The 144,179-nt window shown below is 40.8% G+C and overlaps 1 protein-coding gene across 1 annotated transcript; it reads left to right on the forward strand.

The window, feature by feature from the left end:
- Positions 1 to 38,261: 38,261 nt before the first annotated feature.
- LOC136875859 (arylalkylamine N-acetyltransferase-like 2) lies at positions 38,262 to 105,255 on the forward strand. The gene is made up of 4 exons (XM_067149479.2): positions 38,262 to 38,450; positions 43,759 to 43,971; positions 55,844 to 55,985; positions 104,843 to 105,255. The coding sequence occupies exons 1-4, from the start codon at positions 38,262 to 38,264 to the stop codon at positions 105,244 to 105,246; spliced, it is 948 nt and encodes a 315-aa protein (XP_067005580.2). The 3' UTR covers positions 105,247 to 105,255.
- Positions 105,256 to 144,179: the final 38,924 nt, after the last annotated feature.

The following is a 144,179-nucleotide window of genomic DNA, read 5'->3' on the forward strand; positions in this document are numbered from 1 at the left end:
GCCACATCGTTCTCCGCTCACCAATTTTATTGAGTATCTCTTCGTTCGTAATTCGATCCACCCACCTAACTTTCAGCATTATTCTGTAACACGACATTTCAAAACCTTCTATTCTATTTTATTCTGAGCTAGTTATCGTCCGTATTTCACTTCCATACAATGCCACGCTCCAGACGAAAGTCTTCAAACACGTCTTTCTAATTCTCATAACAATGTTCGAAGTGAGCAAATTTCTTGTCTTAAGAAAGACCTCCCTTGTCTGTACTAGTCTACATTGTATGTCCTCCTTACTTCTGCCTTAGTTATTCTGCTGCCCAAGTTTTTTTTCTTTTTTATTGCTATTGGCTTTACGTCGCACCGACAGAGATAGGTCTTATGGCGACGATGACCTTCCAAAGTATATCCACCTATTTTCTTTAAGAACTAGTTTCCTAATGTAATATTTCCTACATCACCTGACTTCGTTCGATTGCACTCCTTTGCTTTTGTTTTGGACTTATTTATTTCCATCTTGTATTCCTTCTCCAAGACTCTGGCCATACTTCCTAATCAATTTCTCATCATAGACATCATCCATTCACATATTAGATGCAGTGGCCTCGTATCAAGAATGATCTCGCCAACGTTTCCTTGGGCGACTTATAGACTTTGTTCCTTGATCATTTCTTCGGGAAAATTTCCTGTAACAATTCTTCGAAGGCGATTTTCCCACCTTTCTTGATACCCGTGTATATACTGTACTACTGATTCAATTTTGAATTTCAATGCCGGTTCTTTTCTTTTATGATTCTATATACTGTATGAGCAATAATTTGAGTACTTTTATCTGTTGCTTTAATGAGATGTAAGGAGGTGGAGTTATGATTCTAAATTGAAATTAACAATCAGATGGATATTCTTTCTCTCTCTGATTTTATTGAAAACAGAACATCCAATACATATTTTATGTCAGTGAGTGCAAGTAGTGTCTAACGGTTACTTGCCAGATGCGATCGTGCCGGATGCGACTAGGCCATTATCGTGCCAATAGCGATCGAGTGGTTAAGCATCGTGCCGCATGCGACCCATCAATCACGTATAATGATCTGCATTAAGGGCTGTCACCAAGTGGCAGATTGCTTATAAGTGGCTAAGTTGGTCTTTTCTAAAATAAAGGTCTGATACCGTGGTTAGCAGGTTCGAGTGCCGTTGGTCGAAAGAAAAATATAATAATGTTGCTGCCCTTACGTCCCAGTAACTACTTTTATGGTTTAAGGAGATGCCGAGCTGCCGGAATTTAGTCCAGCAGGACTTATTTTACGTGCCAGTAAATCCACCGACACAAAGCTGACGTATTTGAGCACGTTCAAATACCACCGGACTGAGCCATAATCGAACCTGCCAAGTTGGAGTCGGGAGACCAGCATCTCAACTGTCTGAGCCACTTAGCCTGGATGAAAAAAAAAATCACCATAATGTTGGCCAGCAGGATAGGAAAGTTGGTGGTAGACAGTTTCTAATCACCAGATTGCATGCCAAAAGCATGGATTCAAATCCAAACCTTTTCGCAGTGTTCAAATGGAGTGAGGGGATATGATGCTGTTGATGGTGATTCGGCCGTCGGATGGCGACGTAAAGCATTGAGCAGACCCCTTGGTATTATTCGAGAGGAGTAGGCTACGTGCCGAAACCGGGTTTCATCTCTCCCTACTTCATTATCAAAATCCCCACACCCAGACGCGCAGGCCGCCCACGGGAGTCAGGTAGAAAGACCTGCACCAGGCAAGCCGAACACATCCTCGCACACTCCTGGTATTAATAGGACACGATAAGTAAGTAGGCCTAAGTCTTAAATAATTTCAGAGAATTAGGATTTTTTTTTCTAGTGGCATTACGTCGCACCGACAAAGACAGGTCTTAAGGCGACGATAGGATAGGAAAGGACTAGGAATGGGAAGAAAGCAGCCCTGGTCTTAATTAAAGTACAGTCCCAGCATTTGCCTGGTGTGAAAATGGGAAACTACGGAAAACCATCGTCAGGGCTGCCGACAGTGGGATTCGAACACACTATCTCCCGGATGCAAGCTCAGGGCCGCTCGCCTCTAACCGCATGGCCAACTCGCCCGGTGGGAAAAGACGTAAACGCATCACCATGTTTCGTGTTGTAAAACGAGTTTGCCCCAGAAGTGTTATGTAAAGTAGGGGCAGTAGCTGCTTATAGGACTTATTGAAATGGCATTGCACTTCGTTTAGCTTACCTTACCTTGGGTGAAGACACAACTTATCAAATGACAATTTGCTGTCATCGCCGGTCGCATCCGGCACGGTTACAGATTATGCGGTCGCTAGTGGCACGGATCGCATGCGGCATGGTCGCATCTGGCACGCCACCGTGTCTAAAAATCTCTAGCGAGTTTTTCAACACAGGGTCCGCTAATCTGGATGATGGTGCCCGGGATTCTTTATTATTATTATTCTAAGAAAGTCCAGCGTCTCCTTAGGAATTGTTCCTCTAACGCCAATCATAAGCACAATGACTTTCCACTTTTTTGATGCCATAGGCCCTATTTCTTCCCGAGATCGTCAGAGTATGGCTGGCTCATGTAGAGCTTTCTTCTCCTCGCACACTAATCGAGGCTGCATTTTTTCCTCTCTCGAATATTATAACGGGATTATTTTTCTTTGATGAGCTTGCATCCAAGAGATGGTGGGTTCGAACTTCACTGTCGGCAGCCCTGAAGATGGTTTTCTGTGGTTTTCAATTTTTTACACCATGCAAATGCTGGGGCTGTACCTTAATTAAGGCCACGCCCGCTTCCTTACCACTCCTAGCCCTTTCCTATCCCATCGTCGCCATAAGACCTATCTGTGTCGGTGCTACGTAAAGCCAATTGTCAATAATAATAATAATAATAATAATAATAATAATAATAATAATAATAATAATAATAATAATAATAATAATAATAATAATAATAATAATCCCGTGTGGGGATTTACCGGTTACCTCCATCGGGCGCGTCCCATTGGAATTCGGGAAGCTCGCTGGCTCTGCTGCCAGCAGAGTCAGAGGGTAGTAGGGAAATAAAATACCACCGTGAAAAAGAAACTGGTCCCTTGCCAGGGTTACGGCGAAGACTGGTAAATGACCAGAAGCCAGAAAACACCTTGAGGCAACCTCTAGGGCTAACAACCCTAGTTGTAAAAGGATGGGTACCCGTCCAAAGCAAAGTCAAGTCAAAAAGCATGATGGCACAACATTTTAAGAAACATACCCCAGGGGGTAAATCTTCGGATAAATCCCTCGTCGTGAACGCCACGGCGCACGAGTCTCGTTCGGATTCTGGGGGAGACTCGACATCATGCAAGAGACGAGTCGGAGCGTCTCGGTGTACCCCGAAGAGTCAAAAACTCAGGCCAAAATCTAAAACCTTTCTAGCAACTTTCAACATAAACTCACTTACACAAACTTGCAAGCTGAAAACCCTCACCAAAGCTCTTCACGAAAATCAGATATCCATAATGGCCCTACAGGAAACAAGGTACCCAGACGAAGAGATTTTTGAATCCGAAGGCTACCGATTTTTCAAGAGCAAAGCGCAAAGAGGAATCCTCAATGGAGCTGTGATGCTTGGAACCGCGTTTGCTGTTAGAACCAAGATCCTTAAATCGGTTGCAAATTTCGAACCTGTGAATGACAGATTGTCTATACTCACAATTAAATGCGCGAACAAAACCTATGCTCTAGTTAACGCACATGCTCCTACAAACGATAAGAACAAGTCTGATCCAGAAAAAGTTGATAATTTCTGGGAGCTACTGGATGAAAAATTAAACAAAATCCCCAAACACCATGTCAAGCTTCTTTTGGGCGACTTCAATGCCCAACTAGATCGTGAACAGAAGTACAAGAAAGTTATAGGAAATTACCCTGCTCACAAAAGAACCAATCCCAACGGCAAAAGACTGGTGTCCATTTGCGAAAATCACAACCTGCAGGTCATGTCGACCCACTTTCGCCATCTACGCAGAAAGCAAATGACTTGGCGTTCTCCCGTCCAAGCTCTCGGAGAGTTCCAAATTGATCATGTTGCAATCTCCAGGAGAAACAGCCCTGAGATTATGAATGTCAAGGTAAAGAAAGGCATCAATGTGGCCTCAGATCATTATATGTCTCTTATCAAATTCAAACCAGTTCCCGCAAACACAAGGAAGACAACCAAACAGATCACACGCTTCGACAATGATAAACTTCGGCAAAGGGTCGAGGAGTTCCAGGAGAAGGCCAGACCAAATGACTGTGACTTTAACAACGCCAAAAGTCTCCTTGTTGAGGCCGCCAAAGACGTTGCAGAAATCAAGAGAAGCAAAAAGCATGCCTGGTGGAATGGTACCTGCGAATCAGTCCTCCAAGAAAGACTCAATGCGTGGAAACAGTACAACTCTACGAAATCAGAAAATGATCGGGAAACCTACAAAACCCAACGTGCCCAAGCAGCTAGGGTGTTCAGAACTGAGAAACGTAAATACGAAAAATCTCTCATTGAAAAGATAGAACAAAACTTTAGGAAGAATGAAAGCAGAGAGTACTACAGAGCCTTCAAACGCAAACTCGCTGGCTATAAACCACCATCTCTATGCTTTGAGCGAAAGGATGGCACACTGGCGACGTCAAATGAAGAAAATTGCAGCATTCTGGCAGATTACTTCAAGAATTTACTTAATTGCTCTAAACCGCAAAGCGCCATTTAGACCAAGGAACCCTTACTCAGGTACCCAGATTCCAGACCACCCGACAGAGATGAAATCAAGCGCCACATTGCCCGTCTCAAAAATAACAAAGCGCCAGGGGAAGACTCAGTAGTAGCAGAACTATGGAAATATGCCCCAGAGGAATCACTTGATATCTTGCAAAAGCAAATAGAAGAAATTTGGAACAAGGAGACCCTACCCGAAGATTGGAAAATAGCTCTGATCCATCCATTACACAAAAAAAGGCAGCATGAAGAACATCAACAACTACAGAGGAATATCTTTGCTACCCGTGACTTACAAAATTCTATCACTTGCCATCCTGGAGCGTTTGGAAGCACAAGTCGAACATCAAATAGGTGAATACCAAGGAGGGTTCAGAAAAGGTCGCTCAACAGCTGAACAGATCCAAAATCTCAAAACGATCATCAGATATTGTGCACTAAGGTCCAAGCAGTATGTGTCTGTCTTTGTGGACTTTAAGAAAGCGTACGACTCCATTGACCGGGAAGTCCTGCTAAACATCTTAAATGAATTTGGAGTTGATTTGAAACTGCTGGCATTAATTAGAGCCATCCTGACCGATACAAAATCCAAGGTGAAGTTCCACGGATGTCTCTCGCATTCCTTTGACATCAAAACAGGAGTCCGACAAGGTGATGGGCTATCCCCGATACTCTTCAACTGTGTTCTTGAAAAGATCATCAGAACCTGGCGGGTGAGATTACAGGAAACCAACTACAGTCCATTGAGAATAGGAACGAAATCCAAGGGGATCGCAACAGACTGCTTAGCATTTGCCGATGATATTGCTGTTCTCTCAAACGACATAGAAACCGCTAGAGCTCAAGTTGAAATGTTAAAGGAAATTGCCGAACAAACTGGTTTGCAGATATCGTTTGAGAAAACAGAAGTAATGACTAACATCAAAGAGGCTCCACTAAAACTCCATACAAAATACGGGGACATCACCCGAGTAGACAAATTCAAATACCTGGGTGAGATCATCATGAAAAATGGACTGGACAAAGAAGCACTTCAGGAGCGAGTACGCAAACTGGAAATAGCCTACCAAACATCCCGCACAATCTACAACAAAAAATGCCTTTCCCAAAACGCCAAGATACGTCACTATGAAACAGTTCTGAAGCCAGTAGTTCTATATGCAGCCGAAACCCTGTCTCTAAATGCCAACAAAGGACTCCTTGAAGAACTGGAGAAAAGAGAACGCAAAATTGTGAGAGGAATCTTGGGATCAAAGTACAGAAATGGAATCCATCAAAAGAGATCCAACAAGGAAGTCTACAGCAAAATAGAGAAAATTACCGACACAATCAGGAAAAGATGGGCACAATTTTACGGTCATCTGAAAAGAATGGATGAAAGAAAGTTAACTAAAGAAATATTTCACTTTTTTGATTCAAACCCCAAAACGACAATTCCCTGGTTTAGAAATACCAAAGAAGACCTGCAAATGCTACATATCTCAGCTGAGGACGCCCTTAACAGAGATCTCTTCCGCAAGAAAATATTGACGAACGTGCTAAACTGAGACGAGCAACCGAAGAGAAGACACAGAGGACAGAGGAGCGTAAGCAGGCCCACTCACAAAGAATGAGGGAAATTTGGGCTCTAAAGAAGGCCAAGTTCAGTGTCAAATGCAACAAGACTTAACGTGGTCCTTGATGGCCCCAGCGAATAAAATAATAATAATAATAATAATAATAATAATAATAATAATAATAATAATAATAATAATAATATAATATAATATAATATAATATAATATAATATAATATAATATAATATAATATAATATAATATAATATAATATAATATAATATAATATAATTATTAATCCCCCTATGTTTTTAGTTGATTATTGATGGGTGGTTCAGTCTTTGATATATTTTATAACTTTATTTTTTATGGGTTGCATCTTATCAGGCGATTTTGGTAATTTAAGCTATTGTTTTGGAGGAGATATTTTATCTTTATAATAATAATATTATTATATTATATTATATTATATTATATTATATTATATTATATTATATTATATTATATTATATTATATTATATTATTATTATTATTATTATTATTATTATTATTATTATTATTATTATTATTATTATTATTATTATTGCTGCGATGGAATAGGAGAGGGGTAGGAGTGAGAAGGAAGGGAACCCCAGAATTTGCCTGGTGTGAAAGTGATAAAATGGGAAAAGTTACGTACATCTCAAACTCAGGAGCTATTCAATCGTCTGCTTATATTATGGATAGAAATGACCTCACTGAAAATGTGATTAGTGTGTTCGCTAGTACAAACGCGAGAAAATAAATGCCTAGTAAATTCTTTGTTGTTGCAGTGATAAATTGGACTTAGAAGCTTGGCACCATTATTGCAGCCTACCGTATTTTCTTTTTCTTATTTAGTAGTTTTAATAGTTTCTACCTTTATTTTGTTTCTCAAGAACTTTTTAATGTCTTCTGTCTATCAACGTATTTATATTGTTCTTACTGAATACATATCTGAAGGCACGTACAAACAATTGGGGGCGTAACATATTCCCGGGTTCAGAGTACAAATATCTAAATACAGCCCAGATAATAATAATAATAATAATAATAATAATAATAATAATAATAATAATAATAATAATAATAATAATAATAATAATAATAATGGCGTGTAGCCTCCGAAAAGGCCTGGTGTAGGATTTTCGAGGTGACGCCGTATAGGCGACCTGCGTGTCGGCACGGATATACAAAATATTATCCGCGTCTGCTCCGCATCCGCGTTTACTGTAAATGCGGTCGGTAGACGCAGAGTGGATCTCGGCCCATAAGTGACTACGACTGGCCAACCGAGCAGAGGAGGGGTGGTCACGCCTCTACCGTGGCTCTACGCCTCTGCATTCGGGGGCCAGGGCTGGACCTCACGGCTGGCCCCAACCGTTGGCTGTCCTGAGAATGTTTTTCCGTGGTTTTCCATTCTCCTGCACTAAGGCGAATGCCGGGAGAGCTCCCAGTACAGGCCACGGCCGCCAACCCCATCACCTTCTCCGAACATCTCTTTCACCATAACAAATCTCCCGGCTTGAGAGACGGCGTTACCGTCTAAGAGGCCCTCCTCTCCCTTCAGGGGAGGAATGAAACATTTTAGTAGCAGTAGCTGTAAATGTTGAACTATATTACACCGAATATATTGAAACGGATAGATCTGTTAACATAACACAATGGGCCTGATACCAGGCATCAGCCGCCTACAGTCACAAATTTATTACGAATTTCCTCTCGCGACTACCGAAATATTGAGCAGTTCTCTTTCAGAACCTCGGTTCCTTCCACCAATTGCGGGCAGGAGCCAGTTAGGCTAAGATCAGATTTACGGCTTTATGGTCTCAAGGCTTCTTATGTATCACCATTCTCCCATATCACTCTCAAACACGCAGTTACCTACACAAGGCAGATGCCGCCCATCCTCATCGGAGGGTCTGTCTTACAAGGGCTGCACTCGGCTAGAAGTAGCCACACGAAATAATAATAATAATAATAATAATAATAATAATAATAATAATAATAATAATAATAATAATAATAATAATGTTACGGAGTTATCCGTGAAAGGCAGAGGTGAAAGAAGGTGCGGGCTGGAATGGGTCTAACTACAAGTCCGAAAGATGAATTAAAATTTCAATGAAGGTTATATTTTCGAAACAAAACAATGGTGACATAGAATTTTGAGCATACAGCAAATAACAACAAGTTAAATCAGGTACACAATCAAGAAGCCCAAGATTAGATAAAAAAAATTTAACCAGTTTCCACTAGGGGAAATAACAAAATCAGGTACCAGAGTAGTTTTTCAAGGAAAGCCCGAGTTTCGGGTTCTTACAAGTCCTGGGCTTCGAGCTCCAATACGACAATCCCTGAGCTCTCAGCTCACAACCACAAAATACAAAGGGGCAGAAAACCCTTAATTACATGGAGCTCTAGCTCCCACTTATGTCAAGCCTCCTAGAGGCACCTTCCAACATACCAGAAAGAGCTGACCTGCTCTCAATTTTACAAGCCTATCAAAGACCACAACAAACTTTACTTCTAACTGCCCCCAAGGCACACTTACAAAGAAACAGGGGTATTGTTACCCAACCTACAGGGCCTTCGAATGAAGAAAAAACAAACAAACAAAACATCAGGTTAAGTTACTGGCCCAAAGTACACAAAGGACTGGAGGCGTGAACTTGCACTCCTAAATACACTTTGTAAAACCTAAGTGGCGCTAGGCCGATACACAGGGGCTAATCCCAAGCTAGGGAGGTGACTCGTATGAGAAACTTTAATACATTAAGGAGGAGAAGAAACGTTCACGAAAACGTAGTCACCTCAATTTCAAATGAAGGGGAGCTCGAGAGGGTAAAAACACTCTCTATCCCCGAATTAAAGTTCAAGAAAACTGAAGTTTACCAGGAAAAGAGTTTACATGTTTAATAGTTTACATATTAAAGGTTTCGAACCTTCCCCGAGAGTTAAACTGCTGAGTTAGCAAGAAATAAAGATGTTAAAAGGCCATTACCTTGTTGAAGAGCTGCTGCCTGAAGAAAGAGGCGCTTTCCGCCCCCTGCTACGTATTCACACACTGAATTAGATGTTATACGAGTGGCGCGGAGACAGGAAAATCAGCAGTTTTTATACCCTCGTGGAAAATTCGAGACCTTTCAGGAATGAGTAGACACACCCACTCAATTTTTATTGGATAACAGCAAAAACTTATACACAAGGCGATGAAGAAACACCTTATTGGTGGAAAATTAATTACAGAAATTCCTGATTGGCTACATTCAAACCAGGCGGAAAGAAAGGATTAATATTGCCAATGACAGAACAAAATTTAGTAAGGACAAAACTTATGAATACAACATTTCTCCAAGAAGGTTCATTCCTTTACACCAGAGTGCGTTATCATAGTTTTTGGTAGAGACATCTGTTAGAGAATGTCCACACTTCTTGATCAATGAAAAACAAAAGCAAATCAATAACACACAGTGACATCTTCTGATAACCAGTAGAGTTGATTCCTTTTTTAAAGTTCAGAGCGTCTCCCGTAGAGGAGTTTCAATTGGCGCAAGATTTGAACTTGCGTCGTAGAGGTGTGCCGCCCGGTACAATAATAATTGTACCGGGCGGTACACCTCTACACCGTTTATTTAAAAGTTGAGCCAGTTGAAACTCCTCTTCTGGAGGAAGGTTGAACTTTATCTATTCTATTAATTCTCTACTTTCTCAGAAGATGTCACCACGTGGAAAATTTTGAGTTTTTGAACTGTGTCACTTTTGATGTGTTTTTGTTTCGCTTGAAGTAAGAAGTATGAACTTTCTCTTCTAGAGGACACTACTGAAGATCAACAATAGCGCACCCTAGTGCGGAGTCAAAGAACTATTTTGTTGGAGAAATTTTTATTTCAAAAGTTTGTTTCTTGTTAAATTTCTTTCTGTTATTGTTTAAGTTGGCTGTATACCCCTCTTTTTCCCCTTGTTTTAGATTTATCCAATCCCGAATTTCTTTTAGTAATTTCTGACCAATCTGGTGTATCTTCCCCCAACTTGTATCTGTTGCGGGGTCCTATCCAATAAAAACATTGTGGGCGGGTGTTTTCATTCCCCTAACGCCTAGAAACTTCCGCGAGAGTATATAAACTGCTGATTTTAGGGTCTCCGGGCCACTTCTGTTCCATCTTTCAGTGTATTAAGTACATAGCAGGAGGCGGGAAGCGCCTCTTTCCTCGGCGGCGGTCAACAATAAGGTAATGGCCGATTAATAAATTCTTTCTTTTCTTGCTCAGCAGTTTAACTTTCGGGGCGGGTTCTAAGCGTTCAACCATGTAACCTTTTCCTAAAATGTAAAAACTACTGGTATCCATTCTATTTTAAAACGACATATCGGGATAGAGAGTGCTTAACCCTCTCGAGCTCCCACTCACATCGTCTTGAGGTGAACTTATTCTCTCAACCAATTCTTCCGTAATGTAATGTAAATTGCTATTAAGTCACCTCTGTAGTATGGGATTAGCCCTTGTAATAACGGCCTAGTGCCAAAGTAGGTTTTAAAATCAAAGTGTATTAGGAGTGCAAGTTCGCCTCCTCTCAAATTGTTTTAGAGGTCATTCAATTAACCTGCTTTTCATTTAATAGACCTCAGTAGATTGGGTATTTTACCCCTGTGTTTATTGTCCGTTGAGGACAACTTGAAGGTGGAGTTTGGTGTGGCCTAGGAGAGGCTTAAATTAAAGAGCGTGTGGCTCTTTTGGAAACGGAGTGTTGTATGCCTCGAGGAGGCTTTACTGTGTAATTTGGAGCAAGGGCTCCAGGGTTTGATTGGGGTCTTCTGCCCCTTTGTTAAAATTTGTATATCGGAAAGTTGGGCTAGTTGCTCAAAAATTGTGAACTCAGGGCTCGAAGCCCAAACTCTGTAATCCCTGTAATTGTACATTTCAAATTGTGTTTCGGCTACTAAGTACCTGTTCTTTGTTATTACTTAATATTGAAAAGGAAATATAACCTTGTTAACTTTTACATTAACTTTGATTCCGTAGTTTGAGACCCATTCACGCCCGCACCTTCTTACACCTCTACCTACCACCAAAACTCGGTAACAAGTGGTAGCAGAGCGTGGTTGAATGGGTCTCAATTTAGCCCCTTTTGACGGCGAGACATTGTTTTGATCCGAACTCTAACCATTTTCTCAGTTGCTGGCATTTTTGAGTTTTCCAAAATTGTTCCGTCATCATGCCCGGCCCTCGCGATGTTCTCCTCCTTAACTATTTGCGCAAAGAGGAGTTGATATATGAGTTAACTATCAGAAACGTTCAATCTGGAGGCACGGTTGCAATAGACACTAACAAGCTTAGAGAGTCCCTTGATTTGCCCATTTCCATCCCCAATTTGGGAGAGAAAGAAATTGACGACTCTCTTTCCACGATCATGGAGAATATTACTGGGCTAGCTTCCGTAGTTAGTTTTTTTGATGAAAATGATCCGTCTCCTAATCAAATTAAGCGTGTGCAAGGCAGGCTATATCATTTTTCGAATAGGGTTAACGATCTGTTGTCTCTAAAACTGAATGATGTTCAGAGGAAGGAAGCTAGTACGCTCCTGGAAAATATTTCCGAATTATCTAATAAGGTCACTCAATTGTTAACTGGGGAAGTTCCTCCCAAATCTGATCAACCCACCATAGTGAATCCAGGTAGTGAGGAAGTGCCTCCCAAGGGAGAAGTTAATAGGATAACCGTTGCTGCTCAAACTATCCCTGCCCCATTGGACAACGAATCTGAACGTCGTGCATCATTGAGTAACATCCGTTCTGAATTGACTTCCTTGCCATTGAAACCTTTACCTACTATGTCACCCGGGTTTAGCAGCTTGCCTCATCCATTGGCAATGTTGCTAAGAGGTATCTCTAAGTTTTCGGTCAACACCACCAGTGAAGTTATTTCTTTCTTAAGGTTTTTAGTTGAATTTCAGGATCATGCCCTCGTATTTTCGCTTTCCCCTTGTCAAATTTTACAAATAATCTATCCTTATGCTATTGGTGTTCTCTCAGATAAAATAGTAAGAGCCATAGCTGAACAGTCATCTATCGAAGATTTCCATGCACATCTGCTTGCAAATTTTATTCCTGCCCGCGCGAGGTCATCTCTTATTCAGAAATACTATTATCGGGTACAGCGCTTGGATGAAAACCTGGCAGACTTCATCCAAGATATTAAGTTTTATACTAGGGTGTTTGCTCTTCAATTCCCTGAGGATCAAATTGTACAAGCTATTGTGGAAGGCATTTCACCATCTTATAGGTCATACTTGTGTTTTGCGGCGTGCCCGCAAACTTTCTCTGAACTTGAAGCGTTGGCCGTCTCAGCGGAAGGAGTTAGATACGCTGATTCTTTGCGTGTAGCAAAAGAACCCCCGCCTTCTTTTAGTAATACTCGGCCTCCACCTCGCCGATCAGTTACCCCTCGTAAATGTTATGCTTGCGGGTCGCCTGACCATCTGCGCAATAAGTGTCCTCTGATCAAGTCTAGTAGGGCAAATAATGGAGCTGGTTCATCACAAGGCTGTTTTAAGTGTGGGGCCTTCTCACATATCGCCAAAAATTGCCCAAACTCAAATAGCACCCCCTCCTGCTCAACTTCTGGTGCAAATTCCACCTATGCCAATAATAAAAAGTGACTAGTGGCTTCGGCTGAGTCGACTAATCCATCTTCCCGAGACTCAGCCCCTAGTAAACAGATTGTAAATGCAGAGAACGATCAGCCTTCAAGTTCATCTTTTGAATGCCCTAAAGAATGTCTTAGGATTGCGGCGGATACCCCCGCACCTGTTCCTTTTCTTAAGATTGAGGTAAATAACGAGCCTATAACAGCTCTCTTAGATTCAGGTAGTGTTTGTTCGATTATTGCGGCTGAATGGTATTCTAAATTGAAAACGGTTTGTAAACTTCCTGACTATGTCTCTTCTCCTGTTCAATACGTTTCGGCTAATTCATCTCCATTAGAAATTCTAGGTTCCTTACTGGTCAAAATTCGTGTTTTTAAGTTTACATGGAAAGTTAAATTGTTTGTGGCCAAGCAATTGTCTTGCCCCATTATATTGGGAGCTGACTTTATTTCTCACACTGGTCTTGTGCTCGATCTGCAGTCTAGGTCGTGCACATTCAAATTTGCTTCTAGTTGTAAAATTCCACTATTAAAGTGTAATTCTGTGTCATGTTCTTCTATGTCGCCTATCCAGGATGAGATGTTGTTAGACCTTAGACATCTACCTGAGAAGCAGGCTGATAGTATTCGCAAACTGTGTCAGTCGTTTCCCGAGGTGTTCTCTGATACTCTTGGTGTTACTGACCTTATTGAATACAAAATTGAGGTTACGGATTCGATTCCTGTCCGTTTTCCACCGTATAGGCTATCTCCACCTAAAATGAAGGCTCTGAAGGAAATCATCGATCAGATGTTGAAGGACGGTATTATTAGGCCCTCTAAGTCAGCGTATTCTTCGCCTATTTTTCTAGTACCGAAACCCCAAGGAGGTTTCAGGCCTGTCATTGATTACAGGGCTCTCAATCGGAAGGTGGTGTTACAATCTGTGCCCCTTCCCGACCTTCATTCTTGTTTTTCATGGTTTCGTAAGGCCAAGTTCTTCACCATCTTGGACTTAAATCAGGCCTATAATCAAATTCCCCTTGCCGAAGAGTCTAAACACCTTACAGCGTTTGCCACGGACTGGAATTTATACGAATACAACCGCGTGCCTTTCGGGCTCCCCACGGGGGCAGCTGTGCTCACTAGGCTACTAGATAGGGTCTTCTCCGACATCAAATTCGAGTACTTATATCACTACTTAGATGATGTCGTAGTATTTTCAGAGACTTTTGAAGAACACCTAGATCATCTGCGAGAAGTTCTCGATCGCCTTCGTAAGGCTGGGTTAACTGTTAAGTTGTCCAAGGTTGCCTTCGCTAAGCCCTCTATGTCTTTCCTAGGGCATATTGTGTCACCCGATGGTGTAGCAGTTGATCATTCTAGAACACAGGCCATCCGTGATTTTAAACCTCCCAAGGACATTAAAGGTATCGCCAGGTTCATTGGTATGGTGAATTTCTTCAGAAAGTTCATTCCTAACTTTGCTAATAGAGCGGCGCCCTTAAACCTTCTTCGTAGGAAAGGCATCAAATTCGAGTGGGGACCTTCTCAACAAGCCGCTTTTGAAGACCTTAAATTAGCTCTTTGTAATGCCCCTGTACTTGCTATGCCTGATTTCTCGAAGAAATTCATCGTCCAAACCGACGCGTCGTCGTCAGCAGTAGCTGCAGTCCTTCTTCAAGAGACTGAACTAGGGAGGCGACCCATCGCCTATGCGTCTAGGACATTGTCGGCTCAAGAAGCCAAGTATTCCATCTATGAGCTCGAAGGTTTGGCAGTCTTATTTGCCTTAGAAAAGTTCCGTCTCTATCTGGAACACGTTAAATTCGACCTGGAGACAGATAATCAAGCCTTAAGCTGGGTCTTAGGTAGGCCGCGTCGTACTGGTCGTATAGCCCGCTGGGCTATTCGTATTTCCGCCTTCCAGTTTGATGTTAGACATATCAGAGGTACCGAAAATGTTGTTGCTGATGGACTCAGCCGTATGTTTCATAACGACGTAGAGACCCACGAACCGGTCGACAGTTCATCACCTTCCGAGTCCATACTATCTGGTGTTAATGCCATCTTAACAGATGCTCCCATGCTTTTTAGGGATATTGAGAAATACCAACGTGAAGATCCGACGCTGGCTCCGATAATGGAAACCCTTTCTTCTGGGGAACATGCTGTCCCTTATGTTCTGAGGAATGGTGTTCTATGTTGCCCTTCGAGGCATGATAAGTTGATGAAAGTTGTTGTTCCAGCGGTTCTTGTACCTATGATCTTCAAATACTATCATGAGACCCCATTGGGGGGGCATCTTGGAATCTTTAAAACTCGTGAAAAGATTCGTGAAATGTTCATATGGAAAGGTATGGACGGTGAAATTCGGGAACTTGTAAAAGCTTGTAAATCTTGTTTGATCAGTAAACCCACCATGTCCACTAAAGTAGGCCTTTTGTCTTCTCATCAAGCGTCGCGCCCCATGGAACGCCTGTATATTGATTATGTGGGACCCTTCCCCCAGTCAAAGGGTAATGCCAACAAGTTCATCTTTGTGTGTGTAGATGGTTTTACAAGATTTTCCTGGTTATTTCCGACTAAGCTGGCTACCGCTCAGTCAACTATTACTTGCCTAAATTCTATTTTTGCTTCTTTTGGTCCGTGCCAATACATTGTATCTGATAATGCTAAGGCTTTTACATCTAATTTATTTCGTAAATTCTGTTTTGACTTGTCCATCTCTCATGTAACTACTTCAGCTTATTACCCTCAACCATCTCTGGCTGAACGGGTTAACCGTAATCTCAGGTCCGCACTTATTGCCTATCATCATGAAGATCATTCTAGGTGGGACACGTCCCTGCATTGGTTAGCTTTTGCTTTGAATTCGGCGGTTCATGAATCACACAAATTTACTCCAGCTTCTTTGATGTTTAAGTTCGTTCCCAACACGCCGCTCTCTAACCTCTGGTCTCTGAATGACATTCTGCCCGAGACAATAGATCCGGACAACATTAAAGATCTTTGGAAGAAGGCTAAAGCTAATCTTAAAGTATCTCATGAAAAGGTTAGGGAAAGGTATGATCGTGGACGGAGACCCACCACTTTGAAGGTAGGTGACCAGGTTATGGTCAAAAATTTTGTTCCCGCGGGCAAGCTTGCCCCCAGATTTCATGGGCCTTGTATCATTCTCGATTTTCTTACGCCGGTTACCTTATTGCTAAGTAATCCAGCCACCGAGAGGATATTTAGAGTTCACCTGTCCCAGGTGAAACCGGTGTAATTTCTGTGTTAACTTGCTTCATATTATTTTGAAAGGATATGAAGGTTATATTTTTTTTGAGTTTCACTTTTAAGGCATTCTGCCCCTTCTATAATATTTTGGTTTTAGATGTAAGCCTTTTGTAAAACCCACCCCGATCCGTTAAACTGCCATCCTGTTCTTGCCACGGCCATTACCACGCTCCCGTCTCCTGCTCCACCTTACACTGTGGCTTCATAATAGTAAATGCCATGGATATCTACACGCCGCTGGCCCCTCAACCTCTCCACAAGCCTGTACCCTCAAAGAAGATGATAGTCCAACACAATTCTGCCGCCTAGCTTTAATGTTTCAGCGCCCCCGCAGCCGCGCAGCGCCGTGCAGCGACTGGGGAGGGGGATGGGCCCCCTCCTCTCCAGCGAGGACGACATGTGCACGGCGAGCCGGAGCTCTCCTCCCGGCCAAGGCTGACGTGCGGCGCACGACCTGCTACTTGCCCGCAGCCTGTACATGTTCACCGCGGGCGCGGCGTGCTTCAACACCTCTGCTCCCCTCATAGTGCGGGCGAGCGGTATCTCAGGGTACTTGAGGGGTCCGAGCGGCCTCCTTTTGGACGCAAGCTGCAACGGCCGGTCCGGCCATCCAACTTCATCAACATCAACTACATGGACAGTTACTATAAGAGATAACTACATTTGGGAATTCAACAGCAATATTTGGTGGACCGTGCAAAAAAAAATTTTCTTCACTTCTAAGTATTAAAAGTTTATCTTCAGAAATTCAAATTCTACAAACTTAAAGACTTTCATTCACCTGCAACAACAACATTTTGAAACTGAATTAAGAAATCTTGTAAATGCTTCTGCTATCTATCTTCGTATCAACATCATTACTTGGACTTTGTTTCAAACTGATTTCATGTGTCACCCCTGGAGGAACTTTTGGGGGGGGGGAGGTCTGTACCGGGCGGTACACCTCTACACCGTTTATTTAAAAGTTGAGCCAGTTGAAACTCCTCTTCTGGAGGAAGGTTGAACTTTATCTATTCTATTAATTCTCTACTTTCTCAGAAGATGTCACCACGTGGAAAATTTTGAGTTTTTGAACTGTGTCACTTTTGATGTGTTTTTGTTTCGCTTGAAGTAAGAAGTATGAACTTTCTCTTCTAGAGGACACTACTGAAGATCAACAATAGCGCACCCTAGTGCGGAGTCAAAGAACTATTTTGTTGGAGAAATTTTTATTTCAAAAGTTTGTTTCTTGTTAAATTTCTTTCTGTTATTGTTTAAGTTGGCTGTATACCCCTCTTTTTCCCCTTGTTTTAGATTTATCCAATCCCGAATTTCTTTTAGTAATTTCTGACCAATCTGGTGTATCTTCCCCCAACTTGTATCTGTTGCGGGGTCCTATCCAATAAAAACATTGTGGGCGGGTGTTTTCATTCCCCTAACGCCTAGAAACTTCCGCGAGAGTATATAAACTGCTGATTTTAGGGTCTCCGGGCCACTTCTGTTCCATCTTTCAGTGTATTAAGTACATAGCAGGAGGCGGGAAGCGCCTCTTTCCTCGGCGGCGGTCAACAATAAGGTAATGGCCGATTAATAAATTCTTTCTTTTCTTGCTCAGCAGTTTAACTTTCGGGGCGGGTTCTAAGCGTTCAACCATGTAACCTTTTCCTAAAATGTAAAAACTACTGGTATCCATTCTATTTTAAAACGACATATCGGGATAGAGAGTGCTTAACCCTCTCGAGCTCCCACTCACATCGTCTTGAGGTGAACTTATTCTCTCAACCAATTCTTCCGTAATGTAATGTAAATTGCTATTAAGTCACCTCTGTAGTATGGGATTAGCCCTTGTAATAACGGCCTAGTGCCAAAGTAGGTTTTAAAATCAAAGTGTATTAGGAGTGCAAGTTCGCCTCCTCTCAAATTGTTTTAGAGGTCATTCAATTAACCTGCTTTTCATTTAATAGACCTCAGTAGATTGGGTATTTTACCCCTGTGTTTATTGTCCGTTGAGGACAACTTGAAGGTGGAGTTTGGTGTGGCCTAGGAGAGGCTTAAATTAAAGAGCGTGTGGCTCTTTTGGAAACGGAGTGTTGTATGCCTCGAGGAGGCTTTACTGTGTAATTTGGAGCAAGGGCTCCAGGGTTTGATTGGGGTCTTCTGCCCCTTTGTTAAAATTTGTATATCGGAAAGTTGGGCTAGTTGCTCAAAAATTGTGAACTCAGGGCTCGAAGCCCAAACTCTGTAATCCCTGTAATTGTACATTTCAAATTGTGTTTCGGCTACTAAGTACCTGTTCTTTGTTATTACTTAATATTGAAAAGGAAATATAACCTTGTTAACTTTTACATTAACTTTGATTCCGTAGTTTGAGACCCATTCACGCCCGCACCTTCTTACACCTCTACCTACCACCAAAACTCGGTAACAATAATAATAATAATAATAATAATAATAATAATAATAATAATAATAATAATAATAATAATAATAATAATTGTACCGGGAGGCACACCTCAACGCCGCGCATTCAAAATAAGCGCCTTTATAAACTCCCCTATCGATCAAAAGTGGAAAATGGTACAACATGAACTTAGAACTTTAATCAGAAGATGTCACCACTGAAAAATTAAGGAATAGTGTTATCAATCAATCATATCAATCAATATCAATCAATACTGATCTGCATTTAGGGCAGTCGCACAGGTGGCAGATTCCCTATCTGTTGCTTTCCTAGCCTTTTCCGAAATGATTTCAAAGAAATTGGAAATGTATTGAACATCTCCCTTGGTAAGTTATTCCAATCCCTAACTCCCCTTCCTATAAATGAATATTTGCCCCAGTTTGTCCTCTTGAATTCCAACTTTATCTTCATATTGTGATCTTTCCTACTTTTATAAACGCCATTCAAACTTATTCGTCTACCAATGTCATTCCACGCCATCTCTCCGCTGACAGCTCGGAACATACCACGTAGTCGAGCAGCTCTTCTTCTTTCTCTCAATTCTTCCCAACCCAAACATTGCAACATTTTTGTAACGCTACTCTTTTGTCGGAAATCACTCAGAACAAATCGAGCTGCTTTTCTTTGGATTTTTTCCAGTTCTGGAATCAGGTAATCCTGGTGAGGGTCCCATACACTGGAACCATACTCTAGTTGGGGTCTTACCAGAGACTTATATGCACTCTCCTTTACATCCTTACTACAACCCCTAAACACCCTCATAACCATGTGCAGAGATCGGTACCCTTTATTTACAATCCCATTTATGTGATTACCCCAATGAAGATCTTTCCTTATATTAACACCTAGATACTTACAATGATCCCCAAAAGGAACTTTCAACCCATCAACGCGGTAATTCAAACTGAGAGGACTTTTCCTATTTGTGAAACTCACAACCTGACTTTTAACCCCGTTTATCAACATACCACTCACTGCCTGCTGTCCATCTCACAACATTTTCGAGGTCACGTTGCAGTTGCTCACAATCTTGTAACTTATTTATCACTCTATAGAGAATAACATCATCCGCAAAAAGCCTTACTTCCGATTCCACTCCTTTACTCATATCATTTATATATATATAAGAAAACATAAAGGTCCGATAACACTGCCCTGAGGAACTCCCCTCTCAACTATTACAGGGTCAGACAAAGCTTCACCTACTCTAACTCTCTGAGATCTATTTTCTAGAAATATAGCAACCCATTCAGTCACTCTTTTATCTAGTCCAATTGCACTCATTTTTGCCAGTAGTCTCCTATGATCCACCCTATCAAATGCTTTAGACAGGTCAATCGCGATACAGTCCATTTGACCTCCAGAATCCAAGATATCTGCTATATCTTGCTGGAATCCTACAAGTTGAGCTTCAGTGGAATAACCTTTCCTAAAACCGAATTGCCTTCTATCGAACCAGTTATTAATTTCACAAACATGTCTAATATAATCAGAAAGAATGCCTTCCCAAAGCTTACATACAATGCATTTCAAACTTACTGGCCTGTAATTTTCAGCTTTATGTTTATCACCCATTCCTTTATACACAGGGGCTACTATAGCAACTCTCCATTCATCTGGTATAGCTCCTCCGACCAAACAATAATCAAATAAGTACTTCAGATATGGTACTATATCCCAACCCATTGTCTTTAGTATATCCCCAGAAATCTGATCAATTCCAGCCACTTTTCTAGTTTTCAACTTTTGTATCTTATTGTAATTGTTATCATATGTAAATTTTATTACTTCTTTGGCCTTAGTCTCCTCCTCTATCTCGACATTATCCTTGTAACCAACAATCTTTACATACTGCTGACTGAATACTTCTGCCTTTTGAAGATCCTCACATACACACTCCCCTTGTTCATTAATTATTCCTGGAATGTCCTTCTTGGAACCTGTTTCTGCCTTAAAATACCTATACATACCCTTCCATTTTTCACTAAAATTTGTACGACTACCAATTATGCTTGCCATCATGTTATCCTTAGCTGCCTTCTTTGCTAGATTCAATTTTCTAGTAAGTTCCTTCAATTTCTCCTTACTTCCACAGCCATTTCTAACTCTATTTCTCTCCAGTCTGCACCTCCTTCTTAGTCTCTTTATTTCTCTATTATAATAAGGTGGGTCTTTACCATTCCTTACCACCCTTAAAGGTACAAACCTGTTTTCGCATTCCTCAACAGTTTCTTTAAACCCATCCAAGTGTCTGTTTACATTTTTATTTACCGTTTTCCACCGATCATAGTTACTTTTTAGAAACTGCCTCATGCCTGCTTTATCAGCCATATGGTACTGCCTAACAGTCCTATTTTTAAGACCTTCCTTTCTATCACATTTATTTTTAACTACCACAAAAACAGCTTCATGATCACTAATACCATCTACTACTTCAGTTTCCCTATAGAGCTCATCTGGTTTTATCAGCACCATATCCAGGATATTTTTCCCTCTGGTTGGTTCCATCACTTTCTGAATCAGCTGTCCTTCCCATATTAACTTATTTGCCATTTGTTGGTCATGCTTCCTGTCGTTCGCATTTCCTTCCCAATTGACATCTGGCAAATTCAGATCTCCCGCTACAATCACATTTCTTTCCATGTCGTTTCCCACATAGTTGACTATCCTATCAAATAAATCTGAATCCGCGTCAGTGCTACCCTTTCCCGATCTGTACACTCCAAATATATCAAGTTGCCTATTATCTTTAGAAATGAGCCTTACACCTAGAATTTCATGTGTCTCATCTTTAACTTTTACGTAGCTTACAAATTCTTCTTTCACCAGAATGAACACTCCCCCTCCCACCATTCCTATCCTATCTCTATTGTGAAGTTTCCTAAACTGATTGAATTTCTCCTTGTTTTGTTTGCCATTCATCAAGAAGTTTGGACATTCTTCCACAGATGTCACTACCAAAAAACTGATAATGCACTCTGGTGCAAGTTGAAAGAACTTATAACTTAAAGAAGTTTCATATTCCTAGGGAGGCCTAAGATTCAGCGCCATCACTGCCTTCGTAATATACAAGCCGTACTGTAGAAAGCGCGCCAAGCCCATCAGCTGATCAATTGAGGCGAGCTAAACGAACGTTACAAATTGTACTTGTGAATGTAATTCATAAGGACTGGGGACATTCTTTGGATAATTGTGACTGTTAAGAGACAGAAATTTATATTTAATTGTATCGCATGTTTTTTCTTTAAATTTATCGCATCCGGGTTTACGTAAACAGCTGTTATTAAGATAATGCGATCTCATAGTTTAGGTTAGGTATGGTATCTTCACGTGGTGAGTAATGTAAATTCAATGGACGTAATACTTCTCGTGAAATTTATTCATTTAATTGTTATCGTATAACACGTTTTTGTGAAAATATAATGTGCTGCAAATTTAAATACAGTGTGTGAAAGTTCGCAGTTGCCACAGTGCTAAGAACTTCTGCGTACCACGGCGAAAATACACTGACTTAGCAAATGTCATGGGATAGTCACCTAATAGCGTGTGGGGCCTCCTCTGGCCCTACGAACTGCAGTGAGACGCCGTGGAAGTGAGTCGACAAGTCCCTGGTACTCCTCTGGACTCAGCTGACACCAAATCGTTTGCAGAGCGGCCGCCAATGCTGGTCTGTTCGTGGGTGCAGGATCCATAGCACGGAGCCTGCGTTCCAGGACATCCCAGATATGCTCGATAGGGTTCATATCGGGGCTGCTGGGTGGCCATGGCAGTCGTTGGACCTCCGTTGCATGTTCCTGGAACCATTCCCGGGTGACGTGCGAGCGATGTAGCGGCAGGTTATCATCTTGAAACACACCAGAACCGTCTGGGCGCTGGAAGGCCAAAAATGGGTGGAGATGGTCTCCGAGCAGCTCAACATACTGTGTACCATTCAGAGTCTCTTCCAGAACAACTAGGGAGCCCATTCCATACCAGAAAAATGCACCCCAGACCATAACAGACACACCAGCGCCCTGGACCACACCTTCGAGGCAAGCGGGATCCATCGTTTCATGTAGTCTGCGCCATACACGGTGCCTCCCATCGGCATGGTGCAGTTGAAATCGTGATTCGTCCGACCTTATCACGTTACGCCATTGTTCCAGTGTCCATCCCTGGTGACTCGCGACAAATGCGCGTCGTCGTGCCCGATGACGTTAGGTTAACAGTGACACCCGTGTGCGGCGCCGGCTCCCATACCCCCATAGAACCCATGTTCCTACGGATTGTTCACTGGGAGACGTGTCTAGCACGGCCTGTGTTGAAATGGGCTGTGATTTGTTGCACTGTTGCCCATCTGTCACTATTGACAATCCGTCTCAGATGTCGCCGGTCACGGTCATCGAGGGTGGCTGGACGGCCGGTCGTTCGTCTGTTGTGGACGGTGACACCCGCATTCAACCATTCACGATACACCCTGGACATGGTTGATCGCGTGAAGCCGAATTCCCGCACCACTTCTGAAATCGCACTTCCCATCCGTCGGGCACCCGTTCGAACAGTGTCAGCTCACGACGACGTTCCATGTTACACCTGTCACATGCACAGCCACTGCTCACAAGGTCTCCTATACAACAACTGCCGCTGGCACAGGGGGCGTGTGGTGCGCAGACAGCACACCTGCGCATCAGTGCTCCGCTATCCCATGAAATTTGCTCAGTCAGTGTACAACTATACAAGTAAACATATATCAATATTTTCATTTTCTTCGTATGGGGGCAGGTTACCTTTATTAGATACGAAAATCCCAACCGAAAAAAAATACCTTTCACGAAGAATAAAGGAGTATGTTTCACTCATTTTCCAAAGCTGATGATGAGTTCAGCTTTTGACTTTCTTGTTACACAGTTTTATAGCAGGGAGTTTTATTGTTGATACAAAACAAGTATAAAAGTGGACAGTAACCAAATGAACCTACATATGGTTATTTCTTGGGTTAGAAATGTTGAGTACGCGCTGCCTTTCCTCCCCAGAATTAATGCGAGCATAAACAATTCCTCGGCAATTTCCGTGAATGTGGTAAGTAACTAATATATCTTGCTGGTCATTGCATTAATATTTGGGAAAACATGGACTATCCCTAAACAAAAAATGATACAAATGTTTGTATGGAAGAAAGGGTCTCAAGAAAGTCTTCGAAGGATAGTGCCAGAATTGTCAAGAAAAAGAACCCAAGAAAGATACTGTATTTATGGCCATCTAGAGGTATGGAAGTAAAGATTATTATTACTATTGTTATGACTGTACGTTTGCTGTCTCCATATTTGTATTAATGCACAGTCATTATTTGTTGGGTACAATGACGAGTAAAACACTCAAGCTTCGACCGCGTAGATCGCACTTCAAACCTACTTCTCCTAAAATTACAAAGACCTGATTTACGAGTTACGATGCGATTAGAGGTGTTAATGATCTCACCTGTAATATTAATACAACATTTGTGAATATTTCATAATTACAAGGTACAGACCTATTGTGTCCTTGCATTGCACGGGTCGGATGGAGGAAACAGTTCGTCTCTTTGTGTGACGTCATCGGAGCTACAGTATGGTCTGTACATCACGAAGGCAGTGCCGCCATCTAGCACCACGCGTGACGTCACGCAAAGCCGAACATAGCCGACTCCGCTCCGAGCCGGAACAGTCTCTTACTGGAGCACCCGACAGGGGCCAGCGGCTTCACGCCACTGGGACTCGCTTTAATGTCATAATTACAGAAAATACAGAAATATACACTTGCGCTGTAGTACGCATTTTATAAATGATGACATGAGATCATCCCCAGTAGTCATTATTAAAAGTAACTTGAAATATAATTTAAAATTCGAAGTTCTTTTCCTTTTCAGAAATATAAATACAAAGTACACAATAAATTAGATATTAAATATCACTTTGTCAGAAACATAATGCTGAACTTCAGCGGGATAGGAATATACCATAAAATAATTTTATTCATGACTGTACTTTTAGTTTTGTGCCTTTAATCAGAATCCTTGGAAAATTCTTTCTAAATAAAGAATATTCACTGTTACAAAAATAATATTTTCATGACAGCAAACGATATGTTTAAAATTCAATGCAACTTTATTATTGAAGTAAAACGGAGATTCGTTTAGATACCACTTCTCAATAAATAATACAACTGTCCAAAGTTAATATACACAATTTTATTCATGAATAGCTAGGTATCTCCCTAAAAATTATGTCTTTAGTTAATCTCCGTTTCAACCCAAACCTCGTTATTACCTCTATTTCTGTTTATATCTCCATGACAGTGAGAAGGTGGTGGTGATTATTGCTTTAAGAGAAAATACAACTGGGCAACCATCAACGCTTAAGAAACTGATCACAGGAAGAGGTCCGACACTTCGACAAATGAAGGTATCAGCCAAAGAAAGGGTCACACAGGGCGTGAAAATGAAAGACTCCGTAGCATTCGCAGATCTAATACCGCCAGGGTCGGAAATGAACAAGAGTTGACCAAGAGAGGTTGGACAGGACTGATGAAAGTGTGGAGCCTGGCACTACTAAGTGGAAGCGATGCCAGGACTCAGCTAAGGACCAACCCACGCTCCCAAATTCAAATCCCCAGGGGCCCCTTTTAGCCGTCTCTTACGACAAGCAGGGGATACCGTGGATATATTCTACAGACCCCGCAACCTCAGAGGGTACCGGGCGAGTTGGCCGTGCGATTAGGGGCGCGCAGCTGTGAGCTTGCATCCGGGATATAGTGGGTTCGAACCCGACTGTCGGCAGCCCTGAGGATGGTTTTCCGTGGTTTCCCATTTTCACACCAGCCAAATGCTGGGGATATACCTTAATTAAGTCCACGGCCGCTTCCTTCCCATCGTCACCATAAGACCTGTCTATGTCGGTGTGACGTAAAGAAAGTTGTAAGAAACCTCAGAGGGCTCCATGAAAGCCGTCATGTATTACCAACAATAAGCCTACACATTACTTCAGTGTACTTTAATATTAATGATTTCTAGATTGGATACTAATTCTGAATTTTTAAAAATAATGTGCATAGCTATAACATATACAAATGTTTATTTAACACATATTATTCTACGCTGTTATTAGCTCCGTAGCTTATGGCCAGCGTCAAGACCTCCATTTCAGAGGTCATAGGTTCGATTCCCGACCGGGTCGCTTTTTAACTGCGTCTAGTTAATTTAACTCGGGGACTGGGTTTTTCTTTTTGCTAATGGTTTAACGTCGCATTCACGCATTTTCAGGGATGCCGACGGTGGGATTCAAACCCACCATCTGCCGCATGCAGGCTAACAGCTGCGCGACCCTAACCGCATGGCCATCTAACTCGGTACTCGTAATATTGAATATATTCCTCCATATATATTTGGCGTTAGGAAGGGCATCCGGTCGTAAAGCAGGCTCTAGTCCACATGTGCTGCACAGCTGGCACCCGACTTCACAAGGATGTGGGAAAAACGGAAGATGAATAGGATATTTCCATGGCACTATTGCTTTCCTATTGCATCTGTTATAGCTACGCAAATTATTTTTAAAAATTTATAATTGTTTGTTTGATTGTTTGTTTGTTGTTTAAAGGGGCCTAACAGCTAGGTCATCGGCCAAATTCAGAATTAGTAACCAATTTAGAAATCTTAATATTAAAGTTTCACTGAAGTACTGCATAGGCTTATTGTTGGTAATTATTTATTTTCGTGTGGCTATTTCTAGCCGAGTGCAGCCCTTGTAAGGCAGACCCCCCGATGAGGGTGGGCGGCATCTGCCATGTGTAGGTAGCTGCGTGTTATTGTGGTAGAGGAGAGTGTTATGTGTGGTGTGTGAGTTGCAGGGATGTTGGGGACAGCACAAACACCCAGTCCCGTGGCCAATGAAATTAACCAATGAAGGTTAAAATCTCCGTCCCCGCCGGGAATCGAACTCGGGACCCTCTGAACCGAAGGCCAGTACGCTGACCATTCAGCCAACGAGTCGGACATTGTTGGTAATAAATAACGGCTTTCATGGAGCCCTCTGAGGTTGTGGAGTCTGTAGAATACAACATTCACGGTATCCCCTGCTTGCCGTAAGAGGCGGCTAAAAGGGATCCCAGGGGCTTTCAGCTTGGGAGCGTGGGTCGACGACCACGAGGCCCTTAGCTGAGTCCTGCATTGCTTCCACTTAGTAGTGCCAGGCTCCACATTTTCATCAGTCCTGTCCAACCTCTCTTGATCAACTGTTGTTCATTTCCGACCCCGGCGATATTAGAACTGCGAATGCTACGGAGTCTTTCATTTTCACGCCCTGGTGTGACCCTTGTCTTTCTTTGGCCGGTACCTTCATTTGTCGAAGTGTCGAACCTCTTCCTGTGATCAGTTCGTTAAGCGGTGATGGTTTGCCCAGTTACATTTTCTCTTAAAGCAATAATCACCACCACCTTCTCACTGTCATGGAGATATAAACGGAAATAGAGATAATTACGAGGTTTGGGTTGAAACGGAGATTAACTAAAGACACAATTTCTTGGGAGATAACTAGCTATTCACGAATACAATCTGTGTATATTTTCTTTGTACAATTTTATTATTTATTGAGAACTGGTAACTAACCGAATCCTCGTTTAACTTTAATAATAAAGTTACACTGAGTTTTAAACATATCGTTTGCTGCCATGAAAATATTCTTTTTGTAACAGTGAATAAATATTCTTTATTTACAGGGAGTTTTCCAAGGATTGTCTGAAGAGAGAAATCTAACAGAACAGTTCTGAATAAAATTATTTTATGGTATATTCCTATCCCGTTGAAGTTCATCTTTATGTTTCTGACAAAGTGATATTTAATATAAAATTTCTTGTGTAGGCGTACTTTGCATTTATATTTCTGAAAAAACTTCGAATGTTAAAATATACTTTCAGTTGTTTTCAACAATTTTCAATAATTATTACTACTGGGGATGATCTCATGTCATCATTTATAAAATGCGTACTACAGTGAAAGTGTATGCTTCAGTATTTTCTTAAATTAATGACATTAATGCGAGTCCCATAGCGCGCGCAACCGCTGGCCTCTATCGGGTGCTGGAGGGACACTATTTGGGGTCGGAGTGGAGTCGGCTATGTTCGGCTTTGCGTGACGTCACGCGTGGTGCCAGATGGCGGTGAATCTTAGGCCTCCCCATATTCCTAGGTTTTCCATAACTGAATATATGTTCATTTATTTAAGGTTGGCAACACTTCCTTTTCCTTCCGCCAGTTTTAAATCTAGCCAATCAAACATTTCTGCTATTAATTTTCAACCTATCACAGGCTTCTTGTTCGATTTTGAGTGTAACTTTTGAATTTAACCAATAAAATTGGGAGGGTGTGTACTGATTAGCCCAGAATCCCCTCGAACCTCCCTGAGGCTATATAAATTGCGGCTTTTCGGGTTTCCTTGCCAATTGATCATCGTCTTTCTGTGTGTGTGTTAAGGCAGGAGGCGGGGCCGCCTTTTTCTTCGGCCAGCAGAACATCTATAAGGTAATGGCCACATAAAATTATATCTTTCTTGCTGTCTCCGCTACTTTATCTGAGGGGAAGGTCCGAATCTTTAATTATGTAACCTACTTTTCCTAAAATGTAACTTTTCTTTCGGCTAATGTAAAACCATACAATCTTTAATTGTAAATCGCGGATGGAGAGTGAGTTACCCTCTCGAGCTCCCCTTCATCTTGGTTTGAGGTGGCTACGTTTTCGCAACCTTTTGTTTATGTAATGTATTAAAGTAATTTCCATGCGAGCCACCTCAGTAGTGTGGGAATATCCCCAGTTTCATCGGCCAAGAGCCCTGTAGGTTTTTCATTTTTCATTATCTGGGACGTAGTGTTCGCCTCCAATCAGTTTGTATTCGGGTCGTTTAGTTAACCTGTTCTTTTCCGCAAAGGCCCTGTAGGTTGGATACTAGATACCCTTGTGTAAAAATTTGTTCTATTTGTAAATTGTGGCTTGAGAGGCCAGAGATTGTAAATGTTGATGTAATGTTACCTTGAGTGGGCCGAAAGAAACTGAGAGCCTGTTAGCTCTTTTTCAAAGTTTTGTAAAGGTAACTAGTGCCTGTGGAAGGCTAGATATCGTATTTTGGGAGCGAGTGCTCTTGATTTAGGGGAATTCTGCCCTTGACTTAATGATTCCTTATTTTTAATTGAAGTTTTGTAAACTGGATCCGGTATCTCTGGTATTGTAAAACTATGGGTTTGAACCCGGAATCTGTAAAGTTCACTGATCTCGGATTTTCCTAGTTTTATTTCAAGATTGCTTTGTACCTGATGTGTTGTTATGTTCACTAAGTGAAGAATTGTTAAGTTTGAAGTTCTAAAAGAAATATCACCTTCAGTTCAAGTTTTAAATTAATTTTGATATTCTAGATAGACCCATTCACCCCGGCACCTTCTTTAACCTCTTTCTGCTCCACGGGTATCCCCGTAACAATAATAATAATAATAATAATAATAATAATAATAATAATAATAATAATAATAATAATAATAATAATAATAATAATAATAATAATAATAATAATAATAATGCCGGGCTGAGTGGCTCAGACGGTTAAGGCGCTGGCCTTCTAACCCCACCTTGGCAGGCTCGATCCTGGCTCAGTCCGGTGGTATTTGAAGGTGCTCAAATACGACAGCCCCGTGTCGGTAGATTTACTGGCACGTAAAAGAACTCCTGCGGGACTAAATTCCGGCACCTCGGCGTCTCCGAAGACCTTAAAAAAGTAGTTAGTGGGACGTAAAACAAATAACATTTGCTATTGGTTTTTACTTCCCTCTAACTACTTTTGAGGGTTTCAGAGATGCTGAGCTGCCAGAATTTAGTCCCCCAGAGGTTATTTTACGTGCCTGTAAATCTACCGACGCAAGTTAACGACTAAAGCCAACTCGAGACACCACGGCTCACTGCTGTATCACCTTGTCAAAACAGTAATTAAAACTGAGAGGACTTCTCGTCTTGGCAAAACATAGAACCTGACTTTTCATCCCATTTACCATTGTATCATTGTCTGCTGTATGTCTCACAACATTGTTGAGGTCTTTTTATAGTCACTTACAACCCTGTAACTTATTTATTATGTTATACAGTATAATGTCATCTGAAAATAACCTTCCTTATATGTGATTCCAGTTCCCTACTCATATCATTTAAGTTAGATATATAAGAAAATATGAAAGTTCCAATAATACTGACTTGGGGGACCCCCCCCCCCCCCCTTAATCATTACAGGATCAGATAATGGTTTACCTACTCTAATTCTCTGAGTTCTACTTTCTAGAAATTTAGCCAACCAATCAACGTCTCTCTTGTCTGGCTCAATAGCCCTCATTTTTATAAATAATCACCCACCATCTACCCTATCAAAAGCCTTGAATATATCAATAGCGTGCAGTCGATTTGACCTCCTGAATCTGAAATATCTGGTATACCTTGCTGGAATCTTACAAGTTGAACCTCACTGGAATAACATTTTCTAAACCCAAACTGCCTTCTATCAAACCAGTCAGTAATTTTGCACACTTGTCTGATATAATGAGAAAGAATGCTTTCGCAGAGCTTACAAACAACACATGACAAGCTGACTGGCCTGCAATTATCTGATTTATGTTTGTCACCCTTTCCCTCATCCTGTGAGGTTACTATTGCAACTCTCCATTCATTTGATATAGGCTAGCTCCTTCATGGAAACAGTAATCATATAATTATTTCAGATATGGCACTATATCCCAACCCATAACCTTTAATATATCCCTAGAAATCTATCAATCCCAGGTGCTTTTATAGCTTTCACCTTTTGTGTTCTTTTATAAATGTCTTTATTATCATAGGTAAATTTCAGTCGTCGTCGTCATCATCATCATCATCATCATCATCATCATCATCATTTCTTCGCTCCAGCAAACCGGGTGTGGTTGTGTACGAGCCTCCTCCAGTTTGTTCTATCCATCCATAGATGCTGCTCATATATGTGACACCAGTTCACATCTATAATTTGAAGGTCCTTCATTATCTGTTTTTCCCAAACAGCACGAGGTCTGCCTCTTGGTCTCTTCCCTGGAACATTGTGTTCAAAGTATGTTCAAGGAGTCCTGTGAGGGTTCATTCTTTTCATGTGACCATACCATTGCAATCTCTTCACTTCTAGAGTCTCCAGCAAGCTTCTTTCCAATCCAAGCTGTTGTCGTATATCCACATTCCTTATTTTATCCATTTTTGTTTTTTGTAGACAAGAACGGAGGAACTTCATTCTGTTGCCTGAAGATGACTCTTTGTTGGTCCAGTAAGTGTTGCTGCTTCCAGGCCATATGTCAATATAGGTACTAGATATATTTTGTACAAGCTGATCTTGGAAGCTAACGGAAATGTTTCATCCCAAAGTATTTGACGTACAACATGACAGAATTTGGAAGCTTTCTGTATTCTGTTACTAATCTCTTGATGTATGGTATTGTCTGATGACAGAACACTACCTAAATACTGGAAGTTGTCTACAATATCCATCTCCTCATCTCCAATTTTTAGATGAACAGTTGGAGAGTTTCTACTCATCACCAAGCCAACTGTCTTCGTTTTGCTGATTTTGAAACCTAAGGTTGTAAAAGCTTCATGTCACAGATCTAGTCTAGTTTGTACTTCAGCTTCTGTCTCACCCCATACCATTACATTATCAGCAAAAACCAGGGCATTAGTTGTTGGATCCTTTCTCTTAACCGCTTTTAAAACTTCATCCATTATGATTATGAAGAGAAGTGGCAAAAGACAACTTCCCATGCTGGACTCCACTCTTCATTTTAAACCATCCTGATCCTACATCCTGGACCTGGACACAACACTTGGTTTCATCATATAATCGTTGTACTCGCGCTATGATGTCATCGGGCACTTTCTTATGTCTCATACATTCCCATATATGCCTGCGTGGAACATAGTCATATGCTTTCTCGATGTCCAGAAAAACAGTTATAAGTGTTTTACCTTTCTCCCAATACTTCTCATAGAGCATTCTGGTGGAAAAAATAAGGTCTATAGTTGATCTATGAGGTCTAAATCCATGTTGTTCCTCCTCAAGTGTAGGTTCAATATATTTTCTAATCCTACTCTCAAGGATGGATTCGTAGATTTTGAGGCCATGTGACAGCAGAGTTATACCTCTGTAGTAGGTACATTTCTTTCTATCACCTTTTTTCAACAGTGGGATGATGACTCCTTGCTTTCAGTCACTGGGTATTACATTCTCTTTCCAGATTCTATTTAGTACCCTGTACATCCACTGTTGTCCTACCCCTCCTAGTGCTTTCATCTTCTAAACACTTAATTCATCTGATCCAGTTGATGTGTTGTTTTTCAGCTTAGATATTGCTGTCTCTACTTCCAACTATGTCAGACTAGTGGTATTTGTGCTGCCAAAATCATAAGGTTTGTCGTCTAATGGAGTGACATTTTCATAACAGTTCAGCAAAGTTTCAAAGTGCCTTTGGAACTCCTGTAATATTTTGATCTTATCCCTAGTCACCTTACCATTACGAAGTTCTACAGATTGGATAGATTCATTTTGAGTTCTTCTATTCTTAACAATACTGTATAACAGTTTATTTCCATCCTGCATTATTTTGGTAGCCAGATCTTCCTTGCATTTCTGCTTTTCAGCTACAACCAACTGTTTGACCTGTAATTTTTTCTTTCTGTAAAGTGACACCTTCTCCTCTATTTCATGTTGATCTCCCCGCATTCTTGCCTGATATAAGGATCTTCTTGAATGGTTTCTGTCATTGATAGCCTTTTTAATATCATCATTCCACCAGGCAGTTTCTTTAGGTTTTCTTATTTGACTCTGCCGTTCACATACTTTTTCTGCTGTACCAACCATAACCTTCCTTTGGAGTATCCCATTCTTCATCTACCAATTTCAGTCTTCTCTCAGCAGCAACCTGCGGACACCTTCCCTGAATTCTTCCTTAACACTTGGCTCAGTTAGTCACCAAGTTTTTATTTTTGGGACTCTTTTGTTACATACTTGGGGAGGTCTTTCCTCTGCAATAACTGCAACCAACAGTCTATGGTCTCCACCAAGCTCTTCACTTGAAATGACCTTAACATCATTGAATTTTTCCACACATTTTGATCTATCAGAATATAATCTATTACTGTACCTATTTTATCATCCCAGCTATATCTTGTGATTTTATGGAAGTCCCTTTTCTTAAACCAGTAATACATCAATATTATCTATCAGTCCCAGGTGCTTTTACAACTTTCAAATTTTGTGTCTTTTTAAAAATGTCTTTGTTATCATGGATAAATTTCAGTAATACATCAATATTAGTCGCCTCCTCTATTTGGATATTATCCTTATATACTTTACATATTGCTGACCGAATCAGGGATATAACATTAGGGCCTGCAGGCCTGGACCTTTAAGGGGACCCACAGATTCCTCAAAAAAAATATAAAAAATTTGTCTAGCCTAATGTCACCCTGCAGAGACATGATCAGGGCAGTTTTGTAGAATCAGTCTATATTTTTATTTTTACAATTTGTACGTTGAGGAATTGCCACTTGGTTGCACCTGGCAGCAGTTTATTGTGTGAGTGTAACACAGCACAGCTGTAAACAATGTTTGCCCTTGCCATCTCTTGCAACACTCCAATACGCTCCCTACAAAAGACCTGTACCAAATTATCAAATTTTTTTCTTCTATTTGCTTTACATTGCACCGACACAGGTAGGTCTTATGGTGACCATGGGATAGGGAAGGCCTAGGAGTGGGAAGGAAGCTGCCATGGCCTTATTTAAAGTACAGCCCCAGCATTTTCCTGGTGTGAAAATGGGAAAAGGTGGAGAACCATCTTCAGGGCTGCCAACAGTGGGATTTGAACCCACTATCTCCCAGATGCAAGCTTACAGCTGTGCAACCTTAACCGCATGGCCAACTCACCTGGTTTGAAAAATAGTTACAGCAATGGAAAATTATACCAAAATATAATATTTTAGTTAGACACTGATACTTTGTTGATGTGTAATGCACCTGAGATCTTATAATAACACAGAATTTGTAGGACATTTAACTTTTGTCACACATTTATTGGACAACAATGTATGATATCAATAAGAAGTTGGTATATTAGTAATCAGTCAACTCATTTTCGAACAAGCTCTCTTTGCACAAAGTTAATAATAAATTAGGCTTATCAGTTTTGAAGTTTGATATTTTTCAAATTTTTTTTGAACAGATCTTGTATTTAATTCTTGTTCTTCTTTGATTTTTTTGTAACTGAATATTTGACTATGAAGGCCATCCAGAAAGTGGTACCCGTTTGTGCAATAAAGACACAGGAGTAAATATTAACAAATATACACAATTTTATTGGAAAGAGCATACTTTACACTACTTATCCTCATAATCTCCAAGCAAATTTAGGCATTTGTCATAATGTGGGACGAGTTTTTGTATTCCAGCGTCATAGTCCTCCGCCGCCAGCATATTGAGATACGTAGTCATGGCTCATTTAAGTTCTTCATTGCTGCCAAATCTTTTTCCTGCCAGAAAGTCTTTAAGCTTCGTAAAGAGACGAAAATACGAAGGGGCCAAGTCTGGGCTATACGGGGGATGGTCGAAGGTTTCCCACTTGAATTGCTGCAAAAGTTGGTGTGTTATCACAGCTGCATGAGGCCTGGCATTGTCATGAAGGAGAATGATGCCTACAGACAATAGACCTCGCATGATTTTGTATTGCCCGCCGTAATTTCTTTAATGTTTCACAATACGCATTGGCATTAATTGTGTCTCCACAGGCCATAAAACCAATGAGCAGTACACCTCGGCGATCCCAGAAAACGGTTGCCATGAGTTTCCTGGTGGACAGAACTGTCTTGAATTTTTTTGGTTTGGTTGGTGAATGAGCATGATACCACTCCACTGACTGTCGTTTACTCTCATAACAAACCCATGTTTCGTCCCCAGTAATGATGTGTGTCAGGAAAGAGTCTCCTTCATTGGAATAACGTCCCAGAAATGTCAGTGCTGCAGCCATACGCTTGGTTTTGTACTCCTCTGTAAGCATGCGAGGGACTCACCTTGCACATATTTTTGAATAATGTAGATGGTCTTTGACAATATTTTGAACAATTGTTTCAAGACACATTAGGAAAATGTTCACAGAGTTCATCAATTGTGACGCGTCGATCGTTCCTCACGCATTCGTCTACTGTGCTCAGCAGTTGGGCTGTAATGACAGATGGTCTCCCTGAACGCTCCTCGTCGTGAGTATTCCCCCTCCCCAGGTTGAAGTTGCGACACCAGCGCCGAACAGACGACTCGTCCATCACCTCCGTTAATTGGCGATGAATATCACTAGGTCAAACGTTTTGTGCATTAAGAAATTTAATCACGGCCCTCACTTCACAACTGGCGGGGTTCTCAATTTGTTTAAACATTTTAAATGATCACAGACACAACACAGGCAATGCTAGCGTCACGCAACCTCGCACAGAGCAGGCAGACAAGCCACTGACGCGGTCTGACCTTGCCCAGCAGCTACCCGAGTCGTCAGCACTTCATGTGGCGCGAACGGGTACTACTTTCCGGATGGCCCTCGTATAACTGAGACTTCCGTAAAGTTCTATACATACTGAAAAATTAAACCAATTAAAGTTAAGCTCGAACATCTAGTGGTGCATGGATGTCAGTTCAGCAGTTTAGCTATTAAACCATGGAGCCATTCAAATAAAACCTATTAAACATTTTTAAATAATCTTAAGATAATACCAATATAAAAGGTCCATTATTGGACATTATAAATTTTCCAGCTAACTCATTCCTGGTTGCCAGTGTTTTGCCCCAGTGTGCTAAGTTGGGCTCTTAAGATAACAAATAATCTCTTTGTTTATATAACTTGACAATATATCGCATTATTTCTACCTTCTGGAATTAAATTGATATTACTTATTCATAGGTTTTTACATCTTAATTGAGGTGGGCCCAATTTTTAATTTGGGCAGGCTGGCCCATGTCTCATTCGTTACACCCCTGGACTGAATAGTTCTGCCTTCTTATAATTCCTCATGTATACACTCCCCTTGTTCATTTACCATATGATCCCTGGAATATCCTTCCTGGGACCTGTTTCTGCCTTAAAGTATCTGTACATTCAATCAATCACTACTGATCTGCATTTAGGGCAGTCACCCAGGTGGCAGATTCCCTATCTGTTGTTTCCCTAGCCTTTTCTTAAGTGATTGCAAAGAAATTGGAAATTTTTTGAACATCTCCCTTGGTAAGTTATTCCAATCCCTAACTCCCCTTCCTATAAACGAATATTTGCCCCAATTTGTTTTCTTGAATTCCAACTTTATCTTCATATTGTGATCTTTCCTACTTTTAAAGATACCACTCAAACTTATTTGTCTACTGACGTCATTCCATGCCTTCTCTCCACTGACAGCTCGGAACATACCACTTATTACAAGTAATGAAAATCATAAACAAAAAAATATTTATAACTTGGTTGGTAATCTTGAATAGACTACATCAAGTATTATGTGCCAAGGTCAAACATTATGGAAATTGGCACAGTATTGGAATGCTTTCCATCATTTCGTACATAAATATTTGTATTTTTTCTATACTCATTTTCCACCATTTAATAATAATATTTTAAACTTTCATTAATATTTAGCATCGACCATGGCTTCAGGCCAACAATATTTTTATTTCTACTTATATGACGGCCTTTCTAAGTGAAGTTTGTTCAATGTAATCATTAGTGTAGTAGATTTTTAATCAATTTGATACATAGTTAACGATATGATTTGTCAGTTTCTTAATGTATTCAATTTCACAGCAGATTTTAGAAAAATTTTCAACCAGGTGCCTGATAGGATTTGAGGTTTTGATACGACTGATGATTCCGCATAGGAAAGGGCAAAACCTGTCTCAACTCTAATTTTGGTAATGTTTTAACTTAAACGTCAACATTTTGAATTGTATTGAATAGATGGAAGTGAAATAAATTTCTTACATTTATTATAACATACCACTTAGTTGAGCAACTCGTCTCCTTTCTCCCAAGTCTTCCCAGCCCAAACTTTGCAACCTTTTTGTAACGCTACTCTTTTGTCGGAAGTCACCCAGGACAAATCGAGCTGCTTTTCTTTGGATTTTTTCAAGTTCTTGAATCAAGTAATCCTGGTGAGGGTCCCATACACTGGAACCATACTCCAGTTGGGGTCTTACCAGAGACTTATATGCCCTCACCTTTACATCCTTACTGCAACCCCTAAATACCCTCATAACCATGTGCAGAGATCTGTATCCTTTATTTACAATCATATTTATGTGATTACCTCAATGAAGATCTTTCCTTATATTAAGACCTAGGTACTTACAATGATCCCTAAAGGGAACTTTAACCCATCAACGCAGTAATTAAAACTGAGAGGACTTTTCCTATTTGTGAAACTCATAACCTGACTTTTAACCCCGTTTATCAACATACCATTGCCTGCTGACCATCTCACAACATTATCGAGGTCATTTTGCAGTTGCTCACAGTCTTGTAACTTATTTATTACTCTGTACAGAATAACATCATCTGCAAAAAGCCTTATCTCTGATTCCACTTCTTACAGATATAATTGATATATATATATATACATATATATACATAGAGGTCCAAAAGTCCAGTGTTATCCTTAGCTGACTTTTTCACTAAATTCAGTTTCCTAGTAAGCTTCTTAAATCTGTCTTACTGCTGCAACCATTCCTAACTCTATTTCTTTCTAAATTGCATTCTTCTTAATCTCTTTGTTTTCCTGTTATAATATAATGGCTCCTTACCATTCCTTACCACTTTTTAAGGGCTCATACTGTACCTGTTTCCACACTCCTCAACAATTGCTTTACACCCATCCCATAGGCTGTTTACATTTTTAAAGCAATTTCTATTGTTCCCTATTTGTGTTTATCCTATTATGAGTTCCTTTGCATGCTCCCATCTCTATATCGGCGTTTGACTTGACTTAATCTCTCATTTAAACAGATGAAGACTCTATTGCTTTAAAAACTCATCATACTGGAGTGTATTAATTTATTTTCTAAATATTTAGTAGCCATTATAATATTAGAATGTACTGCACCACAGTGAGCTTTAGCTCAAGTGCCTTGCTAAAAAAACCAGTTTCATTTAGCTGTCTGAAATGTTTAAAAATAGTAAAATAGTTAAGCTTAAAATACAGTTTTAAATACCTTCCATCAACTAAGACACACAATACTACAGAAGATACATTCCTACACTGAATAGAGGCTGATATCAGTAATTGATTGTCTTTTGTCTTTAAAAAAAAGGGGAAAAATGTTATGTTGCAGTGCTAGTAGCATTTGTTTTCTTATTCATGTTTACTGCAGTTCCTCATTAAAATGTTAATCCCTGTATTAAATGTTGATGTGATGTTATGATTAATAACAGTGAGGCTCCCTGTTACTTCTGTAACAGCATGAATGTAGAAATACTTGAAGCTGCAGAAATGTCTTGACATCACAACACTTATACAAGAGCTGTTCAACATGTCTACTGAGCGAATTGTTAACTTAGATAGGAAGTCCTTCACTGTGAGTGTCTCTGAGGAAGAATTAAAAGATGTACCTATTATCAGGCGGTCTGAGTTACCCTTGGTATGGGCAAGACTCTCGTGTTTAGTGAGAATAATGGATCTTAAAGAACAAGATTATGCTGAAGCACTTGCAATATTTAAGGTAAGCCAGTGTAGAAATATTTCTTCACATTAGTTTCTGTTATTTAATACAGTGTATTCATTTAAATATAATATTTTAGAAATTGCAATTGCTCTATTCTACTGCTTGGTGTCTTGGGTTCAATTCCCCGCCTTGTCAGGGAACCTTCATTGGTTAACTCCGATGGCTTGAGGGCAGGGTATATGTGCTGTCTTCATCATTAGACTTCATTATAGGTAGAGCCCCATTCTCATAGCCCCAGGGACTCCATGGTTTGGCGACCACAAAGCCCTTAGCTGAGTCCTGATATTGCTTACACTTACTTGTGCCAGGCTCCTCACTTTCATCTCTCCTATCCGACCTCCCTTGGTCAACTCTGGTTCTTTTCCGAACCCGACGGTATTACAGCACTCGAGGCCTAGGGAGTCTTTCATTTTCATGCCGTTCGTGGCCCTTGTCTTCCTTTGGCAGATATCGTCATGTTTCAAAGTATAGGATCCCTTCCATTTTTCTCTCTGATTAGTGTTAAAACAATAGTCACCACCACCACCACCCCATTCTCACAGACACACAGACTGCTGATAAGACCTGCAACAGGCCTCCTCAGAGGCCACATGCCATTAAATTAATTTAGTGGTGTAATCATAAAATTTTAGCGTGCTGGCCCTTGGTCACAGGATTCCTGGCAGGGTGAGGAATTTTAACCAACATTGGTTAATTTCAATGACACGGGGGCTGAGTGTATGTGTCATCTTCATCATAATTTCATCCTCATCATGACGCACAGGTCACGTACGGGCGTCAAATCAAAAGTCCTGCACCTGGCATACCGAACATGTCCTCGGACACTCCCAGCACTAAAAGCAAGGCAAAGAAATATGAGTAAAAACTGAACCTTTGAAAATTATTGCAAGGGCTGAAGAAAGTCTAAGTACATCACAAGAACGTTGCAACTCCTACTTGGAAACAAACATCACGGGCTACACATAGTGAGGGCAGAATGATAAATAGCACAAGTAGCAGAATGCTGTGATTAAGAAAAAGAAAATAAGCAGTTGTTCATTCACCTCAGTAAGTCAATTGAACAAGCTGTTGCATACACAGGAAAGTCTGTTTCCACGATTAAAAGGATTAAAGCATTTTCTGCTCACTTTGGTGAATCTCCAGGCAGTCCTGGCAAAAAGAGGTAGGGCAGTCTAACTATTTTATCATCATCTAGGTATTCTGCCTTATGGCAGGTCTTGTCATGGGATGACTGATATTATTTTGCACAATAAGGAAAAAATCATGAGACATGACAAACAAACCCCATGGTGCAACAGCCCCAAAGGGCCATGGCCCACCAAGCGACCACTGCCCAGCCCGAAGGCCTACAGATTATAAGGTGTCCTTTGGTCAGCACGACATATCCTTTCAGCCATTATTCATGGCTTTCTAGACCGGGGCTGCTATCTCATCGTCAGATAGCTCCTCAGTTGTAATCATGTAGGCTGAGTGGACCTCAGATGCAGGTAAAAATCCCTGACCTGGCCAGGAATCGAACCTGGGGCCTCTGGGTCAGAGGCAGGCACGCTACCCCTACAGCGTGGGGCTGGCATATATAAGAGAGGTTTGGAAAATTCATATTGATCATACCATCAATTCAGTTCAGATTTCAGTTCCATTCAGTTGGCAGTTTATTGGAACTGTTGAAGCTCCCTCCCTGCCCCTCACTCCTGTAAAATGAAGTGTCAATAAAAGTTTTGTGGACTTTACTTATTCTGTGAATCTCTGTGTTGTTGTTGATGTGGTGACCAAGGGGGTCAACTGAGTTTGGCATTGTTTCACTTGTTCTAGACTCCTGATATCATAGTTTAGTTGAGTTATGTACTCACAAATTGCACATTTCTTGGGCAGTTGGTAGTGTGGTGCACTGTGTATGTATGAAGAGGAGTGTGTTCAAGCAAATGTGAACACCCAGTCCTGAAGTCAAAGAAATTAACCAAAAGCAGCTAAAATCCCTGACCTGGATGGGAATTGAACACAGGACCTTATAAACTCATGGCCTCAACACTGACTATTTAACTAAGGAGCCAGACTGTGATGTAGGTACTATGTATCATCTTCTTCCTTGCATGTCCAGTCCATCTTTCCCACAATAGTCACTCAGTCAGTCAGTGATACCAGAATTCTTCATATCATTGTCCACCTGAAAACAGAACAAGATGGAGAAATACAGACAGTCATGTTTGCTGATGATGTAGACATCTGGGGAGAAACAGAGGTAGAGGTACAAACTAGTCTGGATGAATGGGAGCCAAGTTCAAACAGTATCAGATGAAAGTTAGCACAACAAAAATTGTTCCTCTGAAAATGAATAGGAAAGATATTGGCTGCCACTTAAAGCTTGAATGTGTAAACTTTCAATGTGTACTGGTATTCAGATACCTAGGCAGCATGATTTCCAGCAGGGGTACTACAGATAAAGAAATTAGTAAACAGAGTGGCTCTACAAACTTGTTAAACATCTACTTTGGGATAACAAAGTTCCCATGAAAACCAAGATGACTCTGTACAAGTTATACATTGTGTCCATTCTCACATACAGTCTAGAAACATGTACACTGAAAGAGAGAGTTAACCCTCTACTGTGCAGTGTTGCCACCAGGCAACATATCATTTTTCACCTATGTAAATGGATACAGACAGAGGCAGTTTTATGGCACACCTTCAACTGTATAGTCAATCAAACGCATATACCAGTGATGCCCTTGTTGTTTTTTAAATAACAGATGACAAAACAGCCCTACAACCAAAGGTACTCCTTCCACCCCTCAAAGATATTACCAACCAACGGTCATGCAAGTATACTTGTGCCTTGCAATATGTACCCATGGCCAGAGGCAGTAATGTTCCATTATGTCAAACCACATCACATAATTTGTTAAGGTATTAACCCCAATTAAGAACTGTTGGTATATCTAAAACACTGAACGTAAGTTCAATTTTAAAGCTTGAACAGAGTCAAGTTAGTAAACTGTAGGTGTGTGAAATGAAGCTTCTACAAACTACCTACCAAAAAACGTGCAAGGACCATGGAAGGAACAATGAAATCAGAATGGAACTGGAAGTGGACTCTATAGGCGAGAAGCTAAGGACTTCAACACTAACAAGGAATGGACATGGAAAGCAAATGCTAGGCACAAGAACATGGATAGGAAGAAAGGTTGAAGGAAGGTGAGTGGGAAGACCTAGGAAGAGATGGCTACACTAGCTGAGAGAAGATGTGGAGAGAAGAGGCATTCTGGATAGATAATGATGGTGAAGACTTGTTCAATACCACCCTACCCAGCATGCTGGAGGGGTTTGATGATGATGATGATGATGATGATTGTTCACTCTATCCTTCCATCTCATTTTTGGTCGACCCCTAAGTCGGTGCCCTGACACTATTGTGTACGGATATCGTGCCACCATTCGGGGATCTCGCCTTTTTACGTGATCAAACCCTCTGAGGCAGGATTCTCTGAGATTTTTGTAGATATTGGTACCATGCTAAGGGTGCCCTGCATGTTCTCATTCCTGATCCTGTCATGTTTCATCAGAACAATCGACTAAAGGAACGTCCGTCTATTTGTTCTTACTTGGATTGAGATTTTTTCATTTAAGTTATGTGAAATGAAATGATGGACGGATTTGCCAAAGCTGCTTTTAGTAAACTCTTTTAATATATAGATACTCGTAAAAGAAACAACTTAACTAAAATAGAATGACATGTTTTATTCTTATCAGATTCTATGAAATCATACTCAAATATTCAGAGAAGTATAAATATTTATGTTTATTTCAATGAAGTTGTTTTCTATCTTCTTCTTCTTCTTCTTCTTCTTCTTCTTCTTCTTCTTCTTCTTCTTCTTCTTCTTCTTCTTCTTCTTCTTCTTCTTCTTCTTCTTCTCCTTCTTTTATGACCACATAGGATCACTTTAGTCAGTCCGTCGTTCAGGTCTCTTTGAAGGGATTGTTCGGGCTTTGCGGTCCTCCCAGTACTTCTTCAGACGCTCTGATCTTCGTGCCCCTTCCTCAGTTGAAAATGTGCGTGTTGTTGGTTTGTTTTGTGTAAGGGTAAAGCGAAGGTTTGTATTCTTGAGTTTTGTATTCAATTTTATCTTATTTGTGGTGTCTTCTGTTGTAAGGCCTATTTCCTTTAGATCCTCTCTTACTTCTCTGATCCATTTACATCCTGTTGTGGTGTATTTTTTGAGACGAGATTGTGTTGTATTAGTTGTTTCAGAAGTCTCGAGTCTTGCATCCTCATGTTATGTCCAAAGAATCCCAGTCTCCTCTTACGCATAGTATCTGCAATGAGTTCTAGCTCTTTGTACACGACTTTGTTAGGTATTAACCGCCACTGTCCATCTTTCTGGTATTTTTTGTTGATGCAGGTTCTTCTAATCCTCCTTTCAATTTTCTGAAGTCTGTCAGTCTTTGATTGTTTATTCAGGTAAAAGAGTGTTTCTGCTGCATATGTAGCTTCTGGTTTTATAACTGTGTTGTAGTGTTTTATTTTTGTATTTATTGATAGACATTTCTTTTTGTAGATATCCCATGTTAATTTTTGTGCTTTAGCTAATCTATTTGTTCTTACTTGGATTGAGATTTTTTCATTTAAGTTATGTGTTATTACTTCTCCAAGATATTTAAACTGAGTTACTATTTTGATTTTATTACCATTTATGGTGACTTCTTTTAGCTGTGTTGGTTTTTGGGGCATAATTTCTGTTTTTTCAAATGATATTTTGAGGCCAATTTTATTTGCAATGTTTCGAAGTTCTGATATCTGGGTTTTTGCTTCGTTTATGTCCACTGCCAGTAATGCTAGTAATACTAATAAACTATATGTTTTCTTTTTCAGGTAGTTAATAAATTTATTACTCAAAATTAGTTTTGGCAAACTGAAGAACCTAACAGTTATAAATTAGAATAAATTGTTATGAAATTATAAATTTCTTCCTGAAAATAGATAATATGAACAATATGTTGTTATCTGAAACATGTAAATCAATTTTCTGTCCACACAAGCTTTCATCCAATCAAGGATGATACGTGAAAGGATCTTCCAATACTCAGCACTGAAACCTGTGTAATGCCATACCAGTGGTCACAGAGAGATTGGTCTCCTCTCTTTGGAAGCTTAACCCTCTGTGGATCAGACAAAAGGAAAATACTAACAACATAGCTAGAAATAAGAATAAAAAATTAATAATCCTTGCTTGCCCACTTTTTTTGCTTTGTCATTGATGTAATCTCTCAGTGTGTAATTTCATTACAGAACATCTATTGATTATTACAGAGCTATTTCATTCGTGAAGAGGTCTTATGCAAGGCTTCTAATCTATCAGATGATGAAGAATCAGTGCAAAATTACTTGGACACAATAAAATACTGGATGAAAGACTCAACATCTCTAATTGCTGTTCTTGAAGGAACAAGAGAAATAGTTGGTGTCCTCATTGGCAGAGTGGTGAACAAACTGGATCATTCACGGACGTTCAGTAGAATGAGGGTAAGGTATCACTGTTCATATTGTTGTATACAAGAACAGGTATACAGGAACACCACTATATTTTATTGCTTCAGATAGTCTTAACAACATATATACATACATTCAAATAAAACTTTCCTCGAAGCAGTATGAAAATTATAAACAGTTAACGTTGCTTGAAGACTGAAGTTCCAAAAAATGTACACTTTATATACATATATACATGAATCTATCTTGATGCGAAAGTTCATTGAAAAGCTAGAGTTCTTGATAGTTGAAAACTATCTGCTCTATACCATCACAAGTGTAATCAGTAGCGAAAGCTTGCACTAATAGAATATTAGTTGTTTCTGTAACTTGTCAGGAACTGACATTGAAATGCATAATTAGTAGAATACTAATTGATGTGTTTGAGCCTAGGTGGAACTGAGGGAATACTCTCATCGGGCTCGACGTGGCTGCAGGAAACGGGAGCGTAGGCAGTAACCCGAGGTGAACCCTCAAACACTCAGAATCAGTCCACCTATTCGAGACACCTTTTTAAGAGGGATAGCCTCCGTGTTCGACATTCGGCGTAATCTGGTGCTGGGCACTGGCAAGTCCTCGCCTGTGGCTGGAAAGCAGCGCCTTTATATAGCTGGCTGATGTAACAGGCAAGCGCAGTGCAGACGTCTCGTAGAGTCGAGAACAATCCAGGCTGTTGTGTGCGCGGAGCAGGCGGCGCAGAGCGAGGAGCGCGAAGACACACGACACATATGTTGTCATTAGTGCTGTACTTGAAGCACTGTCCACGGAGATGGATCCAGGAGTCCCTAAAGGGAGGGGCTAACTTTAAAAAAAACATATCACAAAGCAAAAACAAGTAATTGGGACATTATACTTCTGTAATGATGAAATTTCTCAAGTTTACTTTAAGGAAATTGTTATGGTAAAGTATACATCAGGGCCAAGAAACTTCTCTCTGTTGAGGCTCTCATGACTGTCAGGGTGGCAAATATTTTGTAGTAATAGTCTATTATTGGGAAAGAAGTCTTCGTTACAAAGAGCTAATAATGCACATTTTGGCCTTCTTTCTGGATGAGACGTTGTCCAATTATCTCTCCATAGTGATATTTCTGCTCTTAATTCAGTACTTGCTGTTGTGCAATCTGCTTCAAACATCTTTTCTGCTTTAATAATTTTGTCTACTGAAAACTTAGAAAAATTACTGGGAATAACCCTGTCTAATGAGGTCACTTAGTTAACATTATCATAAAGTCTTATTAAGGGGTCAACAAAAGGCAAGAATAGCCTACTACCTTCCTGAAGTTTCCTCAACATCCTTAGCTGACACATTCGTTCTTTGACTTTGCCTGCCACAAATATGTGGGAGATGGATTTCTTCACCCATTGAAGCAGCCATGTCACTTGCTGAAATAAAAATGCCATTACACTTTTCATCGGTATTTATGTCATTATATGCAACCTTCCTATTATGGTCCCAATGTAAGACAATGCAGATGATAAATATTGTTTAGGATCTTACAAGAACTTGCTTAGTTCCACAATGTGGGCCAAAGAATGAACAACTGTCTCCAAATTAATGATAAATTCACTTCTTCTCAAAGCTACTCCCAAGTCAACAACTTTATTTAACATCTCACTATCTGGAGCTTCTTCTATTTGTTCAAGAAGCCTTACAACATTTAATAGTAGTTCCTGAAATAAAATGAAGCTAGCATGTCTTTCTACCCAATGAGTGGGACAAAATGCTTTTCATTTTTTTTTTTTTTTTTTTTTTTACTCACTGATGATATCAGGTTCACTAATAACACTATTTGAGGAGCAGACATCCTTTTTGCGGAAGCAGAGACAAACAGTGTTTCTGATGAGATAAGCCCTAACGTATTCATAATTTGCCTAATATCACAGCTTTTTGTAATGCACAAGCTCAGTTGTTGACAGAAGCAGTGTGTGTAAAATGCCAGAGGTTGTTCATTTACATTCAGTGCTTCGGTTCCAATTAATTTACCTGACATAATTGATCTGACATCAAACCATTGAGCCAAAAAGTCTTCAAAGTTTCATCAAACTTTTAAATGTAGAAGAGGAGGGGGGGACCCTAAAGCCCCCCTTAGCCCCTCCCTGGATCTGCCTCTAATTGTCCACACAAAAGCAGTGGGACATGCATTAGAATAGAATAGAATAGAATAGAATAGAATAGAATAGAATAGAATAGAATAGAATAGAATAGAATAATATTGACAAAGTTGGTCACACAGAAAAATGATTGAATCTTATTTTGAATTACAAGTACAACCATGGCCATTTAAAACATTACCGTTTTTTTAGCCTTGTCTACAAGTATTTGCTATTTTCTCCTGTCCCAAACTTGTTCTTCTTCTGTGCTGGCATCCTGAAGATTCTGTATGACTTGATCACTCCAGTGGTCTCTGTCTGCCCAAACGCATCTTCCCACCTGATTGGCCAATGAAGTCTTACTGAGTTCGATAGCTGCAGTCACTTAAGTGCAGCTAGTATCCAGTATTCGGGAGACAGTGGGTTTGAACGCCACTGTCAACAGCCCTGAAGATGGTTTTCTGTGGTTTCCCCATTTTCACACCAGGCAAAAGCTGGGCTGTACCTTAATTAAGGCCATGGCTGCTTCCTTCCCTGTCCTAGCCCTTTCCTGTCCCATCATCGCCATAAGACCTATCTGTGTCGGTGCAACGTAAAGCAAAATTGTAAAAAATAAATAAATTTGAAGGCTTGATGTAGTAGGCCATCATGTTGTAGAATATATGGGCAAAAATGTGATACTTATTTGTTGGTTACACTCAATAGAAGGAAAACTATTACAACATAAAGTTGCCCAATACATACTCCAATATGAGGCAGATTTTTTTTTCAACCTCTGATGGGCTATTAAAGAAAGGACACATTGACATAACAATAATGATTTTATAACTAAATGTTAGTAGTTTCATACTTATTTTTCCACATAATCGCCAAAATGATTTAGGCATTTGCTGTATCATGATACCAACTTTTCGTTGTCCTCTGCAAAGAGTCTGCCACCAGTAAGGTAATGTGCATTTGGACAGCCTCCTTCTCCATAAAGTCCACCAACAAGTCACCTTCTTCTTTACAACAAACCGACACAGATAGGTCTTACGGTGATGATGGGATAGGAAAGAGCTAGGAGTGGGAAAGATGCAAATGTGGCCTTAATTAAGGTACAGCCCCGGCATTTGCCTGGTGTGAAAATTTATTTATTTATATCATGTCAGAAGCAGTTACATAAAGACTAGCAAGATACCCATACTTTGCTACAGCTTTAAAATGAAAGTTATTATTGAAAGTTTTACATTTTGGGGAGTCCACTGTCAGCTGAGCCTGTAAAATACATCCTCAATTCATATGTCAAATGGTTCTGGGGGAATTATTATTTATTTTATAATCTACCACTCACTTGAACCTCATATGGAAGAATTTGAATGTTTTAAGCCATATCTGATTTAACATCTAGGATGTAAAAGTGACCAAACTGTGAAATTTTGATTTTGTACATCGAACAGTAATGGAGGAATTAATACTTGTTTAAGGGGTGAATGTTTTGAAATATTTATTAACATCTAGAATATAGAAGACCACCCTTCATTAAAAAAAGAGATATGTTCATGCCTGAAATGGTTTCGGAAGAATGGTATTGTGTTTTTGAGAGTCAACTACCAACTAAACCTCTTAGGGGAGAAATGTTTTGGAATTATATGGTATTTTACATCTAGGACATAAAAGAAGACCCTTCTCGTAAAATTACAGCTTTATACGCCAAATGATTTTGGAGGGATGAATAATTTAGTTTATGGAGCTAACCTCATTTGACACTTTAACGGTGGAATGTTTAAAAATATTTCCTATTTCACATCTAAGATTTAAAATATATACCGTTATTTGGAATTTTGTCTTTGTACATAAACCGTTTTGGAGGAAGGAATGAATATATTTGTTTTCAGATCTTAACCCCCATTTAACTCTCTGAAGGGTTAAATTTGTTTCAAACCTTCTGTTATTTAACACATAGGATATCATTTGACAGTTTAACTTCATAATTCAAACGGTCTCATATAAACGTATATTTCTATCATCATTCCTCATCCACCAGTCAAGGCCCTTTAGTGGTGTATTGTTTTAAGTCCACTTCTTATTTGTATCCTCATAAAAATAATTAAACTCCTTTTACACCCCCTAAAGTTGATTCCCCCCCTCCCCTTCCCCAATATTAAAACACATTACAATATTATGGCAATGCAAGACGTTGTCGTCGTCTTCTTCATCATCTTCTTCCTCTTGCTTCTTGTTTTTCTTCTTCCTCTCCTTCTCTTTCTCATCGATATACTTCAATGATGACATCCTGGTTGTGGAGCTACTGTTGTAGATCCTCCAGAGCTAGCAGAACGTAGCTGCACTTCGTTGCTGGCAGCTGCTTGTGTTTCAACATCATTGGAGCTGTAAAACTGTTGTTGTTGTCTTATCTGTTGAGCCCAGCCGTTCTTAGGCCTTTCTCTTCTTCATCCCTTAAATAGCGGGAAGTCAAGGGCTTGTTTGGCTACATAGCTTCCGGTCTTGTTCATTCACTTTCTCTAAATAGCCTATGTCACCCGCTCAGGCTGACGACTGTTTCCTTCACATGTAACTTCCCTGCGATGCACTAATTTTAGAAGTGTTCTTTCTTTGAAACTCCTGTGGCAATTCAAGTAACTAAAAGGTATCTGAAGAGATCTCATGACTATTATTATATCAATGTTTTAAAGGAGCATAACAAAACATAATATTGTTCTTCGTACAAAGGAGTAAATATATAATGTTGATATATCATGAACAAACAATAATAGGTGTACATTGGAGAAGTAATTACAATGCTACTCCTTTTAGTAAATAAATAAATGAAATATATATAAAAACTAAATTTATGACCTTAAACAACAAAATATATAATGCCAGTTTTTAAGTTATTTACATGTTTACATGGATAACAACAAGGCCATTCACCTCTCTGGATTTAGGTTACACCATTTATCTCGTGCTAAGAGCGCTGAACAGCTGAAAACTCTCTCACTTGGGGCACTTATAGCTCTTTTGTTAAAACAAAAAAGATAATAAAACCCCATGGTGCAACAGCCCCAAAGGGCCACAGTCTACCAAGTGACCACTGCTCAGCCTGAAGGCCAGCCCGCCTGGTGGCCATGATCGTTAAAACATCAAGTCTATATGGTCTGACACCATGGTTAGTCGGTTCGAGTTCTGTTGGTTGAAAAATGTTCACCATCAGAATGTTGGCTGATAGGGTAGGAGAGGTGGTGGTATACAATTTCTAATCACTAGATTGTGTGCCAAAAGCCTGGATTCAATTTCAAACCTCTCCTCAGTGTTCATATAGAGTGAGGGCATATGACGCTGCAGATGGTGATTCGTCCATTGGATAGGGATGTTAAGCTTTATCATCATCATCCCACATCCAGCTGCGCAGGTCTCCCATGGGCATCAAAGAGAAAGGCTGCACCAGGCGAGTCAAATATGTCCTCGGAAACTGCCGGCATGAAGAGCCGTATGATAAGTGAGTAGCCTGAAGGACTGCTGCTTACGAAGTGTCATGTGGTTGGTACAAGGGATCTTCTCGGCTGTTATTCTTGGTTTTCTAGCCTGTGGCCACCATCTCACCATCAGATGGCTCCTCAAATGTGACCACATAGGCTGAATGGACCTCAGGTAAAAATCCCTGATCTGGCTAGGAATCGAACCTGGATCTTCTGGGTAAGAGGCAGGCATGCTACCCCTATACCGAGGGGCCATCATAGCACTTTTGCTATGATTGCCAAATGTGGAAAATGACTCTGCTGTTTCTCCACCACTAAAGTAAATTATCATCATCAACCTGCAGATCTACATTTACACATACAGTATTATGTTCTCCAAGATCTGGTAGATCCCTTGTCCAGTCCTTAAATCGCCTTTTTTTTCCTCCTTGGCACTGTAGTTGCTTCCTACAATGCAGTTACTGACACTGAAAATAATTATTAATATGCAACATAAGAGATCATAGAAAATGAAGTGGAATTAAATGTTTGTAAAGAGAACATTAATCTTCTCAGAGACAGACTGAATGAAACATTAGGCCTACCTTTTGCGCATGTTTCAAGTACAGTTGTATGGAGCTGTTGCCATTTGTCTTCAGGCAACTTCTTCAAGCAACAATAACTGGGCATTAAAAATGTGGCAACCTTATGCAGAATATGAACTTAAACTTCTGATTCAGAAACATGTTATTTTATTTTTCAGAAGCTCCATTATATGTACAAGAATTATTGTATATTTTTTTATTTATGTATGTATTTGTAATATTGTTTATATTTTATTTATATTCTACAAAGTAAATGCAACAGCATATTAATTATCCAAACATATTAATAGTGAATGTAAATTTAATTTTACCGGGTGAGTTGGCTGTGTGTTTAGGGTCGCGCAGCTGTGAGCTTGCATCCGGGGGATAGTGGGTTCGAACCCGTTGTTGGTAGCCCTGATGATGATTTTCCATAGTTTACCATTTTCACACCAGGCAAATGCTGGGGCTGTACCTTAATTAAAGACACGGCTGCTTCCTTTCCATTCCTGGGCTTTTCCTATCCCATCGTTGCCATAAGACCTATCTGTGTCGGTGCGACGTAAAGCAAATAGGAAAAAAAAAAAAAAACCAAACTTTGTCATGTCCATCTTCAATAGTACAATACGATAGCAATGTATGAAACCATAGCAGCACCAGCTGTACAGTTTGTTCCTTGTCCCCTTCTAAATCCTTTGTAGTATCCCTGGAAAGCTGTAGGATAGCAATAAGCTAAGCAGCTATGTTTTGGTCATAGCCATAGACATTTTCTGCATCTAGAATTGTTGTTAATCTTCTATTTGGGAATGAAAAGACTGCAGTATGGTCACATAACTATCCCAGTTAGTACAACAGTATTGTTTTAATGAAGACTGAAGTCAAATACACAGACTTCTTCTTTTAAAGTTTTGGTGGCCTGTAACACATAATTTCCAACATAAATTTTGATGATGATGATACTTGTTGTTTAAAGGGGCCTAACATCCAGGTCATCAGCCCCTAATGGTACGAAATGAGACCAAATGTAATGACAAATTAAAAGTCCAAAATCCTCCACTGACCAGAATTCAAAATGTGAGGATGAAGAATGAATTGATGGCTATGAATTTAAAACAATCAGTGGATCCAACCCGCAGTGCCTCACATTCACAGAAACTTATGTAAAACAGTTGTATTACTGACCAAGGGACTGCTTCTAAAGCACAATACTGAATCGATGGTGCTTGCAGTCTAAAGGGATCCAAAATCCAAGTCATCGGCCCCTCATAATGGTACTTATCACTAGGAAAGTAGAACCATGGTATTTGTCATGGTGTGGTACTAATCAAAATAGCATAGACTCGTGGTATTCCACACATTATGATACTACTCACAGGTATGAAATTTGCACATTTAATACAGATCTATGGTTTTTCTCACATTGCGGCGCCATTTACAGGCAAAGCAAACCTATGGTGTTCATCACGTAAGTGTACTAACCACAGGGACTCGTACTAACCCATGGTGTTACTCATACAGTGATACTAATCACAGGTACTGCAAAATCCAACAGTGCACTCTAAGTGGGGGTCTGACCGCACGGTGCTCCTGCGTGCTACTAATCACAAATCTATTTTGTACCTAACGTAGTTGTATTACGCGCAAGTAAAACCAACCCATTGTGTTTCTCGCGTGGTGGTACTAATCACAAGTAGTTTCATGGTTCTAATACAATCATCCTTGGTCGCCCCTTTTACTCACCTCGTATGACAGGCAGGGGATACCGTGGATGTATTCTTTGTCTGCGTCCCCCACCCACAAGGAGTAAGAAATTTTATCCTTCAGATAATGCTCATCCAGTACATGCCTTAATACTGTATTCAGCACGTCCACAGCACAGGGGAGATGTTTGTAATGTTCTAGGGCCTTCATAATATTTCTACACCGATTCCTACAGCGAGGGAGTGTGGTGCTAATATCTCAAAAACATGGCTTCTGGTGTCCTATAAGAACTCATCTGAGTTTTGTTTGTCAAGTCATGAGGCTTAAAATGAGCTTTATCTTATCATTGAATAGCAAACTATATTTTTCGCCTGTATTAGCCTATGCTAATATGCCAAAAGGCCAAAATCACAGTTTTCATGGGAACCCTTTGAAATTCTAGGATTTATTATCATTTATGTAGCGTATGGCATAAAATGTATGGATGGATCAAATATAAATGGGAATTATGTTTTAAAATTTATTGCATCAACCAAAATAAATACACATATAGAGATGACTTTTCTACATACACATTTTCTCCATCAGATTGGTAAGTTTTTGATGCCGTCCTGATAGAAAGAAGAGGGGCACGTGTGGAGCCAGTTGCGCACAAAGTCTTCTACACTTGCATCATCATCGAACCGCTGTCCTCCCAGGACTTGTTTAAGTGATCCAAACAAATGGTAGTCACAGGGCGATAAATCTCGACTGTACGGAGGATGTTCCAAAGGTGTCCAGTGAATTTCCTCCAGTTTTTCCCATGTTAAAGCGGCAGTACGTGGCCTTGCATTGTCATGGAGAAGAATGATGTTTCGGTCGGTTGCTGGTGTCCCTTGTGACAGTAATAGGCTGCATTAATTTTTTCTTTGTCTGTAAAGAAACTCCAACAGCAAAACGCCCGCGGAGTCAGAGAAAATGGTTGCTGGGCATGGTTTGGCTTGACCGGTCCTGCTTCGTCTCTTCTCTGCCACTCCATGCTTGCTTGCTTTGACTCTGAGGTGTAATGATGCACCGAAGTTTCATCACAAGTCACAGTACGATGCAAGAAATCCTCTCCTTTCTCCTCGTACCAACGCAGAAGTCTCTGCAAACTTCCTGGTGTAAAGATTTCTGTTCCTGGTTGAAAAGAGAAGGGGCCCACCTGGCAGACAATTTTCTGAAATGGAGTTTACCTCGGATGATGGTTTGAACCTTTCCGTAACTTATTCCTACGGCTAAAACAATTTGTGAAATTTTTATTCGCTGATCTTTACCAATAATGTCACAAATGGCAACAACGTTGTCTGCAGTGATGCTTGTCTGTGGTCTCCTTTCATGATGTTAATTTTCCACAGCATCTCTTCCTGCCACAAATTTTTTAGCCCACTCATACACTTGAGTCTGTGAAAGTGTTTCTTCCCCAAACGGTGTGCGGAACCATCTCAAAATTTCAGGAGGTTTGGTGCTCTCTTTTGTGAGAAATTTCATAATGATGCATTGCGTAGCAGACGTGTGCACCTCTTGCTCACTCATGGTGTACTGAAGCAGCCCAGCTTTCCACCATCATTAGCATGAGCAAACCCCTTCTCCAGACACCCCCACCAACATCCTGGCAAAGCCCTGCCTCAGAATTATTACTAACAGCAGCAGTATATTCAAATTCCCATTTATACAATTTGATCTGCCTTGAAAATATTTCAATAACATGAAAACCTAATTTCAAATAAGAATGTCCAGTCCTTCCATCCACTCCGATACTGCCTCTGATGGAATCAAGAAATCAGCCCTGCTACCCAAGTAGGTACATAGTTTGCAGCTGCCGACGATGTGAGGGATGGTTTGCCATGGGGTACGACAGTTTCATTCTGGTGATGTTAAGCAGTTCCACTTGTAGAGTGGGTCCCTGCATCTTTCATGGCCCATCCGTACTCTGTTAAGATTAAGTGACTGCTTGTGTGGTAGATGAAATCCACCAGCAATTTTCACACCAGAAAACATGTTGAGCAGGGATAATCTGTTGAAGAGCCATGTCAGCAGCATCACACAAAGGTGGACGGCGTGGCTTCAACCTTTGAAGATTAAGTGCAGGGATTGTCTTTTTCCATGATGATACATAGTCTATGTTACCCAGAATTATGATATCTTTCAAATTTTGAAATTTCTGAGATTACAAATTACATAGCCACAAACTCACAGTCTCTCTTTATATATTAGTATAGATTATTATTTTATGAACAATACTTGGTGAGATATATGTTTTAAAACCCAATGTATCATTTGCAATAATTCTGTATGTACACTGAAGAAAATGGAAATTGCAACACCCAGAAGGAGTGGTGCTACATTGCTGCAATTGAACATGCAGGACGAGTGTTTGGTTGTGATTCGATGATTACACTTTCAGGTCCTTCTACATGCAAGTTTGAATAAATGTGCCCAACACGAGCTGCAATTCATTGATGAATTTGTCGAGGCATGGAATCAATAAGGCCCTGGATCGCTTCCTGAGGAATTGTGGCCCATGCTTGCTGCACTGCATGGGTCAGTTGTTTCAGAGTTGTGGGTGGCTGAGGACGGTTGGCCAGTTGTCGACCCATCATGTCCTACACATGTTCAATAGGACTGAGGTCCGGTGATCTGGTGGGCCATTCTAAGGTTGTGATGTTGTGGAGAGCTTCTCTGGAGATGCGTGCAGTGTAAACCCAGGTATTGTCCTGCTGAAACATCCCATTAGCAATGTTCTCCATCATAGGGACAACCACTGGATTGAGTACCCTATCAACGTACTGTTGAGCAGTCATAGTGCCCTCAACAAGCACTAATTGTGATTTCACATTAAAGCCAATAGCTCCCCAGACCATAATGCTTGGTGTTGGCCCTATCTGCCTCTCGACAATAAGATCTGGGTGGCCCCTCTCCCCGGTACGTCGGCGCACATGATTCCGGCGATCACTGCGGGCAAGACAGAAGCGCGATTCGTCACTAAAGACGACTCTATACCATTCATTGACCCACGTCGATCTTTCTTAACACCAGGCCAGCCTTACACGTCGCTGTTGTGGGGTCAATGGAACACCTTCTGCAGGGACACGGGCTGGTAAGCCAGCTGCATGCAGGCGATTACCAAATGTTTGTTGTGTAACGTGGGGTGCCACAGCTGCTCGGATTTGTGCTGCTGTTGCATGGGGTTCCATCTGGGCCATCCGAATGATGCGGCGATCCTCTCTCACAGTTGTCTGTCGCGCTGGGCCTGTGCCAGATCTACAAGTGTGGGTACCTTCATTTGACCACTGCTGCCATATATGTTGTACCGTAGATGTCTGTCGGCCAACACGTGCAGTGAGAGTCAAAATCAAAAAATCAAAATCTCTTTATTTGCAAATGAGGTGTCTACCTCGGTGGCAAATGGTACACTTAGTCCTAATCCAGCCTCACACAGCCCAATTATCCGAGCCCTCTCAAACAGTGACACTTGTTGATAGCGTGCTCTTCTCTGTCATCGAGGCATGTTTGACGGGGAACTCTTCACTGCACAGACTGCAAGTCAACTACGCTATACCAGAGTCCGTATACTGGAGTTGATTCCTCTGCGACCAATCATGTTGGGAGACCTGTAGCAACAATCCAATGGGTCTGAAACTTTGATTGTTTACATACCTACATGGCATTGTTCCATATCTTGAAAATCAACACAAACGACCAATGACTTTATGGTGTTGCAATTTCCATTTTCTTAAATGTATAATGTTTTTTCCTGACATGGTGCAATCTTATTAAATGAGGACTATTTCTAAAGGAGATAATTATCAAAAATCTAGTTTTCAGATGTTGCTTAAAATTATTACTTATTTTATTTCATAGGAGCTTCTTTCCGAAGAGATTGAATAACTGTCTGATTCACTAGAAGAATCAATTACATACTGAAATGAGTAATTGACCCTTTAGAAAGATTTCTTCATTTATTGTATGTTCAGATTATGTTGCATGTTAATGATAGCCAGTAATGTGTAGCCTGTTCAATGCGGCTGCCAGTTGACGGAAGGCGAAGCTCTTGACAAAATACTCCATCTTCGTTCTCATATGAACAAGACTTTTGATGTGTTCGAACATTATGGTATAAATGAATTCTTCAGGATCTATGCTGTCACTGTGAAGCCTCAACACAGAGGCCAAGGTAAATAAACCATTTTCTACTTTATAGTTATGTATCATAGTACACTCATCTTCATGAAAGCAGAACACCTTGAAAGACTAGAGATAGGAAGTTCATATTCACAGAATATGTTCATTAGTATGTTCTGCAGAAATTATTAGCATTTCAGTCACCTAGGTTCAGCATGTGTCCTGTTGCCTAGCAGACACTGGGTCCTCTATAGGCACTGATAACTTGTTCCATGCACCATGGCATCGACGCGTATAATGCGTGAATGGCGTCCTGGGATATAGCCCTCCATGCTGCATTCACCTGGTTCCACAGTTTATCTTTGGTGGTTAGCATTGTGTCACAGCACCACACCCGTCATTTTACCATATCCTACACATTTTCGATTGGCGATAAGTCTGGTGATCGGGTGGGTCAGGGCAACAGTCTGACATTCATTGACAACAAGAAGGCATGTGTTCATGCAGCAAAATGTGGTCGCGCATTGTTCTGCTGAAATATGGTGACTGGGGTGTCATGCAGAAAGGGTATGGCTACAGGTCACAGGATGTCATTCACGTAGGTGAATCTGGTCACAGTGCCCTGGATACTCACCAACTGTGATTTGTGGTTGTACCCAATAGTACCCCACACCATAAGACCTTGAGTTGGTGCTGTATGTCTTATGCAAATGCAGTCAATGAGATGCCTCTCCCAGTGTCTGCGGCGAACAAAAATGTGGCCATCATTTTCAAACAAACAGAACCTGGATTCATCTAAAAACATAATCTGCTGCCATCACTGTCCCCAGTGACATCGTTCCATACACCATTGCAGTCTAGCATGTTTATGCACATTAGTCAAAGGAAGGTGGAGAAGTGGACCATGCACCGGTAACCCGGACCGTAATAAACGGCGATGGATTGTCACTCCTGTTAGTGTACGATATGTTACACTGTTCCACTGGTGCGCCAGAGCCGAGGAGAATGCAGATCTGTCCTACAATGCCATTCGGATGAGGTGTTGATCTTCTTGGGGGGGGGCGTCTGGGTGGTGCGACTAGACCTATCTTGTCATGTTCTACGGCTTCTGTGAACTATTCTGAACACACCCGTTGCACTGCTGATACACTTTGTCCCACATGAGCAGCAATTTCCTGGATAAATGCATCACGTTCTCTCATGCCAATAATGTGCCCTCTTTTAAACTTACTCATTTGACGGTACGGTTCTTGCATATATCTGCGAGGCATCCTGAAAGTCTGCTCAAGTTACACTGATCCATTACCTTCGGTTTATAGTGACAACAAGAGCCGCAGGCACATTTTACCAGCCGATGGTGGTGTGCCGAGATATAGATGTGGACGTTGAACCTGAGGGCCATCATGGTTCAAATGCTAATTATTTCTTCAGAACATACTAATGCACATGTCCTGTGAATATGAACTTCTATCTCAAGTCTTTCAAGGTGTTCTGCTTTCTGTGAACATGAGTGTAGTACATATTCCTTGGCTTTTATACGAAAATCAAGAACTTTACATCTGTATACTTTCCCTTTCTTGCACATGGACACTTTTCTAGTAGAGTGTGTGTTAGTGATTGTAAACACTTCTGGAAACTATTCTTTGTTATTCTTAAAACTCAAAAAAGGAAAAGGAAAAATCATGTACCAAGTACAATAAAATAAGTATAATATTCCCCTAATTAAAGCGTTAAGTTATTGTGTTTATATCTAAGAAAATCTGTTAGAAATACACTGACTGACAGAGCAAATGCAACACCAAGAAGGAGTGGTTCGAAAGGGATGAAAGTTGGGGAAAAAACAGAGACGGCATGGACGAATAATTGATGTTTATTTCAAACCGATATGCAGGTTACACAATGCGCACGGCATCGACTCAGTAGGATGTAGGACCACCGCGAGCGGCGATGCACGCAGAAACACGTCGAGGTACAGAGTCAATAAGAGTGCGGATGGTGTCCTGAGGGATGGTTCTCCATTCTCTGTCAACCATTTGCCACAGTTGGTCGTCCGTACGAGGCTGGGGCAGAGTTTGCAAACGGCGTCCAATGAGATCCCACACGTGTTCGATTGGTGAGAGATCCGGAGAGTACGCTGGCCACGGAAGCATCTGTACACCTCGTAGAGCCTGTTGGGAGATGCGAGCAGTGTGTGGGCGGGCATTATCCTGCTGAAACAGAGCATTGGGCAGCCCCTGAAGGTACGGGAGTGCCACCGGCCGCAGCACATGCTGCACGTAGCGGTGGGCATTTAACGTGCCTTGAATACGCACTAGAGGTGACGTGGAATCATACGCAATAGCGCCCCAAACCATGATGCCGCGTTGTCTAGCGGTAGGGCGCTCCACAATTACTGCCGGATTTGACCTTTCTCCACGCCGACGCCACACTCGTCTGCGGTGACTATCACTGACAGAACAGAAGCGTGACTCATCGGAGAACACGACGTTCCGCCATTCCCTCATCCAAGTTGCTCTAGCCTGGCACCATGCCAGGCGTGCACGTCTATGCTGTGGAGTCAATGGTAGTCTTCTGAGCGGACGCCGGGAGTGCAGGCCTCCTTCAACCAATCGACGGGAAATTGTTCTGGTCGATATTGGAACAGCCAACAACAGGGTGTCTTGCACATGCTGAAGAATGGCGGTTGACGTGGCGTGCGGGGCTGCCACCGCTTGGCGGCGGATGCGCCGATCCTCGCATGCTGACGTCACTCGGGCTGCGCCTGGACCGCTCGCACGTGCCACATGTCCCTGCGCCAACCATCTTCGCCACAGGCGCTGCACCGTGGACACATCCCTATGGGTATCGGCTGCGATTTGACGAAGCAACCAACCTGCCCTTCTCAGCCCGATCACCATACCCCTCGTAAAGTCGTCTGTCTGCTGGAAATGCCTCCGTTGACGGCGGCCTGGCATTCTTAGCTATACACGTGTCCTGTGGCACACGACAACACATTCTACAATGACTGTCGGTTGAGAAATCACGGTACGAAGTGGGCCATTCGCCAACGCCGTGTCCCATTTATCGTTCGCTACGTGCGCAGCACAGCGGCGCATTTCACATCATGAGCATACCTCAGTGACGTCAGTCTACCCTGCAATTGGCATAAAGTTCTGACCACTCCTTCTTGGTGTTGCATTTGCTCTGTCAGTCAGTGTATAATGGCTTGGTAGAGTTCTAGAAAAACTTAGTGCCTATTGAAGCTGATGTGTCCAAAGTACAGGACCTCTCAGGGTGCATGCACCGGTGCATTGCACGGTGCAAGGTGCATAAGATGACTTCTTAGGTTGACCAGAGTGCAAATCCCCCACTGCTGGATTTGAAGCAATAGCACTGTCTCTCTCTTTCCCTATGTCTGTCTCACTCGCTCCATCTGTCTCCCCCTTCCCCACTTGCTTTGCAGCGCTCCACCGGCCGAGCAGAGTTGAGCCGAGCTTAACCGAGTCACCCCGAGATAAAATGCTGGTCCGAACACAGCCGAGTCGGGCCAATGTACGGTGCACAGAACCTATGTGCTTCGGTTTGCATGCACGAGATTTTGGGCGTTTGAAAGGCCCTGTCATAGTATGTTGTAATGAAGTCCCTTGTTGCTGAATAGGAAATAACTCACTTTCTTACTTAAAAACTATTGTGGGAACCTTTTGAAATATGCTTAACGGAATAAGTATATTTACGTATAAGCCTCAGCACATCCATCCTTTAATTAGGGGAATATTATACGAGTATTTAATGGACAATATATCATAAGAAACGTTATATGACACACAGTGTTAAACATTTTATTTTCAAACATTCAGTGTTTATATGACAAAACAAAAGAATTTTACTGAAGTGTTAAATTTTTAAGAATTTAGTTATTACGTTTTTGTTGTACGTGTGCTATTTTAAGATTTTAAGTATGTATAGGTCAGCTGAAGTTTGCCCTAACTAGGGACTGAAACTAGTACTGTAACCATAAAACAGGCTATTTAAGACAAATTGTTATAGTTCTTATTTGATATTAGGGAATCATCAACACGGAACAGGAAGATCATTAATTACCACCAATGGAGTTGTCATTTTCCTTCAAAACTCGGCATGGAGTTTCACCTGGAGCAAATAGCCACATGATTAGCATAGTGTCGTGTGATTAGTTGAATGGTCTTGCCACCAGATACCATGAATGTGTTACCCCTTCCCCGTGTGGCTATGTGATGTGCCTATATGATGCAATCAAGTTACATAAGTCCAATCCACTTATTCAATACAATTCATGCATAGATCATGAAGTTTATCACATGCAATATTATAGGAATATGCCCGTATCAATGAACTGCCCATTACCTAGGCCATTCTAACCAGACTGTTAGGGTGTGTTGGGACCAGTCGATTTGTGAGAGCATTCTCACATGACAACTGAACTGCCCATTACCTAGGCCATTCTAATCAGACTGAGAGTATTCTCACATGGCAACTGGATTCAGGGCATCCTCGACTGACTACCAGTAGAGAGCATCATGTAATCCTGTGACATGCACAAGCAGTTCCAAGTGTTACAATGTCCGTCATCCAGGCATATGTGACATCGTTACAGTTGGACATCGGATTTGTATGCAAATGCATATTTTGTATGCCGATGTGTAGACCTCCAAAACTGACAAGGACGTGCGTTTGAAGGTGTAATTGGATGAATTATTACTGTAAGTTTAATAGTGCATATACAGGGTGATTCAGCTAAGTTGTCCACCTCAAATATCTTCTGATTCATTTAAGATAAAGACATTCACTTTTCAAATTCTTAAATTTTATTAAGGGGCTCATAGAATACTGTCCTATTCCTTTCGATCACATACATAATTATGAAGAAACCAGTATCAACTTTGTTTTCTTACCAATTTCACCAAATAGAACAATTAAGAATCAAGTAACAAATTCAGTGATGACTAAGGTTAAGTTATAAGGAGATTCCCACCTTCCAATACTTGTCAATTTCTTATAGCTAGTTTATTGTTTACATGACATAATCCAGCTTAATCTCTAGGTGTATACTAAACAGAACATGTTTCGTTCCGATTATGGAACATCTTCAGCTAAAAGATTTGACAAAAAATGGCAGGACAATTAAAACACGTGTAATGATTATGGTGATGAAATAAAATGTTCATTCATGTTGGGTTAAAATTTCCAACAAGTCAATGTCCAAGTAACGAATAAAATTTTAACCCAACATGAATGAACATTTTATTTCATCACCATAATCATTACATGTGTTTTAATTGTCCTGACATTTTTTGTTAAATCGTTTAGCTGAAGATGTTCCATAATTGGAACGAAACATGTTCTGTTTAGTATACACCTAGAGATTAAGCTGGATTATGTCATGTAAACAATAAACTAGCTATAGAAAAGAGACAAGTATTGGAGGGTGGGAATCTCCTTCTAACTTAACCTTAATTGTTTTGAGCCAGTACGGGACAAAATATGAGATTTATAAGCTGAAATTCAGTGATGGGATTATTTTGCAAATCCAATAAATACTTTCTCGTGCTTAACTCACGCCTTGTTGATTAACACACAAATCTCACCATTATCTCGAGGTGGGGGGTGGGAGGGGGAGAAAAAACAGTATGATGTTGGTCTACAGCATTTCGGAGCTTTTGTTTCATTGCCGTTGAATCAGAAAAAGAACACATAACACAGTGAAATTGTAATAATTTAAGTGCTTTATTGTTCTTTCCATGAGTACATAGTACATGAGATGAAATCAACAACTTTAAAATCCAATGAATGACATGGTCATTGGGAAGAATGGATGAAAACTTAATAGATGACATTATTGGTGGGCTCTTTGGTCCTCCTTAAAGCCAACATGTAAGATTGATGTAGACCTATGTTAGCAACAGGCAGTGGTTGAGTTGAAATAAGAAGTGCTGTGCTCTTTCAGTACTGGCGAACCTGAGAAAACTGAATTCATTTACACATTAAAATTTAAAATGAAACAAAACTCTACCATTTAGTTTCTTGCGAACGTCTCTCTAATTTTATTCTTATGAGTGTGCCTGACCACCAAACATTTTGACTGCACAATACCATCACAGTATGTTTGGTGTATGTGTTTATCAACAAAGCGTGAGTCATGCAGGAGGACAATACACTGGACATCACAGTAAGTGGCGCATCGCTTTCTAATAAACACACATTTGAAACCCTTCAATATCTGCAAAAGTACTCATCTGATTTACAAAGTAAGCACATCACTGAATTCTCTCTATTCTTAATTGTTCTACTGGGTGAAATCGATATAGATCCATTTTAAAAAACAAAGTTCTACCCGTTTCTTGGTAATTACGTATGTGATAGGGAGGAATTGGACAGTACTTTATGAGCCTCTTAATACAATTTAAGAATTTGAAAACAGGATGTCTATATATTTAACAGACCAGAAGATATTTGAGGTGGACAACTTAGCTGAAATACCCTGTATATACATTTTTGCATATATATTTGTGATTAGTGCATACATTTCTCATTTTTGGTTTATTGTACATGTTTTTGACTTTTATTATGCATGTTTTAACATGTTTTACAAGCAGTCTTCAAACTAAATGATAAGTAATTAATGCCGTGAACTCTTTCAGCAACAAAACATTTTTAAGGAAACTGGCACGTACAGTATAAAGACACACTTCCAAATCATGCCAGAATCAGTCAAGAAGCTATAAACACGTGGACTGCTTCTTGGTGACTCACTGGACATTATGGAGAATGTGAAGCATGAATTGGAGGGTATGCCAGGAAACCTCGGACTCCATCTGCAAACAAAATATAATGCTGTCCTTAAACGAAATATGGGCTATGACATCGTGATAGCTATAAACACATATTTGGTTTGTACTGATAATGTGGATCTACCAGATTGTTTAACACCTACACTTGCTCCTGAATTCAAGTACTGTCACGTCACATCTGCAGATGTAGAGAGGTTAGGGATGGGCATGAGCGCAGCTCGAGCGGCTCGAGCTGATGACGTCACTGCTCGATCTAGGTCGAGCAGTACTCGTGCAGGAGTATGGCCTGCCATCTATGAGTGATTACCTTGTACTAAATCAGATGAGTGGCAATCTTCTTTGCTCTTTTAATACTAATGAAATGAAACCAGTGTGTGTACAGGAACACAACTGAACAAACTATATCCTCACCCGGCAATTTCAGAAATAGCTTGTTACATTTCGTACCATGAAAATAATATTTATAATGATAACGCCTTAACATTATTAACGGAATACATTGAATCCCTTACACAACATAGGAGTATATGGATTATATGGTTGTTATCCTAGAGTAATATTATCGCCTGAGAAATGATACGGCGTAATATGTAAGTAAGTCCGCCTCTGTGGAGTAGTGGTTAGCGTGATTAGCCGCCACCCCCGGAGGTCCGCGTTCGATTCCCGGCTCTGCCACGCAATTTGAAAAGTGGTACGAGGGCTGGAACGGGGTCTACTCAGCCTCTGGAGGTCAACTGAGTAGAGGTGGGTTCGATTCCCACCTCAGCCATCCTCGAAGTGGTTTTCCGTGGTTTCCCATTTTCACACCAGGCAAATGCTGGGGCTGTAGCTTAATTAAGGCTATGGCCGCTTCCTTCCCACTCCTAACACCTTTCCTATCCCATCGTCGCCATAACACCTATCTGTGTCGGTGTGACGTAAAACCAATAGCAAAAAACCCAGTTATATTATATCGGACTCAGGACTTCAGGTCTGTTCACATTTTTTTTATTATGTAGGAGAAATAGTAAATATAGCATTATAATAAAACTGAACAGAATATATTATTAAAATGATACAATGTTCAGAAGAACCAAAAATGGAAGTAGCGACCAAGTAACGAAAGGAAAACCACACAAATACTATCACTATGCAGAGCTCATCGTCATGTCGAGCAGTCACTTCCATTTGATTAAAAAAAGTAATTCTGGGCATATATGGATTTAATAAACCAATGCGTCCACTATGACTTACGGTACGTATGTATTTCTGTAGAATGGACGCTATCGCTAATGACTCTACTTCTACTCTACGCGTAGTGCCGGAAGGTGAATATCAACGTGAATGAGTGCAGACGGGCTACTTAGCGCACATGCAAGCCTACGTCACGAGGGAATTCCGTGTTGCTCGATCTGGCTCGACCACGCTTGACACACCAGTTCGTGATGTCAGCACTCGAGCCTGCTCGAGCAGGCGATCGAGTGGCCCATCCCTAAGAGAGATCATTCTCTGCATTTAAGGTAATTTTAACAGACAAATGCCATAGATTTAAACCAGAAAACATGGATAAGACTATTATAGTGTACTGCAGAACAAATTACGAACAGTGTAAAATGAATGAGGAATGTGTGTTTAAGTGTGCTCCTTCACAGTTGTGGTTTTTTACATGGTTTTCTTAAAAATCTTACCAATTGATTTATCATGTGTATTTTTTAACACACTGTGTCTTATCTAGGAGACGTGTGCATGGTTTTTTTTTTTTTTTTTTTTTTTGCTAGTTGTTTTTTCGTCGCACCAACACAGATAGGTCTTAAGGCGACGATGGGACAAGAAAGGGCTAGGAGTGGGAAGGAAGTGGCCGTGGGCTTAATTAAGGTACAGCCCCAGCATTTGCCTGGTGTGAAAATGGGAAACAACGGAAAACCATTTTCAGGGCTGCCGACAGTGGGGTTCGAACCTACTATCTCCCGAATACTGGATACTGGCCGCACTTAAGCAACTGCAGCTATCGAGCTCGGTCATGTTGTTTTAACAGTGAACACCGATAGATTGATGCATCTCACAATATATGCACGCATTGTTTGTACTAGTGGAAGATCCCAGCTGTAAGTAGTATGATTTCGTTTTTTCATTCAGATGTTTATTCATGATCGTGATTTTATACATTGGTATGGGTGAATCGCATGTAAAGGAATGTTACGTTGGCATTTCATACAAGTGCGTAATAGCATGAAAATAAGTGCATACTTAAATGCATATTCCACTACATTTTGCAGCATAGTTGCATGCTTACATTGGTGATTTATACACCACATAAATCTGATGTCTAGTTACAGATCCCTGGTCTGACCAAACTATTTTCAAGTGCTTGGCTGAAGGAAATTTAGTCCCACAACACCCATTACATGTCTTGACATTGGCACCCACCCACCATTATGTCCATTTAGAGTGATATCATGAACAACAAACCTGGTCTGCTGCGTACTGGAACTGGGTTGTCTTTATTGACGAACCCAGGTTATCTTTGTGCATTGATGATGACCATGTTTGTGTCTGGACCCCTTGCAGTGAGTACCCCAATCCTGCCTTAGCTATGCCATGCACACTGCCCCTGCTGGTGTTCTGCTGGTCTGGGGTCACTTGCGTATAACAGTCAATCACCCCTAATATTGATACGAGGGACATTGACAGTACAGCGATACATGCAGGGCATTCTGTGGCCGTATGTGTTGCCCTTCACGGCACGACTTCAAAGAGAGATTTTAGTGACTTTGGGACCAAGACTGGGAAGGTAGCAGTCATGTCCTTAATTAAGTAATTAATTAATTTTCTTGGTGTGAAAATGGGATTCACATAAATCATCTTGTAAACGAGGGATGGCAAACATGACTTCTGTGGCACATCAATTGACATACTAACATACGGTATTTTAATATTTTTAACATGTGATAAATAGGCAGAAAATATAGTAACATAGCATAATTCAACATTACGCTTTAATAAAGAAGTATGTCTCAATTAATTCTATGGTCATATCTTTTACAAATTTTATTCATTTTTTTTTTTTTTTGTACCTGTTGGGTTTTTAGGTTACCATATGTTTTCTTTTTCAGGTAGTTTATAATTTTATCACTCAACATTAGTTTTGGCAGACTGAAGAACATAACAGTTATAAATTAGTTGAGGTGAAACTGAAAAGATATTACAAAAAACAAAAATGATTAGGTTAAAGCAAAATTATACCTTATTCATAAAATTTAACTGGTTTTAAAAAGAGATTTGCAATGATGTTTGCAAAATAAAAACATGAAACATTAGTCAAATGGATTTATATGTAATGCAATCTAATACCTAAATGAAGTCAAATGAGGGGGTTTCACAATGATTTTAAAGGAAAATAACTGATGGCACACTAGACAGTAAAAAGTAATAAACAAGACCATAAATGGCATGCCAGTCAGTAGAGGTTTGCCATCCCTGTTCTAGACCAACTCACTAGATAAATGTTAGAGAGTGCTGGACAATGAAAGAATATCAGAAAGATGTATGCACATGCTGTCATGACAAGAGACTAGATTTTAGGCACTAAAAATTGTAAAATAAGGAGGCAAGTAGACACTAAATATATTTTAAATGGGCATTAAATATAAATACTATGCATACATGTAAACTGTAATTTTGATTTTTCAAAATTAGTGGATTATTACTTGGTTATATGTCTTTGGTTTTTGGTGTTAACATAAACATAACTTGTTAAAACACTTCTCATGTATAGAGAGACGGGAACACATAATAGGACAAACATGATGGCAGGTCAGTGAGGAAAGGGGGAACTAGTTCTCTCCTGAGTTTGGTTGTGAATCAAGGACGTACATCACTGCCTATCCCTCCACCACTGTTTTCCTGCTTCTAATGCTGTTTTGTTTCTATCTTCCTTCCTCTCTTCTCTACACAGTACTGCCATAAGTACATTACATACATACATTATCATTATAGACTGTTATGCCTTTCAGCGTTCAGTCTGCAAGCCTCTGAGAATTTACTAAACGTCGCCACAATTCTCGATTTGCAACTAGTGTTGTGGCCTCATTTAGTTCTATACCTCTTATCTTTAAAACAATACAAACCCAGTCTGACCATCGTCATCTTGGTCTACCTCTATTTCTCTTACCCTCCATAGCAGAGTCCATTATTCTCCTAGGTAACCTATCCTCCTCCATTCGCCTCACATGACCCCACCACCGAAGCCGGTTTATGCGTACAGCTTCATCCATCGAGTTCATTCCTAAATTAGCCTTTACCTCCTCATTCCGAGCACCCTCCTGCCATTGTTCTCACCTGTTTTTACCAGCAATCATTCTTGCTACTTTCACGTCTGTTACTTCTAACTTATGAATAAGATATCCTGAGTCCACCCAGCTTTCGCTCCTGTAAAACAAAGTTGGTCTGAAAACAGACCGATGTAAAGATAGTTTCGTCTGGGAGCTGACTTCCTTCTTACAGAATACTGTTGATCGCAACTGCGAGCTCACTGCATTATCTTTACTACACCTTGATTCAATCTCACTTACTATATTACCATCCTGGGAGAACACACAACCTAAATACTTGAAATTATCGACCTGTTCTAGCTTTGTATCACCAATCTCACATTCAATTCTGTTGAATTTCTTACCTACTGACATCAATTTAGTCTTCGAGAGGCTAATTTTCATACCATACTCATTGCACTTATTTTCAAATTCCAAGATATTAGACTGCAGGCTTTCGGCACAATCTGCCATTAAGACCAAGTCGTCAGCATAGGCCAAACTGCTTACCACATTTCCACCTAACTGAATCCCTCCGTGCCATTTTATGCCTTTCAGCAGATGATCCATGTAAACTACGAACAGGAGAGGTGAAAGATTACAGCCTTGTCTAACCCCTGTAAGTACCCTGAACCAAGAACTCATTCTACCATTAATTTTCACTGAAGTCCAATTGCCAACATAAATGCCTTTGATTGATTTTAATAATCTACCTTTAATTCCATAGTCCCCCAGTATAGTGAACATCTTTTCCCTCGGTACCCTGTCATATGCTTTCTCTAGATCTAAGAAACATAAACACAACTGCCTATTCCTCTCGTAGCATTTTTCAATTACCTGGCGCATACTGAAAATCTGATCCTAACAGCCTCTCTGTGGTCTGAATCCACACTGGTTTTCATCCAACTTCCTCTCAACCACTGATCGCACCCTCCGTTCCAAGATGCCAGTGAATACTTTGCCCAGTATACTAATCAATGAGATACCTCGATAGTTGTTGCAATCCTTCCTGTTACCTTGCTTATAGATAGGTGCAATTACTGCTTTTGTCCAATCTGAAGGTACCTTACCCACACTCCACGCTAATTTTACTACTCTATGAAGCCATTTCATCCCTGCCTTCCCACTATACTTCACCGTTTCAGGTCTAATTTCACCGAGCTCGATAGCTGCAGTTGCTTAAGTGCGGCCAGTATCCAGTATTCGGGAGATAGTAGGTTCGAACCCCACTGTCGGCAGCCCTGAGAATGGTTTTCTGTGGTTTCCCATTTTCACACCAGGCAAATGCTGTACCTTAATTAAGGCTACGGCCGCTTCCCTCCCACTCCTAGTCCTTCCCTGTCCCATCGTCGCCGTAAGACCTATCTGTGTCGGTGCGATGTAAAGCAACTAGCAAAAAGGTCTAATTTCATCTATTCCAGCTGCCTTATGACAATGGAGTTTATTTACCATCCTTTCCACTTCCTCAAGCATAATTTCACCAACATCATTTTCCTCCTCCTCATGAGCTTGGCTGTTTGCAACACCACCAGGATGATTTCCTTTTACATTGAGAAGATGTTCAAAATATTCCCTCCACCTCTCCAGTGATTCCCTGGGATCTATTATGAGTTCACCTGAATTACTCAAAACACTGTTCATTTCCTTTTTCCCTCCCTTGCTAAGATTCTTTATTAATTATTACTGTCCAGACAGGTTTCCCTGCTGCTTGACCTAGCCTTCCCAGATTATTACCAAAATCTTCCCATGACTTCTTTTTGGATTCAACAACTATTTGTTTCGCTCTGTTTCTTTCATCTACGTACAAATCCCTCTCTGCCTCGGCCCTTGTTTAGAGCCATTTCTGATAAGCCTTCTTTTTACGTTTACAGGCTGCTCTCACTTCATCATTCCACCAAGATGTTCGTCTTTTCCCATCTTTACACACAGTTGTTCCTAGGCATTCCCCTGCTGTTTCTACTACAGCATCCCTGTATGCCACCCATTCACTTTCTATATCCTGAATCTGCTTACTGTCTACTGTTCGAAACTTCTCACTAATCATATCCATGTACTTCTGTCTAATTTCCTCATCCTTGAGATTTTCTACCCTTATTGGTTTGCAGACAGATTTCACTTTCTCTCCCCTAGGCCTAGAGATACTTAATTCACTACAGATCAGATATTGGTCTGTATCATCGAAAAATCCGCAAAAAACTCGTACATTCCTAACAGATTTCCTGAATTTAAAGTCTGTTATGATATAGTCTATTATGGATCTGGTACCCCTACCTTCCCATGTGTAGCGGTGAATAGCCTTATGATTGAAGAATGTATTCGTAACAGCTAAACGCATACTAGCACAGAAGTCCAGCAAACACTTCCCATTCCCATTAGCTTCCATATCTTCCCCACATTTACCTATCACCTTTTCGTATCCTTCAGTTCTATTCCCAACTCTCGCATTGAAATCGCCCATTAGCACTATTCTATCCTTGCTGTTGACCCTGACCACGAGGTCACTCAATGCTTCATAAAACTTGTCAACTTCATCCTCATCTGCACCCTCACATGGTGAATACACGGACACAATTCTAGTCCTAATTCCTCCAACTGACAAATCTACCCATATCATTTGCTCATTTACGTGCCTAACAGAAACTATGTTGCGTGCAATGGTATTCCTGATAAAGAGCCCTATCCCAGACTCTGCCCTTCCCTTTCTAACACCCATCAAGTACACTTTACAATCTCCTATCTCTTCCTTGTTATCTCCCCTTACCCGAATATCACTTACTCCTAGCATATCCAGATGCATCCTCTTTGCTGTCTCAGCCAGTTCTACCTTCTTTCTTCCATATATCCCATTAATATTGATAGCTCCTCATCGAATTCCATTTCATTTGCCAAGTTGTTTCCAAGGAGTCCCTCGCCTGTCAAATGGGAGTGGGACTCCATTACTCCCATATAAAATCTAAATGCCCTGTAATATGGTAACTGTGAATGAAGAAGTGTGGCAATGCTGTGTGTCATCATCCACAAGGTCAGTTTCACGACTCCGCTAATAACTGGCTTGCAGTGTGCCAACAGCAGGCAGCAGTGAAAGATGGAGTGGTGAGAGTATGAGAAGCATATTGCTGTACTGGTGTTATTTTGTTGCGGAACGCGAGCTAGGGAAACATTTTCTACACTGAAATCTCTCAGTTTCAATGAACGATTTATGTTTCAGACAATAGTGCGGTTTAAAAGAAAGGGTGCAACTCTTGATCTTGTTGGATTGGGCCATCCTAGGTGTGAATGCTGTTCGTGCAAGGATTCGACGCAATCCTTTGCATAAACAATCAGTTTTGTTTCGCGAAATGAATGTATCTCCGGGAGAGCGTCAGACTGATGATCTGAATGTAACTCCATGAACAATGTCATGTGATGGTGCATACACAAGATACACACGATTTACTAAATGAGAAATTAAAGAAATTAAAGGTGATATGCCGGGTTCGATCCCAGTCTTTGTTATCGATGTATCGGGAAAGGCAGTATCGTGACATCCTATTCACAGATGAAAAAATATTCACTGTGGTAAAGCCATTCAACTAGCAACAAGATCATGTGTACGCATGGTCCTCCAAGGAAGCAAGAGAGAAAGTTCCACGTGTGCAGCATGGACATCACCCTGTCTCTGTCATGGTATGGTGGGCTGTTTCCTGGCGGAGAGCATCAAAGGTGTATTTTTGCGAAGGTGGAGTAAAGACTTCTGCAGCTGTGTACCGGACGATGTTGGAAAAATTGATATCATGTATGAATTTGAAGCTGTTTGAAGGGTAATTTTGGATTTTTCAGTAAGATAGTGCTGCTGACTGGCCTAGTGGAAGTCCAGACCATAACCCATTAAAAAAATTAATTATTTCAGCTGTTGAAAAAATTCCACTGGACACGATTCGTACAGCTACTGATGAGTCTTTCCGCACATAGTGATCATTTTGAATAAGAATATGTTCATTCTGTAGCACTTTTTGGGTTTTTTCAGAATATATGTACAGTATATTAATGGGTTTGCATAGTTTTTAGTAGTTATATGCACTGAAGGTACTGAAAGAACTTATGGCATTACCATGTATACTGTCCTCCACTGTACCCATCCACCTCTTTTGAGGCCTTCCTTGTGGTCTCTTTATAAATATTGTCTTTGGAACTTGGTCTTCTCCCATTTACATCACGTATTCATACCATTTCAGCTTGCATATTTTGGAACTCCAATCCTATACACTCTTCATTTCTGATTCTATTTTTTTTCTCTGTTGGCCCTATGAAAACTCTATTTATTTCAGCCACTCGAACTCTACTCTCATCTCATTTATTTGACATCCATGCATCTGCTGCATGTGTTAATATCGGTACACTAGCAAGATACCCGTGCTTCGCTACGGTATTATACTGAAATTTATAATTGAATGCTTATTGTTTTAGATATATAATCCGCCGAAATTCGCGGTCTGGCTCGTTTTCTGCGAGAACCCACCAAACTTCCCGATCTGACTCGTTTTCTATTAGATTACGGCATGTTTCCTCCCATTTTTCAATCTTCTTTTCCAGCAATCGATTTCGTTCTTCCCGGGCTAGGCTCAGGTATTCCTCCCGGTCAGTTGGGTCCGTAAATCTTAGCCATCTTTTCCTATAATCATTTTTAATATGGATAAAATCCTTCAGGAGATCCGGCGTGGTGTCATATTGGGTGCCTAGAAGGCACTGAACCCGCGGCCGGACTGCATTCTTAGTCATTACCCGTCCAGGAGCCGTTTCCAGCGCGGTCCGCACATTTGACGACGGTCCGGAACATCATTATTATTATTATTATTATTATTATTATTATTATTATTATTATTATTATTATTATTATTATTATTATTATTATTATTATTATTATTATTATTATTATTATTATTATTATGTGTTGCTGGAATGGATGATGACAGGAAAACCGGAGTATCCGGAGAAAAACCTGTCCCGCCTCCGTTTTGTCCAGCACGAATGTCACATGGAGTGAACGGGATTTGAACCACGGAACCCAGCTGTGAGAGGCCGGCGCACTGCCGAGGATCCTTATAAGTACATTAAGAACAGTAAAATCAATTGGTCTCACCTCCTTCTACACCCCACCGCCGTTAAGTTTATTTACCGGCACACCCCCCCCCCCCAAAAAAAAAATTAAAAGAAGGCTTGTTTCTTATGTTTAAAGAAGATTTCAAACACCAATGTTCACGTCTATTACCTTCAGTCTTGAGATATAAGTATCCCCATAAAAATAATTTACTTTTTTCACTTCATTTCACATTACTCCCCTCCCCCCTAAGTGAATTTTCCCGCAAAAAATACTTGTTTCTTTAATAGTAAAGGATCTTCTAAATACCAATTATCACGACTCTAACTTCTTCAGTTTTTGATTTATGTGTCCTCATGAAAGGAATTCAACTCCTTTACACTCCCGCCCTCCAAGATGGTTTCCCACCAAAACGCGTTTTTCTTTGTTTTTAAAGGAGATCCAAATACGAATTTTCACGTCTGTAACAACTTTAGTTTTTATTAGATGTATGTATTCTCATTCAATTAATTTAATTAATTTTTCAATTCTTTCACCCCCCCCCCCTCATTGGATTTTTCGAGAATACGTGTTTTTTAATTTTTAAAGCAGATTGCAAACATCAAATTTCACGTCTGTAACATCTTCATTTTTGAGATATAGTAGCCTAATTAAAAGAATTCAACACCATTTTCAGTCACTTTTACCCCCCCCCCTCCACCCAAGTGGTATTTCCGAAAGCTAAAAATACACGTTTCTTTATGTTTAATAGAGATAAAAAATACCATTTTTCACTTCTGTAACATGTTAAGTTTTTGAGATAAACTGTAAAAATTCTCATTTTAAAATTTCACCCCTTTTGAGTTCCCCTTAAGTGGAGTTTCCAAACACAAATCACCTATGTTTCTTTAGATTTACAGGAGATACAAACACCCACTTTTTACGTCTGTAACATTTTACGTTTCCAAGATATTCTGTAGATACAGTCTTTCAAAAATTCACCCAATTTGTCACTCCTGTTTAACCGCCATTAATTGGATTTTCCAAAACTAAAAAATACGTGTTTCTTTATTTTTAAAGGAGATCCCATATACAAATTTTCAGTTCTGTAATATCTTTCGTTTCTGAGATATATGTATCCTCATTCAAGGCATTGAACCCATTTTTCACCCTTTTACACCCCTCCTATTGGGATTTACAGGAAACAAAAAATACGTTTTCCTTTATTTTTAGAGGAGATTCTAACTACCAATTTTTACATCTGTAAATTTTAAAGTTTTAAGATGTATACACACTCATTTTAAAAAATTTACCCTCCCCCCTTTTTACCCCCCAATATTTGGATTTTCCAAAAACGAAAAAATACGTGTGTTTATTTATTTTTAAAGGAGATTCTATATACCGATTTTCACATATATAACCTTTAAAAATTTTGAGATAGATACACTCATTTTAAAATATTACTCCCTTTTCACACCCCCCCTAAATTGGATTTTCCAGAAACAAAAAAATACGTGTTTCTTTATTTTTAACGGAGATCCCAAACCCCAATTTTCAGGTCTGTAATATCTTCAGTTTCTGATATATAAGTAGCCTCATTAAAGGCATTCAACCACTTTTTAGCCAATTTTCACTCCTCCTATTGCGATTTTCCGAAAACAAAAAAATACGTGTTCCTTTATTTTTAATAAAGGTTCTAAATACCAATTTTTACATCTGCAAACTTTAAAAGTTTGGAGATATAGATTCCTTCATTTTAAAAATTCACCCCCTTTTCACCCTCCCATTAATTGGATTTTCCAAAAACAAAAAATTACGTGTTTCTTTATTTTTAAAAGAGATCAAAAGTACCAATTTTCAGGTCTGTAATATCTTCAGTTTCTGAGATATAGGTACCGGTATCCTGATTAAAGGCATTCAACCCATTTTTCCCCATTTTCACCCTTTTTCACCCCTCCTATTGGGATTTTCTGAAAACAAAAAAATACGTGTTTCCTTATTTTTAAAGAAGATTCTAAATACCAATTTTTACATCTGTAAACTTTTAAAGTTTTGAGATATAGAGCAACTCATTTTAAAATTTCACCCCCGTTTTCACCCTGTTAGCGAAGGAATATCCAAAAATCCTCTCTTAGCGAGCACCTACGTCTTAATATGAATATATCCCCAAAATTTCATCTCTTTATGTCCAGTAGTTTTGGCTCGGCGATGATGAATCAGTCAGTCAGTCAGGACAAGTTATTTTATATATATAGATAATAGGTGTGTATTTCCTTGGAATTTCTTGATTCCACAGCATATCCCTCACACTCTCGTAAAAGCCATGTGCTTTTTTATACTTTCTTTCCAATCTCCTCAGTTAATTTCCCATCTTGTGTGATTACACTTCCCAAATATTTGAAACTTTTGACAACTACTGTCGGTTTTCTATTTACGTCTATCTTGTCTGTTCCTTTCTTCTTTCCTCTTGTTATCACTACTGTTTTACTCTTCCTGGTGCTTATTCTCAATCCAAACACTTATATCACTTGATTCTATACATTAACTTGCTCTTGTACTTCCAATTTATTTTCTCCTCATACCACTATGTCAGCTTCAAATAGTCAGGCCTTCACTGTGTTTCTTCCCATCTTGTGTTTTATACACTAGTGGATTTCATCTCTTCAGTCTAAAAGTCTTACACATAGTTATTAATCCTTGACACCTAAAGCTGGAAATGTCTAATTTAAAACTTTTAGGTTCTTTAGTTTACCAAAACTAATTTTGAGTAATAAATTTATAAACTACCTGAAAAAGAAATATGGAAACAGTATTATACTTGAAAAATAAAAATACATATCCCACGTCGTTTCATCTTAAGCGATGGGTCGGCGAATGAAGCTTCTCCACCAGTTCCAGTCTCTGAACGTCTCTCCTTCTTCAATGCTTTCCAAAGTATGTCCTCGCTGTTCAATGCCAGTCTTCACCATGGCATTGTATCTGAGTCTTGGTCGCCCTCTTGGACTCTTGTCTTCAAGTTTTATATCATACATTTGTTTCGGTAATCAGTTATCATCCATGCGTCGCATATGTCCATAGCATCTCAGTCGCTGTGATGTTATTCTGTACTGCAGTCTTACAACTTGAACCTGCTTGTGGATTTCCTCATTAAAGACTCTGTCCCTCCGTGTGTTACCGATTATGCAACGGACATATCTCATTTCTGCTGCCTGGATTCTACTTTACTTCTCATGGTCCATGTTTCGCAACCATAGGTCAGGGTTGGTAAGTAATAGGTTTAATATAGTCACTACCTGTCTGAATTCTGTGGGAAATTTCCTTGTCTATAGAACCACTATCAGAGATAAGACTTCCAAGATATTTGAGTTGATGGTTCATCTGTAGCTGTTTCCCCTCCATTTCAATGTGTCCCTCTGGTTGTCCGAATCCTTTCATGACCATAACCTCACTTTTCTCTTGGCTGAATATGAGTCCATATTCTTTAGCAGCTTCTATCCAGGTGTTTATTTGTTCTTGAATGTCTTTGTCAGAGTCTCCCCACAAGCATATATCATCAGCGAATAAGATAACTTTCATTTTCTTACCTCCAATGGTTTGGTGTACTTTTCTCTGAATCTTGTTCATCACAGTGATGAAAACAATGAGCTCTACAAACTTCAGGAAGACATAGTCACATGTATGATGAAAAGGCGACTGATCTTCTACGTGGAAAATTCTAAATTCGCATGGAGGGAATTAGATATTTTTCACCAATAGAGCATGTCAAAAACATATCAGGAGATATCATCTGATGGCCAAGCAGGCATCAATTTTTAGTAATGAGACAAAGTCTCTTAGTACACTGGCACTGCCGGTGGCTCCAGTTAGCCTACGCAGTGGCCTCCACGGTATGCACTAGCCAGCGTATTGGTAGGTGTGCTAGGTACCAACTGATGAGCCCACCCTAGCACACGAGGGCGAAACGCTGGCAACCAAGAATGAGCTAGCTGGAAAATTTATAATGTCCAATAACGGACCATTTATATTGGTATTATAAATTTGCTCATTCAGGACAAATATTTCAGATTCCCTATGGGAATCAACATCTATATCATAAAATTATATGGCGAATCTTACCTCTTACAGTATGCCATTGTGTTAGCTGGAACACACGGAGAACTTCAGACATACTCCTCGTCAACAATCAAGCGGTGACTATTGATTAACTAACTCGTAACAAAGCACAGCACTTCCCTTTACCGAATACGCGTGCAATTTTCATTCTTTTACTGGAAAACAACTTCATACATTGAAAGAAAAGAGCACCGGCACGCTGTTGCACATATGCAACGCTAGGCGTTCATGGGTTAAGGTACAGCACCAGCATTTGCCTGGTGTGAAAATGGGAAACCACTGAAAACCATTTTCAGGGGTTTGAACCCACTGTCTCCTGAATACTGGATACTGGCCGCACTTAAGCGACTGCAGCTATCGAGCTCGGTTTGCTGTATTGTTATACAAGACAAATTCGTATAGTGTAATAATAATAGTCCATTACAATAGTGGCACTGTATTATCGGTTGTTATTTAGTGTCAGGCCTAGTATCTTAATGTAGTTTCAAAAAGTCAAATGCAATACTGAACTGCAGTTTGAATTACAAAATTGAAATCAAAAGAAACCACTTTTCCCTTTGTGAAAATCAAATGATCATAAATATGTCTCTCAGACATGGCTGCTAATTTCAGATGACCACCAGTCATAAGACATAGCCTGCACGGTTGCTAGGGTTACACTACCGTCACACATTTCGTGACGCTAACATCCATAATGCAAATATTCAGATATCCACAAACATTAGACATACAGTATTGTGTCAAAACAGGCTGGACTAGATAACTCGTCTTTCGTGAAGGCATGCACGCTTAATGGGTGGGATGAGTTCCTTCATCACTCGCGGAATGGGTGTGAGGAGGTAACTCATCACCCACATCATGATAATGGGCATGACAGATTAACTCGTTTTCAGTCAAAATATATTCCCTGCTACAAATGTTGTTTCTCAGTGGAAACTACCCGGTTAAGAGGTTAAAGAAAACATTGTCTGAATGCCAAGAACAAAGTGGCTGCCAGGAATAATGTGGTACAGAAGCTGACTGGAACAACCTGGGGAGCACACCCAAACACAGTGAGAACCTCAGCACTAGCATTATGTTACTCGTCAGCAGAGCACGTTTGTCCAGTATGGTAGAGATCTTGCCATAACAAAGAAGTGGACGCGGCAATTAATGAAATGTGTCGCACCATCACAGACTACACCACAAGAAAAATTGTACTATATTGTTGGCATCACACCTCCTGAAATCTGACATGAGGTAGCAGCCCACAAGGAGAAGACCACATCATTAAAACTGCAAGCTCATCCACTGTATGGACTCCAACCAGCACCATCACAGTTAATTTCATGCAAGAGTTGCTTGAAGACAAACACAGAAACTTGAAGGAACACAACAGCAAGCAAGACTCACTTTGAGTTGAGCATCTTGGAGAATGGAAAACACTTCGTGAAGAATTACCAGCTGGACATATGGATTATTGGACAAATGGGGCTGCGCTCGGGTGTTACTACATGCAACACCAATCTGCATAAGTGGCGAAATTTGGTGGTTTCTGTTTTGTGTGACTGTGTTGAAGAGCAGACTATGGCCCATCTGCTAGAATGTCATCTTTGTCCTGCTACATGTACTGAGAATGATCTGCTTGAGGCGACAAAGAATGTACTCGACGTTGCTAATTTCTGGTGAGCCACAATTTGAACCTTTGGTGCAAAGTTTATTTTTTTTCATCTTTTCTATAGACATTTTTTGTACATCTTTATATATATATGCAACTCTGCTTCTGACGTGATATAAAGAAAATCCAGGAGATCCAGGGTTCGAATACTGGTATTGGCAATTTATTTTATAACTGGATTCTGTTACTCAATTCTGTAACTGCACCATACTAACAGTCTTTGCAATTCCATTCCAGATGCTTGCAATGAGTGTGCAGTTTATCATCACTGACCCACAAAAGACTGTTATAGAAGTGTAAATATGCTTCATACCATGCACAGTGGGGAATAGCCTTTCAATATTAAGTGTGTTAATGCAAGTTCCAGTTAACTTCAAGGAAGCTTCCACCGAAGTCCCAGTCTCATCCATGGCTGAGACAGTATGGAAGCTGCTGGGGTGTTGTGGTGCTGAGTAATGACAGCCATGCTGCAATAGCACTTTCTACCCAGTGAGGAAAACCATGAAAAACTACCCCACTTCTTGTCTTGCCTAGTATGCCTCATTTTGGTGTCACAATCAGTTTTACCGAGCTCGATAGCTGCAGTCGCTTAAGTGCGGCCAGTATCCAGTAATCAGGAGATAGTGGGTTCGAACCCCACTGTTGGCAGCCCTGAAGATGGTTTTCCGTGGTTTCCCAATTTCACACCCGGCAAATGCTGGGGCTGTACCTTAATTAAGGCCACAGCCGCTTCCTTCCCATTCCTAGGCCTTTCCCATCCCATCATCGCCATAAGACATATCTGTGTCGGTGCGACGTAAAGCAAATAGCAAATAGCAGGAAGAACAATCAGTTCTCACAGTTTCCGTATAACCACATCACCTTTGGTGGTGCTATTTGAGGATCCAACCAGCCTCTGGGCTGATGACCTAACAGACAGTCCTGAAAAGGACTATTTTAGACATGACTTAATATTTCATCCAGTATCCATTGGCTTCAACAACTTGTTGAAGCCGACATGGCATTGACTCAACAGGCTTCCTATAGTATTCCTCAATGAGGGCAATGTCATCCTATGCATCCAGCATAACGCCCCATGCAGAAGAGGATGAGGCCAGTGTTTCATTATATGGTGTTTTCACTTTTCCAACTGTCCGACTCGTTGGCCGAATGGTCAGTGTACTGGCCTTCGGTTCAGAGGGTCCTGGGTTTGATTCCCGGCCGGGTCGGGGATTTTAACCTTCATTGGTTAATTCCAATGGCCCGGGAGCTGGGTGTTTGTGCTGTCCCCAACATCACTGCAACTCACACACCACACATAACACTATCCTCCACCACAATAACACGCAGTTACCTACACATGGCAGATGCCGCCCACCCTCATCAGAGGGTCTGCCTTACAAGGGCTGCACTCGGCTAGAAATAACCACACGAATTTAAAAAAAACTTTCCCAACCCATGTTCAATAGGGTTAAAGTCTGGAACTCGAGGGATGCAATTGAACAGTTCAGTGGAGAAAACCAGCCCTGAACGTGACCACTCATGTGAATTGGGGAGTTGTCTTGCACCAACTGTAATACCTCATATTGGTAGAGCTCTCTCACACTCAAAACCATAATATTCTGCAGAATATCCAAATACTGGTCAGATGTGAGATGGCCATCCCTCCGATTAAATACTTCCACTCCATATTACGATATCCACCCTGCAACACAACGCAGATATGCGGCTGCTGTGTCACCAATCAGCTATATATCTTCTGTCGTACTGGGTTCCCCATGGCCTGTAAACATGAACCTCTGCTGAATTGAAAGAAGTCTCATCAGAGAAGATAACATGATCCCAATTATGATTTAACTCCATCACGGCAAAGGCATACTGATCGACCATTTGTTCATTGGAGAGAGACTCCTTGGTGGCAGCTTCTCTTCAATGGAGTCTAGCTGCTTTTAATTGTTCACAGATCATGTATGAACATTCCTGGTCGCCTACATGAGCTCTGCCAAGTTTAAGAATCGGTTCTCCTATGAAGTTTCAACTAAACTATTGTCTTCTTTCCTAGTGAAAACCTGCTTTAAAGCAGCACCCAGTAAATGTTCAATGTCCCCTGACAACCCCCGCAGCCCTAGGCCTCGCTGCCTCACGAATACTAACATTGCCATATTGGACGAGAGTAAGCATTTTCTCCCTTGACATATGTGAATAATGTGCCATGTCAGAATGAAGTGAAGCATTTAGCATCGATGTTAGCTCGGCCAAACTTAGTGTGTTCACTACTTGATGTCATCACATTCGGGAATTTAAGAAAAATTGTTCACGCCAGGATTCGAACCTTAGCTGTTATGGTAGCCATGAATTTTATTGCTTACAGCTAACCCACTGTGTTATATTGGAATGCTGTATGCAAGTGCATGTCAGGAGGAGGAGAGAGAAGGGAGAGGGTAGAGTGAGAGCGACTGACACAATGAACGACAACTACAGACCATGTTGCAAAAGGCATCCAGCTGACTGTATACTTAAGGTTTCATCAATGAACCGACAGCAGGCCTTTGAACCATGGACATAACACAGAATGTTTATGACCTCACGGTAGACCACTCTGTTGAGCTGGGAAATCAGGTGAAGTCTTAATCCTCACAAAAAGCAGTAAAGCATCCACATCTTCCAAATTGACAAATATAGCCTGATACAACTGATCATGAAAAGCAAGGTAGAATGGGAACAAGAAGTAGCTCCACTTTGTGGAGAAAAATTAAATTTTTATTCCATTTTAGCCACCTGAAACTGGGAATTATAAAAAACCCAATGTGTATAATCCCTGTTGTCTTTTCAGCTAATTCTTTCCTTTAATTTATTCAGTTATTAAGAAAGATACTTAGCGGAAATACGCACAAAATGTCGTTCATCGCGGCTAACTGAATTGTACAGCACCACTGCAAGTAGTGGAGACTCCCACAGCAATGCGTAGCATCACTGCCATCGTGATGATGAAGGCAGGGGTAGCATGTTCTGGTAGCAAGGGTATATTCTGTAACCTTGTTAGTGTGTAGTCAAATACTAAATTCCTTTTTAATTGTATAATCACGCCGCACTTCTATTTAATTGTAATACATGTCTAATTGTTATTGTTCCTTTGGTGAAATTATTGTGTAGTACAATTATTACCGCACTTATGTTGGTAGACTGTCAACCTTCACGACTATCAAAATTCGCTCAGAGAGCATAAAAAAGCCATTCTGTAGCAATTTCATTTTTGATGTCTACACCCTCCCCAACTATATCCATTAGACCCGAGTCTTTTTCTTGACCACACATTTTTGTGCCCCCCCCCCAATACTTTTAATTCCCAATCGCCTTTACTGGAAACAAGGACACAGGCAGAGAAGATTATCTTGTATGTGGACCTCCAACAGTGGTTCGACGTCCACGATACAGCAACTCGGATGTGAGAAACTCAAGATAGGAAAAACTGAATGGATGCACTCAAAAATGGGATAACCATCATATTTTTGTGAAAATCTAGTTAGATGCTGTCACTTATTCTCAACCCGACTGCATCCGTAAGTGTACCAGTACGCTGACACGATAATAAATGACTCTATAGCCATAAGCGTACTAGTAAGCAGTGCTCATTTGTCTGCCAAAAATGAGATATGCTGCTTTCTGTCGGTAGACCTGTTCAACTACTTGGTAGATCTTAACAGCTGTTTATCAGAGATCAGATAGCCTGCGCCCTGAGGGCTGATTTAAGAACGATTTCATTTGAGTGGTGCTTGTAAAACTCAGTCGAGTGGAAGGACAAGAGTAAATCAGGTTCAAAGAAATTGAAGCCTACTGTTGCTTTAGGTTACACAAGGGGAAAGAGGGAAGTGGACCTAGGAGGTCAACTTCTGAGTAGGTTCCACATTATATGCAGGTACAATAAAGTGCACAAGAAAATATTCTTTTATTTGATTGACATGATGCTGCTCATTGCCTATATGTTACACAGAATGGGAATACAGACAGAACGTTTCAAGTGTTCAAACAGAAACCTGCCAAGGAAATGATTGATAATCACTTCAAAGAAGGTGTCGTCAAGTAACGGGCAGCTACACCTGGAGAATTGCCGTCACGACTGACTGGCTGACATCTTCCTGTCAAAATCCCCCCAACAGAAGCCAAAGGAACTAAAATTGAAAAACGCTGTGTTGCATGTCAGCAAAAGAAGACCAGAAGGGAAAGTACATGGCAATGTGACTCCTGTAACATCCCATTGTGTCTGGAGCACTTCCAGCCATACCACACAAAAAAGGCCTACTGACTTTCGAATCCCAGACTCCAAGCAACAATTAACCTATTTCATGAAAGTGCATAGATTATATATATACAACTATTGCTTCACAACTCTTTTTCTGTAAAGAATCTTGAATTATGTCAATAAATACAAAATTTATGCCAGTTTATTCAGAGGTCTATAAACTGAACAAATTGTGTGAAAATGCATGGTTTCCAAGCCCTTTCTGCTATAGGAGGAGGCAGATACAGATGAGATAATGATACAAACTACATTTACTGAAGTGAAAATAAGACTTCAAAGTTCTTGGGATATCTAAATCATCTTGACAGAATTGCAAAATCGGGCTAACAGAGTTACTTATCCCTCAGCACCTACCTCATGACGACAACCAGCTATCATTTGAGGAACCTTTCTTCAATGGGTTGAATTATGATTGAGGGGCTGCATCTGAACATAATTTGTCCCACTCCTCTTAAAACATTTAAAGTTGTATGTCAAAGTTAAAAATAAAGCTACTCTTTCAGATGAAAACAAAGAATATGTTAATTTTATCCTCCAAAATATTATTTTTTTTCCATCTGTGAGAAAGTCTCTTTTCCCTTATTTAAGAAAATGATGGTTAGCCCATTTTTGCATGCATCCATTCAATTACACTTATGATGATCCCCGACCTTCTGTGAGGAGACGGTACCAGAAGAAGAAGAAGAAATATTAAATGCCACAGAGTAAGAGACACTGAAAATGTTAATCAAAGACTGGATGTAATCTGCAGTGTCACATACTCATCAACATTATACATTGACAAAAATGCAGGATTTAACCAAGTTCAAATCTGTTGAACATAGGGTGTTATTAAGCAGAATTTTGGTATTCTATAATAATAAAAGAGGGTAGTATGTGTGTATGTGTGCGTGTGTATGTGCATGCGTGCAATGCCCAGCCAAATCTACAGCACGCAGAGATCTGAAATTTGTAACATACTGTAATTAGATGAAGGCGAGTCCAAATGCACCTTCAAGTCGAATTTTTAATTTTTGCTTTCGTAGGTGAGCTATGAACGGAAAACTGGCGGAAAAATTGTGTTGGGATATGACAATCTAACATGCTGACACCAGGATTAAATGTGTAGACTCACTGTCTTTCGGCAACATAGTTAATATATATAGTTAATATATATATATTGAGAAAATATATATTTTCTCAAGTTATTAGTTAGTACGGACCATGAGCATGATTACTTGTAAAAATAAGATAGGTAATACAAAGCAAGGAGTCATTTTAAGTCCATGGCATAGGAAGCCATTTGTGGCCATATTCAGACCGTGATATCCGGAAGTGTTTGCCTGTGTGCAGTAACAAGCCAAACCTATGTTATCCAAAGATCTGAAATTTTTAACGTAGGCGTATTCTTAGTTGAATCTTTATACAGGTGAAGACCTGTTCTCATTAGTATTTATATTACTTGTAACTGTTTTTATTATTTATTTAATTATTTCATATTCATATTCATGGTTCATGTTTGTGGGTTACTGTAGTGACGTCCTAGTTCGTGAATCATGGGCAACGGCTGAGTGGCCTAGTAAGTGGTCCTGAGAGTCGGGATACCAGTTGCTATGGAATGGGAGTGGGCATCTCGGACATATTCTGAGTAGTGGCCCTCCTTCTGCTCAGGCGGCTAGGACTATACAATTCACCGGTGGTCCATAACCCGTTAGAGGAGAGATCCTCACTTAGACTATGTGCAAGTAGGGTAGCATCCTGCTTCATGAATTTACCGAGCTCAGAACATTTTAAGCAAGCCTCGGACCTATGGGAGTAATGGAGTCCCACTCCCATTTGACAGGCGAGGGACTCCTTGGAAACAACTTGGCGAACGAAATGGAATTTGATGGGGAGTTATCAATATTAATGGGGCCTATGGAAGAAAGAAAGTAGAACTGGCTGAGTCAGCAAAGAGGATACATCTGGATGTGCTAGGAGTAAGTGATATTCGGGTAAGGGGAGATAACGAGGAAGAGATAGGAGATTATAAAGTGTACTTGATGGGTGTTAGAAAGGGAAGGGCAGAGTCTGGGGTAGGGCTCTTTATCAGGAATACCGTTGCACGCAACATAGTTTCTGTTAGGCACGTAAATGAGCAAATGATGTGGGTAGATTTGTCAGTTGGAGGAATTAGGATTAGAACTGTGTCCGTGTATTCACCATGTGAGGGTGCAGATGAGGATGAAGTTGACAAGTTTTATGAAGCATTGAGTGACCTCGTGGTCAGGGTCAACAGCAAGGATAGAATAGTGCTAATGGGCGATTTCAATGCGAGAGTTGGGAATAGAACTGAAGGATACGAAAGGGTGATTGGTAAATGTGGGGAAGATATGGAAGCTGATGGGAATGGGAAGCGTTTGCTGGACTTCTGTGCTAGTATGGGTTTAGCTGTTACGAATACATTCTTCAAGCATAAGGCTATTCACCACTACACATGGGAGGCTAGGGGTACCAGATCGATAATAGACTATATCTTAACAGACTTCGAATTCAGGAAATCTGTTAGGAATGTACGAGTTTTCCGCAGATTTTTTGATGATACAGACCACTATCTGATCTGTAGTGAACTAAGTATCTCTAGGCCTAGGGTAGAGAAAGTGAAATCTGTCTGCAAACGAATAAGGGTAGAAAATCTCCAGGACGGGGAAATTAGACAGAAGTACATGGATATGATTAGTGAGAAGTTTCGAACAGTAGAGAAGTAAGCAGGTTTAGGATATAGAAAGTGAATGGGTGGCATACAGGGATGCTGTAGTAGAAACAGCAAGGGAATGCCTAGGAACAACTGTGTGTAAAGATGGGAAAAGGCGAACAGCTTGGTGGAATGATGAAGTGAGAGCAGCTTGTAAACATAAAAAGAAGGCAAGAAGGCTTATCAGAAATGGCTCCAAACAAGAGCCAAGGCAGACAGGGATTTGTACGTAGATGAAAGAAACAGAGAAAAACAAATAGTTGTTGAATCCAAAAAGAAGTCGTGGGAAGATTTTGGTAACAACCTGGAAAGGCTAGGTCAAGCAGCAGGGAAACCTCTCTGGACAGTAATAAAGAATCTTAGGAAGGGAGGGAAAAAGGAAATGAACAGTGTTTTGAGTAATTCAGGTGAACTCATAATAGATCCCAGGGAATCACTGGAGAGGTGGAGGGAATATTTCGAACATCGTCTCAATGTAAAAGGAAATCATCCTGGTGGTGTTGCGAACAGTCAAGCTCATGGGGAGGAGGAAAATGATGTTGGTGAAATTATGCTTGAGGAAGTGGAAAGGATGGTAAATAAACTCCATTGTCATAAGGCAGCAGGAATAGATGAAATTAGACCTGCAATGGTGAAGTATAGTGGGAAGGCAGGGATGAAATGGCTTTAGAGAGTAGTAAAATTAGCATGGAGTGTTGGTAAGGTACCTTCAGATTGGACAAAAGCAGTAATTGCACCTATCTATAAGCAAGGGAATAGGAAGGATTGCAATAACTTGATCAAGATGGCAGCTAGAGGAGACATGCGCAGGCTTAGTGCTGCTGCAGTTTGTGTTGTTTGTGTGGTAATAAGCAGAGTTGTTGCGCTTTACGGTTCTCTGCATGGGTCTATTTGAGTTAATGAATCGGTGTGTGCAAGTGAAAAAGTGAGTTCTCCTTTTGCATGGCTACTAGCAAAGAGAAACTACTACATTCCGGCGTTCTCTCTGACTGGATGTGCCATTTTCCAGACCTTTCAGGCGCCTCCCTACTAGCTCGGAGCCGAACAAGCCTAGGCCTGATCGCTCAGCGATTAGGGGCTTGCTTTGCCTCCTACTACTGGCTGGAGATGTCCACTTAAACCCCAGTCCTGCCACTTGTGAAATGAAAACAGATATAAACATCTATTGTCAGAATGTGCAAAGCCTAAACAATAAGTTGTCTGATTTTAACTATCCCTGCCAGACTTAAGAGAAGTTGACGTGATTGGACTTACTGAAACATGGCTCTCTTGGGCTAGTGACAGTGAACTACCACTCAATGCTAATTACAGCATATTCTGTCGTGATCGCGCTACTCTAGGTGGTGGAGTGATGCTAGCAGTAAACAGTGCGTTACCATGTAAACGAAGGACAGATCTCGAACGGAACTGTGAGTTAGTGTGGGTGGAGCTACTCGTTCCTCGACGCCCTGTACTTGTGGGATGTTACTACAGACCACCAAACAGCCCATTCTGTGACCTTGAACAGTGCCTGGACTCAGCCATTGCAGCGCTCCCTCATGGTGAAGTAATTTTAATGGGCGACTTTAACCTGTCTATAAAGTGGTCTTCTCCAACTACCGGACAGTCAGCTAACAACTGTGACACATACTTCATAGACAGTTTTATTAATGGCCTCGGACTGAAACAGTTTGTACCTGACAGAGTGTAAAAACTGACCCATTTGACCGTTCTCCACTATTCATAAACATTGTGAGACTTTACCTATCATTGCGTGTGCCGCACTACCATTCATAATATTACGTACTGTTTTTCTTTTAAGTGACTCACAATTTCTACCCCCGTCATCAATTTATATTTCATCTTATACCGATCCAGAGTTCACTTAATCTTTTTCTTTTTCATATGCATTGTTTTTCATGTTTTTTATGTTTTGAACGGCTGACGATGACCTGGACTAGGGTCGAAACCGGTCCCATTTCTAATTACTATTAAATAAGAATGTAATCACTACATTTCTTTCTCTTATGTATTGAATAGGTTGAACCTCTTTTTCAATTATTTAATTTTTAACGTTAATACTTTCAATACGGAACAATGAAATTTTTATCTTTAAATGTACCCAACCCATGGACCCAGCACCCTGGACTTCATACTCTTCTCATTAGAACTTAAAACAATAACCCCAGGCAGAAACCTTTTCCTGTGCGACCACCAGTCCCTCGATGCTACATTCCTCCTTTCCCACCCCTCCTCAAAGCCTCACAGCAGTACATCCTACCGCCCTACCTACATCTGGCGCCGTGCCAATTGGCTTGCAATGTGTCGTGCCCTGGAATGCCTTCCCTGGAGTCTGCTCGAAATAGCTGATATCGAATCGGCTCTTGACCTGCTGTACGACTGGCTGCAAGCTGCAATTAAAGACTTCGTACCTGCACAACGGGATACTACTAGCAAACATCAACACTGGATATCACATGAGACCAGACTGATACTATTTAATAAGAAGAGAGCTTGGCGCCTGTGGAAAGACTTCCCTAACCCACACACTCACAACACCTTCATTAAAATCCGCCGCCACGCGAGGTTTATGGTCAGAAGAGACTACAAAACACATGTAGACACTGTCACTGAAAACGTCCGCAGGTATTTCTTCTCCAACTTCTCCCCTCCCGTTGGTACAGCTTCAAACAGAACCCTATCAAGCATAACTACCACACAAAGTGAAGTTCATAACCTTCTTCAAACTCTTCGTACCAACAAAGCTACCTGTGCCGACACTATAGGTCCTCTTTTCCTAAAAAGTACTGCCAGCACTCTTTGCGTCCCTCTCTCTAAATTATTTAACAGATGTTTTGCCGTGGGCTATTTTCCCATTACCTGGAAACAGGCAAATATTGTTCCACTTCTCAAATCAGGCAACAAATTTAATGTTTCATCTTACCGACCAATCTCTATTCTCCCCACACTATCCTTTATCTTTGAAAAAATTACACACCAGCGTCTCCTCGCATTCACTTTGCCGTATATCTCAACCAAGCAGCATGGTTTTCTACCAGGTGGCTCTTGTCTAACAAACCTGGTCACTCTGCATAGCTTTGCATCACACGCCATTGCAGCTAAATCACAGCTGGATATCTGCTACGTAGACATTTCGAAAGCTTTTGATTCTGTAGACCATACTCTGTTGCTCCATAAACTCTCCGAACGATTTAATATACATGGCAGTCTTCTGACCCTTCTTCCTGGCTTCCTACATAACCGTTGGCAGAGAGTGGTAATATCAGGCACTTCATCCTCATGGTTACTAGTCACCTCCGGTGTCCCACAAGGCATAACTCTTGGCCCTTTGCTGTTTTCTTTGTTTATGGACGATCTGCCGCCCGAACTCAACAAAACAGTGAATACCCTACTCTTTGCTGATGACTGCAAGATATTTAGGGAGATCAGGAATCCAGCAGATGCAGCTCTGCTACAGTCCTCACTTAATGCCCTCTCGAACTGGTGCCGTACTTGGAAACTTATCCCCAATCCAGAAAAATGCAGCCACATGACCATAACACTGCGTAAATCTCCTCTACAGACATCATATTACCTACTCGACAAGCCCATCACCGTGGTTACGCAACAGCGTGACCTAGGTGTAATATTCGATACAAAATTACAATTTAAGACCCATATAGAAACATATACAACCAAGGCTATGAAATTACTAGGCATTGTCTATCGCTTCACAGAAATTTCTGACCCCATTGCTCTTCGTCACTTCTTCCTCATGATCATTCAACCTCTCTTAAACTACTGCTCTCCGATTTGGACAACAGCCGCCCCCTCCAATACTAAGCAGTTAGACAGAGCAGTGTCCTTCTTTGCTGCAATTGTAAGGGACAGAAACCCCAAGCTCAGAAATCTGTTTACGCAGCAGGTATTAATGGCAATTAATGTGTCACCGCTGCACATCAGGCGAGAGGTAGCTGACCTGAGTTTCCTCCACGGGATCTTAAATGGACATTACCGCTTGGAACATCTTGTCTCACTCTTCTCTCTCCGCGTTCCTTCCCGCTCCACCAGAACCAAACTCAGCACTCAATACTTTAACGATCTTTCCTAATCCGCCTCCCAACACTCTTTAACAATATTAATAGGAGACAAGAGCTTGATATAGCATCAAATAAAAGTGTATTCGAGAGGTGTGTAAATAGTATCTTAAAGATAAGTTGATGTGAAGGGATTATACCGCCATCTTGATCCACGACGACTTGGCTATGAACATGGGCATTCTTATGGTTTTCGATTTGGACAGTTATTAGTAGGATGTGTACCTGATCTTGTTATATTTTGTTATGTTTGTATATTTTATTATGAAAGTTTACGTTTGTTAAATAGTCTGTTGACAGTGCAAGTGAAATTTGCTCAGTGTAGCTGTATCTTGTGCTTCGTGAATAAATAAATAAATAAATAAATAAATAAATAAATAAATAAATAAATAAATAAATAAATAAATAAATAAATATATAAATAAATAAATAAACAACTATCGAGGTATCTCATTGATTAGTATACCAGGCAAAGTATTCACTGGCATCTTGGAACGGAGGGTGCGATCAGTCGTTGAGAGGAAGTTGATTGAAAACCAGTGTGGTTTCAGAACATAGAGAGGCTGTCAGGATCAGATTTTCAGTATGCGCCAGGTAATTGAAAAATGCTACAAGAGGAATAGGCAGTTGTGTTTATGTTTCGTAGATCTAGAGAAAGCATATGACAGGGTACCGAGGGAAAAGATGTTCGCCATCCTGGGGGACTATGGAATTAAAGGTAGATTATTAAAAGCAATCAAAGGCATTTATGTTGACAATTGGACTTCAGTGAGAATTGATGGTAGAATGAGTTCTTGGTTCAGGGTACTTACAGGGGTTAGACAAGGCTGTAATATTTCACCTTTGCTGTTCGTAGTTTACATGGATCATCTGCTGAAAGGTATAAAATGGCAGGGAGGGATTCAGTTAGGTGGAAATGTAGTAAGCAGTTTGGCCTATGCTGACGACTTGGTCTTAATGGCAGACTGTGCCGAAAGCCTGCAGTCTAACATCTTGGAACTTGAAAATAAGTGCAATGAGTATGGTATGAAAATTAGCCTCTCGAGGACTAAATTGATGTCAGTAGGTAAGCTGTGGGAATTGATGAAGTAGTCATAGAAATGATAAAGGCTGCAGGACTAGTGGGACTCCAGTGGACTTGAGGATTGGGAAAAGGGGGTTGATAATGGAAAAAAGCTGGGAATATGGGAAGGATATTGTAATAACTTATAGACTTAGGAAAGGCATAACAACAGCATCCCCAGAACAATCAATGATTAAAGCAATACAGTATATAATAACTGTTACAGCTGTGTGAAGACAACAGTGGGTAGAACAGAATGGTTTGTGAAAATGGGCTAAAACAAGGGAGTGTTCATAATGGTGATGGATAACAGCATAAAGACAGCAGAAAAAGATTATGGATGGTGAAGGGGTTTTGGAAAAGTTTGGACCAAAAGTCCCTTAGGGTAAAGAATGGAAGAACCATCGGACAAGAAATAAGTAGTGGATAATAGGATGATGAAGTGGAATGTTGGAACCACAGATGTAACAAAAAGTGTACAATTTATTAAGTAAATAACCTTTAGCTGAAGGCCACCGATCAACAATAGATATTTATAACCAAGACCAAAGTCTGAAGTTCAAAGACAATGCTATGTTGCAAAGGTTATCATTGGATATATGCCAATAAATATTGCAAAACTAGAAATCTGATACAAGAGGTAACATTAGGTTGCAACGTTAACATTAAATGTAAGCCATAAGTTGGTAAAGACAGAAGTCAAGTACAAAAGGTAACATAAGGTTGCACAGCTAACATTAAATTTAAGCCATAATATGGCAAAGAAAAAAGCCAAACCAAACCCCATGGCGAAACAGCCCCGAAGGGCCATGGCCTACCAAGCGGCCACTGATCAGCCCGAAGGCCTACATATTACAAGATGTCTTGTGGTCAGCACAGCGGGTGTTCTCGGCCATTATTCTTGGCTTTTTAGACCGGGGCCACTATCTCACCATTAGATAGCTCCTCAATTGTAATCACATAGGCTGAGTGGACCTCTAACCAGCTCTCGGATGCAGGTAAAAATCCCTGACCTGGCCGGGAATTGAACCCGGGGCCTCTGGGTAAGAGGCAGGTATGCTACTCCTACACTGTGGGGCTGGCAATAGGGCAAAGACAGAAGTCAAATACAAAAGGCAACATGAGAGATAGATGGATAGATAGATAAGGAATGGGTGAGCCCTACCTTCGCAGGACTCCACACGTAGGTCTGTGAAGACCCTTTGTGTCCCTTAGATGGGTTTGCCTAGTCCAGCCCTAGTGTTCCTATAAAGGATACCAGTGTCCGGATGTTGGCATCTTGATGTCTTCCAGGCTTACAAAATGTGAGCCAAGATATCGATGTCTAGTACTTGCAAGAGCCTTGCACTGACATAACACATGTGCGGAGGTCTCTTCCTCCCTTCCACATCTTCTACACATTGGATCCTAACTGATTTTCATGATGTGTAGGTGTCTCTGTAAGTTATTGTGGCCTGTCAACGGTCCAACTATCATTCGATTTTCTGGCCCTATTCAAATTTATTAGGACCTTTTTATAACTTTGGCTAGGCCCTTTGATAAGTTCACGTGCCTGGCTTGCTGTGGTTAGCCTCTTCCAAATGTCTAAGTGAGACTGGTTTGTCCACTGGGATATTACCAGTTTCACACTTCAGAGCGACACTCCCAGGAAGGGTTCTGGTCCTATGAAAGGACCTTTTGAGCCTTGTTTCACTAGTTTGTCAGCTTCTTCATTTCTACTGATACCTGTGTGCCCAGGGACCCATAACAGGGTACCTGGGCTAAGTTCACACTGCTTATCTAACATCCTTTGGCACTCCTATACCATTTCTGATATTGTTCTAACTGTGCATAGTGCTTTTAACGTTGCATGGCTGTCGCTGCAAATGGTGCTGCATCTTCTATGTCCAGGCATGTTCCATACATGTACAGCACAGGCCAGTATTGCATATACTTCAGCCTGGAAAACAGTAGTATATTTACCCATGCGAAGGGAGAGCCTTGTCTTAGGCCCCCAGACCCCGGCGCCTGTGCCCGTCTCTGTTCGCGAGCCATCTGTGTACCATGTACAGCCCCCGACCTAAGACGGGCCCCAGCATCCGTGGCCCACTCCTCCCTTGTGGGTATCACCACTATGAACTTATAATTCAAATTAAAACTAGGCTTCATCAGGTCTCCGATCATCATTGTTGAAGGCCAAGTCTGGTGAAGCCTTGTAAGAATAGAAGCATGACCTATATTCGGATTCTTGAAAGACCATTCTCCGAGTGATCAGAGGCGGTAAGCACTCATTCCCGCTATCTCCTTAACATATAAATGTAAGGGAGGAAGACATAGGATGGCTTCCATTGCACATAATGGTGTAGTATCCAGTGCCCCTGTTATTCCTAGACACGCAAGTCTTTGGACACTGTTTAATTTGGTGGTCACAGTTTTACTCTCAGAACCTGGCCACCAGACTAAAGACGCGTAGGTGATCGTGGGCCGTACAATAGAAATATAAAGCCACTGGACCACCCTAAGTCCTAGGCCCCAAGTCTTTCCGACGGCCCTGCGACAGGCCCACATAATCTTGTGAGCCTTATCCACCTTATGGTCTATATGTTTCTTCCAACTCAGTCTTGCCTCGAGGTACTTAACTGAGGTTGTCTTAACTAATTTTTTCCCAAATAGGAATGGCTCTGACAGTCTGTCTAGCCTCCTCCTCCTGGTAAACACCACAAGCTCCGTCTTGTCGCGATTGACCGACAAGTCCGTGTCGTGGCACCATCTTTCCACCCTGCATAGGGAGCTTGTCGTGGAGAAATTTCCCACCGCCATCAGGCTAATGTCATCTGCATAGCCTTGGGCATAAATTCCTCCAACATTTAACCTGGTAAGTGGTTCATCCACTACACTACCAGACACCATAATGTTAATAATAATCCTCTTCTCTGTGGACACCCCCTGTCTATATTAGCTCTCAACATTACTGCGTTGAGGGTAAACAGAACTTGACGGCCTTGCAGTGAGGCCATAATCCATTTTATGAGCATCCTGCTCATGCCTCTTCTCTCTAGACTAAGTTCTATGGAGCCCAAAGATGTGTAGTTAAAGGCCCCTTCTATATCTAGGAATACCACAATAGCAAGTTGTTGCTGATCCAAGGCGCTCTCCAACCTGGAAACAAGCTGGTGTAGTGCCGTCTCAACCGACTTCCCTGGTTGGTATGCATGTTGATGAAGATGCAGGGGACAGTCTCTTAATACTTTTCTCTCTGATATGTCTATCCACCAGTCTTTCCAAAGTCTTAAGAAGAAAATACATTAGACTAATGAGTCTATAATCCTTAGGTCTAGTATATGAAGACCTTCCGGGTTTAGGTATATACATTACCTTTGCCTGACGCCACAAGGAGTATACGTACCCCATGGTGAGACAGGCTCTAAAAATTCTGACCAGGTATGGTATAAGGACCGCACCTGCTTCCTGAAGAAGTGCTTGGAAGATCCCATCAATTCCTGGACTTTTATAAGGGGCAAAAGATTCTAATGCCCGCTTCACCCTTCTTGGGGTAACAATCTCTGTGGCTTCCTTCCAACCACTTTTATCAGGTCGGAAGGATCCGCTTGATTCTGCTTCACTATTCATGACTACTGAACCTGGAAGGTGGGCATCAAGCAATAAGCTCAGGATCTCCCCCCTCTGTGGATGTATATCCACCCAAAGGCAACTCCAATGAGCCCAGCCTTGCCCTTCCATCCAAGGTTAGAATTTTATGAAGCCTTACTGCTTCATGTTGACTCTCGATGGAGTCGCAAAACTGTCTCCAAGATTTCCTAGAAGACATTTTGACTTCTGACTTGGAGGATGATTACCTCGTTGTACTTCCTCATAAAACAAGAATCATCACCACCACTTCTGACTTGTACTTTCTTTGTGATTCTTTGTAAGAATCTAGACTTTCTTGGTCTTGAAGTTCCCTGTATTTGTTCCAGAGCGTTCGTATGTTTCTCCTCAGGTATTCCAGATAACTGTTCCACTTGAAGCTTCCTGCTGTTCTTTTTACCTTAACAACTGGACACTTTAATTCATAAGAGGTAACTAGTGTCTCTGTGAGAAAACTCACACTGAGCTCCAGCTCCTCTTTATTCTTGATTATATTTGAGGGTCTTCCTTCCAGTCCCCTCCTCACGTCCTCCCTAAAAGACGTCCAATTGGTTCGTCTAGGATTCCTGTAAGATGGGACCTTGAAGGAGCCCTCTATATAAAACACAATGTGTCTATGATCTGACAAGGAAGGCTCCAAAGAGACTTTCCAGTCTTAAAATTCCTGTATGATTCCCATGGAACCCAGGGTAAGATCTATGATCCCCTCTCACCTATTATTGATGAAGGCAGGGGTATCACCTATGTTCATGATCTCAAGATCGGTTGTACATAGAAATTCTATGAAATTCTCTCCCCTTCGGTTTGTATATTTGCTTCCCCAAATGCTGTGATGAGCATTGGTGTCACACCATACTATGAGGTTAAGTCCTTGTCACCAGTCTCTAGAACTCCTCCGGCGGGGGTGGAGATTCAGTCTCTCCTGGGAAATATGCAGAACAGACAACCAAATCTCTTGGCTGTCCGCCCACTTCATATCTCACTAGGACTGCTACTAGGTCTCTAGTAATGAAGCCCGGTATAGCCCAGGCGTTATGATCCTTAACCTTTTGCACTCCTATGTCGAGTGCGGTTCGCATTTAAAATATTAGACTTGCGCTCTGATGTCGAGCTCCACTCAACATGACAATATCTCATACTTTCAGTGTTCGTATGACGACTGTGCCATGTTCTGGTATTGTAGAGCTATCTAACGGTCTCTGAGAGAATATGTTTTCCTATTTACAATAGTTTGTGGGAATTGTGGTAACTTTTTAAGCTCTGTTATTCTCAAATGTTTATGCAAGTTCACAGATGTTGTTTGAATGTAAACATGGCTTCTGCTTCGTCTTCACTCACAGAACTGGATATTTTAGAGCAGTTAGTGGACAGTGATAGTGACGATGATGAACCAACAACTGACTTGGATGATTTATTAGTGAATAATGTAAGTGAAAGTGAACAAAGTGATAGTGATAATGAAGCCAGAGGTGGTGATGCTCCTCCATACCCATGGCGCGAGTAGAAAGCTGGCGATCCTGATTTACCTGCATTCTCATTCAATTAAACCATTTGTGGATACAAAGCATCAGGTAGGAACAATCCCTCAACACCTTACAGATTTTTTCAACTTATTTTTAGTGACGAGTTATTCAAGCGAATTGCCGACGAAACCAACAGATATGCTAAAGTCAAAATTACAAGGCATTCGGCTTGGTGGGGTTGGACTGATGTTACCGTAAACGAAATGAAGGCTTTCCATGGAGTTTTACTGAACATGGCAATGCAGAAAAATGACAGAATGCAGGATTTCTTTTCAAGAGGTTTGTTAGAATCGTCCAGTTTTTTGTAGACTGTTTTAGCCGCAAAAGATTTTTTCAGATATTCTGGGCTCTGCATTTTTCTGCTCCAGATTCAGCAATCCATTTGAATCCTCAAGTTAGGTCTCGAATTAGCAAAGTCAAATACATTTCGGATATATCAGTGAAAAGTTCTTGGAAGTTTATGCACCACATAAATATCTAGCAGCTGATGAATCAACAGTGTCTTTCAGAGACCGTGTGTTATTCAAGATGTACAATCCACAGAAGCCTACTAAATGGGGACTCAGAGTTTACGTAATATCCGATTCTACAAATGGATATGTGTGTAGTCTTATCCCTTACTATGTTTCTGCAACTACAGAATCTTTGATTCGACCGGACTTGCTAATGTTACAAATGTTAGTTGCTAATGTTACAAATGCAACAGGTCAGTCTGGGTACCATGTCTACACTGATCGTCTCTATACAGGTGTTACTCTGGCTGATAATAATAATAATTTCGTGTGGCTATTTCTAGCCGAGTGCAGCCCTTGTAAGGCAGACCCTCCGATGAAGGTGGGCGGCATCTGCCATGTGTAGGTAACTACGTGTTATTGTGGTGGAGGATAGTGTTATGTGTGGTGTGTGAGTTGCAAGGATGTTGGGGACGGCACAAACACCCAGTCTCCGGGCCATTGGAATCAACCAATGAAGGTTAAAATCCCCTACCCGGCCGGGAATCGAACCCGGGGCGCTCTGAACCAAAGGCCAGTATGCTGACCATTCAGCCAACGAGTCAGACTGGCTGATGAATTACTGAAGCAAAAGATCCATATCACTGGAACAATTCAACCGAATCGCAAGCACTTGCCAAATGGGATCCGGAAGAAAAATCTGCGCCTAAAGAAGCATGAAGTCAAGTGCTTACACACAGACACAATGATGGTTCTGGGATGGCATGACAAGCGCACATTACTGATGCTTTCAACATCTGGAAACAATTCAACCCCAGTTATTGTCAGAAGGAAGAGAAACTGTGTTGAACAATTAGAACAATTAGAGAAACAAAACGTAATTTTTGACTACACGTCACATATGGGAGGCGTTGATCGCTCGGACCACTACACATCAAGCTACGCTTTTGTAGTGAAAAGCTTGAAATGGTGGCGGAAATTGTACTTCTGGCTATTGGAAGTGGCAATAGTCAACAGCTTTTTGCTCTATAACGATTACTGCACCACGAATCGCATGGAGATTCCGTCACACAAAACCTTCCGAAAACAGGTGATCGGCGAGTTGGTTGGCGAAGTACATAACAAAGGTCAAAAGTGAGGAAGACCATCTACTTCTGATGTTGAAGAATGTTTGAATGGTAAACTGCACATCATCAATAAGCTGCCTGGAAAACAACATAAAGACTGTGCTGTCTGTTCAAACAGGAGCAAGAAAGGTGATAGAAAGGAAACAGTTTACTACTACAAAACATGTTCGAGAAAACGCGGTCTCCACCCAGAAAACTGTTTTGAAAAGTACCACACAGTGAAAACCTACAAGAATTAATGTATTTTGTGTGCCTAATTGTAAATATATTCATGTAACATACTTATATTTTGTGTTAGATTCTTTTGCATTGTTCACATATTACAGCTGTTCATAGTGCAGAAATTAATTAGGAGTGGAACAGGAAGCATACGCTAAGAGTAATGGAGTTCAAAAGATTAACTAGTATTTATGTTCTAGGCTTCTCCTCCACTACTCCACTGAAGAGAGTGAAGCCTGCACATTTTTGTCCCATGATATGTCCCTGTCTAAGCCAGGGTTCTTGCATCAGGGCGACCGAAAACCCACCCCTCTGGATACTTCTTATAAGTACCCTAGAGGCAGCTATACAATGTTGTATGTTTGATTGTATGAAAGTAATCATTCCTTACCTTCATGCAATGCTTTACCTTATGCAGTCTCCGGAACATGCAGCTCCGTCTCCCGCGATGAATCCTGAGGCTTGGCTGGCCCCGGCTCCTGTCCAGGCTCCTGCTCCTTGCCCCTGCTGGTCACAGTATTGTCTGTGGTAGGGTTGGTCCTCTTCTTGTCGCGTTTGCCCTCCACCAGGGTGAAGGTAGCAACATGCTCCCCACAGAAGATCTTCTTTCCCACCACTTTTTCCACATCTCTGGAGTCCATGTTGACCACAAGGCAGACACCCCTCTTCCCCTACTTGCGGTCGTAGATTCGCCAGCTGCTGGGGTTTAGACCATCGTTCTTGCGTGCCATTCTTCCCAAAAGGACAATGTTGTCCTTTGGTTGTCCTGGTATCCAGACCATGACTCTCTTATAGGAGGGGAGTTTATCCATGCCCACAATTGTGAGCCTGGCTCCTTCCCACGGCTGCATATCTGTAACAAGACTAGAAAGCCATGCTACAGTCTTGTCATTCTCTGCAATGATGATGGCCACACCTCTCGAGAGACAGCAGTCCAGGAACTGAGGCTTAATGGGCCCCTGCTCCAGAAGCTCATCTATCAGATTGGTGATAGCCTCCTCTACAGACTCCACCTGTCGTTCAGTTAGCTGCTCGTCAGGATATCCTTCAGGCACTATGGCCATCCTGATCCCAGCTTTAGCTATCCTAGCATACTCCACCTTGGGTCTTTTGTGGGCTTGCCGATCTTCTTCTGGGGTTGCCCCCGACAGGAGTCGTTTTCCCACTGGCATCTTGGTGGGAGGAGTCCTCTGTGCCCTGGAAGCAGAGCCCTTTTCAGGGTCCCGCATCCTATGCCCATTGGATCCCCTTGCAGTCGTCGTTGTCATGGCAGTAGAAGGCCTCTCAGCTCCAGGAGTTAGGCCCTCTTTGGCCTGCTCCCAGGCCTTTAAAGCCTTCTTGTACCTTCTCTTCTCAGCGCCGGAGCGCTGTTTTTTCTTCTTCTTCTTCTGAACTAGAAGATTGCCCACCTCTAGAGTGAGATCTCTTACAGTCGAGGTCGTACTGTCCGAGGGTATCTCCAAAGAGTCCCCATCGGTTGTCGTCGAGCTGGTGTTTCTCCCAGAGGCCCCAGAGGAGCTCTCCGGTTTTTGGGTTGCTACGGTACTCATGTAGGTCCCACGAGTAGCTAGGGAAATATGATGTCTGCCCAGGCAGAGCCCCACATACCTGGGTAAGGCTACTTACTTCGAGAGGGCGCCAAGTATCTCAAAGGCTCCGTTCAAGACACACCTTCCATGTGCCGTGCACCCCATCAGCACGAGTCACGTTACATCTTAGGGTTGGGTGGTGCTTTAGCTTCCTCCTCCTTGTATACCAAATGGTTACCCAACAGGGCTCCATTCGACATCACAAGAAAGGAGCTACTAGTCCCCCTCATCATGCAGAGGATCTTCAATTGAAGAGGGTAAGCAAGGTTAACCCCCTACAATTGTAGAAGCACACACGAGGGGGAAGGCAGCATTAGGTAGCAAAGCTAACATTGAATTTAAGCCATAAATTGGCAAAGACAGAATTCGAATAAGAAAGGCAACATTAGGTTGCTTAATATTAAAAGTAGTAAGCACTCAAAATATGTGGACTTAGTCTAAATCACATTAATATTTTCATAAATAGAAGAAGTAAGTGGCATGATGCCGTAATGAAAGGAAAGTGATTGTAGAACAATCCTTAAAAAGTTATTTAAACCATCAAAGTTTGGTTTAATGAAGTAACTGACACTAAATGATGATGATGATGATGATGATGGTGGTGATGATGGTGATGATGATGATGATGATGATGATGATGATGATGGTGGTGCTTGTTATTTAAAGGGGCCTAACAACTGACACTAGAATTCTTCATACCTGGTTTCTTTCATTTAAAAGACTTTCGAAACATAAGAGTAGGCATCAAACCAGTTTCTTCTTGTAGTCATCCAAAGAGTAGACTTTCCTCTCTTGATGAGGAGTTTTACATTCAAGACTTAAGAATTCCAAAGTTCCTCAGTAGTGAGGAGCCGATTCAGAGGGATGTCTTTGACTTTTGTAGAGGGTAGAGGACAAGATGCCTTGAGCGAAGCGTATAGTGCTGGTGCTTGGGGAGTGTTAAGTAAGCAGCATACTGCTGGACGTAGTAAGTAGCTCTGAAGCGAGACATTCTGCAGTATAGTTCTGCTGAGAGAGAGATGTGAGCCGAAAAGAGAGCCCTTTTATTTGAAAAGGTGTGGCGAAGAACATACAAAATAGTAGAACTGATAGAGACTAAAGACTAGAATTACCTAACAGAAGTAGAAGAAAAAACATAAAATACAGAAAAATCAAACGTGGTCCTTAACCCTCTTGGAGCCAAGAGCTGATCTGGTTGGCCGCTCCCCATCAGCTGGAAGAGGCCAGAGCTCCGCCTCCACTCTATTACTGTAAAGTGCCAGGCCGTTTTCAGTGGAAATACATGTATTTTAAAATTCGCATATATGTACCGGTGTATAGCAAATACCGGCATGAAATTTTCTACATATCGACTACGTAGAATAAGAAACTGGTTTGGAGTGATATAGAGAGTCAAGGACGTTTATTGTTGATTTATAGTTGTCGAAAACGTTTATCTTTAGGAAGAGAAAAATATTTTCGCACTTTCTCTCGCAATATCTACTTTGAAAAAATAATTTACGATACAAAAGAATATACGTAATTATGTATAATGTATTTCTAAATACAATTCTATAGAATAACTAATTTGTACGAGAAAAATAAAAACGTAAAAAGTAAAAATTCAATTATATGTCACGAGTAAAAACAGGACAATTTTACTAACCGATAAAATTTGCGTGTATGTACCGATGTTTGGGAAATACTGACAACAAATTTTCTACGTGCGGACAACACAGTATTAAAATAATTCTGAATTATTAAATAAGTAAAAAATAGTAGTTGATATTATAGTTTTTAGTATTCAGGAAAGATAGTTTCTCGTTTTTGGTTGTAGTATATATTAGAAAAATAATTTTACAATACAACAGAATTTACGAAATTAAGAAATGTATGGCACTAAAGCTGTGATTTCCTTTGACCTACTAAGGGACCGCTGCTCAGTTTGGTACCTGCAGTTTACGAGGTGAATCATGGTCAGTGAGACGGATCCTCTCAGTAATAATTCTTGGTTTTCCAGACCGTGGTCGCCCTCTCACCCTCAGCTATCTCCTCAATTGCAATCACTTAGATTGAGTGATCCTCGAACCAACCCTCAGGACCAGGCGAACATTCTTGACCTGGGCGGGAATCGAACACATGACCTCCGTGTGAGAGGCAGGCACGCTACACTTGGCCCGCGGAGACCGGCATTTAGGTAATGATAGAGGACTATATGTGACTATAAGGTTTAGCAAAGAGTAAGTGAAAAGCAAATTGAAGTATGATATGGGCGGACAATCAGACGGTAGGGCGTGTTTAGGTCCTAGAACTTCCTTGAAGGAGACAAGAGGTTGAAGAATGTTGTCGGGTTCATTGGGACAAATTTCCACAAAATGTTCTCCAGAGACATCATCATCATATTCGTTATCACTAGTTTCATCTACCATCATATTCAGAGTAGCTTTAGTGCTGTTAGACACAATTAGACGTCTCTTCTTTATCTGCGGTGATTCCGCGCACGTGTCCGGTATAACTTCGTCGCTACTCTCTGAACTAAATTCCCTATCGCTATCCGATAAATCATCCGCGTTAACTTCCCACTGTTCCAAATACTGCATTAATTTATTGTCATCAATACCTGCTGAAAAAATATCACGTGAACAACATGCCATTTTCCTGTCACAAATCCACTCACTGCAAGGAGCAATCTCTTACTGACCGGTTAGCGGTATTTGTAAACACAGGAAACAACTCTTGTGAAAGGTATAACACCCTCTTAGAACTGCCAAAGTAAGGCCAGGCACACAATAACGTGTAACCCCTTTACTACAGGTTGTAACAAATGTCTGCATGTCACTATAGGTTGCCTCAAAATTATGTACGTCACAGACTTTTAAGCCGGCCGATGTAATCGGCTCTGGCAACTTCCGGCTGGATTGTTAAAGGCCGACCAGATCGGCTCTGGCAATTTAAAGGGTGGGTGCTCGCACTACCGCCTGGCACCAAGAGAGTTAAGAGAATATCTGTATAAAAATTTAGATAAGTGTTCATTGAAAAGAACATGAATAATGTAGCCAATCAGAACAGGAGGAGAAGAAAACAGATCATGGAAGGATACACTATGTCATCTGAAACCAATAGCTAATGAAGTTGCCGTTGACAAAACAGTGTGACATGGTAAGAAATAACCAATAGGAAATTTAAGTAATTATGACATGAGGAAGACATATTTGCCAAGCAGGTAGGTGAGTCAGTAGAGAGTGAACAGTGGAAAAGAGACTTTGCATCAAAAGCAACTTTAAAAGGATGATTAAAAGTGAAGGAAGGCATTCCCACAAATGCAAGTAATAACTTAAATTTTGAATAAAGGTACTGTAATAAATGTGTATAAAATGTAAGTAGGAAACAGAAATTAACATAGGTTAGCAAAAAATATAAAACTTACAGAATCTTCATGGAAACATGAACAGAGGGGAAAGAATGAATGTATCGATGTTTGTAATAATAATAATAATAATGTTATTGGCTTTATGTCCCACTAACTACTTTTAATGATGTTTGTGGATGATGTTGTGATCTTGGGAGAAGATAAAGAGGAGGTACAACAACAGCTGAATGCACTGAATAGAAGGACTGAACAATGGCGGTTGAGATCAATGTGGAGAAGTGCACGACAATGGTGATGAGTAGAAGAAGTAAAAAAAAGGAAAAGGAGCTATCAAAATTGGAGATGAACTGAAATTAGTATGTGGTGGCTCCATCTACATTAAAATGACTCCAAAGACTTAGTGACCAATCTTTACATTCTCTCTTTGCTCCTTTTAAGTTTGTATAACCTCCTTGTGAAATGTATGTTTATGTGGGTTTGTTTACATCTGGTTGTTAATTGTGTGTGGTGCTGTGTTAACAATAAATCATTGCTTTTTACAGTTTTCTTCTTGAATAGCAATTTAAGAGTACGAGTCAAGTTAGCTTACTCTAACAGTGGTGACCCCGACGTGATGAAATAAAAATGTGTGCATTCAAGTGTTGTGCAGTGTAACCGTTGACTATTGTGTTTCTGTAAACATGCCTAACACCGAGAATACAGAAGGAACCCAATCAACAGACATTTACAAAAACAGAAATGCACATATCGCACGCGTCTTGGTAAAAATACCACCCATTTGGCAAAAGAACGTAAAATTATGGCTGATGCAAATCAAAACACAATTCACTACGGCCAGTATTACAGCAGAATTGACAAAATTTAATTACATAGTAGGATCGCTCGAGCCTGATGTCGCAGAGCTTGTAAGTGACTTTCTGAATCGACCATTATCCAACACACCTTTTACAGACCTCAAGTCTCATAACTAAATTTGAGGAATCAGAAGGACGAAAGGTAACTAAACTTTTAACAGAAATCAAACTTGGTGATAAGAAACTCCTAAGCATTCACCACATCAAAACAACTGCGTATCACCCTGCTGCTAACGGGAAGATCGAACGTTGGCATCATCAACGAAAAGCTGCACTGCGTACACAACTCTCCAGCAACTGGATGCCCCAACTTCCGCTAGTTCTTCTTGGTCTCCAATCTATCATCAAATCTCACTTAGGTTCTACTCCTGCTGTACTTGTCTATGGAGAACCAGTGAGGTTACCAGCAGACTTCGGTGGAGGAGATGCCACCAATGACAGATGTACCCTCTTTTGTCTTGGAACTCAAAGAGCACATCAAGTCCTTACGTCCAGTTCAACCAGTACACCACTCAGTGAGAAAGATATTCATTCCTTCTGACCTTCTAACTTGTTCCCATGTATTTGTTCATCATGATGCAGTTTATAACACCAATATAATAGTCCGTTATTGGACATTATAGGTTCCCTTTGGGAATCAACATCTGTATTATATGATGCAGTTTGGAAACCATTACAGCCAATCTACAGCGAACCCTTCAAAGTACTTACTAGAAGAGAGAAACATTTTGTGATTCAGTTACCCAACGGTGAACAGACTGTATCAATAGACAGACTGCAACCTGCTTTCCTTCTAGATGACAAATTTCCTTCACAAAATGAAAAACAACAGCCCACGTACCAAGAACTACAGAACAATTCTCCATCTCCTGCAGCAGAAGAGAAGTGTACCCGTTCTGGACGAACTGTTTGCTTTCCAGCTAAATACCTCTCCGTTATCACTGGGGATGGAGTATGTGGTGGCTCAGTCTACATTAAAATGACTCCAAAGACTTAGTGACCAATCTTTACATTCTCTCTTTGCCCCTTTTAAGTTTGTATAATCTCCTTGTGGAATGTATGTTTATGTGGGTTTGTTTATATCTGGTTGTTAATTGTGTGTGGTGCTGTGTTAACAATAAATCATTGCTTTTTACAGTTTTCATTCTTGAACAGCAATTTAAGAGCACGATTCAAGTTAGCTTACTCTAACAAGTATAACATTACAAATACTTGGGAAATTAACTGACAGAAATTGGAAGACAGGATGTGAAAATTAGTAGAAGGCTACAACTGAGGAGTGCCTTTAACCACCAGGTACCAAGAATATCAACCCAATCCTGTACAAACATGGATCTCTCCGTCCGAGCTACACCATGTCTTCTCAGGTTAAGACAATGAGGTCCATCCAGGGACCGCTTATGTTTATGAACGTTGTCTTGACCGCTGTCTCTTGTTTATCAACTTTGCATTACTACGAGACCATCTCCATAGATGACAAAGATTATAACATATTATAACATATTATAACATATTATAACATATTATAACATATTATAACATATTATAACATATTATAACATATACAATTTCCTTGGAATACTTTACAAAGGAAAAAATTTAATGTATTCTCCTAATTCAGTACATAATATAATTCCATTATTAGATTGAGCAATAAAATTCAAACATGTTTTGACTCGTTTGAGCCATCTTCAGTGAAATAAGGGGGGGTTAAAGTAATCTACATAATACAAGCTAAAAATGTGCTGAAAACATAATGAAGGAACGAATGAAAAACAAGAGACAGACGGAAATAAAAACAATAACAATATACAATATTTACATCACTAGATGGAGCAATAAATATATATAATTTTTTTATACATATATATTAAACCCCCACTTTTTTAACTGAATTTGTCCCAGTGAGTTATTTATTGCCTCCCCTACCAAGTAAGATAGGAAATATATCTTTAAAGTTGTGATTCCCTGCAGAACCTGCAAAACTTCCTGCACCTTGATTTTCACCATAAATATTTTTAATGCTTGCTACAACCTTCTAATATCATGATCCTTGGGGAGTTCATTTTTCATAGCTTTGCAGTTTATCAAAAATTATGTTTCCATTTTTATTTCAGGTATAGGAATGGCTCTCATGGACAGTGCTTTAAGGCTTGCCAAGTTGTTACGGCAGACAGTTCTCATGGGTATCTTTACCAGTGCACAGAGTCAGAAGCTTGCATTTAAACTAGGTATGGAAACAAAACTAGAAACTTATTTTGCAGATTGGATTGTAGATGATAAAGTTGTATTTGAAGACCCTGGAGCTGGGAACTATTCTGTCATGTTGATGACTATGGAATTTCCAAGAGCTCCTTCACCAATAGAGGAGGAGATCATTAGAGAAGAACCTAAAGAACTTCCAGAAGGTCGAAAATCATCGGAAGAAAACAGGGATAAGGCAGATAAGAGTATTAAGAGCATTAAGAGCATTAAAAGCATTAAGAGTGATAGCATTAAGTCTGTGAAAAGTGACAAGTGAAATAAATCTGAAAAGGGTGATTAACGTGGAAAGAATTATTAGAATTTAAGAAATTATTTACATGGAAATAATAAAAGTACTTTTATGTTTCAATATGAGATTCAAATTTCTTCACTTACTTTTTTTCTAGCATATCCTCTGTTAGGCAGTGAGTATTCATTTGTTTCCGCCATGGTGTTGGATGTCATGTTTCCAACTGCTAGGTGATTTGCCGTCTGCCTCTGTGGTGTAGTGGCTAGTGTGTTCAGCTTCCATTCCCGGAGGCCCGGGTTCAATTCCCTGCTCTGCCACAATATTTGAAAAGTGGTGCAAGGGCTGGAATGAGGTCCACTCAGCCTTAGGAGGTCAACTGAGTAGAAGGAGGTTCAATTCCCACCTCAGTCATCCTCAAAGTGATCTTCCATGGTTTTAAGAGGAAGAAGAAGTGTAATAATGATACTGGTTTTTCAGAGTTATGAAGATGTCGCAGTTTTGTCCGGTAGGAGTTACTTTACATGCCACTAAATCTACTGGCCCACAGCTGGTGTATTTGTATGCCCTCAAATAACACTGAACTGAGCCTGGATCAAACCCACCAACTTGGACTCAGGGAGCCAATGCTCTGCAATCTGCATCACTTCGTGCAGTCCTAGAGAGATATGGAAATTTATTAATAATAATCACTGGTTTAAAAGTAAAATACATTTTTTTACAAATGTGTGAAACTGTCAAGTATTATTCATTTCAAAATATGATTCTCACAGAAGAAAACATTTGAGAAGAACCACTGCAAATCTTGTAAGGCACAATGAAGGGCAGGGTCCAGATTGATGTATCTCCCTCTTTCATACTGTAAAATCAGGCTGATTCAATCGTATTCATTCACTAAGAAAAATAAGCCCATTGAAGTGGTTGTTTAATTCAGTCCTTTGAAAGAATCAGAATCAGAACATTTATTTTGCAAATGAGGTATTTTCCTGGTGGCAGTACCATAAGGAATTACAAAACAAGGGCATAAACACAAAAAAGATCACACACCTGGAAGGAATTGTTTGTTTGCTACAAACCTCGGAATACAGTTACATCTCTGGCAGATAGTCAAATGATTAGTGAATTAACGTGATAAAGTTGAACAGTCTTGACACCAGAGGCCATGAACCTGCTCTCATCCATGGCCTATAAAAGGGTACTAGCATGTAGAGGACTATTATTCCCGGTCCAATAATGGACCAACTACACTGGTATTACATAAACCTCGTCGACTCTTCGACATACCTCTATGAACGTGTATGCAATAAATTTCATTGCTAGGCCTGTATTGATGGATATGACTTACTTTTTACAAATTACAAATTATATCCTCGAATAGTACTAGTTTCGGCTGTTCATTTCAGCCATCCTCAGCTGTACACCATAAACTATTAGGACACAGTATCATTAAAATCAAATGGGGTTGAATCCCACAAGTTAAAATTACACATTATAAAAACAAATACATATATATATTTTAAAAGTTCAGCTATTTAACACTTAGAGTATCGGTCTTGTGGATTTGAGTTCCCAAATGTAAGTATAGTTTATCACAGAATTCATATGACTTGATATTTAAACATTATTCAACGTAGCTGCATTCAAAATCGACACTTAATCAAATGAAAGTGACATAAAATGTCATTGTCTAATAATCCCACAAGAGAATCATTATAAGTGTTATTTGTTGTTTGAGTCATTAGTCAATAGACTGGTTTGATACAGCTCAGCATGCCAACCTATCCTGTGCTACCCTTTTCATTTCTACATAACTACTTCATCCTACATCTGCTCTAATCTGTTTGTCATATTCATATCTTGGTCTACCCCTACCGTTCTTACCACCTACACTTCCCTCAAAACCCAACTGTACAAGTCCTGGATGTCTTAAGATGTGCCCTATCATTCTATCTCTTCTTCTGGTCAAATTTAGCCAAATCAATCTCCTCTCGCCAATTCAATTCAGTATCTCCTCATTCATGATTCTGTCTACCCATCTCACCTTCAGCATTATTCTGTAACACCACATTTCAAAAGCTTCTATTCTCTTTTTTTCTGACCTAGTTATCGTCCATGTTTCACTTCCATACAATGCCACGTTCCAGATGGAAGTCTTCAAAACCATCTTTCTAATTCCTCTATCAATGTTCGAGGTGAACAAATTTATTTTCTTAAGAAAGGCCTTCCTTGTTTGTGCTAGTCTGCATTTTATGTCCTCTTTACTTCTACCATCGTTAGTTATTTTACTACCCAAGTAACAATATTAATCTTCTTCCTTTAAGACTTCATTTCCTAATCTAATATTTCCTGCATCACCTGACCTTGTTCGACCACACCCCATTACTTTTGTTTTGGACTTCTTTATTTTCATCTTGTATTCCTTCTCTAAGACTCTGTCCATACCATTCAGCAATTTCTCCAGATCTTTTGCAGAGTCAGATAAAATAACAATATCATCGGCAAATCTCAGCGTTTTAATTTCCTCTCCTTGGGCTTTGATTCCCTTTCCAAATTCCTCTTTGATTTCCTTTATTGCCTGTTCTATGTAAACATTGAAAAGGAGAGGGGACAAACTGCAGCCTTGCCTCACTCCTTTCCGGATCGCTGCCTCTTTTTCAAAGCTCTCGATTCTTATCACTGCAGACTAATTTTTGTGTAGACTGTAGATAATTCTCCTTTCTCGGTATCTGATCGTGATCACATTCAGAATCTCAAACAGCTTGGTCCAATCAATATTATCGAATGCCTTCTCTAATTCTACGAAAGACATGTACGTGGGCTTGTCTTAATTCAGTCCTCTAAGATCAGACATAAAGTCAGGACTGCTTCACGTGTTCCCACATTTCTTCTGAAGCCAAATTGATCTTCTCACAACTCAGTTTCAACTTGTCCTTCCATTCTTCTGTAAATAATACGTGTTGAAATTTTGCAGGCGTGAGATACTAAACTAATGGTGCGATAGTTTTCACACTTGTCAGCACTGTCTTTCTTGGGAATAGGTATAACAACATTCTGCCAAAAATGGTACTTCTCCTGTATCATACATCTTACACACTAAACGGAATGCCTTCTCCATGCTGGTTTCTCCTAAGGCAGTCAGTAATTCTGAGGGTATATGAATGTTAAAATACTGTATCATTAAAGAAAATGAAATTACCATAGTATTGATACAGGTAAAATCTAATAATTGTTGAGGTACATGCTGACTATTGTAAAAATAAAAGTTTCAATCTTCTTTAAGTTAATGAAGGATATTCCGATGTTTTGAAAAGCAAATCATAACCATCCATAAGGGTGTTAATGGGGGATATCCTTCGAGGTTGCTGTGGAACACCTAACACAGTGTCGACAGTAGCTTTAATTTTAATGATTTGTAATTGTACCGGGAGGTACACCTCAACCCCGTACATTTAAATGAAGTGCCTTGAAGAACGCTATCTAACATATAAAAATTGAAACATCTAGTGAAAGAAGTTGGGACGTTGATCAAAAGATATCACTACTTTAGTGGACACGCCTTCTCATGGGCCACGTGCTGGCTCCATCCATCATGCAGCACTGGGCCCTTGCGGTGGTCGAAGGGCTCCGACAGGAATTCCAAGTGCAGACCGTGGTGTATCTGGATGACTGGCTCATCCACTCGAGTGATCTTAGTGAAGCCAAGGCTGAAGAGATCCGCCTGTACCTCGAGGTAATACTAGGCATTACTCTCAATCACCAGAAATCTATTCTCACGCCAGTGAATGTGTTAACCTATTTAGGAGTGACAATAGACATAGCTGCGCAAGAACTTACATTACACCATGCTACTCAAGCCCGTATCCTGCGTCTCATTAGTCTCATCTCCTCTACGGATGATGCAGGACGGAAGCAAATCTCTGGATATTTGAACTGGGTAACCTGGGTCATGGGATGGCCCAGGTTTATCCCCAAACATGTTTTGTCTAATGAAACATTCTGGATTTGATGCTTGCATACCGCCGAGACCATTGCCATCCCCAGGCGAATGAACATCCCAGAACTACCAGTTGAGATCTTCACTGATGCCACACCACGATCAATAGCTGCGGTAGCTCCCCAGTTCCAGGTGGGATGGGCCCAGGCCTATGAAGTTCCAACTACCATCAACGCTGCTGAGACCGCTGCCGCTGTAAGTGGAGCCCTTTGGGCAATTAAAGACATTCCGCTTCAGTTTTCCTCTCTGAATGTGTGTGTTGATAGCTCTGTTGCTTTGTACACTTTGCGAACTGGCCGTGGGCCAGTTCTGCACGCTCATAAATATTTGTTAACTCTGTATGTGAATCTAATAAAAATAGCAATGGAGAGGGATATTTCCCTCTCGTGGTGGCCTGTTGCCTCTGCTGCTAATCTCGCTGATGCCCCGTCCAGGGAGGTGCTCAACTCCCTACACGCGCACCCCGACCTTCTATAAAGTGGGGGGGCCCACTGGACGGGTGGTCAGTTGCATGGAGCCAGCAGAGGAGGCAGGACACCACAACTTAATGGAGTAATATGTTATTTTAAAGTTTCCTAAACTGACTGGATTTCTTTGTTTTGTTTTGGTGTATCACAGAAAGTTTGCACTTTTCTCCATAGATGCCTCTATTAAAGAACTGATGTCATGCACTCTGGTGCAAAGTGGAATAACTAGAGATTTAAAGAAGTTTTGTATTTATAGATTTTCTGAACTGAATTGACTTTTCTTATTTTTGATACTTCAAGGTTTGCAACACTTCTTATTTATCCCGCCAACATGGGATTCTAACCAATCATAGATTTTCTGTATTTATTTTTCAGTCAATCATAGGCTTCTTGAAACTTTTTGTTTATCAATAAAAATGAGAAGGTGTGTCTGGATTTAGTCCAGAGCCTTCTCGAAGCTTCCTCTCGGGTATAAAAGCTGACGCCTTTTCAAGTTAACTTGTCTTATTGATCGCCGAATTACTGAGTGTGTGTGTTAAGAGAGGAGACGGGGGTCCTCATTCTTCGGCAGGCAGAACATCAGCGCAGGTAATGGCCACCAGTTTTCTATCTCTGTAGTTATCTCTGCAAGCTGAACTCAAGGGGAAGGTTTCAATCTTTAACTATGTAACCGTCAATTCCTAAAATGTAACTTTCTTCTTTCTCATGTAAAATGTCATGTAAGTTCTAAAGACTTAAACTGTAAATCGGGAATAGAGAGTGCGTTTCCCTCTCGAATTCCCCTTCAATTAATCTTGAGGTGACTACAATTTTGTATCTGTTTTTCTCCTGTAAATCATAAATTAACTTGTCCTTCTAGTGACCTCAGTAGTGTGGGATTAGCCTCTACATCGTCGAGCTGCAAGCCCAAGTAGGGTTTTTACCTTGGTTTTCTAGGAGGGCAAGTGTATGCCTCCATACATTTTTGAATTTGGGCCAGTAACTTAACCTGTTCTTTTTCACGGAGGCCCAGTAGAATGGGTACTAGATACCCCTGTGTAAACTAAAATTCATATGGTATTTTAAATTGCAGGTTGTGCCTAGAGAGGCCTTAAGGTGTAATTGTATTGACCAAAGATGCTCTTTTCCGTCTTGTAATAGTTAATGGTTGCCTTCAGTAGGCCTTAAGAGTTCAGGAGCCCTGTCTCCTTGGGTTTTTTTTTTTTTGCTAGTTGCTTTACGTTGCACCGACATAGATAGGTCTTATGGCGAGGATGGGACGGGGAAGGGCTAGGAGTGGAAAGGAAGCGGCCGTGGCCTTAATTAAGGTACAGCCCCAGCATTTGCCTGGAGTGAAACTGGGGAAACCATTTTCAGGGCTGCCGAGAGTGGAGTTTGAACCTACTATCTCCCGAATACTGGATACTGGCCGCACTTAAGTGACTGCAGCTATCGAGCTCGGTGTCTCGGTTGAATTTGTAGAGCATGTAAGCTCTTTTGTGGTTAGGTAATAGATATTTGTGTACTATTGAGTAGTGCCTTTGGAAGGCCACAAATTGTAACCATTGGAGCAAAGTCCTCTTGAAAATTGTGTTTTGGGAGATATTTCTCCTTATCTATCTAAATGCAACATTTGTGATGCTGGAACCTTGTAAATGAGGAGTTTGAAGCTCAAAATTGTAAATTACCAATTCTTGGTTTCTCTATTTTTGTACCAACTACCTATGTACCTGAAAGCTTGTTATTTGTTGAAATTTAAGATCGGAAAAGAAGTATAACCTTTATTTTAAAATTTTTAATTCATCTTTGACTATCCTAGATAGACCCATTCCAGCCTGCACCTTCTTTCACCTCTGCTTTCCACAGATAATCAGGATCAGTAATACTTTAAGATGAATAGTTTTCTTTGGATTTTTTCCAGTTCTTGAATCCTGGTAAGGGTCCCATACATTAGAACCATACTCTAGTTGGGGTCTTACCAGAGACTTATATGCCCTCTCCTTTACATCCTTTCTAAAACCCCTAAACACCCTCATAACCATGTGCAGAGATCTGTACCCTTTATTTATAATCCCATTGATGTGATTACCCCAATGAAGATCTTTCCTTATATTAACACCTATATAAAATGCATTAAAAAGTTTGCCTCTGTGATGCATTCAAAGAGAATTTACCCAGCTAACACAGTTTGAGAGGGGACACGTGATTGGAACGTACGAGACGGGATGGTTGTATGGGTGAATCACCAGCGGTGATCCCCATAATGAGCTTTCACCCCATCAATGCAGTAATTAGAACTGAGAGGACTTTTCCTATTTGTGAAACTCACAAGCTGACTTGTAATCCCATTTATCATCGTACCATTGCCTGCTTCTATCTCACAACATTATGGAGGTCTTTTTGCAGTTGTTCACAATCTTGTAACTTATTTACTACTCTATAGAGAATAACAACATCTGCAAAAAGCCTTATCTCTGATTCCACTTCTTTACTCACATAATTTATATATATAAGAAAACATAAAGGTCCAATAATACTGGCTGAGGATGGATGCAATGAACAGCCAAAACTAGTACTATGCGAGGATATAAACTATGAGTTGATTAGGTGGAAGAATAAATTAAAATGTGTTAAAAAGTATGCCTCTGTGATGCAATCAAAGAGAATTTACCCTGCTAACACAGTTTGAGAGGGAACACGTGATTGGAATGTGCGAGACTGGATGGTCGTATGGGCGAATCACCAGCGGTCTATGCCACTCTGACCTGACTGTTAGGGCATGTGGGGAGCAGTGCATGCATGAGGGGATGCGCACAGAGTGACTGGACTCAAAACACCCTCGACTGACCACCAGGAGATACAATCGTCTAATCGCCCGAGAAGCACGTGCAGATTCATTTCATTGCCTGCCAGGTAGCACCATCATTATAGGCTCCTGTGTTGTCCTGAACCATTTCTAGGCACTTGGCTGAAGCAAATTTGGTCTCATAACCCCCATAACATATCCTGCGATTGGCACCCATCCACCTTCGCTGTTTGCAATGGTGTCGGGAACGAGAAACATGGGCTCTTACAAACTGGAACTTGGTTGTCTTTAGCGATGATTCCAGGTTCTCTTTGTGTTTTGATGATGGCAGCGTTTTAGTCTGGAGACCTCGTGGTGGGTGCCTCAATCCTGCTCAATCCTTCCCCTTTGCTAGTGTGATGGTCTGGTTGGCCATCACGTACGATGGATGGTCACCTCTAGTAGTGACATGAAGGTCAGTAACATCACAGTGATATGTGCAGGGCAGCCTTCAGACACATGTGTTGCCGTTCATGGCAGAGCTTCCAAGCGGTCTATTCCAGAGGATAAAAAGTGGAGTGCAGGTCATGCCACGTAGCAAGGATGTCACAGGAATGCCTCTGTAATGTTGTCACACTGCCGCAGACTACCCGATCCCAAGACTTGCCATCAGTCGAACATGTCTGGGGCCACATTCAGCAGCCTAGTAGTGTACAAGATCTCGAGAAAAGGTGAAGCAAATATGGACAGATACCATACAAAACACATGTGGTCAGTGTTCAACAAACAAATTATTATTTTGCTCTAACATTATAAAAATTTATGTAAATCAATGAAACAATCATTTTTATCAGATTTCATGCAATTCCTTCTTGTCAGGTAAACACCAAATGTGGCACCAGAGTGTTTTTACATGCCAATCTCACATGGCATGGAGTGCTGAATGGACTTTTTTCCACCCATCACATATCTGACTGTCTCTATTGTGTTTGAACCTGCGGTCTTGGGATCCGGAGGCCGTCGCTTGACTCCTAGTCCACAGAGGAAGATAATAATAATAATAATAATAATAATAATAATAATAATAATAATAATAATAATAATAATTTTGTGTGACTATTTCTAGCCGAGTGCAGCCCTTGTAAGGCAGACCCTCCGATGAGGGTGGGCGGCATCTGCCATGTGTAGGTAACTGCGTGTTACTGTGGTGTGTGAGTTGCAGGGATGTTGGGGACAGTACAAACACCCAGCCCCCGAGCCATTATAATTAATCAAGGAAGGTTAAAATCCCCGACCCGGCCGGGAATCGAACCCAGGACCCTCTGAACCGAAGGCCAGTACACTGACCATTCAGCCAACGAGTCGGAATAATAATAATAATAATAATAATAATAATAATAATAATAATAATAAAGAAACATATTTCGCATTCTTGCAACTACTGTCAGCCTTTTTATGAGATGCTAGAGTATGTTACTTTCACCCTGAAATGCTAACCGAAGGTACTGAGATCAGATTTCACAACTTCAAGCACTAGAAAAGAGAACCATTCAACTTCTCATGAAAGGTATCGAGTTATAGGATGTTCTTTGAATCTCCAATATAACTTCTTCGTAAGTCATTTTTTTAAATGGCGTGCGGCCTCCGGAGAGACCTGGTGCAGATCTTTCGAGTTGACTCCATATAGGCGACCTGCGCCTCTGTGAGGACGGGGCCCTACCTAGGATGATTTCTAATGCTTAAGACAGCACACACCCAGCCCCGGAGCCATCACAATTAACCAATTAATGTTAAAATCCCCGACCCTACCGGGAATCGAACCCGGAACCCCCTGGACCAAAGGCCAGCACGCTAACCATTTAGCCATGGAGCCGGGTTATAAGTCAATGATTAAAACCGAAAATATCACCGTAACCCATGGACATGAAGTTTTCGACAAAACGAAATGGTTATTTTCCATAAAATACTAGGTACACGTCTGTCCATGATAAAATGATAGAATACAGACAAATAACGCTTTTATGTTACGGTATAATGAAAGTTATAAATCTAGGAATTAATTACATGAAGTACATTATTCATATCCATTACCAGTAATTAATGCAGTATGTGTGATGGATACCTACCTCTCCGAATACCGCCAAAGGCAAAGAAGTAGTTTGAATAGTAGAGTGTTTGGAATTTCCCGCCCAGGAAGAGCCATTAATTCTGTAGTAGTTCTCCATTGCGCCACGGGATGGCAATATGATCGCATTGTCACCTGTGCCTCCATACGTATAAATACGGAACTAAATATAATACGGTCACCGCCATCTCGATTATCCTTCTCCTAAGAGGATCGAGACGGCGGTGAATATGGTATTCGTGCTCGCTCGCTCTCGCTCTCTCTCTCTCTTTTACTGCAGAAAGCTTTCTTGTCTACCGGTACATAAAATAAATGCACTGAATCACTGTGGGAGGAGCACATGGGAAATGAATAACATCAATGAAGCAATCTTAGGATACACTGGAGGACATTTTGATGACTCATGACGCATCTTTTCGAGGCAACGTTGTTCGTGCTTCGTGCCATATAAATATACCGGTACTGAGTTTTATCAATTAAATAGTTTGATTACAATTGCATTTGTAAATGCAATAGAATGCTTATAATTTGAGATCATGATATGATTTTGAAAAGTCATGGAGTCAAATGCTAGGACTGTATCTTAATTAAGACCGCTGTCACTTCATTTCTTCCCACTCCTAGGCCTATCCCGTCGTCGCCGAAAGGCCTGTCTGTGTCGGTGCAACGTAAAGTAGATTGGAAAAAGTCATGCAATTAGTTGCATATGCTGTTACGGCAAGTCTGAAAAGCATTAACCATTCCGACTCATTGGATGAATGGTCAGCGTTGAGGTTCGATTCTCGGCCAGGTCGGGGATTTAAATCGCGTCTTATTAATTCTTCTGACTCGGGGACTGGGTGTTTGTGTTCGTTCCAACACTTTCCTCTTCATATTCAGACAACACTACCAACCACCACAGAAACACGCAATAGTGATTACATCCCTCCATATAGGGTTGGTGTCAGGAAGGGCATCCGGCCGTAAGACAGGGCCAAATCCATATGTGGGACACAGTTCGCACCCGCGACCCCACAGATGTGGGAAAAGCGGAAGAAGAAGTTAATTATTAACCAATAGAAATTCTCGTGCTGTTTGTTATTCTTCTATCTTCAATTAAACAATAAAGAAATTCAACTATGAAAGATAACGCTAAACCACTGATATAAGATCTTACGATGGAATATTGTCACAAGTGCTGGTCGGCAAGAAGAACATTAGACATCTTGTCCAATGCGTCAAAGAAACTCCGTAATCTGTAGTAGTTATGTATGCATTGTAAGAATTAGTTGTGAATAGAGGGATATCCGTGTCGTTCGCTAGACTATATACAGTATCATAATTCGATCAATATACAGTAATCACAACCGCCAACTGTGTGTGGGGGCGGTGGAATAACACCCACGGTAGGGCTACCCCCTGCCTGTCGTAAGAGGCGACTAAGAGGCCTCAGGGGTTCTTAACTTGGGAGCGTGAGCTGGCGACCACTGTGTCCTTAGCTGAGTCCTGACATTGCTTCCACTTACTTGTGCCAGGCTCCTCACTTTCATCTATCCTATCCGACCTCCTTTGGTCAACACTTATTCTTTCCCGACCCCGACGGTATTAGATTGCGAGGCCTAGGGAGTATTTAATTTTCACGCCCTTCGTGGTCCTTGTCTTCCTTTGCTCGATACCTTCAACTTCGAAGTGTCGGATCCCTTCCATTTTCTCTCTCTGATTAGTGTTAATAGAGGATGGTTGCCTAGTTGTACTTCCTCTTAAAACAACAATCACCACCACCACCACTCCACCCCGTACCTTCTCTGCTCTCTGTATGACTTCATCGTTTATCGATCCACGGAAACTTGATTATCTTTTGATAACACCGTAATTCGAATGCTTAAGTCCATCAAATGATATAGGCTATGCCGACATAAGGAAACTCTTCATAATTATGGGTACGAGGTTATTTAGGGGTTGTAGTAAGGGTGAAAAGGCGAGGACGTACAAGTTTATGGTAAAACCTCAATTAGTCATCTGCTCTACGTCGCACCGACACAGATAGGCCTTACAGCGACGATGGGATAGGAAAGGCCTAGGAATGGGAAGGAAGCGGCCGTGGCCTCAATTAAGATACCGCCCCAGCATTTGGCTGGTGTGAAAATGAGAAAACATGGAAAACCATCTTCAGGGTAAATGGTAGAGATATTAAGATCGACTGGTATTGACCAAAGCGATCTACGCATTATCAGCGCACTGTACTGGAATCAAACCGCAGATGTCAAAATCGACCAAGAAACACCTGAAGCGACTACAATCAGAAAAGGTGTTCATCAGGGATGTGTGCTATCACCTCTCTTGTTCAACATTTATTCTGAAGCAATATTTAGGGAAGTGTTGCTGAAAGAAAACAGCGGGATAGTTATAAATGGACAGGCAATTAACAATATCAGGTACGCAGATGATACTGTTGTCATAGCAAATGAATTACCTGCGCTCCAACGCATGGTAGACAAATTAGTCCAGCGCATTGAAGAGTTTGTCAACGCTTCAAAGACCAAAGTTGTAGTCTTCTCCAAAAGAAAAATCCAAGCAACCCTGTCAATAAAAGGCAATAAGATTGAGCAAGTATCCTTCTGCAAATACTTGGGCACTGTGCTAGATAAGGAATGTGATTCCAAGAGAGAGAGATAAAATCTAGAATATAACAGGGTAGGAGACAATTTTTTAGTATGAAACAGCTGCTTACAAGATCGGATCTAAGTCTGCAATTGAGAATCCGAATGATTCGGTGCTATGTGTTTTCCATTTTTTTCTTTGGATGTGAAAGCTGGACCCTTGACCAAAATCTAGAAAAAAGAATTGATGCTTTTGAAATGTATCTATATCGCTGCCTACTCCGAATACCTTGAGTGCTGAAAATTTCAAATGACGAAGTCCTTCATTGCATGAAGAAACAAAAAGAACTATTACTTACCGTAAAAAGAAAGGAAAACCCAATATCTAGGGCACATTATGAGAGGCGAGAAGTACCTGCTATCACAACTCATAACTGAAGTTAAGATATGGGGAAAAAGGTCTGTAGGTAGGAGGAGGAATTCATGGCTGAAGGACATCCGAAGATGACACAACTGCACTTCATAAGATGCTTTCCATGCTGCAATATCACGTTCGGAGCTGGCTATGTGGACAGTCAACCTCCGCTAGGAGAAGGCGCCTCAAGAAGAAGGACTGCCAACAGTGGGGTTCGAATCCACTATCTCCCGCATGAAATTTCTCAGCTGCGCGACTCAACAGCACGGCCAACTCGCCCGGTAAGACCTCAATTATAGTATTGTTCCACCAGGATTACTTGATACAAGAAATGGAAGAGATCCAAAGGAAAGATCCAAAATAGTAGTGTTACGCAAATGTTGTAAACTTTGGGCTGGGAAGACTTGGGAGAAAGGAGAGGAGGAGCTCGAGTAAGCGGTATGTTCTGAGAAATGGCGTGGAATGACACTAGTAGACGAATAAGCTTGAACGAAGCTTCTGTAGGTAGGAAAGACCGTAATATGCAGATATAGTTGGAATTCAAGAGGACAAACTGGGACAAATATTCATTTATAGGAATTTATCAAGGTAATTTTGGATACATTTCCATTAGGTAAACAATTGGGCAGAAGTCCTAAATGGAGATCAATGATTGATTGATTGATTGATTGATTGATTGATTGATTGATTGATTGATTGATTGATTGATTGATTGATTGATTTACATTTCTTGAGGTGAAGAGTCCTTTCTTTTTGTTGAAGGCTGACTTAGCCTAGTTTATTCTGCTTGTTCTCTTTTGGTGCGTCTCGGAAAATGTTTTAAACCGGTTTAAGGAAGCTCTTCAGTGTCAGGTAATCGGAAAATAAAACCAGTAATGAAGAGTAACTACAGAAAAATATTAAAGAAGCTGTCCGGAAATATTATTATACACTGACTGACAGAGCAAATGCAACACCAAGAAGGAGTGGTTCGAAAGGGATGAAAGTTGGGGAAAAAACAGAGACGGCACGGACGAATAATTGATATTTATTTCAAACCGATATGCAGGTTACACAATGCGCACGGCATCGACTCAGTAGGATGTAGGACCACCGCGAGCGGCGATGCACGCAGAAACACGTCGAGGTACAGAGTCAATAAGAGTGCGGATGGTGTCCTGAGGGATGGTTCTCCATTCTCTGTCAACCATTTGCCACAGTTGGTCGTCCGTACGAGGCTGGGGCAGAGTTTGCAAACGGCGTCCAATGAGATCCCACACGTGTTCGATTGGTGAGAGATCCGGAGAGTACGCTGGCCACGGAAGCATCTGTACACCTCGTAGAGCCTGTTGGGAGATGCGAGCAGTGTGTGGGCGGGCATTATCCTGCTGAAACAGAGCATTGGGCAGCCCCTGAAGGTACGGGAGTGCCACCGGCCGCAGCACATGCTGCACGTAGCGGTGGGCATTTAACGTGCCTTGAATACGCACTAGAGGTGACGTGGAATCATACGCAATAGCGCCCCAAACCATGATGCCGCGTTGTCTAGCGGTAGGGCGCTCCACAGTTACTGCCGGATTTGACCTTTCTCCACGCCGACGCCACACTCGTCTGCGGTGACTATCACTGACAGAACAGAAGCGTGACTCATCGGAGAACACGACGTTCCGCCATTCCCTCATCCAAGTCGCTCTAGCCCGGCACCATGCCAGGCGTGCACCTCTATGCTGTGGAGTCAATGGTAGTCTTCTGAGCGGACGCCGGGAGTGCAGGCCTCCTTCAACCAATCGACGGGAAATTGTTCTGGTCGATATTGGAACAGCCAGGGTGTCTTGCACATGCTGAAGAATGGCGGTTGACGTGGCGTGCGGGGCTGCCACCGCTTGGCGGCGGATGCGCCGATCCTCGCGTGCTGACGTCACTCGGGCTGCGCCTGGACCCCTCGCACGTGCCACATGTCCCTGCGCCAACCATCTTCGCCACAGGCGCTGCACCGTGGACACATCCCTATGGGTATCGGCTGCGATTTGACGAAGCGACCAACCTGCCCTTCTCAGCCCGATCACCATACCCCTCGTAAAGTCGTCTGTCTGCTGGAAATGCCTCCGTTGACGGCGGCCTGGCATTCTTAGCTATACACGTGTCCTGTGGCACACGACAACACGTTCTACAATGACTGTCGGCTGAGAAATCACGGTACGAAGTGGGCCATTCGCCAACGCCGTGTCCCATTTATCGTTCGCTACGTGCGCAGCACAGCGGCGTATTTCACATCATGAGCATACCTCAGTGACGTCAGTCTACCCTGCAATTGGCATAAAGTTCTGACCACTCCTTCTTGGTGTTGCATTTGCTCTGTCAGTCAGTGTATTTCACTATATCCCTACTGTTTTCTTTCTGTGAACAGATCAGCAGAAGCCAACATGTTCCAACATCACTCAAAATAGATTGAACGCATTTTGATACTACTACTGTACTACTACTACTACTGAATGTTTTCATTCTTCCCCTAAAGGTGAAGGTGGGCCTCCTAGACGATTACGCCGCCTCTCAGGCCAGGAGATTTGAATCGGAGAAGGAGATGTGGGGAGATGAGAGGGTTGGCGGCCGTGGCCTATACTAGGAACTGTCCGGTCATTCGTGCAGGAGAATGGAAAACCACGAAAAACCACTATCACGACAGCCCTCGGTGGGGACCAGCTCCTCTCCGTCTCCCGAATACAGAGGCGTGGCCACCCCTCCTCTGCTCGGTTGGTCGGTCGGAGTGCAGAGCTGTCGGGCTACGGACCAGACGTTGCTATTTGTGGGCCGAGACCCACTCGGCATCCACCGACCGCATTTTGATGCAGTTTCCAGTGTTCATCAGTTCTACAGGTTGTGTTAAAACACAACAGCAAAACTTTAGGAATGGATTCCTCGTGTAAAGAGAAGAACAACAAGATATGACTACATGTGTCCGCAAATGCATAATTGTACGGTTATCCGATCTTTACCTGGCCACCGCTCTCTCCTGAATCTAATCCCCTCGATATTTGGGGACACGTAAAGTCTGCCGTGAATTTGACTGCTGTTGATTATGAATAAACTCTCCGTGCGTGCATTGTGGTTGCCTGTCACATAGTACCCACTATAGCAGGCATTATTTATGTGTTCAATGCAAAATGAACGGAGGCCTGTATTGTAGATGGAGGACGTCACTGTGAACATTTCATATGATAACGTGAACAGAGGTTTTCAGCTGATGTTTCAGACTTATTTACTGTAACAGTTCAACAGTTTAGGGAATGCCGGATTGAACTATTGTTACTAAAGGTCGGAAACATTGTAATTATGCGTTTCTGGATTCCCTATCTCTTGTTTACGTAGGCTTTAATTAAATAATTGCAAAGAATTTGGAAATTTATCAAACATTTCCCTTAGTAAATTATTCCAATCCCCAACTTCTCTTCCTATAAAGAAAAATTTGCCCATATTTGCCCACTTGAATTTGAACTTTATCTTCATATTGTGATCTTTCCTACTTTCAAAACACCACTCAAACGTATTCGTCTACTAATGTCATTCCAGGCCGGGCGCGGAACAAACCACTTTATCGAGCAGCTCGTCTCCTTTCTCGCAAGTCTTCCCTGCCCAAACTTTGCAACATATTCGTAACACTACTCTTTTGTCGGAAATCACCCAGAACAAATCGAGCTGCTTTCCTTTGGATTTTTTTTCAGTTCTGGAACCAAGTAATCTAGGCGAGGTTCCCATACACTGGAACCATTCTCTAGTTGGGGGTCGTACAGAGACTTACATGTCCTCTACATCCTTACAACCCTTAAATCCCCTCATAACCATGTGCAGAGAACTGTACGCTTTATGTACAATCCCGTTTATGTGATTACTCCGATGAAGATTTATCCTTATATTAACACCTAGGTACTTACAGTGATCCCCATAAAAAACTTTCACCCCATCAAAGCAGTAAGTTCCAGGGGATCTGAACTTTGGAGCGTGGGTTGGCGACCACGGGGCCCTTAGCTGAGTCTTGGCATTGCTTCCACTTACTTGTGCCAGGCTCCTCACTTTCATCTATCCTATCCGACCTCCCTTGGTCAACTCTTGTTCTTTTCCGACCCCGACGCTATTAGGTTTGCGAGGGCTAGGGTGTCTTTCATTTTCACGCCCTTCGTGGCCCTTGTCTTCCTTTGGCCGATACCTTCATTTTTCGAAGTGTCAGACCCCTTCCATTTCTTCTCTCTGATTAGTGTTATATAGAGGATGGTTGCCTAGTTGTACTTCCTCTTAAAACAATAATCATCACCACCACCACTCAAAGCAGTAATTAAAACCTAAAGGACTTTTCCTATTAGCATAGGTGTAATTTGAGCATTTTGATTGGTTAGGCAGGGATTACTGGGGACCATGGGCCCCTTTTGAGGGCAATTTGCGACCACAAAATGATCCCCAATACTCTTTTCTGTAATATTGTATGTTAATAACTTTAATTTAATAAGCAAACCTCTGTAAAGTAAAGAACATTCACCCAGAATTAAAAAGTAGAGCTAATTCAAATGTATTTATTACTTGGCATTTTGTATCCGTAAAAGTAAGAATCAAGTAGACAACACGAAACAAATCAAAAGGTTTTTTTTTTTTTTTTAATTTTTACGTTATCTGATCACATTGTATTCTTGCACAAATTAAAGTCTTCTCTTTCGATTTGAATTACAGTCATTCATTCTCTTTGAAAAGGCAACGTCAGTACTCCTTTTGATAGCCAACGAGGATAATCTCTCCTGGGCGATGGCGTTCCTGCATTACGTTTTTAAACGACCTAAGCATGAAAAATACCTCTCACAAGTTGCTGAATTCACTGGAACTGCAAAATAAAAATGAGATAGTTCAAAACTGAGACTTAACACTCTTTTTAAATACTTCTCTACAAAAATAATTTTGTAAAGATAATTTTGTTTCATTGAGCTAAATTAAACAGAGTAACGAGAAACGTACGGTTTACTTATAAATTATGTATGTCTATGCCTGTAACATTACGAAAATTTGGTTTCCTTCAAAATATTGGGCGGAGTCATGGTGGTGGGGATGCAACTGCCATTCCTTGGCACTCCGGAATTACGCCTATGCGTATTAGTGAAACTCACAACTTGACTTTTAACCCCGTTTATAATCATATTGTTGTTTGCTGTCCATCTCACAACATTGTCGAGGTCATTTTGCAGTTGCTCACAACCATGTAATTTATTTATTAGTCTATACAGAATAACATCATCCACAAAAAGCCTTCTCTGATTCCACTTCTTTACATCATTTACTGTATATACATATGAACGCGTAATGGTCCAATAATACTAAAATAATACTATCAACGCGTGCCAAACAGTGGGCAAATGCTAGTCTATTGATAAACTCTGAAGTAGGAACTCAGATGGTGATAATTAGGGCAAATTAAATTCTACTTTCTTCGTTATGACCGTTTACAGAGCGCGTTGGAACCTGTTAGCTTGATGATGATTTTCCTTTCTTCTTTTCCCAAAATCTCTTCATGAACTCGCTATGCTGTTTCTTGCGTTCTTCCGTCCATTGCTTCCCTGTGGTTCTTTTAGCCTTTTCCGTGAACGTGTGCTTTGCAACCAGAGTTCCAAAAGCCTTGCGATCCCTGATGGTATCTTCTGTGATGTTCATTTCTTTTAAGTCCTGCTTTATTTCCTCTAACCAGCTGATTTTGACCTCCTTTGAATTAATTATACCAAGCAGATTGTCCGGCTCCATGGCTAAATGGTTAGCATGCTGGCCTTTGGTCACAGGGGTCCCGGTTTCGATTCCCGGCAGGGTCTGGAATTTTAACCATCATTGGTTAATTTCGCTGGCACGGGGGCTGGGTGTATGTGTCGTCTTCATCATCATTTCATCCTCATCACGACGCGCAGGTCGCCTATGGGTGTCAAATCTAAAGACCTGCACCTGGCGAGCCGAACATGTCCTCGGACACTCCCGGCACTAAAAGCCATACGCCATTTACTTTTTACCAAGCCGATTTTTTTGCGTATCTAGTGTCGTCCATTCTACAGATGTGGCCATAAAATTTCAATCGTCTCCTGCGTGCGGTATCTGTGAGCTTGTCCATTGCTTTGTACAAATCTACAGTTTTTCTTTTCATCCATATACCATTTACATGAACGGGCCCATATATTTTCCTTAGAATTATAACTACATTTATTTTTCATGCCAGTGGTTTGTCGCACTAAATCATTGGAGGCTTTCAGTGACGCAATATGGGAAAGGCTGGTAATGATAAAATAATGGCAATGGACTTAATTATTAAGGTACAGCCTGGCGCAAAAATGGGAAACAACGGAAAACCATCTTCAGGGCTGCCGAAAGTGAGATTCGAACCCACCACATATTGAATGCAAGCTCACAGCTACGCGACCCCAACAAAATAAAATGTTTCTATTCGATGAAAAATATCACCACTGAGTTCGGTAGTGACAGGCTAAAGCCCTACTCGTCATCACCAGCGTGCGAGAGAACACGATAACACACGAATGCCTTGCGGTACGGAACTTGTAAGGGCTATGAACAAGAAGTCCATTCATTTGTAAGCCTTGTGTGCTGCAAGTAGCAGCTGACATTGTTTTAGAACACAATACAATACCTGCAATGGTCATCTTGTGCAAACTCCTCTTCAGGCACCGCACAATGTTGTCAACTTCAGGAGCACGACCAAAAGTTGCGCTTGCGAACTTATTATGATATAGGCTAGCGGACTGTTGTAGAGATTTCCTACTCTCTAGAGTATGTAATTTGGTATGGAGAATTCTTACAACTAGACCTCGGATTTATGGTGAGTGCCTATTTAGTTCCTATGAGAGCACCTACCTTTTAAGGCACATTTTTCAAGCTAATATCTAAAAATAAAATAAAAAAGTTCCACGACTACCAAACATTTTAATTTTAAAAATATTTCTTAGCCGACAAAGTAGGGGTCCCCATACTATGAAAAACGTAAAATTAAGCGATTTCCTCAATTGTGCTGAAAGTTGAAGGGCTAAAGGGCCCAGAAAGGTTTTAAATTGTGAGTCTTGGATAGCTCTATCATACTAAAACAACAAATTTCGGAAATGACTCCCGGCCTAAATGGAATTCCTGAAAACAGCCTAAAATCGCTTGTTTCTTTACTCGATTTATTTTTGATACAAATCCTAGCCAAATTAACATTTAAATTATTTCTGTGATGTGTTCCTTGGTTCAATACCCTCAGGCATTTTTGATTTTTTTTTTTAAATGTCCGCACTGAATGTAGTTATAAGGGTTTAGGTGAAACTGTGCATTCACCCACATCAGCGCTCGTAGTGGTAGAAAAAGGTAAACCGCTAATCTAATCACGGCCGACTGGATCTCTCGCTGCGCTCCAGCTAGCTACAGCGATGAATCACCGACTAATGATGATTAAGAAAAGGATTGCATTTTTTAGGAATAAATAAATAATATATTCTCATACTTTATTATATTTTATTTACCTAAAATTCTTAGCTCATATCCCTAGGATGTTTTCAACATTGAGTTGCTTGCCTGGATTTTTCGTCTTACCCACTGTGGGTAGGTATGGTAGAATACATCCACGGTAAGAGGCTACTAGAAGGGGTTCCAGATGCTATCAACTTGAAAGAGTAAGTCGGTGACCACGGGGCCTCTAAATAGTAAAGTAAACTCGTGTCCTCGACCCGTGGTGGTGCAGCTCTTGTCAGGCACACCCCCACTGGAGATGAGCTGCATGTACCATCTTAACCACATACCAACAACACTCCTGCCCTCTTACCTGAGTTTGGTAGTAATTCCACTTACTGTACTCATGTTAGACTCCTCTCATATTTACTATCCGACATCCCTTGGTCAACTTTTATTCTCTTCCGACCCCGACGATTATGTTTGCGAGGCGTAGACAATCTTTCATTTTCACGCCCTTCGTGGCCCTTGCCTTTCTTTTCCCGATACATTCATTTTTCACTGATTAGTGTTATACAGAGGATGGTTGCCTAGTTGTATTTCCTCTTAAAACAATAATCTCCACCATCACCACCACCAGAGAGGTCTTGTGCAGGTCTTTCGAGCGGATGCCCATGGGGAACCTGCGCGTCTGGGAGGATGGGACCCTACATATGATGATATCCAAGGTTCAGGATGGCGCATACACTCCCAGTCTCCGAGCCAGAGGATTTATTCAATGAAGTTTAATATTTCCCGACCCGGTCGGGAATCGAACCTGGCACCCCTTGGACCAAAGACCAGTCAGTCACGGAGCCGGACAAGAGGAAGATGATCTATCGGAGGTAAGAGTTACATTTTATAAATGATCTTCGTCAGAATTCACAAATGAACAAAGCAATCTGTTAACTCGCACCGTGACTGCGAATAAGGGAAAAAGTCACAAAAGTTCACCCCATCTAAATCAAAACCGAATTCCTTCGGAACGATCAGATGTGCAACTAGAGTGAGAGTATAATAACATCCACTGTATTCCTGCCTGTCGTAAGAGGCGACTAAAAGGGGTCCCAGGGGCTCTCAACTTGGGAGCGTGGGTTGGTGACTATGGGGCTCTTACTTTAGTCCTGGCATTGCTTCCACTTACTTGTGCCAGGCTCCTCACTTTCATCTATACTATCCGACCTCCTTGGTCAACTCTTGTCCTTTTCCGACCCCGACGCTCTTAGGTTTGCGAGGGCTAGGGAGTCTCACTTTCACGCCCTTCGTGACCCTTGTCTTTCTTTGGCCGATATCTTCATTTTTCAAACGATGGACCCCTTCAATCATTTTCTCTCTGATTAGTGTTATATAGAGGATGGTTGCCCAGTTGTACTTCCTCTTAAAACAATAATTACCACCACCACCACCACCACCACCACCACCACCACCACCACCACCTTTCATTCACTCCACTATATAAAATATTTCGTGCCAGGGCTTAAGATTATAAGATATTTTACATTGGGTCCTCAGAGTAGAAGTCATTGATTTAATTCTCAACTGTTAGTAGAAGGAAACGATTATTAAAAAATAAAATAATATCAATTTTCTGAAAATGCTGATGTTCTATTCATTTCAAACCCCCTACATGTAATACTGTTTCCGTTTTAAAACTTTATACTTCTGTCTTGCAATCTAGCTATTTTTGACGTAGGTCCTGGCACGAAATAAATATTAAATGGGATGAGTTCTTCGTCATTAGATACTAGACTCTAATCAAATTGGTATAGCTATCACATCTTGAGTGCAGCAACTGATCCCCCTGTGGGTGGGGGCGGTAGAATAACACCCACGGTATCTCCTGCCTGTCGGAAGAGACAAGTAAAAGGGCCCGAGGCACTGTTAACTTGTGAGCGTGGGTTGCGACCACAGGGCCCTTAGCTGAGTCCTAGCATTGCTTCTAGTGATGGGGTATTCGAATACAAAATAATAGCTTATTCGACTATTTCACTTTAATCGATTATTCCATTATATTTCCCATTCCATTATTTTTCGAGTATTCATTCAAATGAATGAGGCAATCGAATAGTGAATATTTTTCCATTGGATTATTTTTCGATTATTTTTTGATTATCCATCCGAAACTCCATTAGAATCAATGAGGCAGTCGAATAGTGAATTTTCCATTCGATTATTTTTTTTTCGATTATTCATTCGGACTGCATTCGAATGGATGAGGCAATTGAATATTCAATGCTTTCTAAATAATTGAATCAAAAGTGATGTTATTAAGACAATTAATTCACTCATTTAGTTTCAACATTTGGAGATACATTTGAAAAAAAGCGTATTTCTATTTTTCATAAGAGTGTGATCGAATAATCGAATACAAAATAATAGCTAATTCGACTGTTTCATTTTAATCGATTATTCGATTACATTTCCCATTCGCTTATTTCAATCGATAATCCATTCGACATACTTAAACCGAAACATTGATTCATAACGCATCCGAATATTTTATGCGATAGAACCAAATGATATTTGAAACTTATTCGATTATTTATTCGATTATTTAAATAATCGGATGGACGTTATTCGATTATTAAAACCATTCGATTATCCCATCACTAGTTGCTTCCACTTGCTTGTACCAGGCTCCTCACTTTCATCTATCCTATCCAACATCCTTGGTCAACTCTTGTTCTTTTCCGACCCCGACGGTATTAGAGCATTCGAGGTCTAGGGATTCTTTCATTATTACGCCCTTCGTGGCCCTTGTCTTTCTCTGGCCGATACCTTCATTTTTCGAAGTGTCGAATCCCTTCCAATTTTTCCTCTCTGATTAGTTTTATATAGAAGATGGTTGCCTCAGTTGTACTTCCTCTTAAAACAATAATTACCACCTCCACCTGTCGCGAATTATTTTTTCAAAAGAATATATGAGGACATTTTTGTCCATGTTGTCTTTTGCATAATTGTAAGCAATAATTTTTTTCATACTAGTTCTGAGATTTTAGTAGGTAAATATATTTTCTAATATGCACTTTTTAAATGGGAAAGATTATACATACCTTCTGTTCGCATTGAAGAAACGTCGGTAAGAAATGGTTAATATTTCAACAATCATGTACACAAATAAATGTATTTATATTATTATTATTATTATTATTATTATTATTATTATTATTATTATTATTATGCAGTAAATTTAACTACTACATTACGTCCACTTCCATTTATGTATATTGTTCAAAAATCATCTTCGCACTCAAATGAATTGTAACACTGCACACTAATAAATAAATATAAATAATAAATGTTACTGTAGCAATTTATGTAGTTTGTAATTTTCATAAAACTTGTAGGTTTGGTTTAATGTTAGAATAAGTAACTCGCGAGATCACGATCAAACTATTACAAAACCAAACCCCACGGCACTTAATGCCATTGAAAGGGCCTTGTCCAGCCCAGCGACCGCTGCTCAGCTCGAAGGCTTGCAGATTACCAGGGGTCCTGTGGTCAGCACTCAGCACGACGCATCCTCTCGGCCGTTATTCTGGGCTTTCGAGATCGGGGCCGCCATCTCACCGTCAGATAGCTCCTCAATTCTAATCACGTGGACCTCGAACCAGCCCTCAGGTCGAGAGAAAAAATCCCTGACCTGGCCGGGAATCGAACCCGGGACCTCCGGGCGAGAGGCAGGCACACTACCCCTACACCACGGTGCCGGCAATCAAACTATTAACACCAAGTTAATAATTGGCAGTCAGAACGATACGATATTGAGACTTGCGATATCCAGATACGATTTTAGACTAACACACTTCACTCCATTTTTCCCCTTATTGATTATTGATTATTAGGAGGCGAAGAATTGAAAATAAAATAAAATAAAATAAAATAAAATAAAATAAAATGTGTACGCCGGGAAAAATGTGCTCCTCGCCTGTTGGGTTTTCTTCAGGCTAAACGTTTCCTTTGCGAGCAATTATTATTTTCCTGCTTCTCAGTCAGGGATTGGCTTTTTGTTAATCGGCTGACATAAATAAGCGTTTTACAAAATTCAATTGTTCTAAGGAAAATTTACAGTGATGAAATTGTTTCGTGATTACCACGAACTGTTTGAAAATAATTATTCTTTATTTATCAGCATGAACGAGCAACAACCATTCTGGATGAAATCTAGTATGACAATGGAAAATTTTATACTAAAAACTGAATATTTTGTTAACAAAAACGAATTTGTTATTTGAATAATTTACTATAAATGATCGAAAATTCTCTTAAGAATGCTCATTTAAGGCTCTTAATTATATCTGAAAATCTAGTTCCCAGGATGTATTTTCAGCGTATTGGCGTAGGACTCCGGGTTCATTTCAAGGATGGGTCGAGGATATTAACTCCGTTTGGTTCATTCTTCTAGCTCAAGGACTGCGTATTTCTGGTCGTCCTAATACAACTTCCCCTACACGCAACACCGCACTACTATCAAACACAGAAACACGCAATAATGAATCAACTACCTATATGTGAAACATTATCCTCATGAACTGATAATAAATTTGTCAAAAAGTGAGGATTATCGGAAATTTCTAGGCATATAACCATTCAAATGGGTATGTCAACTCTTACGATATTTAGACAATATGCTGTACGTTTTCTGTATTTATATGACTCTAAAAAAGGCCCAAGCAACACATTTTAGACAATAATGACATGCTATGGAGTGTAAATAATTGAATAATAGTACAAAATTTATTAAAAACAATACAAACAAACAAATGTCACAAAAATGAACATTTTCATTAATTTTTCAGTCAATTTCTTAACTATAATAATAGAGAAACATTTAAAGATGATGTAGTTTTATAGGTCAGTTCAATTGGTTTTTTTTTCTAAAGTCTTGGTGTCATAATGGTTTTAATTTAATGGGTTGAATTTTTGAAAACACTTGTTTAAATTTATCAAGTCGTTTTTATTTCGTTGTGGGAGGGGGTGTTTAACCACCCCTAACCCCCTCTGGGTATGGCCTCGGTATGCAGTATTGTCACATTGTTCTTGGAACGAATGCTAATAACCATCATGTATTGTATACATCTCTAGGCAAAGGAAGGAATTCACCCATTTCTTCTTGATAGAAGATAAGGAAGGCTGAGTTATACAGTAGGTACTGATGATATTATATGCAGTGATATGTAGCCTGTAAACAGAGATTCCGTGAGGAAAAGTGATGGGATAAAAGAAAATAAAGCCGATCAAATCCTCAAAACACCAAGCATATGCGGCAAGAAAGCAACTTTCCGAAGTCTGCCATATTCTGAGAGACTCTAGTTAAATGTAGGGAGCTAAAATTTACCTCAAAATGTTTAAGGATGACTGCAATAAACTTTGCAAATATTTCAAGCATTCTTAATCAAAAATGAAATAAATTACTAGGGTAAATTTCTACTAAAATAATCGTACGTCTTTGAGTTAAGGAAACTGAAAGACAGGGGTCAAGTGTCTCTTCAGGAGAACCGTCCCATAATGCCACCGACAATTCTGAAATTTCCATGATGATAATCAACATTCAGAGCAGAAAAGGTAGGTATTAGAAAAAATATTTAATTGCGCACGAATGAAATGGCGTTTGGCTTTTAGTGCCGGGAGAGTCCGAGGACATGCTCGGCTCGCTAGGTGCAGGTCTTTTGATTTGATGTCCGTATGCGACCTGCGCGTCGTGATGCGGATGAAATGATGATTAACACCCAGCCTCGTACCAGCGGAATTAACCAATGATGGTTTAAATTCCCGACCCTGCCACGAATCGAACCCGGGACCCCTGAGAGCAAAAGCCAGCACGCACACCACTTAGCCATGGAGCCGGGTAATTACGCACAATGTACATGAATACAAGACAAAACTATCAAATTTCCGTACGGAAATGTTTTAACGATTCTGTCCTCAATTTCTACTTCAAAACATGGCACCTCTCAACTCATGTGTTTACGGCCGCTGCATGGAACATGAAAACACTCGTTAAGCACAGTTCGTGAGGAAACCCTTAGTCTTAGTTCATAACCTCCCTGGGTCCACTCCTGGTTAGTCACGGCGTCACCCAGGTAGAACTCCTCCCACATGCCGTCCTCCTTGAGCAGAAGTTCATTTATGAAGTCCTTATATGCCGGAGTAGTAAACCAAGGGGATGTATTATCCACTCTGCTCTTCAACGTGGTTCTGGAGTGTGTGATGAGAAAGGTGGAGGTCAGTAATCCAGGCGGTACTCTGTTTAACCGTGTAACTCAGAATCTGGCCTATGCTGATGATGTTCATATGCTTTCTCGAAGATTGAAAGACTTACAGGAAGGACTGGACAGATTAGAAAAGGAGGCAGCAGAAATGAGACTGAGAGTGAATAACGCCAAAACTCAGTATTTGTTCTCTTCTAGGAGGACCATAATTACGGAAGATAAACTAAAAAAATTAAATGGGATAAAATTACGAGAGGTGTGAAAAGTTTAAGTATTTAGGAGTGCTGGTGATGAAAGATAATGACATGAAAGAGAAAATAAAAAAATCGAGAATTGCTGCAGGTAATAGGGCGTATTTAGCTTTAATGAAAGTGTTCAGACAACGCAGCCTTAATAGAAGAATAAAGCTGACAGTTTACTACGACCAGTGGTAACTTATGGTTCTGAAGCATGGACAATGATCAGAGCAGATGAAGAGCTGTCGAATGGATAGGAGACAAAAACACTGAGAAAGATTTTTGGTCCAATGAATAAAGGGGAACAGTGGATAATAAGGAAAAACAGAAAACTGGATGAACTCTACGGACACCCAAATATGGTATCTGAAATAAAAAGTAACAGATTGAATGCCAGATGATAGGTCTATCAAGAAAATTTATCGAGGAAATCCAGGTGGCAGAAGATTGAAAGGAAGACCTCGAAGAAGATGGCTGGATAATGTGGTGGACGATTTAATAAAGATAGGAATAAGAAGACAGAGGAAGCGTGCTGAAGATCGTGAAGATTGGGATACATTGTCAGAGAGGATTATAGTATTAGCCGGAGTGGCTGCAAACAGAAACTTCAGACGCAAAATAAAAATATGTTCATGTTCATGGTTCTCATATATGAGGACTCTTGCCCGTGTAAATGTGTTGTAGTCTAGGATGAGCTATGAAAGTCAAGAGAGACCGTTAACCTTTTCTTCTAACTGTTAAAGGAATATTTTCCTGAGTACAAGTAACTTGACACCAATACCATGAATATATATGGCAGAATTTACAACATTCATTGAAGAGAATGCTGTACTTCAGCCATACCCTGAAGACTGTTCTCACTGGACAAGCAATAAAATGCAAATGTACCGTACAATCCGTACGTATGACCATCGGCCAGTTGTTCCAGGCAGTAAAGGCATTCCGGTTCCATCTCTGGCCGGTGTAACAAACGAACCATGTGACAATTTACATGGGTTTTTATAGCAAGATTTAAATTTGTCTACCTCCTTTATTTGTAACCCTTTCTCTCTCTCTCTCTCTCTTACTTCCTCATTGACGTTTTCTTTTATTGTTAAATTTAGGATGTAACATTTTATGCACGTTAAATTTAGAGCAACACTTTCATTTTTTACATAAAAAATGAATAAAACCTGTTTGAATTATTATAATTTTATATGAAATCAAAGAAGAGACAGAAGGGAGTGCAGAGGTTGACACGGGTTAGGCTGGTCAATTGGGCAGCCCCGGCTAGGAGAAAGGGTCAGTTCTCTACCTCCATCTCAATAGTGGCCACCTTTCTATCAAATTTTTATCTACTGCATTTTTTTCTTTTCCTCTACAACATGTACTAACTTCATTTAAATAACATTATAGTATCCAACCTTACTTCCTACGTATATATCAACCGATATTCATCTCTCCTGACCTGTCATTTTTTCTCATCAAGAAAACCGTCCTTGAAATGTTTTATTCTGCACAGCGTGTTATTGTGTAGGAATGAGAAGAAAAGGTTTGTTAGAAAGGGGAGGGGCGAAGTGACCGGCGTGTTACTGGGCATCATGCACATCCTATAGAAAATTGACCCTTACACAATTTTAGCGCATGCCACCAACTATCCTTTCTCTTTCTTCTACCTTTTTATTCCCTCTTTAAAACTGGACTACCACTCTATAGGGGTGGAGTCCCTGCGGCCAGGTAGAATCCACCAGCGTCAACTCGTCCCCTTCCTAGTGCCCCTTGGGGCTATCTCCTCACTGCGCTGTCCATCCAAGCAGCGTCTTCCGGATAGCCAACTCAACATACCAGTGAACGCGTGCCCACGGGTCAATCCAACATCAAACATGTTCCAACAAGCTTCTAGGAAATTAAGTCTGCTGGTATTAGTTTAATTAATTTATAAATCTCATCGAACGTCATGCTACTTTCCTGCGAGAACCGAAGAGTAATCGTTACGAGGTTTAAACCCTGTTCATACAGTCGGTTTTCATATGAAATGAACAGAAAATTGACAAAATGTAAAAATGAAATTTACACGTTTCTCAAATATGATGTATGTATGTATGTATGTATGTATGTATGTATGTATGTATGTACGTATGTATGTATGTATAGTGTATGGTGCAATGGCAGTATGTTAAAATCTTTTATAAAAGTCAACTTTCACAAAATATCTTTGACAAATTTATGTGATAGTGTAATACCGGCCTGATAGTATTACGCACATACTTCTGCTGTTCTCCCTGGTTCCCTCCATGTCCTGTAGTCACACTGAACAGTGACGAGACCATAATGACCATGAAGCAAAGTCCATATGTCGGCTAGACTTGCGGTTTGAAACAGAAGGAAGCTATCATCTTTTAGTGGAGCACGTTCATCGCTCTGTGTGTGACGTGAAGACGAAAGAAAGAAGCGAGCAAAAAGTGCTCCAGGCGGGTAATGAAGACCAAGTCAAGGTCGGCTCGATGTGGAAAGACAAAGCTCCTGCAGCGTGTGTTCTTGGGGGCCGTGACACACGGTGTCGTAGAGGTTAGGAACCACTCCTTCACTTCATTATCTTTGGACTAGAGAGACAGCTGGTGTGCGAACACGGCCATAGTGATCCTCAGCGCCAGGATGACTGGCGGACAGTTAGTCATGCAAAGCCTTCTGCATGCTACCATAAGTCATTCTTGCGAGTAGAGGAGAATTTCAGCGTGATTGCGGCGTGCTGGTGTATACAGAACATACGTAAGAACTGTTTTGATATACAATTCTGTTTCGTGACTGGACGATAACACATGAGTCCAACCACACCTTTCAAGAAGAAGAAGAAGAAGATATACAATTCTGAGCCACGATGACATTAATTTAGGTTCCTGAACATTCGCATATCACTGTTAACTGTCAATGCGCCTCTTTAGCAAATCTGGCTGCTAATGGTCATGGGATTCCTTTTAATCTGGCATTACCTTGTAAGGATTTTTGGGATCATTGCTAATCGCACATAAATGGCAGATGTGGCAAGCAGATTGGTGTAGATCTGCCAAGGATAGGGATAGTCAATTGTTTAGGATACTACCTACGATTCCTACAAAATCTTGGTTTTCTATGCATCATTATACTCGCTGCCATGTAACGAATCTTATTTGCATGTGGTTAAATCATATATTTACTTAGGATTAAGGTAGTATAGTCGAACTTATTTCAGTACGGAAATGAAGTCGGAACTATTAATCATCTTTTCTTCCAATGCCCCTTATTTGATTCGATCCGCAAGCGCATCTTAAATTCGCTTCTAGAAAAAAAAGTTCCCGCTGCCTACTCAAATTATCATGCTTGATTCTATCTCCTACCCCTCGTATTGATGAAGTTCGATTTTTACTTTTGTCTGAAACCAACATTAGAATTTAATGTCTTTCATTTATCTATAAATCCGGATAGTAGAAAGTGACTGTGTAATTTACCCATTGGTGTTTAACTTTTTAGTTTTCTCTCATAGGTTTAGGCTAATTCCTTTTCGATTACTATGATTATTATTTTTCCAAATTTCCCTTATCCTCCTTCATAGATAGTACTATGGTATTTTATATTATAACGACTAGTGGCTGGGTAAATCGTAAATGCGAAGTCCAATAAACAGAAGAAGAAGAATAAGAAGAAGATGTAGGCCTACTCATGGAAAGAAGGTCCTTATTAAGAGAGAAGAAATTTGATCTCATGAAACACAGATATGCTTATTAGAAACAAGTTTTTGAAGACTTTTGTATGGAGTGTAGCCCTTTATCGAAGTGAATCATGGGCAATAACTGAAGAAAAAGAAAGAAAGAAAGAAAGAAAAAAGGCGCTTTTAACATGTGACATTAAACCGAAGACTGACGCAGGTATCACAAAAGAAGAGTCACTAAATCTGAGAGGAGAACGATGTGACAAAGTTTGTGCAAGGAAAGATTGATACACAGCTCGAGACACTCAAGACTTGCACCGTCAACATAGCTGAGGGATGCGATTCTTTGACAGAATACCTCACTTTAAATTATTAAATTATTTTTAGATTTTACAGATGTACAAGCTTTTAAAACTATTTTTCAAGTGTTTAATCAAAAATCTAGTCGATGTAAAATTAGTGAAAAAAAAAGAGTTTTGTTTTCTTTCAAAAGCGCTATATTCTTCAAAATATTTAAAATATAATATTTATTATGCATCGAAATATGTAAAAATATGTCACTTTAAACTCCTCGAATAATGGTCCTATTAGTGTGAATCGCCGACATTTTAGCTTTTCTTGTAGCTACATAAACGAGAACAGAATATGTAATTAGCTAATTACATACAATCCGGGCTCTACTTATCACCGAAGTGTTTTGCGGCAAAATTTTAAGTACAGTATTATAGTTAAAATTGACCTGTTAACAAAAGGTAGTTACCAGAAAGCTTACTAGCTTACCCGCAAATATAAATAAATAAATAAATAAATAAATAAATAAATAAATAAATAAATAAATAAATAAATAAATAAATAAATAAATATTGTAGTCCTGTGTAATGTTGGATATACTCCTTCCAACCCCCTTGGCGCAACAGCCCGGAAGGGTCATGGCCTACCAAGCGACCGCTGCTCAGCCCGAAGACCTGCAGATTACGAGGTGTCGTGTGGTCAACACGATGAATATCTCGGCCGTTATTCTTGACTTTCTAGACCGGGGATGCTATCTCACCGTCAGATAGCTGCTCAGTTGTAATCAAGTAGGCTAAGTGGACCTCGAACCAGCCCTCATCTCCAGCTAAGAATCCCTGACCTGACTGGGAACCGAACCCGGGACCTCCGGTTAAGAGGCAGGCACGCTACCCATACACCGTGGGACCGACTCTATAGCAGCTACAACAAATGAATAAATATTGGTATTACTGTAAAACTTGTGTATGTTGGTCCTTGAACAAACGCAAAATCTGCCTTAGACACACTTACCCACACTTACCGTACTTTACTGGTCCTGAAGTTATATGGCACCTTATACAATTTAAAATGTAACGTGCCCAACGCAGAAATGGAAAAATATTCTGATCCTGTGAAAGAAGAATCACCTGAATAGAACGGAACTCCTGACAAAGTAAGGTAACGAAATAAGCAAGGAAATATACCAAGCATCACATTTCTGTCGAAGTTGTTAATTCAAGGGTTTAAACCATCTTTCATCTTCAGCTGTGAACAATGGTGAGGTCTGCAACGGATACGATAGATGAAAATGAGGAGTCTGACATAAGTAACTAGATGCAATGCACGATTCAGACAGCGGCCCGTACCCAAATTGAGGTTCCCATATAAGTCCACCGGGAAAAATGATGTGAGTGGTACCTTATTCGAAATGTGGTGGATTCTGATTTCCTGAAACGAGGTCGGGGATGAAGTGGTATGAAATTATATGGAGCATTTTAACGGCCGGATGCCTTTCACGATGCCAATCTCAGTTGAGGGGTGGGGGCGGTAGAATAACACCCACGGTATCTCCTGCCTGTCGTAAGAGGCGACTAAAAGGGGCCCCAGGGGCTCTGAACTTAGGAGAGTGGGTTGGCGACCACGCCCTTAGCAGAGTCCTGGCATTGCTTCCACTTACTTGTGTTAGGCTCCTCACTTTCATCTATCCTATCCAACCTCTCTTGGTCAACTCTTGTTCTTTTCCGACCCCGACGCTATTAGGTTTGCGAGGGCTAGGGAGTCTTTAATTTTCACGCCCTTCGTGGCCCTTGTCTTCCTTTGGCCGATACCTTCTTTTTTCGAAGTGTCGGACCCCTTCCATATTTTCCCTCTGATTAGTGTTATATAGAGGATGGTTGCCAAGTTGTACTTCCTCTTAAAACAATAATCACCACCACCATCTCAGTTGAGGAGCTAATGCAGATGAAATGCATAACAGAGAATAAAACTGGGTAAGGAGGTGGAAGGTGACCTATGAATAGGAACTGTCCCAGTATTTGAATGGAAGTGAAAATGGGAAACCACAGAGAACTATTCTCAGGGCAGCCAACAGTGGGCTTCGAACCTGCTCGTCTCCCAAAATGCAGAGTCTGGCGCCATAGCCGTAGCGCGGTAACACGCGCGGCCGCTCAACTCGGTTTCTTGGAAAATGAAATGGCGTATGGCTTTTAGTGCCGGGACTGTCCGAGGACAAATTCGACTCGCCAGGTGCAGGTCTTTCGATTTGACTCCCGTAGGCGTCCTGCGCGTCATGATGAGAATGAAATGATGATGAAGACAACACGTACATCCAGCCCCCGTGCCAGAAAAATTAACCAATCATGATTAAAATTCCCGACCCTGCCGAGAATCGAACCTGGGGCTTCTGACCAAAAGCCAGCACGCTAACCATTTAACCATGGAGCCGGTCGGTTTCTTGGAAGTATATTAGAGATGGAAAATGAAAGCTTTAGCTGTATGACAAATTCGCAAGTTAACTGGGCATACCAGGAGACACTAATGCACAGGAGAACTTACGTCATCCTGAAGAGAGGTTTTAGAGCAGGGGTTCAAATTTGTAAGGGCTCGAGGGCCATACTGGAAACCTTAGTCAAGTTCGCGGGCCGCACTTTAAAAATAGGCCAATTTTCGTAAATTTCTGCAAATAGTACAGACGTACCATTATGAAATAACGCGCATATTTCAACTGAAATGAAGGTTTGATAATTTTAATTGCTTAAAACATGATTTTACTATTACATAAATCAGCGAAATTTGCAGCCGAGCTGAGTGGCTCAGACGGTCGAGGTGCTGGCCCTCTGACCCCAACTTGGCAGGTTCGATCCTGGCTTAGTCCGGTGGTATTTGAAGGTGCTCAAATACGTCAGCCTCGTATCGGTAGATTTAATGGCACGTAAAAGAACTCCTGCGGGACAAAATTCCGGCACCTCGGCATTTCGAAAAGCCATCAAAAGTAGTTAGTGGGACGTAAAAACAGTAACATTATTATTTGAAATTTGGATTTAAAATTTTTGAAAATAAAAATAACCTATTCAGATCAAGTGAATATTTAAAAAGAAGTTATATTACAGAATGAACATTTTTGAACGAGCGATGGAATATTTTTTGTAATTTTTCTTCACATTATTTCTTAAAATGCTCTTGCGACCCGCAAAATATGGCCACGGGGGCCGCCATTTGGAAACCCCAGTTTTAGAGTGATAGAATAATTTGAAAGAATTCCTTTGAAGAGATTTATATCAAAGAGGATGTAGAAATGCTACATTATGCTCTACAAAAAGCAAAACAACCAAAAAGCAATAACGACGGTACACCAGTCCGTTAAGGGCCATGGCCTGCTAAAATGGCTGCTACACAAATATTGGAGTGCCACGTACACCACCCCTAGCATCACGAGACTGGTCATGATGTTATCTGGCCAGAGATAAAACACACTCATACGTCAGCAGTGTAACAGTTACAAGGAAACAATTTTGTGGTCTGTCTGTTTACGACATCGACATGAGAAACTTTCTTACAGTTCTCTCTGTGGATTAGTGGTAGAGTGTCCGCCACAATATCCCAAGACCATGGGTTCAAACCCGTTGTTAGAGGTAGTCGGATTTTTCAAGGGTGACACTCCATGTTGCTCGATGTCGGCATGTAAAAGACCTCTGGTTGCACATTTGGTTTTTACACGACTAGACGTTTATTATTAGTCCATTTACCAGTGTTATTATCACTTTATAATAGTTTTCAGCAGTGGAACGGTCATCGACGAACTTGGGTTGCTCGTTCATGTAATTTATTCATGTAATATAATTTTAGGTAGTACTTCCTGAGGATCCAACCAGCCTCCATTCACGGTATCCCCTGCCTGTCTAAAAGGCGACCAAAAGCGGCCCCAGGGACTCAACCTGAGAGCGTGGGTTGGCAACCACGTGGTCCTTACCTGAGACCTGGCACTGCTTCCACTTACTTATGCCAGGCTCCTCACCTGCATCCTTCCTATCTGATCTTCCTCGGCCAACTCTTGTTCTCTTCCGATCCCGAGGTATTAGAATTGCGAGGCGCAGGAAGTCTTTCGTTTTCGCGTCCTTCGTGGTAATTCCCTTTCTCTTGCTGATGCCTTCATTCTTCGAAGTGTCGGATCTCTTCCAGTTTGTCCCTCCGATTAGTGATAACGAATAGCGGACGGTTGGCCAGTTGTACTTCCTTTTAAAACAATAATCACCACCATCATCATCTACCATACCTTTTCCGTACAGATTTTCATTTTTCCTCGTCCACTATTTACCATCTGATCTTTTCTCCCGTCCGAGAATCTTCCTTAAGACCTGTCTTTCTTATCTATTTTTTTTAATTTCCCTTTCCTTGTTAAATAAGAAATATTACAGTATTATTATTATTATGTCCGACTCGTTGGCTGAATGGTCAGCGTACTGGCCTTCGGTTCAGAGGGTCCCGGGTTCGATTCCCCGCCGGGTCGGGGATTTTAACCTTCATTGGTTAATTCCAACGGCTCGGGGGCTGGGTGTTTGTGCTGTTCCCAACATCCCTGCAACTCACACACCACACAAAACACTAGACTATACTCCACAACAACACGCAGTTCCCCTACATATGACAGATGCCGCCCACCCTCATCGGAGTGTCTGCCTTACAAGGGCTGCACTCGGCTAGAAATAGCCACACGAAATTAAATTTTATTATTATTATTATTATTATTATTATTATTATTATTATTATTATTATTATTATTATTATTATTATTATTATTATTATTATTATTATTATTATTATATGTTCGAATAAGCCCATTAGGACTACGCAAGTACTTAGAAGCATGCATTTGTCTTCCTTTGTGCCAGTCTTTTACTGTGGGCTTCCTTTCTATCTTCAGACCAGGTTGTTCCAGTCTTCTTCTTTGGTCTTTCCTCTTGGTCAACTTGCCATTTATGAATTTTTCAAATGATGATTACCCTGTTTTTCACATCTGCTGGTGTAATTCCTGCCCGTTTCGAATCGGGTTTGATTTCGACAATCCATTTCATTGTGTCTGTTTTAGCTTTGTTCCTGTTTTCATAGAATTCGACTGTTTGTTTGGTAAATCTCTCTGGATGCATTCTTTTAATATGTCCATAGATTCCTAGCCTGCCTTTTCTAATATCATGGTGAATATCTGTGTATTGTTTGATTTCCTGTCTGCCTCTAAGTTGATATTGTCCGTCGGTGAGTTTTGGGCCTAGAATTTTTCTTATGATTGTGCGTTTCTTTTTCTCATTATTATTATTATTATTATTATTATTATTATTATTATTATTATTATTATTATTATTATTATTATTATTATTATTATTACTATCTCTGATTGTCATCGACCTAAAGCTGAGATCGAACCCGCTATATTAGGAGAGGAAGGTCACGCCTAGCGACTGCACATCATAGATTGGTTATCAGAAACTGTTTTTCGAAACTATGACATGAATATCGAAGAATCTAAGATGACATTACTGTATTTAAATAAGGTAATTATTAATGGGAAAGCCGTAATTCATGTCTGACTTGGAAGAAAGAACATATTATTTTATTTTGTATGGAAAGTGCTGGTGCAATATTTTTAGATTAAACACATGCATTCACTTTCTAACGTTCATGAAATATTCGTATCTTACCCGTAATGGCTGATCATATGCACCCTTCACAACCCCTTGTGCACTACCCCGTCAGCGCCGATATATCTTAACCTGTCTCAGCTTCCCCTCGGAAGAGGCAGGAAGTTCCAAACACTTGTTGGGAGAAATCGCAATAGAAAGAGCAAAGAGGAGGGGTAGAAATTTAAACCGAAAGCGTAGGAAGTCCGACTCATCCCTCTACTCGCTACACGCCTTCTTTACTCTCTTTCTCTATTCATCTGTTTTCCTTTATTGTGCTCGCTCTTTAAATCATAACCTCTCTCTCTCTCTGTCTATGTAGCTCCCCTCTCCTCTCTGAAGTAACCGCCCCATCCGTTACATCAGCTAGAAATACCGCCAAGTCATCCACCAGTTTGTCATTTCCTATCCTGAACGGACAGTTTAGTACTTTTTAATGCGTTTTTAATTCGTATATTTTTGCTAAGAAAATATCTTCATTTTAATACGCTTTGCTGGTTTTTTTACTTGTATCTATATCATCAGATATATAACGGTCAATATTAACATAATTTTATTTCTAGATAAATCAGCATAATATATTTTTAAGGAAAATGACCAAAATAGCAAAATCGATACAGTTCACGTTATTAGATACTGATATTTTACACAAAGTCTTTCAAATTCAAAAATCCATACATTTTGCGTTTTATTTATTTATTTATTTATTTATTTATTTATTTATTTATTTATTTATTAGCCTCCATGGCTCAGGTGGCAGCGCGCCGGCCTCTCACTGCTGGGTTTCGTGGTTCAAATCCCGGTCACTCCATTTGAGATTTGTGCTGGACAAAGCAGAGGCAGGGCAGGTTTTTCTTCGGGTACTCCGGTTTTCCCTGTCATCTTTCATTCCAGCAACACTCTTCAGTATCATTCCATTTCATCTGTCAGGCATTCATCATTGCCCCACAGGAGTGTGACAGGCTTCGGCAGCCGGTACAATTCCTATCCTCGCTGCTAGTTGGGGTCTTCATTCCATTCCTGACCCGGTCGAACGACTTGAAACAGGCTGTGGACTTTTCATTTATTTATTTATTTATTTATTTATTTATTTATTTATTTATTTATTTAAGCGCGCCTGAGACTATGATCATTGAGGCGTCAAGTCTATATGGTCTGACACCGTGGTTAGCTCGTTCGATTCCCGTGGGTGGAAAACTTCTATTTTTACAAGTTTGCTTTACATCGGCCCGAGACAGATAGGTCTTATGACGACGATGGGAGAGGAAAGACCTAGGAATGGGAAGGAAGCGGCCGTGGCCTTAATTACGGTACAGCCCCAGCATTTGCCTGGTGTGAAAATGGGAAACCATGGAAAACCATCTTCAGGGCTGCAAACAGTGGGGTTCGAACCCATTATCTCCCGGATGCAAGCTCACAGCTGCGCACCCCTAACCGCACGGCCAAATCGCCCGGTAATAAATAAAAGTAAACTAGGTAACAATACACTTATCTTCAGTAGCATAATATCGATAATCGTAAACAATGTTACAAATGAGTTATTCAGATATACAGTGTATGTTTAGTCCTCAGCTCGAAGGCTGGTTGGATCCTGAACAGCTCCGCCATCAGCTGTCATAGATGGCCTAGGCATCACTGAAGAGGCATACTAGGGAAATGAGGAGTGAGGTAGTTTCCCGTTGCTTTCCTCACCGATCCAGGAGTTGCTATTACATATCAGTCTGCCAAGCTCACTGAAATGCCTGCACCAACCAACCCTATGAGCAACATTTTCACACAATTCATAACAGGGACAGGCTGCATAAGGAATGGCATTACTAGCATCGCTCATACCTCAGTCACTTTCATTTTGTCAAAGCCAAGGATAAGACTGAGACAGATCAATGAAAGTAACAAAATTGCTCTAGCCCATACCAGAAGACATAGTTCACTTAAACACTAGGTCCTGCCAGCAAAGGCACCAGATATACAGTATATGCACATAATCTAACAAGGTATTTACTAGCAATTGTAAAACCTGTATTATTGCTATGATTGTGAATGATGGCCGTAGTGATGTTACCGATGTGGTGGTAGTGATGGTGATTATTGTTTTAAGAGGAAGTACAACTAGGCAACCGTCCTCTAACAACACTAATCAGAGAGAAAAAATGGAAGAGATCCGACACTTCGAAAAATAAAGACATCGGCTAAAGAAAGACAAGGGCCACGAAAGGCGTACAAATGAAAGATTACCTAGATCTCGATACTTACGTAATACCGTCGGGGTGGGAAAAGAACAAGAGTTGACCAAGGGAGGTCGGATAGGATAGGTGAGAGTGAAAAGCGTGACACAAGTCAGTGGAAGCAATTCCAGGACTCGGCTGAAGGCCCCGTGGTCGCCAATCCACGCCCCCAAGTTGAGAGGCCCTGGGACCCTTTTTGTTGCCTCTTAAGACAGACAGGGGATACTGTGGATGTTATTCTACCGCCCACACCCACAGGGGGATTATCGATGATGATGAGGTAGATAATATCAACAGAAACAAGAAAGTGAACTAAAACGATGAGCTAAACAATAAGAGTAAATAGAGTGAGATTTTAATTTAGAAAAGAAAGCAATTTATCTGTCTGCATTGTTTTGTAGAATTCTATCCCTTTGAGAGTTAGGAACTGCACGACATTAGCATTTATTTTTTAAAGATCTTGTCGAAATTTCCTCCTAAGTGCCACGCCAATTTGTAAGAATGCACGGGTGATGTGAGAATGAATGACGTAGCACTTCAATATTTACATAAATTCGTAAGTTACTTGTATTAAGATGTGCAGTAAGTCACGTAGATCATTAGTTCCCTATCTAATTCCAGAACCAGTGGTGTATTTATTAGACCTATGTTTGTTTTTTTAAATATTGTTAGACTCATCCGTATCACCCACTGCCATCTAGTTGCATACAACATGTTGTCAATATTTTCTCATACACCCCTTTTTCATTGCAGATTGTGTGATATAAATTCCTTCCCCTCCCCCCAATCACCGTCATCATCGTCATAATCATCAGAATTAGTTTGTAAAAAAAATTAACATTTAACCTTAAGCATAGAATGAGGTTGAGTATA

This window comes from Anabrus simplex, chromosome 6 (genome assembly GCF_040414725.1).
Source record: "Anabrus simplex isolate iqAnaSimp1 chromosome 6, ASM4041472v1, whole genome shotgun sequence".
NCBI classification, from domain to species: domain Eukaryota; kingdom Metazoa; phylum Arthropoda; class Insecta; order Orthoptera; family Tettigoniidae; genus Anabrus; species Anabrus simplex.

Coding starts and splice junctions, on each gene's coding strand:
- LOC136875859 (XM_067149479.2), top strand. CDS start 38,262: ATGTCTACTGAGCGAATTGTTAACTTAGATAGGAAGTCCTTCACTGTG. Junction 38,451..43,758: donor AAGCACTTGCAATATTTAAG/GTAAGCCAGTGT, acceptor TGATTATTACAG/AGCTATTTCATTCGTGAAGA. Junction 43,972..55,843: donor GGACGTTCAGTAGAATGAGG/GTAAGGTATCAC, acceptor TGCGGCTGCCAG/TTGACGGAAGGCGAAGCTCT.